Raw genomic sequence first — 144,179 nt, forward strand, 5'->3', positions numbered from 1 at the left:
ATACACATTTACTATTTGTTATCCTGCAAGTAATATTTCTAGCAAAAGAACTGTAAATTAATGTAATGGTCCATTGAAATAAACAAATAATTTTTTGTAATTTAAAAAAGTATACAAGTAACATATAAAAACATACTTCTTATAGAAATGCAAATACAGAAACATGTGGATTATAAAGAGAATTTGGCTTTTCCCTTATTTTTTTCCCCAACAGAGTTCTGCTCTTTCCCCAGGAAGTAGCTGCTGTTAATTACTGGCTATGTATCCTTGACTATTGCTAATGTATTTGTATATCTATATGTGTCTGGTTCTCAGGCTGTTTGTCCTTTTTATTTAGATAGGATCAAGTTTCATATGTTGTTTTGTGAATTTTAACTTGGCCATATGTCTTGGCTAGCTTTTCAGGATAGTAGATGTACTGCTGCTGCTCCTGCTGCTAAGTCGCGTCAGTCGAGTCCGACTCTGTGCGACCCCATAGACGGCAGCCCACCAGGCTCCGCCGTCCCTGGGATTCTCCAGGCAAGAACACTGGAGTGGGTTGCCATTTCCTTCTCTAATACATGAAAGTGAAAGTGAAGTCGCTCAGTCATGTCTGACTCCTAGTGACCCCATGGACTGCAGCCTACCAGGCTCCTCCGTCCATGGGATTTTCCAGGCAAGAGTACTGGAGTGGGGTGCCATTGCCTTCTCCGAGTAGATGTACAGCTATCATTATTTCCTCCACTGGTTGCCATTTAAGGAGTCTGCAGTTTTGTTCTTTTTTTCCCAAAAAGACAAAATCTATTACTTTCCTGTTTCTTTGACCCTTAGCATGCTTTCCACTCAAACTGAGAAATCCTTGTCATAACTATAAAGAATCCCAGTGAATTAAACTGAAAAAAAGTGGCTGGATGAAATACAGCAAATTGAACAGATCATAATATGTGATAATATTTAGAGGTACGATACTAAAACTTCTTTATTAAAATTCATATTATCCTACCTCGGGTAGTGAATGGAACAAAATCAAATAACAGTTATTTTGCTCACAGCTAAGAAGGCAAATCAGCTTGAATGTCATCTCTCAAACGTACTAATAACAAATGTCCAGGCTTAAAACATCCTTATTTTTTTCCTACTGTTCTTTTCCTACTATTCCCTGACTGTTTTTCTGGTTTATTCACCATGTTTTAAGTTCTTGATTTACTCCTTATTCTTTTTGTTATAGGTCTTGAAACTGGAATCAATTTAACCTCAAAAAAAAATCAGTGTTAATTTTCAGATGAATCCTGTTTATAATAGTGTATAAGAATATCTATGACAAAAATACACACTTTCCTTGACTCTGTGGCAGAATGATACCCCTATACACCCCCACTCCCTCCACTCCCCGCTTTCACATTTCTTCATCTGTAGAAATCTGTGCTCACCTATGTAAGGTTGGATCACAACTCCAGCTTACACTCTGCTTTTAACAAATTCATTGAGCACTAAGCTATGTTAGGCACTGTTATATGCATTTCATTTTTATTATCTCATTTAATCCTCAAAATAGTCCCACACATTAGATTTAGAGAGGTTAAGGTACTTGTTTAAAGTCAGACAGTACGTGGTAGAGCTAAGCTTCAAACCTGGGTCTGCCTAACACCAAAGTTTGAGCTCTGGCCTCTGTGCCACAGATTCACCACTCAGCCAGTGAGCCCTCATGACTGCGTGAGAAGAGAAACCTCACTGGGAGGGTAGACGATGGCCCCCCCAAAAGGTATTCACATCCTCATCTCTGGAACCTGTGAATGTTACTTTTTATGGTGAAAAAGGACTTTGAAAATGTGATTAAGAACCTCAAGATGGGAAGATTATCTTGGATTATCCAGGTGAGACCTAAATACGGTCACATATATCATCATGCAAGGGAGGCAGGGGATCTGACACATGCACAGAAGGATTAGGAAGGCAGTGTGATCGTGGAAACAGAGTGCAGTGATTGACCAGAAACCAAGAAACGCCAGCTGCTACCAGAAGCTAGGAAGGGAAGGAATGATTTTCTCCTGGAGCCTCTGGAGAAAGCATAGCCCTGCTGACACCTTGGTTTGGCCCAGTGATATTAGTTTCAGACTTCTGGCCTCCAGAACTGCGAGAGAATAAGTTTCTGTTGTTTTAAGCCATTAAGTTTGTGGTAACTTTTTATGGCAATCACAGGTGACTTTGTGAGCTCTCTAGGCCAGTTTCCTTATGTAAATGAGAATATTAATGGTAATACTTAGAATTTAAAAAATATACAGTGCTGGCTTTTACCTTGCACAAGGTGAATGCTTGACAGAACTGTTACCACTTTTAGGATCTGATAGGAAGACATTTGTGGTGCTTTGGGAGAACACAAGAAAGAGGGGTGGTTAACCCAGCCTCTGGTTCATAAACGCACCTGACCATCCAGTAAGGTTAATGAAGGAGCTAAAATTGATTTAATTGATTTTTTTGCCAAATGACAGAGTTCACACACACACACACACGCAAAATCTCCACCCCTAATTTCTAAGAGTGACTGCAATCATCAGAGAAACTCTTTTCAGGTGATAACTCTTATTACCTGGTGGATGCCCCAGTGACTTTCTTATTTTTCTAGAGGTGATTCTGAATGGTCATTCCAGGACACGTTAATAAATGGACCGTAAAAATAAACACTGCAACTGGAGACTGGAAGTGTAAATTCAGTTGCCTATCAGGAATGTAATCTGTGACCATGACACTTTGTCCATAGAAATGAACAGAGGGAGGGCTGGACTGGCCTGGGGGCCTGGTTCCCAGGCATGTAAGGATTATTTCTCTCTGAGGGCTGGACAGGAGCCGAGCCAGAGAGTTTGCCTTTGAGCTGTTCCCATTTGTTCATCCAGCTCCCAGAGAGACGTCATTGCCTTCATTATGGGTTGCTCTGGGCTAGTGATGGAGGAGTTAGCAGGGTGGCCTGGAGTGGCTCTCTGCAGGCTGGTGCCAGCTGACACATGCCACTTAGGTTTCCAAGGAGCCAAGCTGTCCCCACTCACGCATGGCTGATGCACTTGTGGCTAAATGCGGTGCCGCTAGGGCCTCAGGCCAGATTCAGGGCAGGACATAGAATGCCACCTCCATCACCAGGGAAACAGTGGTCTGCGTGCGTGATTTAAACCAGGGCCAACAAGAAGGCTCAAAGGCACGGTCAGCAGAGGAAGGGAGACCAGAGAGTGGCTTGCATGGATTTTGTCTTGGGTTCTGACTGTTGACAAGCCACTTAACTGCCTGCATGTTTAGGTTTATCTGCATGTAAGATGGAGGGAACAATACGCATCTGACAGGGGACTTATGAAAACAGCATTTCTGATAGACCGCTCGGGATCCATGGATGGAAGGTGGTATGTAAGTGCAGATGGTAAACTGATGGTGTGTGTGTGTTTTCAGCAGGTGCCTTAAGGGCATGTAGACCCTCCAGAAAACACATTTAGAGTCTGACCAAAAGCAGACAATAGTAAAAACTAACAATCTTAAGTGCATGGATTTGTCTTTGGTTTTGTGCAGCTATCAGGGAATTACATGTGTAATTCAGACTTCAAAACTATTTTATTTTCAAACATTGCTGTGATTAGTCGTACTTAAGGCTCAAATCATTTGAGAATGCTGTAGTTGATTGTTTGCAGATGTTTGCCAACTTTGCTCTAAAAAAATTCCCAAATTAATTCTACTGTAGTTTAATGAGTTGCATGTGTAGTCTGGAATGTTTGTTTCCAAGTCGGAAGGGGGCAAAAATCTATTTAAAAATCAGTGCAAAGAGGAATCCTTTCTCTATCCCTGGGGGTTTACTGTTTCTGAGGAGTCCTGAATCTGTTACATATACATTTGTTGTGTTCATTTAAGGTTAAGCAATCGTGTTAATTTAAGGTTAAGCAATCGAGGTCTGACCTCTCTATAAGGTTACTAAATGTCATTTTCTGTCAGCTGGGTTCCTGGGGGAGTCTGTTCTTGGTCAATTAACCTCTCACTTGTGCATATTGTTGTCTAGAATAATTCCTGTGGGTCCAGATGAATCATGACTATTACAGAAAAAAAAAAAAACACACACACACAAATAATACACTTAAAAGTTAGAATAATTATATAAATGAAATATAGAAAAGAAAGATCATCTGCAATTCTCTGATGCAGAATTAACCATATTGGCATATATGTATATTTTAAACAAAAATGGGATTCTAATGTCTGTACTTGGCTGTTTTGCAACCTGCTTTTGAGGTGAAACCTTCACCTATTGGATCTGGGAGGAACACCATAGATCCTCAGAGTGTCTGACCCTGTACAGTGAGGAGGGGTCCTGCTTTGGTTGCAGGCATGGCGGTGGGGAAGTGGGGGTGGAATGAGGGCCTCAGAGCATCAGTCAGCATTTATGAAAGGAGTTTCAAAGACTTGTTCTCTCAGATGCCATTCCACTTCCTTAGCGCTAATGTGTTTTGGCAACAGCATACATCCCAGAACTGGTAAACACTTGCTGCTTTTAGTTTCTGTGTGGATGACAATCCTGTGCCCTCCCAATCCATTTACATTCCATCAGATCCACTGGTTCCTCCTTCCTCCCTTTTTTTCCATACTAACAGAACTTGGTAAGGCATACAGCACAATGCACAAATCTTATAGCCTTTTGGATTGAATACTACAGACCTGTATGCACATATAAAACATCTCCAACATCCCAGAAGTGGCTCTGTGTCCCCTCTGAGTCAGTCCCTCCTACCTCTAGGTAATCAATCTGTTCAGTCTTAGACACGAATTTTACTATGTTATTTCCCACCTAAAAACATTCCACAGGATTATTGTCCCTTTATCTTGCCCCTTTGGGTCTAAATGTCTCTGCTTGACTTTCCAGGTCCACTTTCTTAAGAGTCCTGCCTGCTGGATCATTTGGGCCTCCATTGACACCTCGTGGCCCAAGACTAGTATCTGCACTGTCACTCCCATCTGCCAGACTATCTGGAGCTCTGTTCACTCCGTGCCCTCACCTTTCCCTGGCCTGCCTGAATCTCACCCATCCTTCAAGGCTCAGCTCAAGTCCGGTTTCCACCAAGAAGTCCTTTCACTTTGCTAAAATTTGTTTCCAATTTCTTTACCTCCCACTTACACTCTGAATTGGTTGACATCAAGTAACCAAGTTTCTGCAGAGACTTGGGCCCATGGAAGGCAGGCCACTCTGCCGTTCCTACTTACTATTCCCAGTGACCCTCCACAGTCAGCAGCACAGTTTTCCAAACCCTCCCTCCTTCTCTCACCCGTTCTCTTGCATCATGGGGCTGCCTCAGGTCTGCTGCTCCCCAACCCCAAACCCTGCTCCCGGTCTGAAGCCCCCTCTTTCCTTCCCCTTCTTGGTGCTTTGCTACCCAGCTCACCAAATTCTCTCCTGCAGACCTCAGATTCCACCCATTCTTTAGATTTGACAGGAAAAATCCTGAGACCAAGCTCTCCTCAGAGGGTAGGGACAGATTGAGGACTGAGAATTCAAGCAGATGAAGGTGGGCTGCTTTTTTATCAGATACGGGAGGCCTGGGAACACTGGTACATCACATGATTTTGCCCTATCCCACCCACATCCCTCACACCCAGCAGTTAGTGGCTGTCCCATCTTCTCTGTTGTTCCAGTGTGTTACCCTTGCTTCCACCCAGACTTTCTGAGTTTCCCATGGCACAAGCAGAGATCTGAGCTCACAGGTATCAGCACAGCAAAGGGTTTAAATAAGATATTGCTGTTAAAGTGCTAAGCACAGTGTCTGCCATGGTCAGGCTCAGGGCTAATATAAAAAGCCTGCAACTCTTTCTCTGATTCCTGTCAAGCCAGGTGTGTTAGGGGTCTCAAAGTGAGTGTGTGTGTGTGTGTGTGTGGCCAGAAACCCTACCTACTATAGTGAACACAGGCCCTGGGGCCATGGCCAGCTCTGCACTGACTCTCCCTGGGACCCTCAGTCTCTTCTTGAGGAAAATAAGAATCATAATCCATGCAACTTAGATGAGTGTAAGTGTGAGCACACGTCAAAGCGCTTGGCAGGTGGGGACACCTTACCAGTATGAGCCGACAGGCAGTACAATATGTTGGCATGAAGCTTATTGGCCTAGTTCCAACTTGCAAATAAAATTGTGTTTCTAAATTAGCAGTTGGAAAATGCAGCCCCCTAGAGAAAATCGGGTTCTAGACAAGATGTTCCAATTAGACTCCTCCGGCTGTAAGCAGGCTTGGGAGTTTGGCTGCCTGCATTGATATACAGGGTCTTACACACTTACAATAGACACACTTACAATAAAAGTCTGTCTAGTCAAAGATATGGTTTTTCCAGTAGTCGTGTATGGATGGGAGAGTTGGACTATAAAGAAAGCTGAGCACCAAAGAATTGATGCTTTTGAACTGTGGTGTTGGAGAAGACTCTTGAGAGTCCCTTGGACAGCAAGGAGATCCAACCAGTCCATCCTAAAGGAAATCAGTCCTGAATATTCATTGGAAGGACTGATGCTGAAGTTGAAACTCCAATACTTTGGCCATGTGATGCAAAGAACTGACTTACTTGAAAAGACCCTGTTGCTGAGAAAGATTGAAAGCAGGAGGAGAAGGGGACAACAGAGGATGAGATGGTTGGATGGCATCACCGACTCGATGGACATGAGTTTGAGTAAGCTCCAGGAGTTGGTGATGGACTTGGAAGCCTGGCATGCTACAGTCCATAGGGTCGCAAAGAGTGGGACATGACTGAGCAACTGAACTGAACTGAACTGAACACAGACTTTGGAAAGTGACTTTGTCATCCCAAACCTCAGTTTACTCACCTGTGAAATGGGGATATAGTTTCTTTGTCTTAGAATTGTTGTGGGGGCAAAAGTAATTTATGTGACAATGTAGCACAGTGCCTGACACATAGAAATGCTTGATAAATAATAGTCCTTTATTTCCTAAATAAGTGTTGCTCTGGACATGTTGAATGAATTAATAGCTGCTAGTGCGGATTTGATTTATGAGGGTCCTTTTTGTTCTTCTCTGATATTTTCAGGCTTATTCCATCTGACCATGCTCGGCTGGGAACAATTTTGACTAGGCATGTGAGAAAGGAATTTACAAAGTGAAAAGCTTCAACCAGGGGTAGAAATGCTGCCTACAGAAGACAGTGAGATCTGGGAGCAACCCCACCAGCCACCTGAGAGCTAGCGAGGAGGGTCCCTGAGGCCCAGGCCTGTCATGAAGCTGTCGTTTCCGTCTCTGCTTCTTCAGAGCTCCCAACTTGCCTCTGGTTTTATTCCTAAGTGCAATTCCTGGATTCATCCTGGCAGGACTTTTGGTATCTTTCTGGGTAGGCAGATGAGATAAGCAGTAGATGATTTTCTACAAAAGAATAAGTAACTATTATAATATCTAGGGGCCCCAACCCTGTGCCCAGTCCCCCCACCCCCACGCCCCATCTCCTCAGACAACTGTCCAGGATGAGCCTGTGGGCAGAGGCCAATTTCATGACACACACACCATTCTCAAATCCAGCAAGCAGGGCGGAGATTTCCATGGTCACTCTGAGGGCAACAGTTTGGTCCGGTCTTTGCCTTTGACTTACTCGGTGGCCTTTAAAAAGCCCCTTCTCCTCTCCAGATCTCAGACTGTACATCTACAAAATGATGGGGTTGACCCTTACAGTCTCTGAAGTTCCTCCTGTCTCTGAAAGTGGCAGAGTGGTGTGAGTTATCAACCTGGGTTGGAATTCTGGCTCCACTGTTTTCTGACTGTGTGGCCTTGGGGGAGCCCCTTAAGTTCTTTAGATTGATCTCCCTCTGTAAAATGAGGTGATAAATAGTAATCTACCCTATAGGGTTGTACATGCCTTCTCAGTCCCTCAGTCATGTCTGACTCTTTGCAACCCTGCAGACTGTAGTCTACCAGGCTCCTCTGTCCATGGGATTTTCCAGACAAGAATACTGGAGTGGGTTTCCTCCTCCAGGAGCTCTTCCAGGTCCAGGGATTGGACCCAAGTCTCCCGAGTCTCCTGCATTGGCAGGCAGATTCTTTACCACTGAACCACCTGGGGAACCCACACTATAGGTTTGTAGCAAAGTCTAAATAAGACATTTGCATTTAAAGTACTTAGTACAGAATCTGCCCATGGTCAGGTTCAAGAAAGCAAGCTAAATATCAAAAACCTGCACCCCCTACTCTGATTGCTGTCAGTCAGGCCAGGTGAATTGGGCCCTGGAGTGATATGTGTGCATATATGTCTGTCTGTCTGTGGATGCATGCCAGGGCATGTGGAGGGTTTGGCCTCCCCCAGAGCACTCTGGGTAGATCTGTCCAAGGAGCCTCCCTGAGGGTAACAGCTGAGTTGGAGCAGGCATCTCATTCAGCAGAAGCCACCGCTCATGGCCTTCTCTTCACTGCAGCATGTCCCAGTCTTTGAGGTTCCAGATATCTTCATTGCTTCTTGAGTAGTTTTACTTAAAGAGGCAATTACTGATCCCTCCCAGCCTGGATGTGAGCAGCCCCCATGAAGAAAGCAACCTGTTCTATTGCTGTCCAGGGCTTTGCTCTGTCCTGGAGGGCTGCCGGAAGGCAAGGAGTCTTAGCTCTTCTTCTGGCCCCTGCACCCAGGTTCTGGATTTTGAACTCAGGTCAGCTCTGTCTGAGGACTCAATCCCTTCTTTTTTCTGTTGTTGGACCACACAGCGTTTGTTTCACACTGGACACTCAGCTAAGTGATGCAGGAAGTAGGCCCCCAGGAAGCCAGATACCGCCTAGCAAAGCAGATAACCAAGTGAAGCCTCTGGATGCCTCTGGGGCCCGGGGCAGGCTCAGAGATAAGCGGAAATGCCAGGCTTATCGCTGCAGCCCGAGTTCTAGAGAAGCCATCCTGGCCAGCCCACCTCGTTCCCTGGGCTCCGGGCAGTCGGGCATCTCTAAGCAGAGTAAACACTGGGCTGGCACGGCCGCAGCAGCAGGACAGGACGCTGTGCCTCACTCCGGCACTTCTCAGTCCCAGCGCCAGAGGCCAGCAGCGGGCGTCGAATTACACCCAGATATTTGCGGTAAGCAGGCCGGTCTGCTTTGAAGTAGGAACCCAAGTAACAATTATTAGGTTCACAGGACAAAGGGAGCCTCAGTGAATCTGAGTCCTCTTGGACCAAGAAACTCCATCAGCAGAAACTTTTGGTTGATGAGTACAGCCTGGGGGTGGTCAGCACAGGCCTTTCCCGATGTGGTGGGCAGACAAGGCCAAGGGGCAGCTAACCCCAAAGTTGTCCACGTTGAACCCTGCGAGACTTTCTGAGGTTCTGTTTCATCCCTGGTTTCCTTTCGGGAGTAAGTGCAGCTTCGTGGAGGACGTGTTTGCCCTTTCTTGTTGCACATCATGAGTGGTGCATGCGGGGTGGTGGCCTGGGGGAGGTCAGGTGGCTGGGGGAGCTGATTTAGGTTTGGGAAGACACACCCTTGTCCCCTGCCCCTACCCCACAATGAGGTGACTGAGTAGGCTGCCGTGCTGGTGGGCTGTCCGTCTGGGCTGGGATGGTGAGGGGTGGTGAGTTCCAATCTCTACTGTTTTCGTGTACTTACTGTGTGCCAAGTGCTGTGCTGAGTGTTTTGCTTATCTGAATACTCAAATAGCCCTGAGGCTATTGCACTGTTACGAGCCCCTTTTACAAATGAAGAACACTGTGTTCAGGGAGGTTAAGTAAGTTCCAGCTGGCCCTTACGGGCACTTAGGTGTACTTACCTACTTGTATATATGTGGCCTCAAGATACGTGGCCTCCATCTCTCAGAAAATTGTCTTATTTGACTTTGTTAGAACAAGACCCTTCACTGCCTTGTGCTGCCACACTTGTTATGAGTCCACAAACATGCAAATTCTACCACGTTGGCCTCCCCCAGATGTTGTACCTGTGAGCTCCGCAAAACCTACTTCCCATCCTGCTCCCCAGCAGCAAACACAATGAAGTCTTTGAGCAGTTCTTTCTGGTGTTTGCTTCCAATTCTCTCCTCATCAATTTTGTTCATTATGTATGGATTTCCTTTTAAGAGAAATGAAGATTTAGCTCTCTCCATTTTCCCTTTACAACTCTCATAATATTATATATCACTGCTTTAACTTAATACAGTATTTACTTTATTATGGCATAATATAATACATATATAATGTAACATTATAATGTGTGTGCTGTGCTTAGCCACTGTCTGACTCTTTGTGACGCCATGGACTGTAGCCCGCCAGGCTCTTCTGTCCATGGGGATTCTCCAGGCAAGAATGCTGCAGTGGGTTGTCATGCTCTCTCCAGGGGATCTTCCCAAGCCAGGAGTTGAACCCAGGTCTCCCACATTGCAGGCAGATTCTTTACTATCTGAGCCACCAGGGAAACCCAAGAATACTGGAGAGAATTGCCATTCTCTTCTCCAGGGGATCTTCCCGACCCAGAAATCCAACAAGGGTCTCCTGCATTGCAGGAAGATTCTTTACCAGCTGAGCTACCAAGGAAACCCAAAAGTCTGATGCTCTACCAACTGAGCTATCCAGGCTCCTATATAAATATTATTCATTGAAAATTCAATCATGTACTTAAAAATTTTTTTTTAATTTTTTAGTTGGAAGATATTGCTTTACAATGCTGTGTTGATTTCTGTTGTACAACAACACAAATCAGTCATTATGTATATAACCCTTCCCTCTTTTGCCTCCCTCCCCTGGTCCCATCCCACCCCTCTTGGTCATCACAGAGCTCCACGCCAGTCTCCCTGTAATCGTGTATTTTGATTTCATTCTTTCCTGGACTCTGATTTTCTTGGAGACTCTGATTCCTTCTGTTCCCCTTTTGCCCCGTGGCTGGCATTGTACTGATGGCTGACATCTGAGCACTCACTGTGTGCCAAGCTTTGTTCCAGGCGCCTCGCAAGCATTCTCAAGTGACCCTCCTGACAACCCCATGAAGCATGTGCATTGCTATTATGTTACACTCCAGGAAGTACAGACTGAGAGAGGTTAAATAAACTGGCCCACGATCCTGCCTAATAACAGGCAGAGGCAGGAGTTAAATCCTGGTCATCTGACCCTAGGCCCCATACTCGTAACATTTTACATGTCTTTAACTCTATTATATTTCATAATGTCTGTAGTATTTCTTTGATAAATTCCTTTCCTCTTTCTTTCCTTTCTCCACCTGAACTCCAGTTAATTAGATGTAGGACCAGCTTAATCCACTGTCTCTCTTTCTTTTTTCTCCTATTGTACACATCTTCAGCTTTCAGTTCTGTTTTCTGGAATATTATCTTATTCCAGATAAGATAATATCTTCCTATCCCTGTATTGGATTTTTAAATGTTAACATTCATATTTGTAATTCCCAAGACCTTTTATTCTATGCTTGTTCTTTTTCCACAGTACTCTCTTCTTTTTCAATGGATGGAAGAATCTTTCACACTTTTCTGTGGTTACTAATGAGAGCCTTTTTTGAAACTTTCTTGTTTCTTTGTTCCCTGTTTCTGCCACAATATATTTCTGTTTATTTGTTTTGGGCTCCCCTTTTTATCTTGGGAGCTTTCTCTGAATACCTGGTGATCCCTTTTTTCTGTGCATATTTCAGAATAAGGCACTGAAACCTGGCTGGTGGGTTGAGGCTTGTTGACCGCTTGGCTCTGTTGAGGATCAGATGATCCTCAGAGCATAGCACTGTTGTACTGTGGACCGCTGCATCTCTTCAGAAACAGATCTGTGATCTGCAGGGAATGGGGGGCAGGAGAAGAGTCACGGCTTTGAATGGACTCCTCAGCCTTGAGTTTCTGCTCCCCTCTTCCTCCAACTGGGATCTCAGGGTCCACAAGCCTCTCTAAGGTTCTTCAGGAAAAGCTGGCTATCACCATAAAGACATTGGAAGACTCTTGGGGTTCAGTGCACACTGACACAGCCTCTGGCAAACAGAGGTCTGTGCCTTTCTGGGAGTGGAGTGGCTGCCAGTCATCACCCAGGAAAGATGAGGTGTCACTGAACTTGCTACTCTGTGACCATCCAGCTTGGTTGCCTCTTCTCTGACCTGTGTTCTCTTGACTTGGTGGGTGGAATGCCTCCCCTGTCCTCTGGGCAGGCACCATTGCCCCAAAAAGAATTGCCCATGGCTCTTGCTGTGCCCTCTAACTGAGGGAGCTGGAGAGAAGCCATGCACCCACCCTCAGAAAACGGATGTGCTCATAAACTCATTTCTTCTGGAGGCTGAGAAATGAAAGGGCTTCACAGTTGGTGTTCATCAAGGAGGCCTAAGGACTTGTCCTGTCGGCATATTCTGAGCTTTCTCCCAGAGGCTCCTAGAGTTTACTTCTGGGAATTGTGAGGGCTTCTTGCCCTCTGCTCATCTGATTGTTCTGGGAAACCCCAGCTGCAGCCTCCTCCTTCCACTTTCTCCCAGGGATCAGCCCAGCCACCTGCTCCTATTGGCGCCTCCTTAGTTCATTCCTTCTATATAGTTGCCTTGAATACCTACATCCCAGGCATGTTGGTGTGCTGGGGATCATGGCAAGCCAAAGGGGTGCTGTTCTGGGCTCAGGGGCCTTCAGAGTAGTTCTGGAACAGTGGATGACACAGCAGACACATTCACAGTAAACCCGCTGACTTGCAATTACTTGTCGCTTAAGGGAGACCAGGGGCAAATCCTTTTGCAATTCGAATAATTAGCTTTTTGATATAAATAGATGTCTGGGACACTTACTTGTGACCATTGTGTTCATCTAGACTTTCAAAATATCTTTCCAGACTTTATTAACCCAGGACTTGCCTGGAAGCAGGCTGCTCTGAGATCTCTAGAGCAGCGGTCATAGTGAAGCAGCCTGTGCCAAGCAGTGGTAGGAACGGTCTCCCAGAGACAGCATCTGTCTCTTTAGACTGTGGGGACTTCCTTTCACAAAGATTATCAGGACCTACTGAAGGACATTGTGCTGAGTGTTAGACTTCCAGAGCTTTCTCTAGGTGGACATTTCCCAAGGTTGGGTCCAGGGAACCGCAGTTCCACAGGGAAGTGTTCAGCAGGAAGTGCGGGGAAGGAGTGAGTCCCCGGTCGGATGCTGATTTCTTCCTGTGGCAGATGACTGCTGCTGAGGTACAGAGTGAGTCCCCAGCTGTGTGCCCAGTGTGCCTCAAATTTCTTTTTCCAAGGACAGTTTATCTGTGTGTTTTAAATCACAGTAAATGTAACAGACCAGTGCTCTTTGGAGCATGCTCTGGGCCATTCCACCAATGACACCTGGTCTGTGCTCCCAGAAATGGGTCTGGCTTTCTATATGGGCTGCTAAGGGCAGTTATCCTGACAGAGGAGGGTGGCAAGGGGTTTGTGGTCAGGCTGCCCACTGCATTTACCACTCATCTGCAGCTTCAGAAAGCTAAATGATCCCAAGGTGCTTTTAGACGTCAGAGTTCCAGGTTGAATTTATTCTCATAATTGCTTTCATTCAGAAGGAGGGGGTTTAAGGGGATGCTAATGCTCACCTCCCTGCTGCTGGCCTTCACCAGAGATACGCTGTCCTCAGGAGGTTGTATGCCTGGGGCCACCTTGGACAGAGTCCCTCTCTGGCCCTGCTTTCTCTCTATGAAGACCTGGAGGCAAGTGGTGCCCGTGGACTGCTCCCTGGCAGCCTCAGGCACTAGGGTGCCCCCTTGTCCCCCACCTTAGTGTCAGCTTGAGCATGTCCTTTTGTCTACTGTATTATTGACATTTCTGTGAAAGTTTCATTTGAACCAAGGGTTTCTGATGCTAAAACATTTGGAAACCACTGGAAACACAGGTCCCCTTGCTCTCTGAGGCCCTACTGTGTCTGTTTCAGTTTTGCAGTTTACAGACTGAAGGGGTGGCTGGCAAATGGTCCCCAGAGGGCTCTGCAAGGAACATGGCCTGCATGATGACACTTGGGGAGTAACTTAGGCCCTCGCTAGCCCCTCACTTCTATTTTTAGGTACAAGTGATTAGTGTCTGGGGGCCCCATGTGGGGAGGGACATGCACACCCACCTCTACAGCAGCCTAAACACCTTTGCGGTATCAGCAAAGTAGGGGCAACAAAATTTTGTTTTTAATTTGCAAAAGAATCAAATTTTTTCATCATGGCAAAGATCAGAACTCTGTTGAATGCCCTCACATTTCTTCCTGTTTTGGTCTTGCTTCTTATTGTGAATTGGGTGTGTATGTGGTTTGGGTGGGAGCCACGTACTTCTCAGTGCTTTGGGTCTCTTAAGTCCTTACTCTGCCCTGGTGTTCCTTATAGAGTCCAGCTTTTGGGACGTTACCTAAAGGATTCCTTTTCTTCTAACCTTTAGTTTCAGCTACATGAACGCCTGCCTGTCCTGGGCAGATTCTTAAAATATTTGCCCATCAGCAGCCTCTCAGAAAGGAATGTTAAATGCTGCCATGATGTCAAAGGGGCCCCGAGGAGAAGGGCCTGGGCCAAGCCCAGCCTGTCACTCATGGCCACAGCAGAGTGGGAGATAAGCAAAGGCAACGGCTTGTAGAAAGCCTGGTCCTCTGGGCTCCCTGAACAACCCAGGCAGTCCCTAGCTAAAGAACAATGAACTTCCAGACACCACTGCCCAAGTGAAAGCCAGAGGTCTGTGGCTGTTCCGAATCTGCACTCTTGAAGAGTCTTCATCAGGATGTCAGGAGCCCCTAAGGAGAGTTTGGGGCCTCAGGGGCTACCGGGGCTGGGCAAGGCCTGCTTAACCACCATGGACAAAAAGCTCAACATGCTGAATGAGAAGGTTGACAAACTGTTACATTTCCAAGAAGACGTCACGGAGAAACTGCAGTGTGTGTACCGAGGCATGGGCCACCTGGAGCAAGGCCTGCACCGGCTGGAGGCCTCCCGCGGTCTGGGCCCGGCTGGGGCCGACCGCTCCCCACCGTCTGATGCTCAGGCTGGGTGGCCGGAGGTCCTGGAGCTGGTGCGGGCCGGGAGGCAGGATGCCGCCCAGCAGGGCGCCAGGCTTGAAGCCCTCTTCCGGATGGTGATGGCCGTGGACAAGGCCATAGCTTTGGTGGGGGCCGTGCTCCAGAACTCGAAGGTGGTGGATTTCATCATGCAAGGGAGTGTCCCCTGGAGGAAGGGAAGCCTGGCCGACGTCCCTGAGGAGGTTGGTTCCTGCTTCTGTGCCCCAGTGCCCTTCTGGCTGGAAGGGAGGCTCAGGGCCCTGGTGGGTTGCCCAGACAGGAAGCTAGTCTTCGGAGAGCGGGAGTGCTGTTGTCTCCTCTAGTGTCTCCTGCATGACTTGTTGATGGGAAAAAGGAGAGATGGAAGCTTAAAGGCCATAGGTGGATTTCCAGACAGGGCAGGACGTTTGGGTTTCTCCCTTGTGCCCTGGCAAAGACCGTGGGGCCCTGGGCAGTGCAGGGAGCCTAAAAGTGGGGGACAAATGAGCCACCAGGGAGAGGAGGGCAGTTACACTTATCTGACATCCCAGGGACTTCTCTCCTTACACCTGGGGTGGGCGAGAGGTGGGGAGCACTCAGTTTACCCTGACAGAGTCCCTCCTTCGGAAACACAGACCCCCCTTCCTGTCCCCAACCTTGTGCTGTGTCCCTGAGTGGGCGGAGTATGCAGCTGCCTGTGGGGAGATGAGTGTTGACAGTGGCCCACGGGGGACACAGGCCGGGGCCAGAGCCTGGGGGTGGTGTGGCATTTCTGGGAGTGGCTGTTCCCAAGGGTTGCATAATCAGATCCACTGGCTAAAGGACGCTTGGCTGGGGTGCGGGGTGTTTGTGTGTGCATATGTATGAGGTGTGTAAAGGCAACACTCTGTTTGGGAGCAGCTAAGGGTCAGCCACCTAGCAACTCGCAGATGATGGCCTGGAGCTACCCTTTCAGATCTTTGCAGCTCTCCCCCTCATGGAATCTGAGCTTGACTCTGTGTCAGTGACTGAGGCTTTCCGGAGCAAGGCTGCAGGACTTTGCCTTCCTCCCCGCCCCCAGCCAGGCCAGAAGTCACTTTGCAGACCCCTTTCCCTCCTGGCCTGCAGCTTCTCCACAGCAGGCCCCTCCCGCGCAGCTTTCTGCTTTCTGCACCTCCTCTGAGAGTCGAGCCTGTAGGGAAGATATGACCTTCTGCTCCTGACTCTGATAACCAACCTCAGCTTTAAAAAAGAAAAGAAATCTAATTTATGCACATGGCAAAAATCATTCTCCCTCCTACTCATCCCCCAGTCCCCAGGACAACCCTCCTCTCCCAACAATCATAGGAGCCTATTTCCGGTGAAACCTTCCTGACAGAGACTGTTAATCTCTAAGCACATTGGTATACACACCACCCTCTTTGTTTTGTTTTAACTAAAATATTATTCACATTGTACTGGGCTTGACTATTTTAAAACTTTTTTGGGCATTATTTTGGGCATTGTTTCATATTTATATCTAGAAAGCGTTCTTGTTCTTGTTTTTTAAGTTGCAGAGAGTTCTATTTTTGAGAATGTGTCTTAATTTGTTAATCAGTCCCATATCATTGTGTACATTATTTCTCATTTTTAGCTTTTATAAATAATGATGCAGTGACTATCCATGGAATAGTGAGTTTATCTATATGACACACTCCTAGAAGTGACAATGCGAAGCCAAAGGGTAAATTTATACAATAAATAAAGCCAAACCAACCTTCAAAGAAGTTATTCTAATTAAGTAACATATGGGAATGCTTGTTGCATTCCTATTTTTGCTAACAAAGCATATTCTCCAGTTTTTCATTCATTGTCTGGCAAATGAAAACATCTTATTATGCATGTGTTTCTTTAAAAAAATTTTTTTAATATAAAAAATGTCAAATGAATAAAAATAGATTAGTATAATGAACCTTATCAGCCCACAACTAGAGGCTGTTTCCCACCCACTTCCCTCTTTCCAGATTATCTTAAGGAAAATCTGAGACATTGGATCATTTCTTCCATATGCAACTCAGCTAATATATCTAAAACATAAGGGGTCTTTTAAAAAACATTATCCTGATACCCTTCATATCTAAAGGTAAACAGTAATTTGATGTTACCAACCAGTGTTCAAATGTCCCTGATCAGCTAATGTTTTATTTGTTTACTTTTAAAATTTGTTTATTTGAGTTAAAATCCAAATAAGGCAATCGGTTATATCTTTTTAAAACAAACTCTTTTTTTTTTTAATTCATACATTTTCCCTCTTTTCCATTTCTTTTTTTTGCCTTTTTCTCGATTTTTAAGAATTCTTCATATATAAGTGAAGTTAGCTGTCACACGTGTTGCAGATATTTAGGCATTTCTGGATAAGGCAAAGTCACGGAACTTTCTGTTTTCTTGCCACAGTTCTTGCCTGTGATTGATCTGGAACATGACTGATCTCTCTTCTGGTCTTTGTATTTAATATACACGTCAGTAGCTATCTACAGGGCTAGATCTAGTCTCCCAGTTAGGCTGTCAGCTCCTTACCTTACCCCCGTGAGAAACCTCTGCTTCCTTCTGTGTGCTGGCAGGGCTTTCTCACAGAGGGTGTCAGAAAAGGGGCCATTAAATAGCTGAGACTGAGCCCCAGCTTTTAAACACACTGTGGATGCTGAAAATAGTGCATTGTGGAGACTTTCTGGAGATCCTCTTCTATTTCCTAGGAGAGTATGGGCATTGCAATTTGTGGAATTGAATTCAGTCCTAGCGCTGGCTGCCAGGACTTCATGAAGCTTCTCCTCAGGCCTGGATTGCCCAGTGACACTTCATTTGGTAGTAGCAATGGATCAGATTATTACTGGAAGCCATATGCTGTCTCATGGATGGAGTCAGGCTCAGCCAGGGTGTACAGAATCGCAGTCAAACTGCCCAGAATGCATCAGTCCTCAAGGTGCCTAGGTATTTGGGGTTTATCCTCCTTCTTCTGAATACATCAAAACAAGGCTAGGACCAAAAGATTGAGCTTTGAAGTCAAAATCCAGCTCTGCCTGTGTGTGTGTGTGTGTGTGTGTGTGTGTGTGTGTGTGTGTGTGCATGCATCTCCCTCTACCAAACACAGGGGGAGGGAGAAGATAGTCTGAACCCCACAAGGTCTGCCAAAGGACAATCTGTTTGAATCAGTCTGTTTGACTCTTTCTCCACTGGTAGGTGAAGTAGGAGGCAGCCGTGATAATGCTTCCAGTTCCCCAACTACGGGGCTGGCAGGACAGAGTCTGTAGAAAGAGACCCAGGGAGAGATCTCTGTAGAGCAGGGGATCCAGGTCACGATGATGCTGGTGATAATCATGATGACAACAGCCAACCTTATTAAGTGTTCCCATGTGTTATGCTGTTACCATTAAGAGGGCAAAACTTGCTGTCCTGGAATCACAAAGACATGAACAGGAAACAAGACGAGAGAAGTGGTCACAGGGTAGGAAAATCAGTGGAAGCAAGCAGAACCCTGTGTACTGCCCTCCGCTCCCACCCCAACTACAAAGGCCCCTCCGCACTCCCTACCTTTTGTTTGTAAAAAAGCTGAAGTCTCCCAGGCCTCGCTGAGTCACAAAAGAGCGGACTCAAGCAGCTAATGATTAGGACACTAGAGTCACAGACCCAGTGTCTGATGCACGCTCCTGAGTTGTTTCACAGATACTATAACTGCCACCAGAGGGAAAAGGCCAGCTGCATATTGACCAGACTGCAGCCATGCCATGAACTGCTCCATCTTGAGCAGTACTGAATTTATGGCTAGGGCAATTTCAAGAACTGGCCTCAAGAGAATGGGATTAACACTGTTGTTCATAATAATCTATAACTTTGTGGGTATTAGAATAATTGTAGCTTGCTCTGCCCATATGTGTAAGCAGGAAACTAAAATTGTCAGCAAAGAGATGGTACAGATCCATGTCAACATTTTCACTCTGAAAATACAGTGTCCTATGTCAGCATGAAGAATTTACAGAAGTCAGACAGACCCCTAATCCCATAGGAATGGAATATGGCACCCTGTGTCCGCATGAAAGAGTTACAGAAGATGGATTTCCCCCCATAATTCCATAGAAATTGAATGATGTTTTGACAAGTGGGGATTTGTAAGCAACATTTGGCAAGAAAGAGCTCCCTGTAGGAGCACCCTTTTATCTTGTCACCAAACTTAAACCAGGCACCTCCATGCTCTACTCACCTCTGGCCCAAGCACCACTTTCAGATCTTTTAATCACACAATCCTTTGCCTAACATGTTGGTTCTTTCTGTAGATCAAAGAACTAGAAATGAAGAGTAAGTAATTAACAGATGACCAGATCTCTTCCCTAGTTTCTTCTTTAGTAATCGGGCAATGTAACTAACTGTGTAAACAAGCTGTGAGCAAGGTAGCCTCCACAAGCCTACACAACAAGCCTGCGCACAGTGGGGGATGCGGATGACTCTGACTCCTTACCTCAAAGATCAACTGAGGTTACTTTCTTCTTCCCTTTTAAAAACTTGCATGGCTGAGCAGATTCTTTGGAGGTGGTTTTTGGGGGAACAGAGTCTACCATCTCCCCAGATTGCTGGCATTCTGATTAAAAGCAACTTTCTACCAACACTTGCCTCTCTCAAGTATTGATTTTTGAGCAACAAGCAGGTGAACCTGATTCAGTAACAAACCTAACCTTCATCCTTAGTGTCAGGGAGACACGCAAGAGAGGTGAGGATTGTGGTGCCCCAGTTAGAGGGAATTGCTTCAGCTGATTTTTGCCTTTTGGGCTTGGAGTTGACAGGTCATCAGATTTTTTTTTTTTTTTTCAGGAGAAGCTGGAAACCTAGAATTTTTTCTAATCAGTCTTATTAATGTATAATTTCCATACAATAAACTGTATATATACAACTAAATATGTACATCTTAAGTACACAGTTTAACAAATGTATATACACTAATAAGCACCGCCACAATCAAAATGTAGAACAATTCTCTAAGCCCAAAAGAGAGCTTAGAATTTTGATGTAAAATGCTGTGCAAGCCAAATAAAACTCTAGTTCTTTTTGGACTCTGCGCTCCCAGTTGAGGCCTCTCTGGCCAAGGTAGGAGAAAGGGCCTTCAGTCTCTGGGCTTAGACCAGACCTGGGTCTGTGACAAGTGCCAGGAGGAATCTTAGGGGCCATAATCTAGATGGGGTTTAAACCCAACCAGTCTGGCTCAAGCGTCCTGTTCTATAAAGTCAAAGACTCAGAAGCACCAGGGGGACCCAACAAGGGTCAGGGCACCTAGAGATATTTGCACTCAGAAATACTGAGCAGTCTGGATGATTTCAGGAGCACAGCGCATGGTGTGGTCTGGTGTGGACCATTCAGTTAAGGAAGAACTGCTGAGAGCCTCTGTGTGTGGGCTCTGAGCATCCTACACGATCCACTCTATCTGTCTCAGACAGCATAAAATCACCAGAGCTAATCACCTTGTGTTGGGAGAACTCCTCAAGAAATTCTACAAATGAACTCCCTCAATCCTCCCACTGCTCTGTGATTAGATATTATTCTCCCCATTTCACAGATGAGAAAAGTGAAAGGCAGAGAAGTTAAGGATCTTGTCAAATGGTTAAACTGGGTTTAAATCCATCAAGTTTAGCTCAAGGGTCCTCTACTATAAAGAGATAACCATGGGATCCACCTACCTAGCTCCCAGGCAGATATTCATTGACAGTGACACTCCCCCTACAAGCGTGGATTCAGTATCCAATCCAAGCCAACACTGGAATAGTCATAACCGACTAATCTAAATTGACTCAAATTTATTTTCCAAGCCTGATCTAGTATTTTGAGGTCTGGTCTACTTAGATAGGAGACTAGGTCTACACCTTACCTGCAATACAGTAACCCATTTGAACGGACTTGGTAACCTTGGGAAAACCTCAGTGTCCTTATCTCTAAAATAACAATAGTAATTCGTACCCTCTAGTATTACTGCGAGACTACATGAAATAACCTAAGTGTTTCTATTTCAAGACCAAGGTAGGTACTCAACAAAATGTTTGTGGCCTCAGTGACGACAGTGATAGGTTTTATGGTCATTCTTTTAGAACAAAGAGCAAGTGGAAGAGAAAGAAGCAAAACCAAAGCACACGCTGAGCACCAGAGGTGTACAAGCTGAGCTCAGGGGCCCATGGGAAGGTGAGTAGGGCCCCATTTGCTTTATCCCACATGGACACCCAACAGTTTCAGGGTAAAAATATCACCACCATAACAAATGTGATTACTGAAAAACTGCTGAAATGTCTTCTTCCTCTTTTTTTGAAGTTTTTTTTTCGTGTTTATCCCACTCTATATTACTGTTTATTTCACTTTGCTTTAAATTTTTAAGGATTTTTTAAAGTTTAATTTTCTTTTATACTTTTTGCATAATATTTACATGCTTCCAAAGCTGAATTGATAAAACAAGCTATACTAAGTCTAGCTTCTATGCATGTTCCCTGCATCTCATTTTCTCCCCCACATTTGTAACCATTTAAAACAATTTTTGTCTTATCTTTCCTTTGAGGTCAAGTCTCTTCAGACCACATTATAAGTGGTTATACACATGTATGTCTGTGCTTACACACACACAGCCTCCCTTTAGACAAACAGAAACACATCACACACTTCTCCACTTCGTTTTCTCCATCTGTATAACCTGAGATCACTCCATAGCCGCATATGGAGATAGTCCTTTCTTCCTTTTTATGCCTGAGTGGCCCTGGTTTAGTCAAATAGCTCCATCTTGCTGGTCACTCGGGTTATTTCCAGTCAGCCTAGAGTTATAAACGTGGTCCACTGAATGGCCTGCTACATATTCTTTGGAAAGTTTCCTCCAAATGACAGAGTTATTCTGCTTATTTTCCTATAGAGAGCCAGAAGGCGGACCTGCCAGAGGGGACAGGATCTGACCTCCCTACCCAGACAGAGGCCCCACCAGAGCAGAGAGACGGAATTTCTGGCCCAACTCAGGTGCTCCCAGAGGTGGAAGTCCAAGCTCCTAGAGCATCCAGCAAGAACCCCGGGATTGGCCTGGAACTGTCTGTGGTGTCTGAAAGGGTCAGTGAGGCTCCCACTGGCCAGGAGGCTGCATTGAGTGCAGGACGAGGAACATCACCCAGTAGGCCTGACCCTCGGCCCTCGGTGGAGGGCATGAGGCTGACTCCAGCACCGCCAGCTCAGGCCAAGGCAGCTCACGGTGGTGGAGAAACACCTCCAAGGTAAGGCATGTGCCTCCAAGCTGGGAAAGGAGGGCGGGGAATTAACTGCAGCCCCTAGGCTAGAGCGTGGCCAAGGGGACAGCTGCTCCTGCAGAATGTACACTGTGCGCAGTGCTGGCTAGTCTCATAAGGAGGAGGATAAGAGAAGGCCAAGGCCCTGCTTTCGGGAGCTTAGAGCACTGGCTCTTACCTGGCACCCATAAGAGTTACTGGAAGGAATTTTTAAGATACAAATGAACAAAGATTCTGATTTATTCAGTCTGGAACGAGGTTCAAACATTGTTTGTTTGTTTTTAAAGCTTCCCAGGTGAGTCCCACGTGGAACAAGACTGAGAATTACCAGTTCTGACAGCAACAGTAATAGCTATAATGCCACCTAAAAGATGGGGTTCACAGAACACATCCCAGGTGACCGTCATTGGCTGAGCATTTCACAAATATCATCTCATTTTATTCTCAAAACATCCCCAGGAGGTATCCTCAATTTATTGATGAGGATTCAGGGTCAGGTTGCCCAGGGTCACACAGCTAGGGGTTCAGAGTTGGAATCTGAATCCAGGTGTTTCTTAGTTTATTATTGAGGTATAGTTGATTTACTATACTATATTAGTTTCAGGTATACAGCATGTGGGACTTCCCCAGTGGCTCAGTGGTAAAGAACCCTCCTGCAATGCAGGAGCTGCAGGAGATGTGGGTTCAATCCCTGTGTCAGGAAGATTCCCTAGAAGAGGGCATGGCAACTTACTCCATTAATCTTACCTGGAGAATCCCATGGACAGAGGAGCCTAGCGGGCTACAGTTCATAGGGTTGCAAAGAGTCAGACATGACTGAGCGACTGAGCATACACTCATGCGTACAGCATAGTGATCAGATTTTTTATAGTTTACACCCCATTAAAAGTTACTATAACATAATGGTTATAATTCCCTGTGTTATACAATATATCCTTGTGTTTTTCCAGTTTATACATAGTACTTTGTACCTCTTAACCCTCTACCACTAATGAGCACCTCCCCCCTCCCCCTCCTCACTGGTAACCAACCAGTAGTTTGTCCTCTGAGTCTGTTTTGCTATATATCTTAATTTGCATAATTTTTTTAGATTCCATATATAAGTTATATCATACAATAACTCTTTCTCTGTCTGATTTACTTTATTAAGCATAATGTTCTCTAGTTGATATACATTGCTACAAAAGGCAGAATTCCATTCTTTTTTATGGCAGAGTAGTATTCCATTGTACATATCTACCACATCTTCTTTATCCATTCATCTCTTGATGGACACTTGGGTGCTTCCATATCTTGGTTATTATAAATAGTGCTGCTATGAACACTGGGGGCATATGTATCTTTTCAAATTGATGGTTTTGTTTTTTTCTGGATGTATATCCAAAATTGGAATGGGCTGTGTTATGTGGTGTAAACTGTTATTTGTAGTTTTTTGATGATAGGTGATCTGACTGTGTGATGTGATAGCTTGTTGTTTTGATTTGTATTTCTCTAATAATTAGCATTGTTAAGCATCTTTTCATGTTCTTTTTGGTAATCTGTATGTCTCATTTGGAGAATTGTCTATCAAGGCCCTCTGCCCATTTTTTTCCTTGGGTTGTTTGTTTTTTTATATTAAGTCTATATAAACAAATAAGCTATTTGTATATTTTGGATATTAACCCCTTGTTGGTCATATCATCTGCAAATATTTCCTCCCATTTGGTAATTTGTCTTCATTTTTTCAATGGTTTCCTTTGCTGTACAAAAGCTTTTAATTGGGCCCTGTTTGTTTGTTTGCTTTGCTTTTATTTCTTTTGACTTAAGATACAGATTTTTTTTTAAGTTACTATAATTTACATCAGACTATTCTGACTAACCATTCTTTCCCAGGAGTTTTATGTGTGGGGTCTTATATTTAGATCTTTAATACACTTTGAATTCATTTCTGTATACAATGTGAAAAAGTAGAACAGTCTGATTCTCTTGCATGTAGCAGTCCAGTTGTCCCAACAGTGTTTATTCCAGAGGCTGTCTTTTCCCCATTGTATGTTCTTCCCTCCTTTGTCATAGATTAATTGACCACGGGTGCATGGGTTTATTTCTGGACTCTATTCTGTGCCATTGATCTATGATTCTGTTTTTGTGCCAGTACTATGCTGTTTTGATTATTGTAGCTTTGTAATAGAGCCTGAAGACTGGGAGGGTTATTCCTCCAGCTTTGTTCTTTTTAAGCAAGATTGTTTTGGTAACTTAAGGTCTTCTGTGGCTCCATATGAGTTTTAGGATTATTTGTTCTCATTCTGTAAAAAATGTCATGGATATTTCAATAGAGACTGCATTAATTCTGTAGATTGCTTTGGGTAGTATGCCTATTTTAACAATATTAATTCTTCCAATCCCAAAGTGGGATATCCTTCCTTTATATCATCTTCAGTTTCCTTCATCAGTGTTTTATAGTTTTCAGAATAAATGTGTTTTATCTCCTTGGTTAAGTTCTTCCTAGGTATTTTTAAAATGTGATTTTAAAAGGGATTGATTTTTTTACTTTCTCTTTCTGATAGTCCACCATTAGCATATAGAAAATTAACAGATTTCTGTATATTAATCTTGTATCTTGCAACTGTATTGAATTCATTTATTGATTTGTATAGGTGTTGGGTAGAAACTTTAAAGTTTTGTATTTAAAGTATCACGTCATTTGCAAAAAGTGACAGTTTTCTTGTTGAATAGTGACATTCTTTTCTTTCATTTTGGATGCCTTCTATTTCCTTTTCTTGTCTGATAGCTGTGTTTAGGAGTTCCAATACTATGTTAAATACAAATGGAAAGAGTGAGATCCTTGTCTTGTTCCTGAATTTAGAGGAAAGGCTTTTAGCTTTTCACCACTGAGTGTGATATTAGCTATGAGACTGTCATAGTGGCCTTTATTATGTTGAGATGTGTTCTCTCTATACCCACTCTGATGATAGTTTTTATCATGAATATATGAATGGATGTTGAATTTTGTCAAATGCTTTTTAGGCATCTATTGAAATGATCATGTGATTTTTATCCTTCCCTTTGTCATAGTGATGTATCACATTGATTGGCAAATATTGAACCATCCTTGGGTCCTTTGAATAAATCCCACTTGATCATGGTGTATGAACCTTTTTACATATTGTTGAATTTAGCTTGCTAGTATTTTGTTGAGGATGTTTACATCTATGTTCATTCAAAGATACTACCCTATAACTTGCTTTTATGGAGTATCTTTTTCTGGTTTTGATGTCATTGTAATGGTGGCCTCATAGGATACATTTGGGAGTGTTCCATCCTCTTCAAGTTATTGGACTAATTTGAGAAGGATAAGCCCTAGCTCTTTTTTTATAGAATACAAAAGAGAATTACCCTGTGAAGCTGTCCAACCCTGGACTTTTGTTTGCTGGGTTTTTAAAAAATTACAAATTTAATTTTACTGCTAGGGGTCAGTTTGTTCAGATTGGCTGTTTGCTCTTGATTCAGTCTTGGCAGGCTGTATGTTTGTGGAAATTTGTTGATGTGTTCTGAGTTATCAAATTTGTTCATATATTCTCTTCTGATTTTTTTGTAGTTCTGTGCTATGTGTTATTTCTCCTCTTTCATTTCTTTTGTTTGTTTTTAATTAAAGTATAGTTGATTTACAATGTGTTATCTTCTGCTCTATAGCAAAATGAGTCAAGTATATATATGTATATATGTATTCTTTTTTAAAATGTTCTTTTCCATTGTAGTTTATCATAGGATAGTGAATATAGTTCTCTGTGCAATACACTAGAAACTTGTCCTCTTGCATTTCTTGTGTATTTGAACCTCTCTCCTTTCTTCTTGATGGGAGTGGTTAAAGGTTTATCATTTTGTTTGTCTTTTCAAAAAGCCGGGTCTTTGTTTCATCAATCTTTTCTATTGTGTTTTGATCTCTATTTTACTTATTTCCTCTCTAATTTTTATTTTGCCTTTCCTACTACTGACTTTGGGCTTTACTTATTCTTATCTTCTAATTCCTTTAGGTGGTAGATTAGGTTGCTTGAGATTTTTCTTGTTTATCGAGGAAGATCTGTATCACTATCGCGTTCCTTCTTAGAACTGCTTTGACTGAACTCCATAGGTTTGGGGGTTTCCCAGGTGGTGCTAGTGGTAAAGAACTTGCTTGCCAATGCAGAAGATGTAAGAGACACAGTTTGATCCCTGGGTCAGGAAGACACCCTGGAGGAGGGCATGTCAAGTATTCTTGACTCCAGTATTCTTGCCTGGAGAATCCCACGGCCAGAGGAGTCTGGCAGGCTATAGTCCATAGGGTTGCACAGAGTCGGACATGACTGTAGCAACTTAGCATGCATGCATCCATAGGTTTTGGAGCATTGTGTTTCCATTAACATTGTCTCAAGGTATTTTCTGATTTCCTCTGTGATTTCATCATTGACATTGGTCTTTCTAGTAGCATGCTGTTTAGTCTCCACTTGTTTGCTCTATTCCCATTTTTCTTTCTGCAATTGGTTTCCAACTTCATACCACTGTGGCTGGAAGAGAGGCTTAACATAAGAATACACATTCTTTTCAAGTGCACGTGGAATGTTCTCCAGGCTAGATCACATGCTAGGCCATAACACAAGTCTCAAAAAATTTAAGAGGATGGACATAGGTTTCTGGACTCCAATATCTGTGCCCCTAATCACTGCACCATCCTGTTTCTTGTCAGCATTTGTTAAGTCCTAAACACTATGGTAGGGAAAGAATAATGGGTCTTCAGAGGTGGGAGGTTGGTATAGGCTGAATGAAGCCAAGGGAGTTTCAAAAGGATTATGCTTGGAGTCCTAGAGATGAGGTTGTGTCCTAACCCTCAGGACCCAGCCTCAGGACCTGCCCTCAGCCAACATGGTGCAAGAGAATAACGAGTTAGAACCTGATAATTGTCAGATCTCTGTGTTATCCAGCAGTGTTCTCCAAGGGCAGTGCACTAAAGGGCACTCTGCTTCCTGGGCTTCTCTCTAAAGGACCTGGTACCCTTCTACACCTGTCCTCAGTTGTCCTGACCTGTAACCAAGCCCCTCGAGGCCTGCTGTAGGGAGGGGAGCTGGTGTCTGTGTATGCTGTGGTGACTGGCAGGGAAGCCCAGATACTTTGTCTGCCTTTGTTCTGCAAGGAAATGTGAGTCCCCAGGAGACCTAACCATCTGGAGGGAGGGCTTCCTGGCAAGCATCCCTGGATCCTTGCCAGGGCTCTAAATGTAGAATCTAGGGTGGGGATGAACTTTCCATGAACTTGTTAGGGGCCCTGAAAAGATTCTGGGTGAGAGCAAAAGGTCTCTATGTAAGTTTCAACCTTGAGCTGAATTTCAGACACATCAAACTGGGCTTAGGAACTGGGGAGAACTAGCTACCCTCCCTCATCTAGCACATGGGTATATCTTGAGGAAAATGTTGTCTCTAAATGACAGCGGCCACCAGACTACCTGTATATTCTTCCAGACACTGGCTTCCTGCAGTTTCCCATGTTCCTTGATCAAGGCAATGCCTGAGCTGGGCTTAGATGCCACCTTTCCCATCCTGCCCTATCATCACCAACCTGTAATTGTTCTTGAGGGGTGTCAGGGGAAATTTTGCTACATCCTACCCAAGCTTTAGCTGTGAACAGTCTGCAGAACCAGGTGCATTCAGGAGCAGGCAAAGGAGGGACCCAGGCCTCCAGCTGCTAGGGGAAGCCCTAATTTAAAAAAAATTTGGTTAAAAAACATGTGTCATAATGTTCATTGTTGTAACCATTTTTAAATGTATAGTTCAGTGGTGTTAAGTATATTCATATTGTTATGACACAGATCTCCAGAGCTTTTTCATTTTGTAAATCTGAAACTGCTACCGTAACTACCATTCTACTGTCTGTCTCTATGAATTTTACTACTCTGGGTCCTTCCTATGGGCTTCCTAGGTAGCTCAGTGGTATAGAATCTGCCTGCCAATGCAGGAGATGTGGGTTTGATCTCTGGGTTGGGAAGATCCCCTGAAGAATGGAATGGCAACCCACTCCAGTATTCTTGCCTGGAAAATCCCATGGACAGAGAAGCCTGGCAGGCTACAGTCCATGGGATCGCAAAGAATCAGACACGACTAAGTGACTGAGCACAGCAGCACGGGTCCTTCATATAACTCATTCATTCAAGTATATAGAATCCGCCTTTCTGTCACTGGTTTATTTCACTTAGCATAAGAATGAATACCATTCCATTATGTGTATGTGCAACATTTTATTTATTCTTTCATCTGTCAATGGACACTTCGGTTGCTTCCACTTTTGACTGTTGAGAATAATACTGCCATGAACAAGGCTGTACAAATATCTCTTTGAGGTTCTGCTTCTAATTATTTTGGGTTTATTTCCAGAATTGGGATTGCTGGATCATATGGTAATATATTTTCACATTTCTGAGGAACTGTCATACTGATTTCCACAGTGGCTGCACCATTTTAGTCTTCACTATTAGAACCTCTGTGTTTTCTTTTCTTAGTTGTCTCTCAGCACATCCATGAGGTGTTATCATCCTTGTTTGACAGAAGCGATTGCTGAGGCTAGACTTGCCCAGACCCAGCCCTCTCTAGTAACCTGGTGGCAGAGCAGCAGGGTCTGAAGCTCCCAGGGTCAGGGTCCTTTCCTCTGAATGTTGGGGCTTAGAGGACTTTCCCGACCTCCAGCTGGGGTCCCAAACCACAGTACTGCTTGGTCTGGGGAACAAGTATGGATGAGATGGGCCCAATGGCCCTGGGGACTTGTAGGGAGGCAGAGAATTTCCTCAGGGGTGTAAGCATGCAGGCCCAGCACAGCCAGGACTGTTTCTTCAGGAGAAACAGAAGGTCCAGAGTCTTATGAACAATTCCCTGATTTTACTAAAATATGTCTAACCTGAGGCTTCTAGTGTGATGTTTGACTTGGTTCACCCTTCTCTTCACTTAAGAGAAGGGAAACTGAGGCCCAGAGAAGGGAGGAAACAGCCCAAGTCTCCTGCCTCCAGGCCACCACACTTATGGGGCAGAATCATGTTTTCAAGGGGCCACAGAGATGTCCGGTGCCCACTCACCCGCCATCCACCACAGGTTCTTCAAGTTTCCCCCAGATGCTGACCCGGTGGAATCCTGGTGGCACTGCGTGTCACTGAAACCAGCCTCTCCCCAGTGTTGTGTCTGGGGAGAGGGGTAGGGGTTGGTTGCTGGTTTCAACCACAAGCTAACTCTTACTATTATAACAACCCAAAGGACACTTTTAACAGATGAGAACACTGAGGCTAAGAGACCACGGTTAGTGAGTGGCAGCAGCAGGCAGTTGAGCCCAGGTATGCTCTGATTTGAGTTCTTGCCACATTTCTCTCTGTCCCAGGATCTCCATCCATGTGCAGGAGACAGATACCCCTGGGGAGCTGCTTGTGACACGAGGGGGCAGCCTCAGAACCTCACCCCCTGCAGAGACTCCAGCAGCTGTGCCTCCAGGTGAGCAGGACCCACCTGGGCCCAGGTGCTGCCCCCAGGCCCCTGGGACTGAGTCAGGAAAACCTATCCTCAGAGGAGCCAGTGTGCGGAAGCGGAGCTGCGACGAGGGAGCAAAGGCCAAAGAGAAGCAAGGACCTGGGTCCGAGCTGACCATGGCACCAAGCAGGGCCAGGAGGGACAAGGGAGCTGATTCCGGGGCCTCAGGCCCACAGCAGGACATGAACCCAGGAGCAGGGAACCCTGACCCTGGGAAGGACTGCACAGCTGGGGGTGTGGGCAGTGCCGAAGCAGGAAGCAGGACACCCCCAGGAGCTGAGGCGAGCAGCCTAGTATTAGGTAAGTGAGGCCGTTGCTGTGTGCCCCAAGGTGAGTGAGTCTGAAAGACCTTCTCTGGGGGGGGCCTCCCTGAAGCTTCCAGGTAGAGATAATGTGGGGATAATGTCTGGGAGACCAGGACTCAGAAGAGCCTGCCAGCACATCCCAGAGCTGGGGACCAGGGCATAGAGATGCATCAGGTTGGCTGTAGCCATGGGAGAAAAGGAAACATGGGGGACTCAACTGGGTGGATTTCTCAAAGCCACCTGCCTGCCTAATAGAACTGGCATCATTCTGGATTGAGATAGGGAAGGCTCCTTCCTCCATTACCTGATGTCTATAACCTACTATTAGCCATTTGCAGCCAGTGGGCTGACTCATCCAGGATCAGGAAGGGGCTGCTGATCTGCTTTCTGTCACAGTGGTGGTGGTAGGTGTCCTTGTGTTCCTGTGACCCAAAAGGCGTTGAGTCTTTCAGCCCTTAGGGCCACACCCTCATGGGAGCCCTCATCCCATGTGGCTGCAGGAAGGCCACCCTTTGCCAATTCCCTGTCCCAGAATTTCTGGAGGCCCTGAGGAAGGGCTGAGTGTTGTGCAGGTCATCCTGGTGCCCCTTGGCTCTTCCAGGCTCTGAAGTTACTCTGATGTCTCTGCTTGCTTCCTTTCCCCTTGTATGACCTGGTCCAGATGTGGACACGGCCTCCCTTAATTCCAGAAACACAGCTGAGAGCAACCTGTGACTTTAGTCTTTTCTGAGACTTGAGATGGTGATCAAGCCAATGTTAGCTGAGGACTCTGTGAGCCAAGCCTCAAGCGTTTGTGGGTGTGTTTACCCTCACAGGGTGGAGTGAGGACACATGAGACACAAGAGAGGCTGAGAAGCACTTGTAAGGCCACAGGGTCTGTGCTGACAGAGCCAGGATCTGACCACTGGTTTCTTGAACCTTGTGTGTAAACCTTGAGAACAGAAGGCAGTTACTTTGCAGTGAAGGAGACTTCAGACTGGAATTCTAAAAGTGGAGTCTCTGCCACACAACCCCCTACAAAAGTTACCCCCTTGTAGTCTAGGGCACAGGCTCACCTTGGCAGACACACACAAAAACGCTCTCAAAGCACATTCAACCTTCTACTTTGGGGAGCAGAAAGCTGCTTGTGAGACAAACTAAGGGAAAATAGCAGTATTTTCCCCTGCTCTGGGTCCAGGGTTGCAGAAATCATGGAACCTTCCCGGGAACACTCTGAATGCTCCCTTGATAAACCCCCAACAAGCCGGCAGAAGCCTTTTTGAACCAAGAGGGGCTAGGTCTGGGGGTCGGGGTGGCAGTGGGGAGTGGGGGGAGCTGAGGGGTAGGGGCTGCATGAAGAAGACTCACGGGCTGCTGTCTCCTGAACAGACGACAGTCCAGCCCCGCCAGCCCCTTTCGAGCACCGGGTGGTGAGTGTCAGGGAGACCTCGACCTCAGCGGGCTACACAGTGTGCCAGCATGAAGTCCTGGGAGGGTAAGTGGGCCTTCTGCCTTGAGGGGGGTGGGGAGGGCAACTGGACAACCGGGCGCTGCTGCTGGTTCTCAGGAACTGACTGATGGAGCCACAGCCAAGAGTGGGATGTCCCGAGAGGTGAGAGCATGAGCCGAGAGCTCATAAAGAGTGGGTGAGGAGACAGCTGCAGAGAGCAGGAGGGCCCATGTGGTGTGAGTGAGGCTAAGTGGAGGGTACAGGTGGGCCTGGGGCCCATGTCCTGCAGGTGAAATGAGAGCCGACATGAGGTGGGTTAAGAGGAATGACCTCTAGGGTGCAGGACGGCCTGGGTGGTGTGGCTGTGGGGCGCTCCCCTGGGGTGCAGAATGGCCCATACCTATGGGGTGAAGAAGCTCTTCTCCAGGTTCAGGTAGCAGTGTGGGGTGGTGACTATGATACCTCTGGTGGGCAGGGTAATCCCTGTAGCGTATGTGGAGTTGAGGTCGGACCAGAAAGACCAGGGTCCCAGATAGGGCTGGCCCCCACTCACATGCAGGGTATGCCTCTGGGGCTCTGAGCCTGCTGTGTCATCGTGTCTCTCTCTGCAGGGGCCGGTTTGGCCAGGTTCACAGATGCACGGAGAAGGCCACAGGCCTCTCACTGGCGGCCAAGATCATCAAAGTGAAGAGCGCCAAGGACCGGGTGAGGTGTCTGCCCCAGGCCAACGGGTGCCCTGGGCCAAGCTCAGGACTCCTTCACTTCCTTCTAGGCCCCTCTGGGTCCTGCACTGCCTCAGGCCCCTCCACGCTGAGCAGGAAACCTGGCCACCTTTCCTTGGCTCCTACTCTCTAGTCAGCAGTCACCTTGCACCCTGGGGAACAGGGTCCTCCCAGATCTCCAGGGTTCTTTTCGGGGTCTCAGGGATCCTATCTGGGAAATGGGTGGGTCCCTTCTGTTGTAAGAAGCTGGTGTGGGTGGTGAGTTGAGGAAACCTGGTGATGCTGCAGGAAATGAGGATGCAGGGTGTGTGTGTGTGTGTGTGTGTGTGTGTGTGTGTCTTGGGAGATGCAACTGACTGCTCTTCCTAACCCATTTCTTGGAAACTCCTCTCCCTGTTGGCTTCACAAGGAGGATGTCAAGAATGAGATTAACATCATGAACCAGCTCAGCCATGTGAACCTGATCCAGCTCTACGACGCCTTTGAGAGCAAGAACAGCTTTACCCTCGTCATGGAGTAGTGAGTGGGAGGCAGGGCCAGGGCTCAGGGTGGGGCTAGGGGCCAAGGTTGCAGCAAAACTCTCCCTTTGCCCTCTCTGTGACACCCAGGGAATGTCATCGCTTCCTCTACCTGACCTCCAACATAAAACACAGAGGACAAGGCCATTTGTCAGAAACCAGTGACCAGTGAGCCTTGCTTGACCTGCAGATATTATTTTGGCCTACACAATTTTTAGTAATTTTGATTTAGTGCTAACAGTTGGAAACTGGGAAAGTTCACATTAAAACCTAGGTGCCTGATTTTTCTTGCAAATATAAAAGATCTAGTAATGCTGGGTCTGCATTCTCAGTTGGAAATGGTATGATGGAGCTTGTGGTAACTGACCTTTGTAGACAGGGCAACCCATTTCCCATTTGCTACAGTCCCCACCAGTTTCAACTACCCGTAGTGCTGAGGCCAGGGGCTCAGGGGACATTTATTAGCGTGCTTGTGTTGCTGTTTTCCTTCTGGTGCAACTGAGGAGAGGGCAACCTTTGTCATGTCATGCCTCTATAAAAAATGGAAAAACAAAAGTTAGACTAAAGGCTGTGTATTCCAAGAAATCTTTTGTCTCACATCTGGTCTGGTTTGTCCACTTAGATTCTTGCCATGTAGGCACTAATTGGCCCCTGTAGGCCAATGAGTTTATAACTTGGGTCTGGACTATTGACAGTGAGTATCCAGAGTGAGCCTGGGTGATCAGTACTGCAGACAAGCCCCAGTCTCCCATTTGGCCAATCACTTCCTTTTTATCACCCACACTCTGAGCTGGGAATAGACCAGAGCAAAGGTTCCCCCGCCTGCCCCCCCGTAAGACCCCAGATGGGAGTGGTGCCCTCGTCTCACCTGTTGATGAGTAGACCAGTCCTCTGAGAGCCTTGCTCAGTCAGTGTCTGCCTCCCCTTTGGCCCTGGCAGCGTGGATGGCGGTGAGCTCTTTGACCGGATCACAGAAGAGAAGTACCACCTGACTGAACTGGATGTGGTCCTGTTCACCAAGCAGATCTGCGAGGGTGTGCATTACCTCCATCAGCATTACGTCCTGCACTTGGACCTCAAGGTCAGGCTCCGCCCTGGGCATGTGGCGGGTGGGTGCCCGTGTTCCTGAGCCTCTGCGGCTCTCTCATCTTTGAGAGCTCTGTCATCACACGGTCCTGGCTTCCTTTCCTGGCTCTACCATGGCCTAGTTCTGGAGTCTAGGGCAGGCCAAGTCTCATAGCCTCGTTTCTCCATCTGTGAGATGTGGAAAATAGCTACCTCATTAAGTGTTCTTTAAAGATCAAATGAAACAACTTTTTTTTTTTCCTATAAAAAAACTCAAAAATTAGTTTTAAAAAGATTAAAATAGAAACACATGCATGTAGTAACAAATATAGACAATATAGAAATATTTAAAATGCACAGTGAAAGTTCTTCTCACCCAGCCTCTGTGCTGAGAGGTCTTCTGTATTAGCACATTGGCATGAAAAACACTCACAAAGGGGAGCTTACTGTACATTCCATTTTTAAACTTGCCTTTTTAAGTATAGTGTGGACATCGTGTCTGATTCTTTTTAAGGGCCATCATATAGTCCATTGAATGAATGCATTGCAGCTTCTTTTGTCTACTTGATGAAAAGTAAGCATGTGGTGGCCATTCTTTTCTTTCTTTTTGATACATAGTTTATTTCTCAGTTGTCTGTTCTGTTCCATTGATCTGTTTGTTTATTTTTATGCTGATATCACACTATTTTGATTAGTATAGCTTTGTAACAGTTTGAAATCAGGAAGTGTGGTGCCTCCAATTTTGTTTTTCTTCCCTGACTGCTTTGGCTATTTGGAGTCTTTTGTAGTCGGAGAAGGCAATGGCACCCCACTCCATTCCTCTTGCCTGGAAAATCCCATGGATGGAGAAGCCTGGTAGGCTACAGTCCATGGGGTCACTAAGAGTCGGACACGACTGAGTGACTTCACTTTCACTTTTCACTTTCATGCATTGGAGAAGGAAATGGCAACCCACTCCAGTGTTCTTGCCTGGAGAGTCCCAGGGACGGGGGAGCCTGGTGGGCTGCCGTCTATGGGGTCACACAGAGTCGGACACGACTGAAGTGACTTAGCAGCAGTAGTTCCATACAGATTTTAGATTGTTCCCTATATTTCTGTGAAAACTGCCACTGGAATTTTGATAGGGATTGCCTTAAATTTGTAGATTGCTTTGGGTAGTAAGGACATTTAATAGTAAGGACATTTTAATATTAATCCTTCCAATGAAGAGCGCAGGATATCTTTCCATTTATTTGTCTTCTTTAATTTCTTTCATCAGCGTCTTACAGTTTTTAGTATATAGATCTTTCACTAACTTGTTAAATTTATTCCTAAGTATTTTTTTGATCAACTGTAGGTAAGACTGTTTTCTTAATTTCTCTTTCCTAATAGTTTCTTTTTAGTGTATAGATATGCAACTGATTTTTTGTATATTGTTTTTGTATTCTGAAAATATACTGAATTTGTTTTTAAGTTCTAACAGTATTTTGGTGAAGACTTAATATCATATCATCTGCAAATAGTGACAGTTTTACTTCTTTCTGAGTTGGATGCTTTTTATTTCTTTTTATCACTTCATTACTCTGTCTATGACTTCCAATACTCTGTTGAATAAAAGTAGCGAGAGTGAGCATCCTTGTCTTGTTCCTGATCTTAGAGGAAAAGCTTCCAGCTTTTTACCATTGAGAATATTATCTACGGACTTGTCATATATGGTCTTTATTACGTTAAGGTATGTTCCCTCTGTACCTAGTTTGTTGAGAGTTTTTATCGTGAAATGGATATTGAATTTTTTTAGGTGTTTTTACTGTATCTATTGAGATGATAGTATGATTTTTATTTTTCATTTTGTTAATGTGCTGTATCACACTGATTGGTTTGCATACATTAAACCATCTTTGCATCCCTAGAATGAATATCATTTGATCGTGGTGTATAATCTTTTTATGTATTGTTGAACTTGATTTGCTAATATTTTGTTGAGGATTTATACATCTATTCTTATCAGGTATATTGGCCTGTAATTTCCTTTTCTTGTAATATCCTTGTCTGATTTTGGTATCAGGGTAGGACTTATAAAATGAGTTTAGAAGTATTCCCTCCTCTTATATTTTTTGGTAGAGTTTGAGAAAGATTGATACCAATTTTTTAGTGATTGGTAAAATTCACCAGTGAAGCCATTTGGTTCTTGACTTTTGTTTTTTGGGATATTTTTGATTACTAGTAATTAGTCTGTTCAGATTTCCTATTTCTTCATGATTTGGTCTTATCTAGTTGTTACAATTCTAGGAATTAATTCATTTCCTCTAGGTTGTCCAGTTTGTTGGCAATAAATTCCTCTTTCTCTCTCTCTTTTTTGGTGAGTCTGAGAAGTGAAAAATGAAAATGTTAGTTGCTCAGTCGTGTCTGACTCTTTGCGATCCCATGGACTGTAGCCCACCTGGCTACTCTGTCCATGGACAAGAATACTCTCTCCAGGCAAGAATACTGAAGTGGGTAGCCATTCCCTTCTCCAGGACATCTCCCCAACCCAGGGATCAAACCCGGTCTCCTGTATGCAGATTCTTTACCATCTGAGTCACCTTATCTGTAAAGTTTGTTTCCAGTTTTATCAAGATATAATTGACAGGTAACATTGTTTTTGTTTAAAGTATAAACATAATTGTTGATATATGTACACACTGCAAAATGATTCCACAGTAAGTTGTTAATTATACCACCTCACATAGTTACAGTTGCTTTTCTTGTGATAAGAACTTTCAAGATCTCCTCACTTAACAGCTTTCATATACATAATACTGCATTGTTACCTACAGTCAGCATGCAGTACATTATATCCTCAGGACTTTTATTTTATAGCTGGAAGTTTGTACCCTTGGACCACCTTAACCAGTTTCCCCAAACCCTCCCCCTCCCCACCTCTGGCAACCACTAATTTGTTCTCTAAACAAACCACTCATTTGTTCGTATGAGTTCTGGGTGATTTTTTTAATAGATTCTACTTATAACTGAGATCATACAGTAAGTGTTTTTCTATGTCTGATTTATTTCACTCTGCATAATATTGTCAAATTCCATGTTGTTGCAAATGGCAGAATTTCTTTCTTTTTTATGGCTGAATAATATTCTGTTGTGTATATATAACACATTAAAAAATTATTCATCTGTTGATGGACACTTGACTATTGTAAATAATGCTGCAGTGAATATGGGGGTGCAGATATCTCTTCAAGGTAGTGATTTGGGTTTGGGATATATACCCAGAAGTGGAATTGCTAGATCGCATGATAGTCCTATTTTTAATTTTTTGAGGCAACACTACACTGTTTTGCACAGTGGCTGCGCCAGTTTGCACTCCCAGCAACAGTACACAGAGGTTGCCTTTTCTCCACACCCTCACTGACACTTGTTAGCTCTTGTTTTTTGGATGACATTCATCTTAACAGGAATAAAATGATATCTCATTGTGGTTTCGATTTGCATGGTGCCCATTTCTGTGGTTTTTCACTCCACTGGGGCAACAGGAATTTTTCTCTATAACCTCTGTCGGGAATCTCAGCGGCTCTCTACAGAAGATGGGAAGTGGGTTGGTTGGACCTACATGTTTGCACACTGCTCCTTCTGACCATCTTTCTGGATTGACATCAGACTGTAACACTGTGGTACTGTGAAAAATGGTAGAGATCGTGAGGAATCGGCCTCAAACTTCCCTGCTCACTGAAGCTAATTCCAGAGCTTCTGGACCAGCTTTCTGGGCTTGAGCAGTTAAGAGAACCAGTTAAACAGAACCTGATTCTGTTCTGTGATTCAGGATCAACGAACAGCCTTTGGGACAATACCTGTGACACTACAGCAGGAGACAGTCATTGCCAAGGTCTGTTTCCCAGCCAGGAGCAGAGCTTGTGTTAGTCCAGCCTCTTCCTGACCAGGAGATCTTACATAAGTTCCTTGATCTTGTTGATTGGTCTTGCATAAGCTCATCAATTGAAAAGTGGAGATTAATAATATCTACCTCCTAGGAATGTTGGTTGAATTAAAATATGAAATATTTAAATATTTCACTTGAAACATAACTAGTGTGACCGAGGAACTAAAGTTTAAATTTTCTTAGTTTTTAATTAAATAAAAAGCTGATATGATTAAATTATTAAAAACCATAAAGTATATTTAGAATCTGGTGGCTCAGAGGCTAAAGCATCTGCCTGCAGTGCAGGAGACCCGGCTTCAGTTCCTGGGTTGGGAAGATCCCCTGGAGAAGGAAATGGCAACCCACTCCAGTATTCTTGCCTGGAGAACCCCATGGACAGAGGAGCCTGGCGGGCTACAGTCCATGGGGTCGCAAAGAGTCAGACACAACTGAGCGACTTCACTTACTTAGATATTTAGAACAACTTCAACATGTTAATTTGCTTTTCAAAAAATATCAATTTCATGCAATCTAAATACAAATAAAAGGTTTCCCAGGTGGCTCAGTGGTAAAGAATCTGCCAATTCATGAGATCTAAATATATCTAAAGTACTTCTGATGAAACTTTAGTGTCTGAATTGAGATGTGCTATAAATGTAAAATGCACACTGGACTTCAAAGGCAATATAATAAAAATAATCAGAAATATCTCATAAATATTTTTATTTGGGTAACCTAATTAAAATGATTTTGATATATTTTGCTAAATAAAATTATTATTAAGATTAAGTTTTAGAAAATACTTTGAGATGAATGAAAATGAGAACACAACATGCTAAAACTTTCGGGGTTCATCTAAACTAGAAATGAAACTTGTAGCTGCAAACCCTTATGTGTTCAAAAGATTTAATAATCTAACGTTCCACCTTAAGAAGCTAGAAAAAGAAAAGCAAGTTAAACTCAAAGCAAGTAGAAAGAGGGAAATACGAAAGATTAGAGCAGAAGTAATTGAAACAGAAAACAGAGAAACAGTAGAGAAAATCAGTGAAAAGAAGTTGGTTCTTTGAAAAGATGAATCAGTTGACAAATCCTTAGCTATCTTGAACTAGAGAGAAAGAGAGAAGACTCAATTACTAAAATGAATGAAATGAAAAAATAAAATAAAATAAATGGAATGAAAGAGGGGACATCACTACCAGCCTTACCAAAATTAAAAAAAGATTATAAGAGAATATTATGAAAACTTATATGCCAGTAGATTAGATAATATAGATAAAATGGAAATTCCCTAAAAGGCACAAACATCTGAAAACTGGCTCAAAAAGGAACAGAAAATCTGAATAGACTTATAATAAGTAAAACAGTCAAACTAGTATAAAAACTACCCATAAAAAAATCCTAGGCCCATATGGCTATCAAATGTCTAAAGAGTTAACACCAATCCTTCACAAAATGTTTAAAATTAGAAGAGAAAGAAACATTTTCTCACTCATTTTAGAAGACCAAACTTATCCTCATCCCCAAACCAGGCAGACCTCACTTCCTATGATGAAACTACAGTACAATATACCTTATGAATATAGATGTAAATATTCTCAATAAAATATTACTAAACTGAGTATAGCAACATATAAAAAGGATTATACACATCACAAACTGGGATTTGTTCCAATAAAGCAAAGCTGGTTTAACATAAGAAAATCAATCAATGTAATATGTCATATTAAAAGAATAAAGGATGATATCACCTGATCATTTTAGTAGCTGCAGAAAAAGCACGTGACAAAATTGAACACCTTTTCATGATGAAAACACTAAGCAAATTAAATATAGAACTTCCTTAGCTTGGTAAAGGCCACCTATGAAAATCCCCCAGGTAATAATAAACTTAATGGTAAAAGGTTGAATGCTTTCCTTTTAAGATCAGGAACTAGACAAGGATGTTTATTATTGCCATTTCTATTAAACATTATACTTGTGGTTCTAACCAGGGCAATTGGGCAAGAAAATAAATAAAAGGTATCCAGATTGGAGAGGAAGAAGTAAGATTCTATTCACAGATGACTTGATTTTGTATATAGCAAATCCTAAGGAGGGTAAAGAGAAACTATTAGAACTAATAAATGAGTTCAGCAATGTTGCAGGATCTAAGATGTAAAAATCAATTGTATTTCCATACATTAGCAATCAACATTCTATAAATAAAATTAAGAAAATCATTTCACTTACAGTAACATTGGAAAGAATAAAGTACTTAGAAATGAATTTAACCAAAGATGTATAAACTTTATATTCTGAAAACTATGAAACATTGTTGATAGGTCAGAAAACTTAATGTTATTAAGATGACAATACTCTCCAAAATGGTCTATATGTTCAATGTAGTCTTGTCAGACTCATAGCTGACTTTTTTGCAGAAATTAATAATCTAAAATTCAGATGGAAATTTTTGGGACCCAGGAGAGCAAAAACAATCTTGAAAAAGAGGAACAAAAAAAAAAAAGAAGAAGATGAACAAAGTTGGAGGACACACATTTCCTGACTTAAAAATCTACTACTAAGCTACGTAAATAAAAATGTGTTATGATGTAAGGATGGGCAGACATATCAATGTGATGCAATTAAGAGTCTAGACTTAAACCCTTTTATTTGTGGTCAACAGATTTTTGAGAACAGTGCCATGACAGTTCAGTGGGGAAAGAGTAGTCTTTGCAATAAATGATGCTGGGACACCATGCTTGAGATCCACATAAAAGTTGAAGCCCCACCTCATTCTATAAATAAAAGTTAACTCAAATGGTCATAGACCTAAATGTCAGAGCTAAAACTATAAAATTGTTAGAAGATAGTGTAGGAGTAAATTATATCTGACTCAAAAAGCACAAGATAGAAAAGTTGATAAATTTAGATTTCATCAAAATTAAAAAATCTTTATGCTTCAAAGGACACCATCATGAAAATGAAATGACAGCCCACAGATGGGAGAAAATATTTTCAAATCATTTATCTGATAAAGGACTTGTACCTAGGGTGTATAAAGAACACTTACAACTCAATGAGAAAGATAAATCCGAATAAACATTTGTCTAATGAGGATTTTTAAATGGCCAGTAAGCATATGAAAAGATTTTTAACATCATTAGTCAAGAGAGAAATGTAAATCAAAACTACAATGAGATACTATTTCCGACCCATTGGATTAACTAAAATAAAAAGTAAAAATGGCAGACAAGTGTTGGCTAGGATTTAGAGAAACTGGAACTCTCAGACATTGCTGGTGGGATTGTAAAGTTATGCATCCACTTTAGAAAACAATTTGGTAGTTTCTATAATGTTAAACATGGAGTTATCATACGACCAGCAATTTCACTTCTAGGTATATTCTCAAGAATTGAAAACACAAGTCAACACAAAAACTTGTACACAAATGTCCTTAGCAGCATTATGCATAAATAGCCAATAAGTAGGAACAACACCAATGTTTACTATCTGATGAACAGGTAAACAAAATGTGGTAGGTATATTGTCCTTATAATGATTATTATTCAGCCATGAAAAGGAATCAAGTATCCATATATGGATGAACCCTGAAGAAATTATGCTGAGTGAAAGAAGTCAGATGCAAAAGGTCACATATGTATTTATGATTCCATTTATATGAAATTCCCAGAACAGGCAAATCTACAGAGATAGAAAATATATAGGAGTTGTAAGTAAGGAGGATGGAGAATGACTGCTGATGAGTATGGTTTTTTTTTCCTGAAGTGATGAAAATGTTCTAAAACTAGAGTGGTAAACTATCTACTGAAAAACCACTGAATTGTATACTTTAAAATGGTAATTTTATGATCATATCTTTATTATTTATATTTCAATAATGCTTTTATGAAAATTAAGTTCACCTATTTCTTTTTACCTTTTTAATGTGGCTATTAGAATTTTTTGAATTATGTATGTAGCTCACATTATATTTCTATTGGACAGTGTTATTCTAAATCTTACAAAGAAGGCCTGAAGATTTTTAATCATCATTTTTCTGAACCTATCTGAGGAGTTTCACAACCCCTTTGTAACATAAGTAGCAATAAAATCTTCTATTGGGAGAAATAGTGCCTGATATATTTGCTTCACAAGCTGTAAAATCTTTAATGCATTATTATATCATTTGATCTTTACACCTTCCCAGGAGGAAGGCAGGAAGAGGTTATTATTCTCATTTTACAGATGGAGACACCGAGATTTCTGGAATGGGAAAGTACTCATCTAGGGCTACAGACCCTGGTAATGGACCCCTGGACTGCAGGCCCTGACCTCAGGTCTCCAGGTCCTTTGTTCTATAAGCCTTTCATCTGCCCTCAACCCCTCCCCACCTTCGAATTTGTCTGCCACAAGCAGCAAGAATTATTCCAGTCTTCCTCAGGGCCTCCAAGCTGATATGAAAGACTTAAGAGAAGCATGTCAAGTCCATTATCTCCATTTCGTGGGTCACAGCTGTCACCGCAAAATGGCAGGATGGCATTTGGCAGCTCTGATCTCCTTGACCAGACTACTGCAGATTTGGTCCCACACTTGAGATTCTGATTTAACTGGTCAGGACTGGGGCCTGGGTGTTAAGACTTTCGAGGGCTCCCCTGATGATGCTAGTATGCAGCCAAGGTTTGGAACCACCACCCCAAGCCAATGGTCTCAAACAAGCAGCTCATGGGCCCAGTCTACATCCCAGATATGTTGTGTTTGATTCCCACACATGATAAGTATGTGTTTAAATTGGATTCAGTTGTCAACATTTAAAAGCATGGAGTTTTTACTTAAACTTGAATTTCTGGGATCCCTTGAGAACTGAGGAACTCTAGTGACTGGACCTACATTTCTGTGTGGTGGCCAGTGGCTGGAGCTGAGCAGTGGCTGCCCTTTTATACACGGCAGGAGTTCTCCGGGTCTCATAGTTCACAGCACTCCTTATTGTCTCACACTAGCCCGCATCGTTTATTTTCACTATGCATCCATCCCTGAAGGGCTGCCCTGTAGGGCTTTCCCTTGGAGGCTTGGAAACTGAGGCCTATTGACAAATAAGTGGGGGAGCTCAGACCTTCCTAGTTGTTGATTAAGCTAAGTAAACTTCTTTTTCTTTCCCAGCCTGAGAACATACTGTGTGTCAATCAGACAGGACACCAAATTAAGATCATTGACTTTGGGCTGGCCAGAAGGTAAGGGAGTTGTATTTTGGTACTTTAACAGAACTGCTTGGGGACTCTTGATAGCTCTCTTGGATATGGTTACCCACAACTCAGCCAGTTTTTGAATTTTGAAGACTAATATGAGCAAGCTGTCTTATAAGATTGGTGGCCTTCACAAAAACTGTGTAGACAGGCCTTGTTACTACCACAGGGGGCAGCTTTATGCTGCAGGCTCCGTTTCTCCTTAAAAGGCTGTAGAGTTCTAGGTTCATCCACCTCACTAGAACTGACTCAAATGTTACTTTTTATAGTACTCTTGCCTGGAAAATCCCATGGATGGAGGAGCCTGGGAGGCTGCAGTCCATGGGGTCGCTGATGGTCGGACACGACTGAGCGACTTCACTTTCACTTTTCACTTTCATGCATTGGAGAAGGAAATGGCCACCCACTCCAGTGTTCTTGCCTGGAGAATCCCAGGGACGGGGGAGCCTGGTGGGCTGCCGTCTATGGGGTCGCACAGAGTTGGACATGACTGAAGTGACTTAGCAGCAGTAGGAGCAGCATGATTGAGTAATGTTCCATTACTTAGCAACTGAACAACAACAAAATATTCCATTGTGTATACATACCACAGCTTCCTTATCCATTCATCTGTCGATGGACATCTAGGTCACTTCCATGTCCTGGCTAGTGTAAATAGTGCTGCAATGAACATTGGGGTACATGAATCTTTTTGAATTGTGGTTTTCTCAGGGTATATGCCCAGTAGTGGGATTGCTGGGTCATATGGTGGTTTTATTCCCAGTTTTTTTTAAGGAATTTCCATAGTGTTCTCCATTGTGGCTGTATCAATTTACATTCCCATCAGCAGTACAAGAGGGTTCCCTTTTCTTCACATCCTCTCCAGCATGTATTGTTTTTTGATGATGGCCATTCTGAGCAGTGTGCGAGCCTGTTCTACAAAGTGAAATAGGTCAGAAGGAGAAAAATGTATTAACACAAATATATGGAATATAGAAAAATGGTAGTGATGATTTGCAAGGCAGTAATAGAGACACAGACATAAAGAACAGACTTGTGGGCACAACAGGGAAAGGAGAAGGTGGGACGATTTGAGAATAGCACGAAACACATATATTACCACATACAAAATAGATAGCTAGTGGGAAGTTGCTATAGAACACAGGGAGCTCAACCCAGTGCTCTGGGACAACCCAGAGGGCTGGGATGGTGTGGTGGGAGGGAGATTCAACAGGGAGAGGACATATGTGTATACTTACGGCTGATTTACGTTGTTTAATGGCAGAAACCAACACAACACTGTAATTATCCTCCAACTAAAAATAAAATTTAAGAAAAGAATTAACTATACTTCCATCCACTTGTGTGAGCAGAGGGGAGTGGTAGTTAAAGGAGGTCACTGAATGGGGTGCTGGGCAGCTCATTTCTATTCATTCCCAGGTCTCCTGGGGCCAGGATGTGTGATACATTCATTAGCAACTCTGCCTTCCAGAAAATGGCGAGGTTAGACAGGAAAGTGTGTGACTGTGCAGGATGGTGCCATGGATAAGAGGTTCTGGGCGCTCAGGACTGGGCTCAGTCTTGGTAAAATGGTGATATAATGCAGGGACTGTTGACCTGGGCAGCTATGAAGTTTAAATGAGATACTACATCGCCAGTGCAGAACCATCCTGTGAGGGTGGTTAGGTTCCCAAGTTGTAGTGCATACAGTGAACATTATATATAATTAAAGAAAACTTTAAGTCCCTTAGAATGCAAGCCTAGTGAAGTATAGATAGCTTTACTGTTGGATCCTGTCCTGTGTCATGTGTGATAAACACCATGCCTCTGCACGGCTCTTGTCCATGGCATGCATACCCAATGGGGTGGCTGTAGCAGACCCTTGGCATTGGGGAGGACATCCACCGTCTATAGTGCTTCCCTGGTGGCTCAGATGGTAAAAAATCTGCCTGCACAACAAAATTTTGTAAAGCAATTATCCTTCAATTTAAAAATAAGCAAAAGAGAAAAGTTCAAACCCGCCCCCCGCCACACACACACACAAATATCTGCCTGCAATGCAGGAAACCTGGGTTCAATCCCTGGATCAGGAAGATCCCTTGGGGAAAAGAATGGCAATCCACTCCAGTATTCTTGCCTGGAGAATCCCATGGACAGAGGAGCCTGGTGGGCTACAGTCCATTGGGGTTGCAAAGAGTCAGACATGACTGAGCTACAGTCCATTGGGGTTGCAAAGAGTCAGACATGACTGAGCGACTTTCCACAGTCTATAAAGATGGAAATAAATGTGTGCTCATCCTCCATGCTTCCTCCAGAATTCTGTTTCTACCAGGAAATGACATGTCTCTGAGAATCGCATACTTTCTAGATGGGTCTTCACACCACAGCTGAATAATCAAATCTTGAAATTTTCTCAAATGATCATTTTCCACAAAGAAGTTGTTTTCTCACTTTATGAGCCTTGCAGCATCTTCCACTCTCTCCACAAGGGGAGAAAGGAGACTCTTATCTCCATGGAGGCAGAGCTGCTTGCCTGAGTTCAGCCTCTGGTGTCCAGCACCTGCCTCCCAGAGGTGGCATTCAAGACCACAGTGGTGGTCTTCCTAGGTCACCGCTCCACTGGTTGAAGTGGTCGATGTTATCTCTGTGTAGGTGTGAAAGGTGCATTTTCAGTGTTCCACATGATGGATGGGAGGCCAAGTGTGGGGTTGTTAGAGTAACAGCAGAGGGAAGTTCTTATCATCCCACTCTACCTTCAGGATCCTCATTACACAGTGTATTGTATTTCATTAACAATACCAAGCCCCCCAACCCAAAACCTTAAAAATCACACTCAACCCATAATAAAAAAAAAAATCGCTTAATATTTTTCCAAGTAATGTTGTATAAAATTGGGATGCATCCTGTACACTTGCATATCTTATGCACTGGGGCATGCTTCTCAACCTAGTTTTCATGTCTCTGCCTGCTCCACAAAGAGCCTTTTTAACTATTTCTTTCCTAATCCCCAGGTTCCATCTTCATGATGCCACAGGTGTACTGTGTATCTGTTTATGTACTGTGGCCCTTTGGAGAGCCACAGGCCATTGTAATAGCTGAGACTTTCTTTGCCCCACCCCCACCAGAACCGGTGTTCCCTCGTGGCTCAGACAGCATAGTCTGCTTGCAATGCGGGAGACCCAGGTTCGATCCTTGTGTCAGGACAATTCCCTGGAGAAGGGCATGGCAACCCACTCTTGCCTGGTGAAATGACAAGGGAGCCTGACAGGCTATAGTCCATGGGGTCACAAAGAGTCGGACACAACTGAGCGACAAACAATTTCAGTTTCACTTTTCCACAAGAACCACTGTTCCCTCACTGCGGGACAATATGTTCTTCACTGAGACTGCACACGCTAGCGTGTATGCAGGACCCTCCCAAATGTCAGATGACCAATTGCCAAATGAGGATTTACAGTGACACACTGTGGATTCAGAGCAAGAAGTAACCACCTGAGGTCCCTGGAGTCTGAGAAGGCTTTTCTGAACAGCCAGGAGAGAGGAATGGACCAAGTTTTGTTACCTGCAGGCGATAGTGCTGGTAAACGTTTAACAGCCCGCTGCAGCTGGAGCGGGAGAGGGGATGGGACTGATCTGTAACCTTTGCTAACTTTGGCTGATTTCAAGCTGCCAATATGACATCACTGAGTACAGAGCTGAGAGGAGATGTGCACAGCTGGCCTTTACGCACTTGTGACAACTGGCTCCAGCACGACTCTGCGTGGAGGGGAGGCAAGAGGGCTGGTGTGACTCGGGGGCTGAGAATAGGATGTGCTGTGCGTGTGAGCAGGCTGACCTGGGGAAGGCAGGAGCTGCAGGTGGGCCAGTGGGTGCTGAGGGCACATGCAGAGCACTGGAGAAGCATAGGTGTCAGAAAACACGGTGCTCAGGAAATGGCCCTCAGGGGAGCTGGGCCCACAGGTTCATGGGTTCTGGCTGTGAGATGAAAGGAAAACATCAAAAACATCCTCAGCAGTCTGGCAAACTGGTCACTCAGCCAAAGGATTGTTTGGCAAATTGGCCTGCTTACTGGGCAGTGTGATTTTAAGAGAAGGGACCTCTGGCGGGGGGGACTATGTGTGTTGAGAGAGTATGCCTTATGCTCCAGAATAGTTTAAATGTTTGTAAAGAGGGAGGAAATGACAAAGTTTCCCCCTAACAAGAACTATAGAAAGTACAGTTGTATTTCTGGGTGGAGCTGTGAGAAGGCTCTGAGATTGTGAGTGGAGGTATGGCCCTCAGTAGAGAGGGGCCGTACAAATCTTCAGAGGCTCTGACATCCAGCAAGAGGGACCAATTTTAACAGCAGGCTGGGTGGTAAGAGTCATCAGTGGGTCTAAATAAGGACATATCAAAGTGTTGAGGATGGAGACAAATGGGAAATAGCTTGTTTAAGCTTGGTCTCCAGAATTTTGGGTGCAGGGATGTGCCTCCTGACTCCCAGTCTTGGGCTCAGATTGGAATCTAAGCACATTTAATCAGATCCTTTGTCAGGGCAAGGAGGTGCTTGTCCCAAACCTTATGGACTGTGACTGCATATGTGACCTTATGATTACAGAGGGCCTTGCTCTGGGAATTTGGAAAGGGAATCTTAGATACTTTGACCCAACTTTGGGGTGGATGGGTTGGTTAACTATTGCCACAGTATTGTATAATGAGTCACACCCATATACACTCCTTGCTGTATAACAAGTCACAGTGACTTAAAACAATTATTTTCCTCCGCACATTTTTGAGTCAGCTGGGGAATTAGTTTGATGAACCCAACTTACACTAGCTCATGATAAGGAATCTTGTAAGCCAATTGTTAAACATGACCATTATTAAAAATTAAATTGTATAAATGTACAATTAAAGAAATTATATTGAAACAAAGACATCACAATATTTATTTTCATCTTTGGTTGTTCTGGGTCTTCGTGGCTGAATGTGGCCTTCCTCTAGTTGCAGAGAGTTGGGTCCACGGTCTAGTGGCGCTTGGGCTTCTCACTGTGTTGGCTTCTTTTGTTGCAGAGCACCAGCTCTAGGGTGCAGAAGCTTCAGTAACTGCAGCACGTGGGCTCAGGATTGCAGCTTGTGGGACCCAGAGCATGGGCTGAGTAGCTGTGGCATATGGGCTTAGTTGCTGCGTGGCATGTGGAATCTTCCCAGACCAGGGATCAAACTGCAGGGTCCCCTGCATGGGTAGGCAGACTCTTATCCACTGTACCACCAGGGAAGTCCAAGATATTACATGCTAAAACCTTAATAATTTCTAATTATTTTACTACATTTCACTATTATTTATGCTCATGAGGTTATTTATGCCTATTGTTATTATTGTGTGCTATGGCCTATCTCTTCTCAACTCTATTCAGTGACATCCTGATAGAACTTTAAAATCAGGCATGGTGAAATCAATATTTACACCATTGGCAGATGCTAAAAATCAGGATTTTAAAAAAAAAAATCAGATGGCTGGTTGTTAAACTTTTACCCACACACCACTGGTAGGGAGTTTCTGATCTAGGCTGAGTTGAACTGGGCTTGGATGCAGGTCAGTGAGGACAGGTCTTTTCCAGGTGTCTCTCATTCTCTTCCCATGGTGATGGCTGAGGAGCAGGAGGGCACAGTCCTACAGCCTAGCTTGGAATTGGCCCACTATCACTTCCACCCACATACCACTAGCCAAAGCAACTCACGTGGCCAAGCTCAGCGTCAATGGGATGGGGTAAAATATGCCATCTCTAGTGGAAGGAACTACAAAGTCACGTGATACAAGGTGTGGATGTGGGGCAGATGAAGCAACAGAAATAAGAATGCATCCTAGGAAAGTGGTGTCCAGGGGCTGAGAGCCTGGGCTTTCTGTCCCCAAGAGGAAGGCTGCTCCTCTCAGTTTGGCTGCTTGGCTCTGAGGCTCCAGGCAGGTGCCAGTGCAGGGGAGGAACAGGCTGCCGGAGGAAGGCTTTCACTTTCTTCCCCTCCCTGGCTTCCTGCCACAACTCAGCCACCAAGGTGACCTTTGGTGCACTTTCGCTGGATAGGTGTGGGCTGTGTTGGCTCAAGGTTTGCATGTGCCCGGCTCTTGGCAAATTTGAAAGAGAGGAGACTGTATTTTGAAAACTCATATCCCTGTTGGGCCACATCAGCAGAATATTTATTTTATTCTTCTCTCTCAATTTCCCCATCTGTAAAATGGGGACAGTAGACTTACTTCGTGGTGCTGTTATGGGGATGAAAGTTTATATAAAGAAAACTTTTAGCATGGTATCTGCAAATAGAAAGTATTCATTGATTTTTTAAAATAAATATTTAATTTTTAGAGTTTTAGGTGCATATCAAAATTGGGGGAAGGAACAGGGATTTTATCCTCTTTCCATTTATCCCTTTCCCACATATACAAAGCCTCCCGCATCATCAACAATGATAAGCCTACTTTGACACATCATAATCACCCAAAGTCCATAGTTTAAATTAAGGTGCACTCTTGACATTGTACATTCTGTGGGTTTGGATTAGTGATGTTCTCACGAAGAGCATTGGAGAAGGAAATGGCAATCCACTCCAGTATTCTTGCATGGAGAATCCCATGGATGGGGTGGCTGGGGGCGGGGGCGGCGCCTGGTGGGCCACAGTCCATGGGGTCACAAGAGTCAGACATAACTTAGCGACTAAACCACCACCACCATGAAGAGTACATCATGTGAAATGACAGGATGAATGAATCACAAGCTGGAATAAAGATTGCCAGGAGAAATATCAACAACCTCAGATAGGCAGATGATACCACTCTAATGGCCGAAAGTGAAAAGGAACTAAAGAGCTTCTTGATGAGGGTGAATGACTCGGAGAGTGAAAAAATCTGGCTTAAAACTCATCAAAAAACTAAGATCAAGGCATCTGGGCTCGTCACTTCATGGCAAATAGAAAGAGGAAAAGTGGAAACAATGACAGATTTTATTTTGGGCAACTCCAAAATCACTGCAGATGGTGACTGCAGCCATTAAATTAAAAGACACTTGCTCTTTGGAAGGAAAGCTATCACAAACCTAGACAGTGTATTTAAAAACAGAGACATCACTCTGCCAATAAAGGTCCATATAGTCAAAGCTATGGTTTTTCCAGTAGTCATGTATGGATGTGAGAGTTGGACCATAAAGAAGTCTGAGTGCCGAAGAACTGATGCTTTCAAATTGTGGTGCTGGAGAAGACTCTTGAAAGTCCCTTGAACAGCAAGGAGATCAAACCAGTCAATCCTAAAGGAAATCAACCTTGAATATTCATTGCAAGGACTGATGCTGAAGCTGAAGCTACAATACTTTGGCTACTTGATGGCAAAAGCTGACTCATTAGAAAAGACCCTGATGCTGGGAAAGATTGAGGGCGGGGGAGAAGGGGGCAACAGAGGATGAAATAGTTGGGTTGCATCATCAACATGATTAACATGAGTCTGAACAAACTCTGGGAGATAGTGAAGGATAGAGAAGCCTGGGGTGCTGCAGTCTATGGGGTCACAAAGAGACTGACACAACTTAGCAACTGAACAACAACAAATGGGTTTGGACAAATGATGTATGATGGCATATATTCATCAACAGAGTATCTTCACTGCCCTTAAAATCCTCTGTGCTTCACCTATTTATCGTTCCTCCTCCCTAACCCTGGCAATCGTGATCTTTTTATTGTCTCCATAGTTTTGCCCTTACCAGAATGTCATATATTTGGAATCATACAGTATGTAACCTTTTCAGACAGGCTTCTTTCGTTTGGCAATATGCTTTTAAGGTTCTTCCATGTCTTTTCAGGGCTTCCCAGGTGGCTTTAGTGGTAAAGAACTCACCTGCCAATGCAGGAGACGTGGGTTCAATCCCTGGGTGGGGAAGATCCCCTGTAGAAGGGCATGGCAATCCACTCCAGTATTCTTGCCTGGAGAATTCCATGGACAGAGGAGCCTGCTGGGCTACATTCCATAGAGTTGCAAAGAGTCAAACACGACTAAAGTGACCTAGCACGCTTACATGTCTTTTCATGGCTTGATGGTTCTTTGTTTCTTTTTTTTTTTTTTTTTTTTTAGTGTTGAATACTATTCCATTGTCTGGATGTACCATACTTTATATTATCCACTCACCAACTGAAGGACACTTTTGTTGCTGCCCATTAAATTTTAGCTAAGGATTTTCTTCTCTTTCAAGAATGATTCTAAAAATCAACTTTTGTCATTCAGCAAAAATCAAATTTCTCCATGCAGCAATCAATTATCTTCCTAGTCTCCCTTAAACTTCATGTCAAGAATACTTTTTCTAATCTTTTTTTGTAATTTTATAAAACACATGTAACATAAAATTTACCATGTTAGCAATTATTAAGAATAGTTACAGTTGTTGTTCAGTCACTCAGATATATCTGACTTTTTGTGGCCCCATGGACTGCAGCACCCCAGGCTTCCCTCACTCTCTCCCAGAGTTTGCTCAAACTCATGTCAATGATGCAACCCAACCATCTCATCCACTCTTGCCCCCTTCTCCTCCTGCCCTCAATCTTTACCAGCTTCAGGACCTTTTCCAGTGAGTTAGCTCTTTGCATCAGGTGGCCAAAGTATTGGAGTTTCAGTTTCAGCATCAGCCCGTGCAATGAATATTCAAGGTTGATTTCCTTTAGAATCGACTGGTTTGATCTCCTTGTTGTCCAAGGGACTCTCAAGAGTCGTCTCCAACACCACAGTTCAAAAACATCAATTCTTTGGTGCTCATTCTTCTTTATGGTCCAGCTCTCACATCCATACATGACTACTGGAAAAACCATAGCTTGACTATACAGAACTTTGTTAACAAAGTGATGTCTTCTGCTTCTTAATATGCTGTCTAGGTTTGTCATAGCTTTTCTTCCAAGGAGCAAGCATCTTTAGCTATGTTCATATTGTTGTGCAACCGATTTCCAGAGCTCTTTTTACCTTGCAAAACTGAGACTCTATGCCCATTAAACAAATACCCCTCATTTTCCTCCTGCCTCCAGCACCTGGAAACCATCATCCTACCTTCTGTCTCTGAACTAACTACTCTGGGAACCTCATATAAGTGGAATCATACAGTATTTCTCTTTTTGTGACTGGCTTATTTCACTTACTGTAATGTCTTTGAGGTTCATCCAAATTACAGCATGTGTTAGAATTTTCTTTCTTTTTAAGGCTGAATGATATTCTATTGTATGTATATACCAAATTTTGTTTATCCATTAATCTGTTGATGGACACTTGGGTTGCCTTCACCTTTTGGCTAGTTTTAACTACTGCTGCCATGAATGTGGGTGTATAAATATGACTTCAAGACGCTGCTTTTAATTTTTTTGGATATATACCCAGAAGCAGGGTTCCTGGATCATATGGTAGTTCTTAAAAAGATTTTGAAGAACTGCCACACTGTTTTCCATAGTAACTGCATCATTTTACATTTCCACTATTAAGCATTCTAATTTCATCACATCCTAGCCAGCAGTTGCTATGTTCTGTTTTTTTCTGATGGTGTGGGTATGATTTCATTGTGGTTCTGATCTGTATTTCCCTGTGGTTTTGATTTGATGATCAGTGATGCTGAGCATTTTACCTCTTTCTATAACTCATACCATCTTCCCTTTAACCATGTTGCACAACAGAGCACTGCTCCCCACACAGCTTCTACCCAGTTTTTGCTCACTCATGTGAGTGAGTGAGTGGCTGAAAGTCAGTCAGTCATGTCTGACTCCACGGCCCCATGGACTGTAGTCCATGGAATTCTCCAGGCTAGAATCCTGGAGTGGGTAGCCTTTCCCTTCTCCAGGGGATCAAACCCAGGTCTCCCGCATTGCAGGTGGATTCTTTACCAGCTGAGCCACAAGGGAAGCCCTCATTCATGTGACCGGAGGCCAAATAAGATATATTAATCTTCCTTCCATTTCAGATTGTAAATACCTGGAGGAGGAAAACTGTGGTTTTCTTATTTTCCCCAGTGACTTAGGAAAGTCTGCATTTAGGGCCTGAGGGTGTGATGACTTCCCAGTGAACCACACGGCATGTGAGGTCTAGAAAACATGGCTGACACCAAGGGTTGAGGAGTATTTAGCTCCCAACGAGAATTAGCCTGGCATCCCCAGCTTCTCTCGGCGCTCACTCCCATTGTGCTCTGCACCCCTCCTCCCCAGATACAAGCCTCGGGAGAAGCTGAAGGTGAACTTTGGTACTCCTGAGTTCCTGGCCCCAGAAGTCGTCAATTATGAGTTTGTCTCGTTCCCGACGGACATGTGGAGTGTGGGAGTCATCACCTACATGCTGTGAGTGCCCAGGGGCCTGGTTTCCCACTGGGGATGGAGGTCATTTGTCTTAGTTTGGGTATCCTTAGAAGCAGCAAAAATCTGAGTGCCAGAAGTTTATTGGGGAGGTGTCCCCAAGAGAAACACCGAGAAGTGGGGAAGTGAAATGGGGAAGGAAGGCAACTAGCAAGCTGTGTGTTGTGGAGTCAGTTGCAGCTGTGGGTAACTGGAGTCTAATCCTGTGGGGAACAGGGGACCCACTGTGGGACCCGCTCAGAGCTAGTTCAGCTGAGGGGGGAGGGAGCTGGAGTATTTATACACTGGCTCTAATCAGTTGCTGCTAGTGGGCTGGTCCCAGAGTTATGAATTCCCTGAAACCTCCGGGTTGATAAATCAGCTTCCACTAGAGAGAGAGCCCTCTGGTGAAGAAATACAGGTGCTGCAGCACAAGTGGGGCTGGAGTGCACTCAAGTGGGAAGGAGAGGGGCCGACAGAGCAGGGCTCAGCTCACGCGTCTTCTAACCTTGTCCCTCTGCTCCCCGTTTTCTCTGGGCTGAGGAAGTAGAGGTAGGACGGGCTGAGAGGAGAGCCAACCACAGACTTAACATTCTCCTCTCTCTCCAATTCTCTCAGCTATTTCCTCAGGGGCACAGCAAAATCAAGCTTTGCTCCCAGTCTTATTATTACGGTTTAACTGTTTCCTGTACTTTGAGCGTATGCTGTACCAGGTGGGGGAATATTGAGGCCCAAGGCCAGCCAGTGAGGTGGTCCTGTCTCTTTGCCCTCTTTCCTTTGGCCTCTGAGGCCTGGGTAGTCTCAGAGACATGCCAAGCTATTTTAAAATTCAGTCAAATGTACATGACAAATGGGCATATTGGGTTGGGCCCCAGTTTACTCAGGGTAAGAGGGAATGTTGGAGAAGAAAATAGAAACCCATGCCAGTATTCTTGCCTGGGAAATCCCATGGATAGAGGAGCCTGGTGGGCTACAGTCCATGGAGTCGCAAAGAGTTGGCCACAACTGAGCGACTAAACAAGAGGGAATGCAGTGAGCATGATAAGGGACTTTTTCCAACACCCTTCCTGCCATCAATTTCCCAGTCCTTCCACTTCCTCTACTGAGTGCTGGGGATTTCTCCTATGGAGAGGCAACGGCGGGTGCTTTTCTTTCGAACCTTCTTGGTTCTGGTTAGCTTTGCTTGACCTTGTAAGAGTCTTCTCTGTTTGTCAATGTGTGTTGGCAGGTGTGGATTCCACATACTGACGGTCCTTTCTCTCCTCTGTAGACTCAGTGGTTTGTCCCCATTTCTAGGAGAAACAGACGCAGAGACCATGAATTTCATTGTGAACTGTAACTGGGATTTTGATGCTGATACCTTTGAAGGGCTGTCAGAGGAGGCCAAGGACTTTGTCTCTCGGTTGCTGGTCAAAGAGAAAAGGTACTCTTTATTGCTTATCATCCGTGATCCATTCTGATGGTGACCATCCATCTGGATGCTGTGGAAATCACGCTGTACTGGGCGGGGCTGCTGAAGTGAATGGTCCTTCTGTCCTATAGACCAGTTCTGTCCAGGATTTCTTAGTCTGCTACTTCTTTGGGAAAAAAAGTAGCAGGGAAAGGGACAAAGGAAATCAATTAAGAAACAAGTGACTAGGATCATAAAATCTAGACAGAGTTTTAGAAAGGACCATATTTACAAATCAGGCCTATTTCCACGTTATCACTTTTGATAGGCTAATGTTGAAAAAAGTTGAGATATGCAGTTGTTATTCCCCAGAATAAAAGACATAAAACCTTATTTCTTGGAGATGAAGACCTACTTACTTTTCAGTAGGTTTATCAAGGTCATGGGTTGGAGCACTGAGTTTTCCAGTACTCAGACATACAGGGATAACTACAAGCGGTAAGGCCCAAGATCTGGGCTCTGAGGTAGCTCTCGTTCCCTGGCCGTGACTGTTTTGTTTCTTCCTGACTGTGAAAAGTTATGTGTGATGAAAAATATTTCTAATTTAGAACAAGTTGACATTATTCTCTGTGAAGTTCTTTTACTTCTTGAGAGCAATTCCAGGCTCACCTGACCCCTCTTCTGTCCTGCCTCAATTCCCCAGCTCTACTGTGGGAGGTGGTAATTAATCACTGGGAAATACATCTTCCATAGAGGGCTGGGAACATTTTGCTGATGACATTCTTGTACTTTTAAGGATGGGAATTTTAGGTAGGAGGGTGTCTTTTTATATTATGTGGCATGAATCTGCCCAAATGATTAATCTCTTCCACTGACTCAGCTTCCTACCAATTGAACAGATTTTGGACAGCCAGAAAAGGCAACCCCAGCTAAAAGTCTCACCTGCTGTTTGATTTCACAGCTGCAGAATGAGTGCCACACAGTGCCTGAAACATGAGTGGCTGAATAATTTGCCTGCTAAAGCTTCAAAATCGAAAGTTCATCTTAAATCCCAACTATTGCTGCAGAAATACATGGCTCAGAGGAAATGGAAGGTATCTGTTTTTCTTTTAGTAAAAGCAGCATTTGTCTTCTTTAAATGTCCTGTGAAAGAAGTGTACTAAGTTTTTTATTTACATTTTGATTCTAAATAGATTATTTAGGGAGAAAAAAGCCTCATGTCAAAACCTATTACTTTGATTAAAAAAATGCCTCAGAACAAAAACAACTGGCATAAAAGTAGCATTTAATTCATACTTACGTGAACACTTGAAGTGACAGCGTGAAGTTTGAACATATGTTCTCAATGACCATTGCAGTGAAGTGATCAGAACTAACTGCCTGTAGTTTGAGGCTGATTCCTCCACATTTCAGAAAGAGGGCCTAGGAAAGCCTGGAAGTGAAAGTGTCAGCCACTCAGTTTTGTCCGACAATTTGTGACCTCGTGGACTGTAGGCCACGAGGGTCCTCTGTCCAGAGAATCCTCCAGGCAAGAATATTGGAGTGGGTAGCCATTCCCTTCTCCAGGGGATCTTCCCAACCCAGGTACTGAACTTGAGTCTCCTGCATTGCAGGCAGATTCTTTACCATTTGAGCCACCAGGGAAGACCTATTAGGCTTTAAAAGCTTTATAATTTTGAGAACTCTTTGGAACCATGGATGTAAAATGTATCTTAAAAAAAGTTGTCCCCCAGAGAAGTGACTTTCCAATATTTTGATGTTGGCTTAGATCCTCAATAAAGCCAGCATACAAGTATATGTATACTCACACATGTGTGAAACAAAAATATTGTGACTTTTGCGCCACAGAGTATGATGAGCTCTGATATTTTCTACTCTATGATATTTGGTTTCATTAAAAATTTTCTAATCATGCTCCATGAATTTGATTTCATGACTCACTGGTGGGTTGTGAATTACAATTTAAAAAATACCATTCTAGAGTGCTCCATTTTTCACATGAAAAGGGCAGGAGAACATATTTTCTCACTTCAAACTTGCTCCAGATATGCCCCTGAAAGTCATGTGACTGTTTTACTATAGTTTTCCTAGAATCTTCTTTTCCCCTTTAGTTATCAATTTTAAACACACTCAAGTGGCTAAACTTAAGCAAGTCCTTTTATTGTTTCTTCTTTAAATAATTGGACTAAAAATATGCTTCCCTCCTCTTTTTTTTTCTCTCCCCCGCTTAAGAAACACTTCTACGTGGTGACTGCTGCCAACAGGTTAAGGAAATTTCCAACTTGTCCCTAATCCTCAACTCTGCTGCTCCTGTGGGCCTAGAAATTACTGGGACTGCTGGTGAAATCATGACTGAAGATTCTTAATAATGTGGCTTTCTACTTATTTTGTTTCAAAAATGTTACGACTGTTGCCTTCCTTGTGGATGAAAAGTAGCTGTAAGAAAGTGACCTAAGAATTTTTTCTGGTTTGTAAGATCACTGAGTTGAAATGATGTGGTTACTTTTCAAGTGTACCTACTTTTGGTGATAAGTATAGGCATGCTTTAAGTAGTAGGTAGGAAAGCTCCTCGGAGAAGGCAATGACACCCCACTCCATTCCTCTTGCCTGGAAAATCCCATGGACGGAGAAGCCTGGTAGGCTGCAGTCCATGGGATCGCTAAGAGTCGGACACGACTGAGCGACTTCACTTTCACTTTTCACTTCCATGCATTGGAGAAGGAAATGGCAACCCACTCCAGTGTTCTTGCCTGGAGAATCCCAGGGACAAGGGAGCCTGGTGGGCTGCCGTCTATGGGGTCACACAGAGTCGGACATGACTGAAGTGACTTAGCATAGCATAGGAAAGCTCCTACTTTGCATATGTCAACTTTAAAGTCAGCTTACTTTGATTAAAGAGCCCAGTGGACTATCACACAGGGCATGTTAGTCAGTGTTACCTCCTCCAGTGCAAAGAATTCCTAGCATTTTGATTTGCTCAAAAGTGAGCTGACATTTTGTACGACATTTGTTGCTCTAGTGTGAAGCAATGTAAATTTAGGGCAGAGATTCTCAAACTTGTTTTAGCTTGTACTCCCTTTCGAGAATCAAAACATGCAGACCTCTAGCCTCTCCTGATTCTGCCCTGTCCTGACACTGGCAGTCTCCATCCTAACCTGTCTTTCTCAGTTATGACTCTATGGTCTAGTAAGTCTGGGAACTGATATGTAATATGTGAAAAGAGAGTGCAGTGGTGTTCAGCTTTCTGAGAGAAACACAGAAATGATGGATCGTGAGAAGTCAAATGAAAACTGCTCTCCTGCTTTATGGGGATAGAACCGTCACTTAACTAACTTCATGAAATGAGTAACAAGGAATGCTTTATTATTCAAAAGTAAATATCCTTTTAATCTCCTCACTGCTAACTTGATTTTCATGGTATTCCCCATGACCTTCTTGGGTCAGCAGTTTTTACTTTTAGTTTGTACTTAGCCATGCAACAGTTTCACATTTTTTTGTCCCATAATACTTTTTTTTTTTTTTAAGTAGAGGACGTGGGCGTGGGGAGAAGGGCAGAAGATGGAGAGATTAATCCTCCTGATGCATTTCTTCGGTTATAATGTTCCTCGGGAACACTAACACCTGTTGGGAAGCTAAGATTTTCAGTACCGGCACAGCTCGGCCTGCTGCAAGCTGACTGGCTAGTGGATGACTATCAGAAGAGATGGCTGCTGGAAATCTCTCTTTCATGGACCAGTAACAGTGGCTTAGTAAAATGCTTTAAGGTGTTTTGAAAGCAGCCTCAGAAAGAGCTAGAGGATATCTATAGTTCTATCTATAGTATGGTTATTCTTCCCCTCCACAGTGGGGGGGAATGCTATGAATCTTCTCCCCAGAAATATGGAGTCTCCCCAGTTAGTTATTCTAATCTAGAACACCACTGCCTAACAGAAATATATGAGTCAAATACATAATTTTAAAATGTCTGATAGCTTCTCTTAAAAAAAATCTGCTAAAATTAATTTCAATAATTTATTTAGCATAATATATCAAACATTTAAATATCTAATCATTATAAAAATTATTGATAAGCTATTTTATATTCTTTTTTTTCATACTAAGTCTCCAAAATCTGGTGTGTATTTTATACTTAAAATACATGTCAGTTCAGATTCTAGGTTTTTATCAGACATAATTTGTATTTAGATTTCATAAAATTTACTGTGGAAAAATATATTCACATGCTCAAGTTATTCAAAGCATCTTAAATATTTTCTAGTATTTTTACATTTAATAAAAATTAGGAATTAGGAATTCAGTTTTACAGTTGCATTAACCACATTTTAAGTGCATTTAGCCACATATGGTTTGTGGCTTCTATATGATAGGACAGATCCAGGGAAAATCTAATAGTTATCAAATTTTAATTTTCCCATATATGCTGTAATTCTCTACCTAAAGAAACAACTTTTCTCCAAAGTCCCTTTGAGGGATTTGTTTAGGCCAGACCCACACAAGTGAGAGTTACTGCAGAAGTTAGCCTCCCTTATTTGAAATGTGAGGGAGTTTTTATGAAGCTTTAATTTTCTGGATATATTATTAAAAATTTTCTGGATATTTTTAGTTCTCTGCTGGTATGTACTGAACTCAAAATTTTTTTAGACTGACGCTTTGCTAGTATTAACTATTTCTAATGGGACTTTTAAATTTGAACGAACAGTCCTTAAAAACTGCTGAGAGATCCAATATAAAATAAAATTTTTTAAAAAGAAAGAGAACTGCCCAGCAGAGGATATCTGAAAAGTAGTCATGACCCACATTTTGTCTATCAGATTTAGTGGGAGTGTGAGCAAAACAGAATTTTTCACTCTTGATGAATATCAAGATGAATATCAAGTATCCAATCCAAATAAAAGTCATGCCCACACTTTCACCCAGCAATTCCATTTCTAGAAATTTATCTCTCAGCAATATTTGAACCAGTGGGCAGAGGTGTATGCAAAATGACATTTACTGTAGCAAAATGGCCCAATGAACCAACCTACATGTGATTATCAGTATGAGTTTAAATTTTGCCACATACGTATAGGAGGTTGCCTTGTAGCTGTTAAAGATAGATCTTGATGTACTGATTTTTATTATGAAAAAATTATGGAACATATATATGGTATTATCCTATTTGTGAAGACATGTTTATATATGTGTTAAAATTTTCTAGGTTATGCAAGAAACTTAACAGTGGAACGTGGAAATTGGGTGATGGGGAGAGAGGGAATTCTACTTTTCACGTTATTTCTGAATTATTCTAATTTTTTTAACAATGAGCATGTATTGCTTTTATAATTAAAAATTAGCCACCTCTTGTCAAGTGTGGACCCTGTCTTGACCCTGATTTAAGCAAATAAACAATAAAGATATTTCAGAGACATTTAGGGAAATTTAATTCTAAATTGTATATTTGATGACAGAACTTCTTTTTGTATTAATATTGTGAGGTATGATAACAGTAATGTGTTTATAATGTGGATTAAATGACTTCAAGAAAAAGGGAGATATAGTGAAGCAAGTGTGGCAAAATCTTAACTGTTGGGTTTGGGTAGTCAGTATGGGCTATCAGTGTATTTTCCTCTAGTAAAGGGACATACATTTGTTGTATACATTTGAAAACTTTCATGATAAAGCATTTTTTAATCAGTTAAATAAGCCAAGAGGAGCTGTTAAAGAAATGAGCTTCCAAAAATCTTTACAACAGCACTGGAATATATGAACCCACTAAGTAGAAAGCTTCCATTGCTGGGGAAAGAATGTGTTGAAAAATTGTAAAGGATTCCAGCTCCAGGAGAGCATTTGGACAAGACTATGTTAAGGCAATTCCCCTACCCCACAACTATTAGGTTGGTGCAAACGTAATTGCTATCTCAGATCGTGAATTTTAAATCATTTTAATTAGACTCAAACATATCTTTATTAATCAAAATAGGAACCATTACAAGCAACACATTTTTGCCAACAAGAAATAAATGTTTGTTTATTCCTGTAGCACAGAAGTCCATGCTTCGGGATTCAACGGGAAAGCATCTTCTGCCTCCTGATGGTTGTGGAAGTGTTTTCCCTGCAAAAAATTGTTGAGATGCTTGATGTAGTGGTAGTCAGTTGGCGAGAGACCAGGTAAATATGGCAGATGAGGCAAAACTTCATAGCCCAATTCATTCAATTTTTTTTTAGTTAATTTATTTTTTATTGAAGGATAATCACTTTACAGAATTTCGTAGTTTTCTGCCGGACCTCAACATGAATCAGCCATAGGTATACATATATTCCCTCCCTTTTGAATCTCCTCCCATCTCCCTGCCCATCCCACCCCTCTAGGGTGGTACAGAGCCCCTGTTTGAGTTTCCTGAGCCATACAGCAAATTCCCATTGGCGATCTATTTTACATATGGTAATGTAAGTTTCCATGTCTTTTCATACATCTCACCCTCTCCTCCCCTCTCCCCATGGCCATAAGTCTATTCTCTATGTCTGTTTCTCCACTATTGCCCTGTAAATAAATTCTTCAGTACCATTTTTCTAGATTCCGTAAATATGAGTTAGAATACGATATTTCTCTTTCTCTTTCTGATTTACTTCACTCTGTATAATAGGTTCTAGGTTCATCCAACTCATCAGAACTGACTCAAATGCATTCCTTTTTATGGCTGAGTAATATTCCATTGTGTATATGTACCACAACTTCTTTATCCATTCATCTGTTGATGGACATCTAGGTTGCTTCCATGTTCTAGCTATTGTAAATAGTGCTGTAATGAACAATGGGGTTCATGCGTTTTTCAATCTTGGTATCCTTGGGGTATATGCCTAGGAGTGGGATTGCTAGGTTATATGGTGATTGTATTCCTAGTTTTTTTAAGGAATCTCCATACCATCTTCCATAGTGGCTGTATCAATTTACATTCCCACCAACAGTGAAAGAGTGTTCCCTTTTCTCTACACCTTCTCCAGAATTTATGTTTGTAGACATTTTGATGATGGCCATTCTACCCATGTGAGGTGATATCTCATTGTGGTTTTGATTTGCATTCTCTAATAATGAGCAATGTTGAGCATCTTTCCATGTGTTTGTTAGCCATCTGTATGTCTTTGGAGAAATGTCTGTTTAGGTCTTTTTCCCACTTTTGGATTGGGTTGTTTGTTTTTCTGGCGTTGAGTTGTATGAGCTGCTTGTATATTTTGGAAATTAATCCTTTGTCAGTTGTTTCATTTGCTATTATTTTCTTCCAATCTGAGGGTTGTCATTTCACCTTGCTTAGAGTTTTCTTTGCTGTGCAAAAGCTTTTAAGTTTAATCAGGTCCCACTTGTTTACTTTTCTTTTTATTTGCATTATTCTAGGAGGTGGGTCATAGAGGATCTTGCCTTGATTTATGTCATCGAGTGTTCTGCCTATATTTTCCTCTAGGAGTCTTATAGTTTCTGGTCTTACATTTAGATCTTTAATCCATTTTGAGTTTATCTTTGTGTATGGTGTTAGGAAGTGTTCTAATTTTATTCTTTTACATGTAGCTGTCCAGTTTTCCCAGCACCATTTATGAAAAGGCTGTCTTTGCCCCATTGTATATTCTTGCCTCCTTCATCAAAAATAAGGTACCCATACATGCATGAGTTTATTCCTGGGCTTTCTATCTTGTTCTATTGGTCTATGTTTCTGATTTTGTGCCAGTACCATACTGTCTTGATGACTGTAGCTTTGTAGTATAATCTGAAGTCAGGAAGATTGATTCCTCCAGCTCCATTCTTCTTTCCCAAGACTGCTTTGGCTATTTGGGGTCTTTTGTGTTTCCATATGGATCGTGAAAATTTTTGTTCTAGTTCTGTGAAAAATGCAATTGGTAATTTGACAGGGATAGCATTGAATCTGTAGATTGCATTTGGTAGTATAGTTATTTTCACAATATTGATTCTTCCTACTCAGGAATATGGAATATCTCTCCATCTGTTTATGTCATCTTTGATTTCTTCCATTAGTGTCTTATAATTTTCTATGTACAGTTCTTTTGTCTCCTGAGGTAATAAGTTTATTCCTAGATATTTAATTCTTTTTGTTGCAATGATTAATGGGATTGATTCCTTAATTTCTCTGATTTTTCATTGTCAGTATATAGAAATGCAAGTGATTTCTGTGTATTGATTTTGTATCCTGCAACTTTGCTAAATTCACTGATTAGCTCTAATAATTTTCTGATACTATCTTTAGGGCTTTCTATGTATAATATCATGTCATCTGCAAACAGTGAGAGCTTTACTTCTTTCCTGATCTGGAGTCCTTTTGTTTCTTTTTCTTCTCTGATTGCTGTAGCTAGGACTTCCAGAACTATAGAGGTGGAAGTGGTTGAATAATAGTGGTGAACATGGACATCCTTGTCTTGTTCCTGATCTTAGGGGGAATGCTTTCAGTTTTTCACCACTGAGAATAATGTTTGCTGTAGGTTTATCATATATGGCCTTTACTATGTTGAAGTAGGTTCCTTCTATGCCCTTTTTTTCTGAAGAGTTTTAATCATAAATGGGTGCTGGGAGTTTTGTCAAAGGCTTTTTCTGCATCTATTATCATATGATTTTTGTCTTTCAATTTGTTAACATGATGTATCACATTGATTGATTTATATATATTGAAGAATCCTTGCATCCCTGGAATAAACCCAACTTGATCGTGGTGTATGAGCTCTTTGATGTGTTGCTGAATTCTGTTTGCTAAAATTTCATTGAGGATTTTTACATCTATGTTCATCAGTGATATTGGCCTGTAGTTTTCTTTTTTTGTGTTGTCTTTGTCTGGTTTTGGTATCAGGGTGATGATGGCCTCATAGAATGAATTTGGAAGTGTCCTTCCTCTGCAGTTTTTTGAAAGAGTTTTAGAAGGATAGACATTAGATCTTCTCTAAATGTTTGGTAGAATTCTCCTGTGAAGTTATCTGGTCCTGGGCTTTTGGTTTTTGGGAGATTTTTTATCACAGCTTCAATTTCAGTACTTGTAATTGTGTTGCCCATAATTTCTATTTCTTCCTGGTTCAGTCTTGGAAGATTGAACTTTTCTAAGAATCTGTTCATTTCTTCCAGGTTATCTATTTCATTGCCATATAGTTGTTCATAATAGTCTCCTATAATCCTTTGTATTTCTGCATTGTCTAATGTAACCTCTTCTTCTTCATTTATTTTGTTGATTTGATTCTTCTCTTTTTTTTTTCTTGATGAGTCTGGCTAAAAGTTTGTCAATTTTATCTTCTCAAAGAACCATCTTTTAGTTTTATTAATCTTTACTATTGTGTCTTTCATTTCTTTTTCATCTATTTCTGCTTGGATCTTTATGATTTCTTTCCCTCTACTAATTTTGGGGCTTTTTTGTTCTTTTTCCAGTTGTTTGAGGTGTGAAGTTAGGTTGTCTATTCAATGTTTTTCTTGTTTTTTGAAATAGAGTTGTATTGCTGTAAACTTCCCTCTTAGAACTGCTTTTGCTGCATCCCACAGGTTTTGAGTTGTGTTTTCATTGTCATTTGTTTCTAGAATTTTTTTTATTTCCCTTTTGCTTTCTTCAGTAACCTGTTGGTTATTTAGAAATGTGTTGTTTAATCTCCAGGTATTTGTGTTTCTTACAGTTTTTTTCTTGTAATTGATAGCTAGTCTCATAGCATTGTGGTTGGAGAAGATGCCTGATACAATTTCAATTTTCTTAAATTTACTGAGGTTTGATTTGTGACCCAAGATGTGGTCTATCATGGAGAATGTTCCATGTGCACTTGAGAAGAATGTGTACTCTTCTGCATTTGGGTGGAATGTCCTGAAGATATCAAGGAGATCTAGCTCATCTAATGTATCATTTAAGTTGTGTTTCCTTATTAATTTTCTGTTTTGATGATCTGTCCATTGGTGTGCGTAAGGTGTTAAAGTCTTCTACTCTTACTGTGTTACTGTCAATTTCTCCTTTTATGTCTGTTAGTGTTTGTCTTATATTTTGAGGTGCTCCTATGGTGGGTGCACATAGATATTTACAATTGTTATGGCTTCCTCTCGGATTGATCCCTTGATCATTATGTAGTGTCCTTCCTTATCTCTTGTAATCTTCTTTAAGGTGTATTTTGTCTGATATGAAGATTGCTCCTCCAGCTTTCTTTTGCTTTCCATTTGCATGGAATATATTTTCCATCCTCTCACTTTCAGTCTGTATGTGTCTTCAGGTCTGAAGCGGGTTTCTTGTAGACAGCACATATAAATGGGTCTTGTTTCTGTATCCATTCAGCCAGCCTGTGTCTTTTGGTTAGCACATTTAATCCATTTACATTTAAAGTAATTATTGATATATATGTTCCTGTTGCCATTTTCTTAATCGTATGGGGTACTTTTGTAGATGTTTTTTTCTTCTCTTGTATTTCCTGACTATATAAGTCCCTTTAACATTTGTTGTAAGCTGGTTTGGTTTGAATTCTCTTAACTTTTGTTTGTCTGAAAAGCTTTTTATTTCTCCATCAATTTTGAATGAGATCCTTGCCAGGTACGGTAATCTTGGGTGTAAATTTTTGCCTTTAAGTATTTTAAATATATTCTGCCATTCCCTTCTGGCCTGCATTCCCTCTTTCTGCTAAGAGATTAGCTATTAAGCGTATAGAATTTTCCTTGTCTGTTACTTTTTGCTTCTCTCTTGCTGCTTTTAATATTCTTTCTTTGTGTTTGGTCTTTGTTTGACAGTAAGTGTCTTGGTGTGCTTCTCCATGGGTTTATCCTGTATGGGACTCTTTGTGCCTCTTGGATTTGATCGACTATTTTCTTTTCCATGTTGGGGAAATTTTCAACTATAATCTCTTCAAAATTTTCTCATACCCTTTCTTTTTCTCTTCTTCCTCTGGGACTCCTATAATTCTAATGTTGGTGCATTTGATATTGTCCCAGAGGTCTCTGAGGCTATCCTTAGTTTTTTTCATTCTTTTTACTTTATTCTGCCCTGCAGAAGTTATTTCCACCATTTAATCTTCCAGCTCAATGATTCATTCTTCTGCTTCAGATATTCTGCTATTGATTCCTTCTAGAGTATTTTTAATTTCAGTAATTGTGTTGCTTGTCCCTGTATGTTTATTCTTTAATTCTTCCAGGTCTTTGTTCGTTGATTCTTACATTTTCTCCATTTTGTTTTCAAGATTTTTGATCATCTTTACTATTTAGTATTATTATTCTGAATTCTTTTTCAGGTAGTTTGCCTATTTCCTCTTCATTTATTTGGACTTCTGTGTTTATAGTTCGTTCCTTTATTTGTGTAGTATTTCTCTGCCTTTTCTTTCTTTTTTTTTAAACTTACTGTGTTGGAGGTCTCCTTTTCCCAGGCTTCAAGGAAAGTTGGATTCTTTCCTTGAGGAAATTCTATCTTCCTGTCTTTCTTTCTTCCTTTTGGTTTCTGCCCTCCTAAGGTTGGTTCAGTGGTTTGTGGAAGGCTGGCAGGCCACAGTCTACAGGGTCGCAAAGAGTTGGACATGCCCAAAGCGACCCTGTGTACATAGACACAAGACTTTTTTTGCCTTTGGCAGCTCTGCCCCAGTGAGAGTTGAGCATGCAGGTGGTGTGCCTGCTCGGCTTGCAGGAACCCTGGTGGCACAAAGTGTGCAGGCATGTGGACTGCCTCCAGCATAGGAGTTATGGCCATCAGAGTCTTTTTTCAAGCCTCTTGTAGCTGGCGATCAGAAGGCCTCTTTGCCAGTCTTTTTCCATAGCTCTACCCATTCAGGCACTCAGAAAGCTCCCTTACCTGGGGCCCTTCTCTGTTGTTCAGCACGTCAGGCACATAGAGGGGTCCCCCTGGCTGGGGTCCTACTCTGTAGTTCAGTGCATCAGGCGTTTGATGGGCCAGCCTCTCTATTGTTCAGCTACCGATGCTGGAATGTGGGGAGAGAGAGGCTATGGTGGTGGATCCACCCCCTACACATGACTCAGCAGTATCACCTTGCTTCCATGGCTGCCGGCTTTCCTCCGCCGGCATTTCCCACCATAATCTCCTCCGTCACATCCCCTCAATCCCTCTCTCCAGTCAACAACAGCCCTCGGCCTGGGATTGTACCACAATCCGTAAATTCCAGCTCCCAGCCACTACACCTTCCAGGGGACTAGCGTTCCTGTCTGGGGTATATATGGCTGGGGCAAGGACTATCTGATTCTCATTCCATTTAGGTGGCCACAGATCAACTGTTTCACTCTCAGCCTTAAATGTTTCTCTTCTGACTCAGACAATTGCCCTGATGTGGGGATTGGACCCCTGCTTTAGTTCCCCCACCTGCTGAGGGCAGGTCCAGTCCTACTAACACTTCTGTTTTTCCCCCTAGTTCCTTCATCCTACTGAGTTTTGCGTGGTTCTATATATTCTTTTCCACTGGTCAGGTACTCCTGTCCACTCTCAGCTGGTGGTCTGCATGCACTTCTATGTATGAAGGTGTACTCCTGACGTATCCGTGGAGAGAGATGTACTCCATGTCCACCTACTCCTCTGTCCTCTTGTTCTCGGTCTTGTTCAGTTTTTGAAGTGTTGGTCGTGTGATGTGCAGTGGGCCATTGTTGTGGAGAAGAATTGGGTCCTTTCTGTTGACCAATGTCAGCTGCGGGTGTTGCAGTTTTTGGTGCATCTCATCGACCTGCTTCTCAGATGTAATGGTTTTGCTGGGATTCAAACAGTTGTAGTGGATCAGACTGGCAGCAGACCACCAATCAGTGACCATGAGCATTTTTTGGTGCAAGTTTGGCTTTGGAGCTCCTTCTTGGTCCAACCACTGAGCTGATCGTCACTGGATATCATATAAAATCCACTTTTTGTGGCATGCCACAATCCAATTGAGAAATGGTTCATTATTGTTGCACAGAATAAGAGAAAATGACAGTTCAAAATAATGATTTTTTTTATTTGTGGTTAGCGCATCAGGCACCCACCTATTGAGCTTTTTCACCTTTCCAATTTGCTTTAAATGCTGAATGACCATAGAATGGTCGGTGTTGAATTCTTCAGCAACTTCTTGTGTAGTTCTAAGGGGATCAGCTTCAATGATGGCTGTCAACTGGTGATTGTCAACTTCCAATGGCCAGCCACTATGCTCTTCATCTTCAAGGCTCTCGTCTCCTTTGCAAAATTTCTTGAACCACCACTGCACTGTATGTTCCTTAGCAGTTCCTGGGCCAAATGCGTTGTTGATGTTGCAGGTTATCTCCACTGCTTTAAAACCCATTTTGAACTCGGGTAAGAAAATTGCTCAAATTTGCTTTTTGTCTAACATCATTTCCATAATTGAAAATAAACATAAAATAAACAGCAAGTAGTGTCATTAGCAAAAAAAAAAAAGCAAGAGATGTGCATTAAAATAATGTGTACATAACCACATTTAAGAATGTATTCCAATATCAAACAGCAAAATTTCAACAATAAAAAAAACGCAATTACTTTTGCACCAACCTAATAGTTGAAAGGTGATTCATTTTGATGTATGGCAGAAACCAACACAAAGTTGTAAAGCAATTATCCTTCAATTAAAAATGAATTAAAAAAAGAAAACAAAACAAATAACCAAGAACTTATTCTTGGTTTGATTATCCTATTCTACCAGATAATCAAAATAATTACCATTATTTGCTTTTAAGGCATAAGAAAGGTCACAAATAGAACTAAGATTTACTCTCATGAAATTAACAGCGAAAAGGCAACCTTAGGAACGGGAGAAAATATTTGCAATCATTTTTTAAATAGAGGCTTAATATTTACACTATATAAAGAACAACTCAACAGCAACAAAAATCCATAGTAAAAAATAGACAAGGATTTCAACAGACATTTTCCTAAGTGGCCAATAAGCTCATGAAAAAGTGCTCACTAATCATCAGGGGAATGCAAATCAAAACCACAGTGAGATACCACCTCATACCAATTTAGGATGGCCACTGACCAAAAAAGAAAAAAAAGCAGAAAATAGTGTTGGCAAGCATGTGGAGAAATTGGAACTCTTGCGCACTGTTGGTGGGAATGTAATATGATGCAGTTGCTATGGAAAACAGTATGGTGGTTCCTCAAAATTTTTTAAATAGAATTATCATACGACCTAGCAATGTCACTTCTGGGTAAATGCCCAGAATAGAAAGCAGGGTCTCCAAGAAACACTATATATACACACACACACACGTCTATAGCAGCACTATCACAACAGCCAAGAGATGAAAGCAACCTACATGTTCATTGACAGATAATTGGATAAACACAGTGTGGTATATCCACACAAGGGAAAATTATTCAGCCTCAAAAAGGAAAGAAATTCTGACATATGCCACAATATGGAGGAACCTCAAGGACATTATGCTCAGTGAAAAAAACACACACAAAAACACTGTATAATTCCACTTCGATGAAGTATCTAGCTAGATCAGTCAAATTCAGAGGTAGAATGGTGGTTGTCTGAGGCTGAGGGAGGGAGGAATGGGAGTTGTTAATGGGTTTCATGAGTAGAGTCAGCTTTATGGGGTGAAGAGTTCTGGAGATCACATAACATGAATGTACTAAACACTACTGTTTTTTAGTCACTAAATTGCATCTGACTCTTGTGTGACCCGTGGACTGCAGTCCAACATGCTCCTCTGTCCATGGGATTTCCCAGGCAAGAATACTGGAAGGGGCTGCCTTCCTTCTCCAGGGGATCTTCCACACCCGGGAATCGAAACTGTATCACCTGCATTGGCAGGCAGATCCTTCACCACTGAGCCACCGGGGAAGCACTACAGCATTGCTGACTATATTGACTTAACTGTTAAGATAGTAAACTACGTATGTATTTTACCACAATTTATTTTTTTAAAATGAGTGTGCTTTCATTTGGATGCAAAGCTAGAATTTAAATCTTGGCACCAAAACCAGATTACATACCTTCTTAAAATAAATGAGGAAAAGACTCACCCATTTTAGATCAAAGTAATAACAGAAGTACTATTTAGTGAATGCCTTCTAAGTATCACACACTTTACAAACATTACCTTCAATTCTCACAAAGTAGATAATACATTTATTTTTTAAACAAGGAAACTGAAGTTCAGTAAGGTTGTGAAATTTCCTTAGGCTCTCAGTGGCAAAGTCAGAATTTAAACATAACTGCATATGGTCCCAAAGCTCACATTCATTCCCATCTACCACAGGGCTGTGGGACATTATACCTGTTTTGGGATCATTTGATTATGGCCTTCAACCACAACAGCTTGCTAAGTGTTTAGAATTAAAAGGGGCTGGGGAAAAAATCACTCCTTTAGCTACTTCTGTTCTATGTAGCAGGTATTATACCTTATTTATAGCAAATAGAAAGCAACAACCATTATTACTGATACCATCCTAAATAGCTTTAAACAATTGAGATGCAATCACTTTATTGCATTCTTCATGGAAATATTTACTTAGATCATGTGTTCTTAATTTTAGTTAAAATCACATCTGGCATAATGCCTTAGAACTGCTAGCAACTTATCTTCCCAGTCCTTTTCCGTAGTTGTAAAATAAGTAGTATTTAGTAAGGTTATATTTTTCAGTATGTAGATAGCAAAGAAAATATATCTTGGTCTCTCTTTTTTAAAGTATAATTGACTTACAATATATATGTTTCAGGTGTACAATATAGTGACGATATGTCTATACATTATGAAATGACACCAGTCTAGTTACCATTCGTCATCATACAGTGATTACATTATTGACCGTACTCCTTATGCTGTACGTTACATCCCCATGACTTATTTATAACACATAGTTTGTACCTTTCAATCTCCCTCATCTATTTCACTCATTCTCTCGACCCTCCTCCCCTCTGGCAACCACCGATTTGTTCTCTTTATCCAAGTCTGTTTCTGTTTGTTTTTAGATTCCACATGTGAGATCATATGGTATTTTTCTTTCTCTGACTTACTTAGTTTAACACTCTCTAGGCCCATCCATGTTGTCACACCCTGGTTTGTTTCTTAATTTTTTAATATGATGTTAATATATAATTATGTGAGACCTCTACAAGTATTTCTATATTTTAATACTTACTAAATACTTTTACCAGGAGCTGCACTAAATGCTCCCGCCAGGCTCCTCTGTCCGTGGGATTCTCCAGGCAAGAATACTGGAGTGGATTACCATTTCCTTCTCCAGGGGATCTTCCTGACCCAGGGATCGAACCTGCATTGCAGGCAGATTCTTTACCATCTGGGCTATAGGGATAACTGGATGAAGGATAAAGAAGCTAATTAACTTGTTCAAGGTTTCCCAGGTGATAAGAGCTAAGCAGGGTTTTAAACCCAGAAAGCCTGATTCAAGAGTTTGTGCTCTGGGGAGCAGTATGGTTCAGTTCAGCAACCTGGGTCTTTTTTCCCATTAGAGAAGACAGCTTTTGGCATCACAAGAATTCTCCCAAACTGATAATAAGTACACTTTGAATGCATATAAAAATAATATTTATTAACTTAAGATTGTACCATATATGGATTTATTCAAACCAAGAGATTTACACAAAAACTTAAGTAAAATCTTTAGACTCCATTCAGCCTGAATTTCATATTATGGATAGGGCAGAAGACTGTCTTTTGCTTAAAACAAAACACAACAAAAAAGGAAAATGGCTTCAATTACATTTTGCAGAGTGCAGACCTGTGAGGAGCCAAGGCTGAGTCAACCAGGCACTGTGGCGGATCTAATGAATTTGCTGCCCATTATCAGAGCCATCCTGCTCAGCCCCAAGGCTGGCTTCTTTGCCGTTAAGAATAGGATCTTTGTTTTAAAAGTTTACACAAATTTCCAAAGTCCTCACATTTCCCTTGAGGTGGCAGAAGCACTGCTGGTTTGCAGAACAAGTTAGTCTGGAAGCCTAAAATCACTGTGTTGCAGCCTTCTGTGCTCTGGCAGCATTTTCCAAAATGTTCCTTTTCCATTCTTCATAATCTTGTGTCAGATCTTCATCTTTTTGCGGTTTAGGTAGGGTCTCTACTACATTCTCTATTTCTACGAGAGAAAAAAATTTTTTTTAATGTTTCAAAATCCTTATGTTATAAATGAGTAAGAAAAAAGTGAGCTTATTTACTTTAAAATGTCTATCTTAATTAAGGTAACAGAGAATAAGATACCAAGATGAAAAATGGAAACAGACGTTAACACGTCGGTTTTTCACTCTCCCTTATACTCCAAGCACTTCAAGACTTCTTGATGATAGTTAACATTTATCAAGCCTTGAACCGAGCACTTCAATTGTATTATCTCATTCAGTCTTCACCACAATTCTATCAAACAGGTGCTAACATTAATCATATTTTATAGACTAGGAAATTGACATTGACAGAAATTGTCACTTTCCTAAAACTGCACAGCCAGTAGGTGATAAAGCAGGATTTGAACCTAAACAGTTTGTCTTCAGATGTATTCTTTTTCTTCTATTTTTTAAATTTAAATATTAAGAAAAAACTTTCTACAGTGTTGTGTCGATTTCTGCCATACAACAATGCAAATCAGTCATAATTATACATACATTCCCTCCCTTCCCTAGGCTCCCTCCCCTCCCCGCATCCCATCCCTCCAGGTCATCACAGAACACCAGACCGGGCTTCCTGTGCTACACAACTTCTTACCAGCTACCCGTCTTACACCTGATAGTGTATATATGTTGATGTTACTTTCTCCATTCATCCTACTCTCTCCCTCCCTGACTGTGTCCTCTACATCTGGGTCTCCAATCCTTCCCTGCAAGGCTCATCAATATCATATTTCTAGATTCCGCATATATGCTTTAAAATGGCATCACCAACTCGATGGACTTGAGTTTGAGTAAGCTCCAGGAGTTGGTGATGGGCAGGGAAGCCTGGCGTGCTGCAGTCCATGGGGTCGCGAAGAGTCAGACATGACTGACTGAACTGACTGAACTGAACTGAACTGAACTGATACTATATTTGTTTTTCTCTGACTTACTTCACTCTGTATAACAGGCTCTAGGTTCATCCACCTCACAAGTGACTCAGATGTGTTCTTTCTTATGGCTGAGTAATATTCCATTGTATGTATTTATGTGTGTGTGTATATATATATATACACACACACCACATCTTTTTTGTTTTTTTGTTTTTTTTTACAACACATCTTTATTCATCTGTCGATGGACATCTAAGTTGCTTCCCTGTCCTAGCTATGGTAAACAACGCTGCTATGAACACTGGGGTACATGTGCCTTTTTCAATTATGGTTTTCTCAGGGTATATGCCCAGTAGTGGGGCTGCTGGGTCATGTGGGAGATTTATTCCTAGCTTTTTAAGGAATCGCCATACTATTCTCCATAATGGTTGTATCAGTTTACATCCCCAACAGTGTAGAAGGGTTCCCTTTTCTCCACACCCACTCTACCATTTATTGTTTGTAGATTTTTCGATGATAGCCATTCTGACTAGCAGGAGATGATACCTCATTGAAGTTTTGATTCCCTGGTGGCTCAGATGGTAAAGAATCTGCCTACAAAGTGGGAGACCTAGCTTCGATCCCTGGGTTGAGAAGATCCCCTGGAGGAGGAAATGGCAACTCACTCCAGTATTCTTGCCTGGAGAATCCCATGGACAGAGGAGACTGGTAGGCTACAGGCCATGGGGTCAAACAGAGTTAGACACAACTGAGCAACTAACACTTTCTTTCTTCTAATAATTAGTGACATTGAGCATCTTTTCATGTGTTTATTGGCCATCAGATATAGTCTTAATTACACAGTACTTGTGTAAACTACTGCTTGGAAAACTGGTATTATCAATGATTAACTGACAGGATTTAGCTAAAATCTGACTCTTTATTTTTAAATGAAGTATAGTTGATTTACAATGTTGTGACAGTTTCTGGTGTACAAAGAAGTGATTCAGTTACACACACACACACACACACATATATATATATACACTTTTCCACATTCTTTTCCATTATGGTTTATCACAGGACACTGAATATAGTTCCCTGCTATACCTGCTATACATTAGGACCTTGTTGTTTATCCATCCTTTATATATAGTTTGCATCTGATAGTCACAAACTCCCAATCCAACCCTCTCCTGCACCCCTTTCCCCTTGGCAACCACAAGTCTGTTGTCTGTGTCTGTGAGTCTGTTTCATAAACAAATTCATTTGTGTCATATTTTAGACTCCATCTATACGGGATATCATTGGTATTTGTCTTTCTCTGACTTATTTTGTTTAGTATGATATTTCTAGGCCCATCCATGTTGCTGCAAATTAGAATCTGACTCTTGTTAAGGCAAGCTGCTACAGCAGCAAAGGGCCATTCACTGCATTAAATCCATTGTACACTAATCCTGTTGTACAGATTTCAATTTTCATCTAGTATTTACATGCCTCACCCTTTGCTGAAGGTTCAATCACTGTCTTCTTTTTCTTCTGTGGTGGAGTAACTGAATCTCCAGCTTCTCCTTTAGGGGGAAAAAAACAAACAAACAAACAAATATATATATATATGTATTATATATATATATATATATATATCATCTGAGTTCACTTTTCTCCTATTTTTTTTAATTTCAGTTTTGGGGTGTATTTTGGATCAGAAATAAAAATTAGATATTGCAAATGGCCAAATACTAGGATAAGGAGAAGGGAAATTATCTTGCCTTCTCTTTTCTTTGGCTTTTCTTGTCAGACTTCAAAAGGGAGAATCTACTCTCTAACCATGAATTTACGGAATTACAGCATTTATTGTTGTTTTTAATTATTAAGCTATTTATTTGAAAACAAACTAGTTTTGTTACTGAAAATAAACTGTAATTTTCTTACTAAAAATTAATCTCATCTACAGTAAATAGAAAGGAGCTAATTTACAAGCTTGAAAATATTTAACTTTTACCAGAGGTTTACATTTTCAAGTGACACATTCTTGAAACATGGAATGAATTACTCACTGTCGATCTGCTGCCCAATCTTTTCTAACTGTTTACAGAGTCGATCAAATATGGCCTTTTTTACTCCAGATGTGGCTGCCATTTTATTTCTGTCCACCTTTAGCTTTAGAATCCTACAAAAGAATTTGATAAATTGCTGTTCTTAAGATCAGTACTGTTATCTTTTTTGGCCAACCAGTTATCAACTTATTTCCTTTCCACTCAGGCTTTATGAAGAGCTCCCAACTGTTTAATTTTCCCTTTACTTCACACACATATCATTAGCTAAAAATCATGTAAACTTACCTTTTAAAGCTATTTATTTAGTTATTCATTGTACTGTGAGAATTAAAATATATATGTTATCTGTTATGTAACAAACAGGACACATGAAAGACATCTACTGTAGTGCTTCATGCCTCATAGAACTCTTTCTAGTAAATCTCAGATATTAATTTGCTGAGTGTCAATTACAGCATGTTAAAATATTTAATTCACTTTAACACAAGATGCTTATGTTTATGCTACTACAAGAATATAAATCACTCTCACCTCCAAAAACTTCCTCCCTAATAACAATTCACAACAACCACTAATGAAAAATACAAAGTAAGCTTCTTATTTCAGATAACAGACCTATTTGAATCTTTTTTTGCTCAGTGAAACCTGGTTTCAAAAGTAAGGCTGTCCATACTGTTTTCTATAATAGCCATGTTCCTTCCATATAGTTTTATTGAATTAAAGGGCATTTTCTATTAAGGCCAATTAATCACTAATTGTAGCTAATGGAGCCAAACCCATCCGTCCATGGGATTTTCCAGGCAAGAGTACTGGAGTACTGGAGTGGGGTGCCATTGCCTTCTCTGAAGTAAAAAACCTATTGTCTACCAGCCAACTAATTTTGTTTTCTGAGGAGTTTTCTAGCAAGATAAAACAAGACAACTTTAGATGAAGATAGCAATTACCAATATTTCCAGGGTAACATTTCAGTCAGTATACATATAGATAACCCCAAAATTCAAATTAAGAATTTATTACTGAATTGTTTTATAAATTACTTGAAAAAGAGTTGTAATCAATACTTCAAAAATGTGACTGGAAAAATCACAACTAAATGCTATTTTAATGACAGATTTCATGATTTATAAAAGGCAGACTCTGAAATCAGATTACCCAGCTTATATATACTGGCAAGTAACCTTCGGGCAACACTAATTCCTAGCTGTCAGATCTGTTGTGGGATAAACTGAGACTCAGGTCCCTTGGCCACTATTGTTATTTAGGAAAATATGCTTTGAGTTGAAATCAACTAATTAGAAGTATTCTTTGGGAATGAGAAATTTACTTATAAATTATAGACTTTCCTGAATGGTAAAAGGAACACTTACTTGCAAGCTGAGAGCAGGGCAGCAGTGGTGAAGAGCGGCCTAGATAAGTCAAGATCCACTTGCTGTGTTTGTGGAAGACTGGACTCATAGCTAAGTAAAAGCAGTGTTCACAGAGTTATTTGTTAGAAAATATTGTTTCAAAGGGACTGAAAATGCAAATACGAGCTCATAAATGTGTCACTTTAAATGTAAAAGAAATACATTCTGTCACTTCAGCATGTTAATTATTTTTTAAACTGAAAATTACCAGGACATTGGATACTTTCACTTTATGCATCAGTACTGAGTTTTAATTATATGCCTCATACCTTTGCAGTATCTTTGAAGCCAAGTTCACTGCTTCTGTGCAGCTAAACTGTACTGCTAGGTCTCTTATTCCAATATTTGAGTTCAGACCCAATAAACATTCAAAAGATTTAAGACAACTCTGATACATCTTCTTGTTCAAGCCAGAAAGTTTAATTAAGTAAGCCTTTGAAAGGAAAAGAAATGAATCATAAAAATCATAAGTGCTCTATATCAATACCTTTAACACTTGTTTAATAAGTCAACTTTTCAAAATTAACTATTTCTGTGGCAAGTCACTCTACCTAAAGGTTTAGCTTCATTTACTCAAAAATCAGTAAGCATGTCAGGCAAGTTAACTACTGCTTGCAATAAGCTCATACCTATAGAAAGGCAGTCATGTCACACGTGTGTGTAGATAATTTAAAATACAACATAGCGCTACCAATGCCGAGCTGTGAACTAAAAAGTGTGTGTGTGCGCATGCATGCATGTGTGCACGCTCAGTTGTGTCTGACTCTTTGAGGTCCCATGGACTGTAACCAGGTCCATGGACTGCCAGGTTCCTCTGCCCATGTAATTTTCCAGGCAAGGATACTAGACTGGGGTACCATTTTCTACTCCAGGGAATCTTCCCAACCCAGGGAGAGAACCCGTGTCTCTTGTGTGCCCTGCATTGGCAGGTGGATTCTTTACCACTAGTGCCATGTGGGAAGTCCATGAATTAAAAAACATAGAAGATGTACATATGGTTACTTATTTTAACAAAGGTGCCAATTTGTAATCCATCGGAAAAACGAAGGAGGGAAGTAGTGGGAATGGCGTGGGGAGGGTGTGTGTGCAAAAGGGACAGGAGACAGAGACTGGGAGAGAAACAGGAGGGACAACAACTGAGGGACACCGACTCTGCCTGGGGAAGAAAAGCTTAATGAAATGTGACAGCAAAGTGAGGTCATTGTAAGACAAACAGGAGCCTGCTAGAAGAGCATCCCAGGTTTAAAAAAAAAAAAAGCAGTGCATTTACGAAGTCAGTCATTAAGGTGCATGGTCTGTTAAGTGAATACTGTAGCTTGAGGTTAGCAGGGATCAAGAGAGGCTGGAGAGTTTGATGGTAATGGGGAGCCAACCCACTGGAAGCCAATGGTGTTTACAATGCCACCATTTTATCAGTGTAGCATTATGTGATAGGCACTGTGTTAAGAGTGCTACATATAGTACATTGTGTTTCTTCCTTACAATTATCCAGTGAAATGGATACCTCTTATCCCACTTGATAGATGAGGAAACAAGAGACATAGAACTAGTAACTGGTGGTGCTGAGATCTGGTCTCAACATGTGAGTCTTGTCATAGCTTGGCTCTCAACCACTGTGACATTGGAAGAAAAATAATACAGTGGTTTTCAAGTATGTGATTTAGGAGGATGATGCTAGTGGCAATTTGATAGATGGGTTTGTATAAGGAAAGACGTGCTCAGGGAAAGTACATAGTAAAGAGATCGTTGCAAAAAAGTTTTTTTCTCCAACTTTTCAAAATGGTTCTAAACTTCATCTAGAATAACACATTCTAGATGAAAATCCTATAACAGAGTTGTGAAAGGGGCTAGTATAACCAGAGATGAAAACATATGATTAAACTTCAGTGCCACACCATATAATTCAGACATTCAGTGGGACCTACTTACCCTGTCCAAGGGGCACTTCATGCAGGAAGCTGCAAGGTCCAGGCACATGACTGCATTGCTGGTTTCTGTGGTTCGTGCAGACAGGCCAACACACTTCACACGGGACAGTCGCAAGTACTCCTCCGCTTTCCTGAGCAACACATTCACTAAAACTCTTTCTTTTTCAGAAGGTTGCCCAGTACTTCGGTAAGCAATAAATTCAGCCTGGTGGACTTCATTCTGACCCTAACTCTTATGCACATTGATTTGGGGCTGGGAATGAACTCACATCCTTTGAGAGAGGACAGGGTTCTACAAGTCAGAACAAACCCCCTGACTCCAAACATCACTGTGCTCCAATCCTTTCAGGAAGAATTAACTTCTTGAAATCCTCCAAAAAAGGCCAACCCTTCTTTCAGCCTTCCATTACTGGAACAAGCATGAACTACGCCAAGACAGAGGCAGGCAGGTGAGACCAGGGTTCCTCCTTCCTTTAAATCAGTGGTTCTCAAACTTTACTGTACATGACAGTCACCTTGGAGCGTGTGAAAACAAGCCCCAAGTTTCTGATCGGTAGGTCTAGAGTGGGGCCCAAGAATGTGCATTTCTACCAAGTGACAAGAAAATATTGATGCTGCTGGTCCAGGGACTACACTTTGAGAACCACTGTTCCAAATGATTAAGAGTGCAGAAGGCCATACTTCCTGTCTTTTAAGAAGTGCTCCTTCCCTTCCCTCAACTAATCCATAGCCCAGACACCCGGCCTAGCCCTGCCTTCCAGAGTTAAGTCCTGCACTCCACAGTTTAAAGTATGTAGAAATACTTTATTTCTAACCCTGGATCTTGCAAAGGCCCTTCCCATCTCCGGGCTTTTGTACAGTTTGCTGCGCCAACTTGGGCCCTCTTCCCACATCTTGCCGTGGCTGGCAGCTTCTATCAATCGAGTCAGCGCAAACAGCAACCCCTCCGAGGCTTTCTGGAAAGTTTTTTTGTTTGTTTAAATTAAAAGCAGGCACAGGCCGCGCTCCGCCCCACCCGCGGCGGCTCCGCACACCCATCCTATTTCGTTTCCCGCCTGTCGTGGCCACCAGATACTGCCCTCCTTGGGGTCTGTATCCCATCTGCCTCTGCCGTAAACGCACTCTCAGTAAGTTTCAGGGAAACGACCCAAGTTCTCCGCCTCTCTCCCTTTTCCACCACCGTGCATCTCACAGTGCTAGCTGGTCCCAGGGGCCCCTCGCCCCTCCGGCCCGCTCACAGAGCCTATTGCCGGTAGGATTTTCTTGATGTAGAGCCTAAATCCTGCCTTGCGCGGGAAAAGCATGGGGCCCCATTTGAGGAGGGCGCAGGGCTACTGGGGCGTGCGCAGCCTGACTCACCTCAGCACCTCCTGCTCGGCGATGCCCAGGCGCGGGGCTAAACGTCTAATCAGACCAGACTCCATGGCGCGGACTAGGACGACACCCACAGCTGAGACCAAACGAAACCCGCGCACAGACGCTGTGCTCGCCAGTTACGGCTGGGCTGCCCCCCTCCACCGCTGCATCTGGATTGGTTGGGACTAGAAGTTACGGCTGCCCCGCAAACCAATCCTGGCCATCCTTCTGCGCGTGCGCACTGCGAGTACACACGTCAAGGCAAAAAGTGAATGTGCGGGGGTAGTTCCCACTCATTCCATTTCTCCCTTCTAGAGAGAATGTAACACTGCCTTTCTCTCCGGGTGCCCCTTCCTGCCGCCGAGAGCTTCCCCGCTACTCCGCACTGCCCCGCCCTCTCACACACTGTGGAGAGATTGGCTGGCGCCTAGGTCCGTCAGTCCACCGTGAAGTGACAGGGACCAATAAATACGCGGGAGTTGGGGGACCAATCGAGGAGCCGTCTGCTGGGTCCGAAGGCGGAGCTAGAGGGGGCGGGGCTTGGAGGGGCCGCAGAGTCACCTGACCGCGGGAGGCTCCGCGCGGGGTGGGTGCTTCTGGCTGCAGGCTTAGGGGAGTCGCCATGGTGAGTGCTGAGGGGCGGCGGGCCCCGGGCTGACCCTTTTCCCAGCCACTGCTTGCTCCCACCGTTTGGAACCGTGCAGGCGGAGTCGGGGCCCAGCAGCTGGGTCGGGGCTAATACCAGCCATGCTTGGCCTACGGGTTGGGGGACAGGCCGGGGAAGGCCGCAGGCGGGCCGATACGGGATCGGGGGCGCGGCGGCGCCTGGCCATGGCCGTTGCTCTTTGAGGGGGTGTATTCGCTCCGTAGCTCTGAGAGTCAGTAAGGGCCTGCGAGCCCTCTGAGTGGAGTTGGCCTCTGCCCCGCCTTGAGGGGATCTCTAGTGCTGGGTCTGGGCGTCTGGCTGGAACGGGGGCGTACGGAGGGCCTGAGGCTCAGAGGTGGCGTTGGGACCCGCCCAAAGGCTGCTCCCTTGCTGACGGTTCCACCTTTGTGCCTGGTAGTGCTTTCGTGTCCCTTTCTTCTGCAAGAAATACCTTCTGGAGGGTCCTTAATAGTGCCCGGGCCTTTTTTAGCCTCATAGGCCTCTTAGATTGCAGTGTGTGTCAGAGAATTCTAGGGACTGGCTTAGGTGAATTTCCTGGAAGGACTCATACTATCTGATATCCATTAATTCTGAGAGACAAAAAAGAGACTGCTTGTTTCCTTTAACATTTGTTCTTTGGGCGCCCTGGCTCTTTTACTGACTTCCCCATTGATAAAATCCAGGTCTTTTACTTACTGGAAGTAGGCATTCTCCTTAGCGCCTCTCTATGCTGGCAGCAAATCGTGGTGTAGCTGTTGGCTGGTGAACTTGAACTTCCTCAAAATGTGAATCCTTGTGTCTCGTTTCCCCAAAGGCAAGTTGTCACTTGCATTTTATTAGCGTTTGACATAGCCTGTACTGTATAAATAATGTTTTTGCATGTTGGTGTACAGTATCCGTTTTAGTTATCTCACTATTCAGTTTGTGTAGACAGGCTTGTCAAAACCTGTAAGCCTGGAAACAGGCTTCGGTTTAAATGCACTAATGCCAAAAAGCAAAATGTTTGACATATATTGCTTGCATATAATATGATGCTGTACAAGGTGATTCTGCTTATTTCTCTGAATTCTTATTTGGGAATTGATATAAGAATGGTGCAAAAATTAAACTGACGTTTGTTTCTCAACATTTATGGATTGCCATTTATAGTGTTTGTAATAGAAAAGCAGCTACTTGAGGATCTCTTGTATATCCCCGTTCTGTGCGTGAGGAACCAGTTTGGAACAGTGAGGGATACACCCTGTACTGTCCTCATGAATTTGACTGGGAAAGAAAACTGCAGTAGTAGTCTTGTCACAACCACCGTCTCTGTGACTTGGGCAAGTCACTCATTCTTCTTTGAGTCTCCTTTTTGCGTCTGAAAATAAATGTTCTTTTTTTTGGCCCTTCCCAATTCTAAAATCTAGGATTCAGTTCAATTTATTATGCATCTTGTGTGTCTTATGTCATGCACTGTGCTGGACACTGAAAACGTAGCCCATGCTTTCAAAGAACTTAAGAGTCTAGCAGAAGACATGTTTACGGAACTTAATGTAGTACAGTTTGAGTACTGAGGACAGTCCGTCAGTTTAGTGCTGTGGGGCCATGAAAGGAGAGAAGGTTCTGGGGAGTATGGGAAAGATTACAGGAAGTAACATGTGAACTGAGATTCTGAGGACAGTGAGTAGGAATTTTCTAGGTGGAGAAGAATGTGTATTGCTAGTAGATAAAGCTGGGGGAAGTAAACGGTCATGGTGTGTGCCATCATAGGATTCCTGGGGAAATTTATTGGTAAATGAAATTGGAGATGCTGGTGTTAAAATACATGTTTGGATGTTCCCATCCCTTCATTGTGCTTAGTTCTCCCTACTTCAGTTGCTATTTTGTGTCTTTCCGTCATCTTAAAAATAGTGTTTTCATTAACATAATGAAATTCTGTATCTTTGTGAGATGTGTTATTTTCATTTTATAGTTGATTAACATTGCATTGTTTGATTACATCTATCTTGAAAACATCTATGTGAGTGGAGAGATCAACAAGTCTCTAGGATGGTTGTAGATAATTGCTGGTATCTATGGGGAATATAATAATGATGGGAACACTTAGGTGGATTGCTTATTACTAACTGCTAAGCAATTTTCAAGCTTTATCGGTGTCATTTCACTTTATTACTCATAACAATGATACAAGTATTTCTATTATCCTTGTTTGCTGCAAGAGGAAATGAAAGCACATTGTTTGAATTGGAACTAGTTTTATAAGTGATATGTTCATAGTGACCTTTGTTTTCTCTGCACCTTTTAACTGTAGACTTGTGAGGGCTATTTGGCTTGAATGTGTGGGGTAAAAGGGGCCTAATCACAAATGTTAATTTGATCTTGACTCTAGTGTTTCCATTTTTCTCTGATATATATAACTGCTATGTACAGAGTCATTTGTAAATTACTTTTATGAGTGAGGGGTCATTGGTTACCTAATTTGTGTATAGTGAAATCGTGTTCATGTTAAACTGACTTGTTCAGTCCCATACTTGGCAGGAAGGGTTTCTAAGTGTTCCTTTAGAATAGCCAGCTGCATTGTCTTACAAGTAATATGTAAAAGTACATTTATTTATTATAGCTTTATCTCTTTATTTTCTACATTTTGTATATATACTTTTCTATTAATTTTAAACCCAGTTGATACAAAATAGAAAAAATTTACTAATTGGCTTACAGATTACTGAGTCTAGTCAGTTCTATACAAATATTTTTGAATCGTTTGAAATCTGTTTATAGGCCTTCCCAGATGGCTCAGGATAAAGAATCCACCTGCCAATGCAGGAGACACAATGCAGAACCCGTGTTTGGGTTCACTCCCTGAGTTGGGAAGATCCCCTGGAGAAGGAAATAGCAACCCACTCCAGTATTCTTGCCTGGAGAATCCCATGGACAGAGGAGCCAGGGGGACTACAGTCCATGGGATTGCAAAGAATTGGACATGATTTAGAGACTGAGCATGAACCCAGCCTTTTTATAACCACACTTTTATTTGCCATATAATTATACACAGTAGCCAAAAGGTAGTTCAGTTCAGTTCAGTCGCTCAGTCGTGTCCGACTCTTTGCGACCCTGTGAATCGCAGCACGCCAGGCCTCCCTGTCCATCACCAACTCCCGGAGTTCACTCAGACTCACGTCCATCGAGTCAGTGATGCCATCCAGCCATCTCATCCTCTGTCGTCCCCTTCTCCTCCTGCCCACAATCCCTCCCAGCATCAGGGTCTTTTCCAATGAGTCAACTCTTTGCATGAGGTGGCCAAAGTACTGGAGTTTCAGCTTTAGCATCATTCCTTCCAAAGAAATTCCAGGGCTGATCTCCTTCAGAATGGACTGGTTGGATCTCCTTGCAGTCCAAGGGACTCTCAAGAGTCTTCTCCAACACCACAGTTTAAAACCATCAATTCTTCGGCACTCAGCCTTCTTCACAGTCCAACTCTCACATCCACACATGACCACTGGAAAAACCATAGCCTTGACTAGATGGACCTTTGTTGGCAAAGTAATGTCTCTGCTTTTGAATATGCTATCTAGGTTGGACATAACTTTCCTTCCAAGGAGTAAGCGTCTTTTTAATTTCATGGCTGCAGTCACCATCTGCAGTGATCTTGGAGCCCCAAAAAATGAAGTCTGACACTGTTTCCACTGTTTCCCCATCTATTTCCCATGAAGTGGTGGGACTGGATGCCATGATCTTCGTTTTCTGAATGTTGAGCTTTAAGCCAACTTTTTCACTCTCCACTTTCACTTTCATCAAGAGGCTTTTTAGTTCCTCTTCACTTTCTACCAAAAGGTAGTACTATACTCAGATATCCATCAGCGGATGAATGGATAAACAAAATGGTATATACACACAATGGAATATTATTTAACCTCAAAAAGAAGGAAATTTTGGATCTCCCTGGTGATCTAGTGGTTAAGAATGTGGTTAAGAATTTGCCTGCCAATTCAGGGGACACAGGTTTGATCCCTGGTCTGGGAAGATTGCCACATCTTCCACATGCCACTGGGCAGCTAAGCTGAGAGCCCTAGAACCCGTATCCACAGTGAGAGAGAAGCACCACAAGCAGAGAGTAGCCCCCGTTTGCCACAACTAGAGAAAGCCCACTGAAAGCAATGAAGACCAAGTGCAGCCATAAATAAATGAATTAAAGTTTTTAAAAAGGACATTTTGACATATGCTATAACATGGATGAACCTTGAAGATGTTATGCCAAGTGCAATAAACCAGACACAAAAGAATGGATGTTGTAAAATTCCCCTTATATGAGGTCCTAGAGAAGTCAGGCTCTTAGACAAAGAAAGTGGTAGTTGCCTAGGGCGGGAGTGGGGTGGGAAGTTACTGTTTATTGCTCACAGAGTTTCCCTTTGGAAAGGTGAAAAAGTTCTGGAAATGGATGGTGGCAGTGGCTGTACAACAGTGTGAATGTACTTAATGCTGCCGAACTGCACTCTTAAAAATGGTTAAAACGGAAATTTTACATTGTGTATGTTTTACCACAATAAAAATTTTCTAACATACACGTTTCTAATGTGTATGTTTTATCACAATAAAAATTTCTGCTTATCTCAAAGCTGGCCTTCTGAACCTAGTGAAATCCATTGATTCTAATAATTGTTAAATCTATTGCATCCAGAGATAAGGAGCCAAAAAACCCAAACCGTTGCTTGGTCTCAGAGAACTAGCCCATGATGAATAGTGAATTTCATTAAGTCAGAATCCTTAAATGCACATGCTCCTTGTCAGCATTTTACACTATTAGTTTTGTTGTGTGAGTTAGTGTTCAGTATAAAAGATATTGAACTTTTTCTTTGATATTTATTTATGCTTATGAAGAAGTATGCCCTAGGGAAACTCAGTTTCAAAACATTTTTACCACCCAAAACGGAAACCCTGTACTCTTTAAGCAGTTACTCATCCACTGTCCCTCCTGGTAACCACCAGTCTGCTTTCTGTTTCTATGGATGATTTTCCTATTCTGGATGCAAATATACCTCATTTTATTGTGCTTTGCTTTACTGCATTTTTTTTTCCAAATTGAAAATTTGTGGCAATCCTGCATCTAGCAAGTCTTTTTGGTGCCATTTTTCTAACAGCATTTGCTCACTTTGTGTTTTTGTGTCATATTTTGGTAATTCTCACAGTATTTCATACTTTTTCATTATCATGTTTGTTATGGTGATCAGTTGTGATTGTTTTGAGGTGACACAAACTGTACTTACATAAGTCTGCAAACTTAATTGATAAGCGTGTATATTCTCACTGCCCCCTGACCAGCCCTTCTCCATTACTCTCCCTTTTCTTGAGCCTCCCAATTCCCTGAGATTCAACAGTATTGAAATTAAGCCAATTAATTGCCTTACAATAGTCTCTTAAGTGTTCAAATGAAAGGAAGAGTTGAAAGAGTTCAAGTGAAATCAAAAGCTAGGAATGATTAAGCTCAGTGAGGAAGACATGTCCAAAGCTTAGCCTCTTGTACCAAACAGTTAGCCAGGTTGTAAATGTAAAGGAAAAGTTACTGAAGAAAATTAAAAGTGCTACTCCAGTGAACACATGAATGAGAGGAAGGTGAAACTGCCTTATGGTTGATATGGAGAAAGTTGTAGCGGTCTGGATAGATGATCAAACCAGCCATCACATTTCCTTTAGCCAAAGCCTAATGCAGAGCAAGGCCCTCTCCAGTTCCGTGAAGGCTGAGAGAGGTAAGAAAGCTGCATAAGAAAAGTTTGAAGTTAGCAGAAGTTGGTTCATAAGGTATATGTAAAGAAGCCATCTTCATACCATAAGAATGCAAGGTGAAGCTGCAAATGCTGATGTAGATGCTGTAACAAGTTACCTAGCAGATCTGGATAAGGTAATTAATAACGGTGGCTACACTAAACAAGGATTTTCCTTGTAGACAAAACAGCCTTCTATTGGAAGACAATACCATCTAGGACTTTCACAGCTGGAGAGAAGTCAATGTCTGGCTTCAGGAACAGGCTGACTTGTTAGGGGCTAGTGCAGCTGATGACTTTAAGTTGAAGCCAGTATTCATTTACTCTTCCTGAAATCCTAGGGTCCTTATGAAGTAGGGCCTGTGCCCATAAATGGAAAAACAAAGCCCAGATGACAGCACATCTGTTTCCAACATCGTTCACTGAATGTTTTAAGCTCACTGTTGAGACCTGTTGCTCAGAAAAGAAAGGATTGCTTTCGAAATATTAATAATCATTGATTACGTACCTAACACCCAAGAGTTCTGATGGAGACATACAGTGAGATGAATATTGTTTTCCTGCTAGCTAACACAACATCCATTCTGTAGCCCACAGATCAAGGAGTTATTTTGAATTTCAAGTCTTGTTATTTAAGAAATACGTCTCAGGGATTTCTCTGGTGGTCCAGTGGCTAAGACTTGGCGTCCCAATGAGGGGGCCCAGTTCCATCCCTGGTCAGGGAACTAAATCTCACTTAAATCTCACATGCCACAACTAAGAGTTCACATTGCCACAGCTAAAGATCCCGCATGCTGCAGCAGAGATTGAAGATCCCACAGGCCGCAACTAAAACCCAGTGTAGCCAAATAAAAAGATTTCAGAAGGCTGTAGCTGCCGCAGATAATAATTCCTTTGATGGATCTGGGCAAATTGAAAACCTTCTGGAAAGGATTCACTATTCTAGAAGCTATTAAGAACGTTTGTGATTCAAGGGAAGAGGTCAAAAAAATCAACATACACAGGAGTTTGGAAGAAGTGGATTCCAGTCCTCATGGATGACCTTGTTTGGTTGAAGACTTCAGTGGATGAAGTCTTCAAAGTGGTCTTCCACCACTTTGAAATGTGGTGGAAATAACAAGAGAACTAGAATCAGATGTGGAGCCTAAAGATGTGACTAAATTGCCAAATCTCCTGGTCTAAATTTAACAGATGAAGAGTTGCTTTGTATGAATGAGTAAAGAAAGTGGTTTCTTGAAATGAACTCCACCCCAGTGAAGATGTTGTGAAGACTGTTGAAAATGGCAGTGCAGGATTCAGAATATTACGTAAACTTAGTGAATACAGCAGGGCAGTTTGAGGGGCTTCCCAGGTGGCACAGTGGTAAAGAATCCACCTGCCAGTGTAGGAGATGCAAGAGAAGCAAGTTTGATCCCTGGGTCGGGAAGACCCCCTGGAGGAGGAAATGGCAACCCAGTCCAGTATTCTTGCCTGGAGAATCCCATGGACAGAGGAGCCCAACAGGCTACAGTCCAACGAGTTGGACATGACTGAGCTACTGAGCACACAGGGTTTGAGAGAACTGACTCCAATTTGGGAAGTTCTCTTTGGAAGGACTGATGCTAAAGCTGAAACTCCAGTACTTTGGCCACCTCATGCGAAGAGTTGACTCATTGGAAAAGAGTCTGATGCTGGGAGGTATTGGGGGCAGGAGGAGAAGGGGACAACAGAGGATGAGATGGCTGGATGGCATCACCAACTCAATGGACGTGGGTTTGGGTGAACTCCGGGAGTTGGTGATGGACAGGGAGGCCTGGCGTGCTGCGATTCATGGGGTCGAAAAGAGTTGTACGACTGAGCGACTGAACTGAACTGAACCATGGGTAAAATGGTATCAGACGATCACATGCTACAGAGAGATCGTTCGTGAAAGAGAGAGCCAGTCCATGAGGCAGACTTTATTATTGTCTTATTTTAAGAAATTACCACAGCCTCCATGACCTTCAGCAACCACCATCCTAATTACTCAGCAGCCATCAACATCAAAGTGAGACCCTGCACCAGCAAAAATTTGCTGAAGGCTCAGATGATGGTTAGCAGTTTTTAGCAATAAATTATTTTTAAATTAAGGTATATATATTATTTACTTAGACATAATGCTGTTGCAGACTTAATTAATAGACTACAGTACAGTGTAAACATATGAAACTGAAGAATTTCTGTGACTCAGTTTATTGCAATATTGCTTTTCTGCTGTGGTCTGGAACTGAACGTGCAGTTATCTCTGAACTATGCCTTAATTTCATATCAGTGGAGTCCCACAATGTGTGGTCTTCCATGTCTGATTTCATTTACTTAAATAACCTTTTTGTAGTTCACGTAGCATCTGTCAATACTTCAGTCCTTATGATTGAGTAATATTCCTTATATGTATATAGCATAATTTGTTTATCCATTCATCTGTTGATTCTTCAGTTGCTTTTTATTAAAAACATAATCTAAAACCAGCTTACTCATTCAGACAGTGAACATTTATGAAGCATCCATTATGTGTCTGGCAATGTGTTGGGTTCCAAGGATGTGAAAATAGCCATCATTTATAGTTATAATGTGATGCCTGCCGTAGCAGAGGTGTAAACACAGTGTTTATTCAACATAAGGATGGAGTGGTTAATTCTGTTCACAGGTAGATCTAATTCATTTTGCAAGCAGATTTTTCTGATGGCAAAAAGAAGACTGTACGGATATATTTTGTCCATTGTAACTGTAGCTGTATTTGAAATGATACGGTAGATCCTTGAGGGAGTGTACTCTCTATGGTGTTCTACTACAAGTCACTGTCAACAGTTTTAGCTATTTCATTTCCAAGCTGTTTAGTCCCTCATTATATATTGCCCAAGAGGATATGTGTTCTCGTAAACTAGTTCCTTGGTCTTCCTAAGAATAGACTAAGATGCAGATGAAAGGTAGCTTTTAGAGATTTGGGTTAGACTACTTCACCACCACAGATTGGTTATGTTCTAGGTGGATTTAGAGTGTATTAGGAGAAGGCAATGGCACCCCACTCCAGTACTCTTGCCTGGAAAATCCCATGGACGGAGGAGCCTGGTAGGCTGCAGCCCATGGAGTCGCTAGGAGTCGGACTCCGCTAAGTGACTTCACTTTCACTTTTCACTTTCATGCATTGAAGGAAATGGCAACCCACTCCAGTGTTCTTGCCTGGAGAATCCCAGGGACGGCGGAGCCTGGTGGGCTGCCGTCTATGGGGTCACACAGAGTTGGACACAGCTGAAGCAACTTAGCAGCAGCAGCAGAGCATAGGCAGCCATAAACCACCACCTTCTATTTCTTTGAAGACAATCTGCTACAGGAATGTTGAGTCAGTTTCTGAGAAGACATTCTCTGTATCTATTAGTTTTCTCCTTCAGCAGTCTTATGCTATTAACTTCAGTAACGGCACGGCTCTCTGTTCAGTTGTCAAAAATTGAGAAATGAGTCTGAGATGTAGAACTGGAATGAACCTTATGTGAAAGCTTTGTAAATGTAAACTATGGCTGGACCTATAAAAATAACAGATTTGCTTGACGAGAGTTCTAATGACACATTAATGGGAGATTTAAAAAAATTTTTTTTAGCCTACAACACAGCAGTCACCGCAGGATGAGCAGGAAAAACTCTTGGATGAAGCCATACAGGCTGTGAAGGTCCAGTCATTCCAGATGAAGAGATGCCTGGTAAGATGACAGTGTGAGAGGCACAGTTGTAGTCTGCGTGTTCCTGGGAATGTTAGGCTGTGTTTTCTAAAGCCTGTGGCACTACTGCTCTGGTAAATCTAATATTCCGCCTCAGCTCCCTCAGGCGCTATGTGGAGCAGTTTCGGTAGATAGCCCTGTTGAAATATTTATTTACCTTTATACTTGTGGTTTGAAATTGTCTGTCTTCCCTACCAGAATGTAAGCTCCATGAGGATGGGAGACCCTGCCTTCTATTTACGCATCACTGTATTATCTCCATATCTGACCTGAACTACTGGCCTCATCCTCCAAACCTGAGGAGTACTTGACATATAATAGTTGCTTAATAAATATTGGTTTAATATGCTTTCAATTTGAATTGTTCAGCCTTTCCCCTCTATCTTGAAGGCTTTTATTTCTGTCCTGAACAGATACATTTTTTTGCAAGAACTACCTTAAAAACTATTCATATTCTGAAAGAGTAGATTATCTGTGTAGAAACTATAGATTCTCTGGAATAAAATTTAATAAATGGAACCAAATAGGCTGGTACTTAAATTATAAGTTTCTGTATTGATGATGATGATAATATCTTGCCTTTGTAAAGTGTCTTAGAGTTTCTAAAGCTTAGTAATAATATGCTCTTTTAACCAGTTGTATCTATTGTATTATTTTTCTTGCAAACCAGTTTGTAAAAACAAAACTCTTGGAGTGGAGAAAATGGGTGGCATGGAGCTTGCTATTGCTTGCTCCTGTCTCTTTCTGTGTATGAACAGTGTTTCTGTATCTAAAGGAATTGTCTATGTTTATGTCTTAAGTGGGGCATATGGACATTGTGAGGAGAAAAGCATACTTAAAGAGTAGTCATTCCAGACATCTCTGAAGAGTGTTTAACCTATGACCAAGCCATTGTCAGAATAGTAACTTTCTTTCAAAAGAATCAGTATGCCAATTTTCTTGCTTACAGGTAAAAGATAAATTAATGGAGCTATAGTTTAATAGTTGCCAAGACTGTAAAGATTTGAGTTATTGTCAGGAAGCTTGTGGTCCTAGATAAATGAGATTTGCTAAGCTTTGCAGCCTGGTGAGGAATTACGTTATCTTACTCTTTTCAGTAAAGTGAAGGCAAGGTGAAATTAAAACTTGATTTTTATGTGATTAAAATAATTTAGGTGCTGTATACTTTTAAAACTGTGAATAGATCCTTGATTAAAATTTGTATAGCCAAGTTAAATGTTTATTTAAGCATTCTCACCAACGCTCTTGGTTTTTCTGTAGGACAAAAACAAGCTTATGGATGCTCTGAAACATGCTTCTAATATGCTTGGTGAACTGCGGACTTCTATGTTATCACCAAAGAGCTACTATGAACTTTGTATCTTTTGAATGTTGAAGAACATTTTGATCATACTATTTTCTTGATAAGGCTTATTTGCTTGTTCCCTAGGTTTTTTGGAAGTTGTATTATTTCTCATTGTCTTAATCAAGTAGTACTTCTCCCTGCAAATGTGCTGAGAAGAGTATCAGAAACACCTTTTTTGTGCTTGCACTTCTTTATGTGGCTTGTTGTTATATTTCAGTTTTCAGACTACTCATGAAGGATATTGAAAGTATTAAGCAAATGGTTTTTTAATGCTAAGATTTTGTCAAGCTGGACTCTGACATGTAAAGGACATCAATGATTTGCCATTTCAAAACCCTTAAGTAGTCTCACAGGCAATCTTATTTTTATTGTTTTGCTTTACCAGACATCTTTAAAAACCCTTAAAGTCAGGAAAGCCCAGAAGAAGTTCTGTCTTGTCTTAATGTAAACATGCTTTCTTACATGACTAACATTTAGGAAATTTGCCCAATATAGGAGTTCCCTGGTGGTTGAGTGGTTAGATTTCTGGGCTTTCACTGCCATGGTCCAGTTTCAGTCCCTGGTTGAGGAGTTAAGATCCCACAAGCTGTGGGGCATGCCCCCTGCCCCCAATAAATAAAGAAAAAACTGCAATACCAAGAAAAGAAATTTGCCCAATTTAATGAGTCCAACAAGTTGTAGAGTCAACATTCTTAGGTTGACTTAGCTTTAAATCCTTAATGATAACTAAAAGATATGGCTATTTCTGATGAACTGCACTACTTGGAAGTTTACCTGACAGATGAATTTGCTAAAGGAAGAAAAGTGGCAGATCTCTATGAACTTGTACAGTATGCCGGAAACATTATCCCAAGGCTGTAAGTTATTAAGATTCTGTGGGCTTTTATGTCTGCATTTCCCACTTTGTGTTACATCCTTTAAAATCAGTGGGTTTAAGGTTATTTAATTTCTTAACGAATTGAGGTTAACATTTTGATAGTGATTTTTTAAGGCTGTGAAGTCTAAATAACTATTTATTATAGATTATTGAAGAACTTTGAAAATAGAAAAAAATGGACATATTCTAATTTCCGGACTACTAGAAAAGTTAATATCGTGACAGTTGTGAGTCCTGATGTGTTTAAAGGTGATATTATAAATAAATGGAAGGGTGTCCGTAAACAGTTACATTTTAAATTAGATGATATTTTCTTTATTGTGTAGGAGAAAACCTGCTTCCTGTCTTGTTTATTTCATGTTTGTATATATTGTGTTTGAATATAGTCAAATTCTTGAGTATTTTATTTCTAATCAAATGTTGCCTCATTCCTCTAGTTACCTGTTGATCACAGTTGGAGTTGTATACGTCAAGTCGTTTCCTCAGTCCAGGAAAGATATTTTGAAAGATTTGGTAGAAATGTGCCGTGGTGTGCAACATCCCTTGAGAGGTCTGTTTCTTCGAAATTATCTACTTCAGTGTACCAGAAACATCTTACCTGATGAAGGGGAGCCAACAGAGTAAGTGGTTTTCTTTCTTGATTTAGGTGTAGTATTTTTATTGTTGTTGTTGTAAAACATATAAAAAGTATAGAAAAGTATATAGAAGAAAATAAATATCAGTAATTCTCCTACCCAGAGTCAGCCACTGGTAGCATTTTGTTTATAGATTTCCTTTGAGATACAGTATATGTGATGTGATATAAAATGTACTCTTATAAAAATTATGTGTAGATTATTAAAACCTGCTTTTTTAATTTAGCATAATTGAGAGCATTTTTCCATTCCATCAGATACTCTTTGAAAATAAGACTTTTTAAATGAGCTACATTTTGAAAATTGTATTTGTGATAAAATAACGAAGTATGTTTAACTTTTTTATGAGCTAGCCAGTTTTCATATTGTTTCTTGAATGTCTAATCAGTTTTTATAATTTAGCAACTTCTAGTTACCCCAGAGTATAAGTGATTTTAATTATCTGTGCACACAAATTATATATTAACTCCAAAATGGGTGGGGATGGGGCGGGGAAGCCATTCAGAGAGAGCTGTGTCTTATGCAACCAGTATTCTAGCATCCGAGTCCGTTGTGCTTTTATCCCACAAAGATGGCAGATGGTCTGTATCCAGTTGGGTGAACTAGTCACATGACAAATTCCCTTGATTGAGGAACTTATTTCCCTTTTTAAAAAGTTTCTATATTCATTTATTTCTTATGTGTATATTTTAGTTGTTTTTAGTATATCTACATCATTTCCTTTTTAAATGAAAAGCTATAATAAAACTTTAACCATGCATATGACAAAAATTTAAATGGTGTAGAAAAGATAAAAATTTAACAGTGTAGAGAAGACGGTGAGGTTATTTGCTGTGTTATGATATGATTCAGTTTTTGAGTATTAATTTAGTAATCAGCAAAAAGTTTTGAAAACTACTATTTCCCCATCTTAGGAAATGTAAAAATAAGCAAGAAATACTTGGTCTTTTACCTTACAGAACTTACAAAGTTTACAGTTCAATTGCAAACATAAAATACTCAATAATAAAATGAGTTAACAGTGACACAAGTGTCCATTTTTTAAGGCTTTTTGAATTAATGGAATACAATTCTAAGAACAAGTTTAGTTGGCCCAGGAAAAGGAGTGGTTAAGTTGCTTCAGTTGTATCAGACTTTTCATGACCCCACGGACTGTAGCCTGCCAGGATCCTCTGTCCATGGGATTCTCCAGGCAAAAATACTGGAATGGGTTGCCGTGCCCTCCTCCAGGGGATCCTCCCAACCCAGGGATTGAACCCACATCTCTTAGATTTTGGGTTCTTTATCACTAGTGTCACCTGGGAAGCCCCAAAAGGAGTGGGGGAGCATTTTGTCCCTCTAAACTTGAACTGCATCCCCTCCCTGATATTCTTTTCTCTCTTCCTCTTGAAATTGAGGATTAAGACAGTGTAGTTGAAGATGTCTTTCATGAAGCGTTTGGTGTATTAAAGAGGTAAAAAGGAAATGCACAAAGAAGAGGAATAGTAGGAAATTGTTCCTGTATTTAAATACTGTGTATAAAGATTTTTCCAACTGTTTCTTTGCAGTGAAGAAACAACTGGTGATATCAGTGATTCCATGGATTTTGTCCTACTCAACTTTGCAGAAATGAACAAGCTCTGGGTTCGAATGCAGCATCAGGGACATAGCCGAGATAGAGAAAAAAGAGAACGAGAAAGACAAGAACTGAGAATTTTAGTGGGAACAAATTTGGTGCGCCTTAGTCAGTTGGAAGGTGTAAATGTGGAACGTTACAAACAGGTTTATATCTTTTTACTTCTCATCTTTTCTTATGTCATGAGATATATAAAGTCTGATTTTTTTAATTAAAATATTTAAAAAATAATATTGCATTGACAGTTGTTGATCAAAGAAGATTTAAATAAACCAAAAGATATATTTGAGTCTGTGTTTGTGGATTGGAAGACTCAGTATTATCATTATCAAGATACCAGTTTTCTTTACATTGAGATTTATTTTACTATAGATTTACTCTAAAGCTACAATAAAGTAATGTGATATTGGTGAAAGAGATAAATAAATACATCAGTGGAGAATAAATCAGGAATTAGCAAACTTTTTCTTTAAAGGACCAAATAGTACTTATTTTTTGGTTTTACAAGCCATATAGTTTGCAGCTGTTAAATTCTGCCAGTGTAGTGCAAAAGCAGCCGAAGATAATGTGGAAAACAATATACGAAAATGGTCATTAAACTAGATTTGCTGACCCCTAGAAGAGATGATCCAGAATAGACTCACGTGTATATAGTCAATTATTGTTGATAAGGGTGCAAAGGCAACCTTTTCAGCAAGTGATTCTGGAATAATTGGACATCTGTATGCAAACCAAGCCTCTGAATTGCGACCCATTCTCATACTATGCAGAGGAACTCAAAAAAATTTATCAAAGTCATAAGTGTGAAATTTGCAACTGGAATTTTTAGAAGAAAACACAAAGGAAGTCTTTATAACCTTGGATTAGGTAAGCTTTCTTAGGACACAGAAAGTACAAATCATAAAAGAAAAAATACTAATGAAATGGACTTTGACTTTTACAAAATAGAAACCCAGAATGTTTTTATTTAAACATTCTTTTGTAAAATTTTACAGTTTAGAAATTAAGTATGGATCAGGAAAACCTAAAATATGATTTTTAAGTTAGTAGTACAAATATGTTACTGGAGAAGTGATTTAAGATTTTGAAAATAATTCTTTAATTCTTAAAATCTTGTTTTTCTTTCAGATTGTTTTGACCGGCATATTGGAGCAAGTGGTGAATTGCAGAGATGCTTTGGCTCAGGAATATCTCATGGAGTGCATTATTCAGGTAGATGAGAACATTTCAGGTTTTTGAAGAACTCATTTTGTATTTCATTAATTTTCTTTGTTTTGGGGGGAAAAATCTTGATTGAAGAGAGATTAAGCTTTCCTGAATGAATCCTTTTCTCCTATTAATATAATAACATGGTCTTTGTATTGATGGGTTTTTCCTCCCAAAATATAGGAAAGAGTAACCTCCAAGTTGTCTAGGTATCATTAGTTTTAATTTAATTGTAGATGTACTTTGGTTAACAGAATATTTCTTTCTGGGGTTATGTTTAGAGAGGCTTGAAAGTGGTGTATTTGCACGTTCTTGTATAATGTTAAGATGAATTTTTTTTCCCCCATAAATATGAGCTTTAAATATTAAGTCCAGAATATAGTAGAAAATGCTTTTACTAATTGATTTTTGCTAGTTGATTTTAGTAATAATTGATTATCATTTGATTTTCAGGTTTTCCCTGATGAATTCCACCTTCAAACTTTGAATCCTTTTCTTCGGGCCTGTGCTGAGTTACACCAAAATGTAAATGTGAAAAACATAATCATTGCTTTAATTGATAGGTAAGAGTTTCCCGTATTGAAGGGTAGATGTTCTGACTTTTGAATAGTGAATTTAAAACATTTTTGTGAATTCTTTTTTACATCTTTATTAATGATTTTGATTTAGTTAACATTAGTTCTGTAAGTCTGAGTATCTACTAAGTACTTGTCTGGCTTACTCATGAGAGACGTTTAGCTCTTAGTTGAACAGAAGGCATGGAGATAATATTTTTAATCTATGCATTTAATTGGTGTTTAAAGACATTATACAGTCCCAACATTTAAATTTTATAAATCCATTTATCACCAAAGAGCAAACCTTGTGTTTTACAATGATGAAAGTTATCTTTCAGAGGGAAACAATTTGATCTGGAATCTTTATCAAGTAGACATAAATATAGATAATTAAGAATGTTCAAGTAATCACTCTGTTCCTGCATTTTTTTAAAGAAGAGTTTTCAAATAATCAGGATAAACAGTAATGATAACGGAACAAGCATTGTTTTGAGTAGTTTAAGATGTGGTAAATAGAAGTTAACTTGACTGCTTTTGGAATTAGTTGTGTTTTAAACTTTACGGTAGTAAAAATGCAGTGTCATAAAATTATCTATGTACTTTTTACATTTTAGAGATTACTTTTTATAATCATAGCTGTTGAATACATTTTGTCATGTTAATACAGTTCTGTCCATGACTACTTAATTAGACTTCAAAGAATTTGACAGAATTGACCTGTTAAAAATCTGGTGCATATGGTATAAAGTAAGAATGCAGTGAAAAAGGCATCGTCGGTAAAACTGTTCCATTAAAAATGAATTGAGAGAAAAGCTGAAAGGGTAAAATGTCATCCATGATCCCACTGCCCCAATCCCTGTATGTTTTCAAATAAAGAGTATTTTCTTTTTTAGATTAGCTTTATTTGCTCACCGTGAAGATGGACCTGGAATCCCAACAGATATTAAACTTTTTGACATATTTTCACAGCAGGTGGCTACAGTAATACAGGTTTGTATGACTTTCTTCCTAAGTTCTAAACACTTTCAAAATTCTCAGCTGATAGTCTTTTAGTAATTGTTTAAAATAAATTCCATGGTTTTCTGAACATTCCAGTCTAGACAAGACATGCCTTCGGAGGATGTTGTATCTTTACAAGTCTCTCTCATTAATCTCGCTATGAAGTGTTATCCTGATCGTGTGGACTATGTTGATAAAGTTCTAGAAACAACAGTGGAGATATTTAATAAGCTCAACCTTGAACAGTAAGTCAAACATTTTTATAAAAACCTTTGTAAAACTTTTTTGTCCCAGATTTGTTTTCCTTTTGCAATTATTTTTTTAAATGTTAGAGTTCATCTTGTTTTTTAAGCATCTGTTAGATTGACATGCTTGGTACTAACCAGGGCAGAAAGTGGCAGCCAGTTGCTTGGTTGTGTACAGTGATGAGGTAGTGGCACTCACAGACCATAGGCATCTTTAGAGACCCGTGTCTCCATTCAGACCCCTTTGTATAACTACTTATGGTGAGTTAGTATTTCCATAAGTAGTTTCCAACAGATGAGTCAATTATGAAAAAATGAGGGATCCATGTATGTATTTAAGATGTGAAAATTATATTGGTTTAAATTTTTTTCTATTTTCAGCTTTGATTTTGATTTCAGGCGTGGTATGAATATTCTCTTGTGTACTTGCATCTTCCTCAACTATGCTGTCCTAGACCTGTTGCATCCTCTAGGGGCCGCTTGCACAGTTGTGATTTTATTATCTTTTTCCAGTAGTCCCTTTACTGTCCCATCCTCCACTGCTTCTGAACATGAGTCAGGCTAGGCCCCTCCTTGCCCTATATTATCATTTCATCTCACATAATCTTTTTGTTTTCCATCTCTCTTCCAGTGGTTTAGTTGCATCTGGAAGGTTTATTTTTTCTTTTACCTCTTTTTCTTTTTGTCACTCTCATCTTTTGTGTGAATCAAAAAAACATTCCAGATCTTAAATAAATTTTGTATCTTTATCTTCCCCACTAAGTGAGTTTAAAAGTAAAATTAGACAGAATAAAGAATTCGAAGTCCCAACCTCTAAAGGTCTTATAAATGCCTGGATATTCCTCAGTCACCCTGGAATGTTCCTAATTTTATCCTGCTTTTCCTTATTCACCAACATCTGATGCAGAAGAAATAATTTATGTCTTATGTATTATGTTCTTCACTTGCTAGTTTTGTGTGGATTTTTCGTCCTGAATATACAGTACTTATTGACTGCCCTAGAAACCTAACTCAGAGAAGGCAATGGCACCCCACTCCAGTACTGTTGCCCGGAAAATCCCATGGATGGAGGAGCCTGGTCGGCTGCAGTCCGTGGGGTCGCTAAGAGTCAGACACGATGAGTGACTTCACTTTCACTTTCTACTTTCATGCATTGGAGAAGGAAATGGCAACCCACTCCAGTGTTCTTGCCTGGAGAATCTCATGGACGGAGAAGCCTGGTAGGCTGCAGTCCATGGGGTCGCACAGAGTCAGACACAACTGAAGCGACTTGGCAGCCAGTGTTCTTGCCTGGAGAATCCCAGCGACGGTGGGGCCTGGTGGGCTGCCGTCTATGGGGTCGCACAGAGTCGGACACAACTGAAGCGACTTAGCAGCAGCAGCAGCAGCAGAAACCTAACTACCACTTAAAATACTTCCCTTAGAAATACCACATTCTAGACAGTCTTTATAACTCCATGAACAACCTGTTCATGAATTGTAGACCAGCATAACCTACTGTATCTATAGGACTTGAATAGATGAATAAATGTGTGTGTTTAGGTGGACATCTGATAGACCTCTCTTGGAAGTCACTGGGGTATTTTGGGATGGTGTGATTCACTTCACCCATCTCCTTTAATATGTAAATGAACATTTTCAAATTTTTATGAATCAAGTGCTGTTTGTGTATGTCAGAGGTTAATTTACTCACTAAAGGACCGCTGTTTTTCTTTTGGCAGTATTGCTACCAGTAGTGCAGTTTCAAAGGAGCTCACCAGACTTTTGAAGATTCCTGTTGACACTTACAACAATATTTTAACAGTCTTGAAATTAAAACATTTCCACCCACTCTTTGAGTATTTTGACTATGAGTCCAGAAAGAGCATGAGTTGTTACGTGCTTAGTAATGTTCTAGATTATAATACAGAAATTGTCTCTCAAGACCAGGTAAGAGAATACTGATAATGCTATATATTTAGAAAACAGAGACAATGTAGTTATGGTTTTAGACAATGAGACAGACACATGAGATGGGAGGGGAAGGTCATTTACTACTAAAAAATAGTTATAAGTAGCTTATTCATTATATAAATAAGATGGAAGATGTATAAAGAAGAAAATATAAAATAACTATAATCCCACAGGAAGAGAATACTGCTCTTAATTAACATTTGGTCTGTCTGTTTCTAGACTTTTATCTAGATGTGTACCAACATGCATGCACTTTCCTAAAGAAAAAAGGAATTAAGTTGTTGATACAGTTTTGTAACTTTATACAACTAAAAGCACTTTTGTCAGTGGCGTTACATGCTGATTGTTTCACCCTAGTCGGTTTCCATGTCTTCCATACTACAGGTGGATTCCATAATGAATTTGGTATCTACACTGATTCAGGATCAGCCAGATCAACCTGTAGAAGAACCTGACCCAGAGGACTTTGCTGATGAGCAGAGCCTTGTGGGCAGATTCATTCATCTTCTACGATCTGAGGACCCTGATCAACAGTACTTGGTATGAATTAACTCTTCTTATACCCCTTCAACAGCTTCTTGTGAAATCATATGTAGATGTGTCTCAAATAGTTTAATCCAGCTTGTGGTATTAAAAGGTTTCAAAAGAATTGAAACTGAGTAAGAGATTAACTGGACTTTTACTTTATGGTTAAATGCATTAATTGTAAACTTCTGGAGCTTATGAAGAACAAGTTGGTTGCTGTAATTTCTTCTGAAGACTTCTTAGAAATTGTAGAAAAGTCTGTCTTCCTTTAGTTGGGTATCCATCCAATAATCATTCCATGTTTCTTTTCTTTCTGAACTGTTGCTTTTAGAATTGTTCAGTTGTTTTTCATAATAAACTTTTAAAGTATGAGCAACAACCTTTATATTCAGTTGTGTTTGTGTTTCCAAGGTTTGCAGATAGAGGTTGTGTTTGTTGGCCACATTAAAAATGTGTGAAGACTTTAAAATTGTCTTTTTCTTAACCCCCTTTTCCTGGCAAAAAACAATCAGATGAGATTCTCCCTTTGTCATTAGTCCTTAATAAACCTTTGTGAAATGAATGAAAAATATGTTGCCTGAGTAGGATATTGGTGACTAATACTGGATAATTTATGAAAGGTGGCACAGATAGTGGCTTAATTATTGTTTGGGCAAAGTTGTCTAACCATTGTTGGATACATGGGCCTGTGAGTCTGTTGTAATGAAGAACACCTTAATTTGAGGATGAGCCCTGACTTCTTGTGTTGACGTTGTCATAGTTGACACTCTTGTACTCCTTCATAACCATTGTGAAAAAGAAGCTGATTTCTGTCTGTAGTGCGGTAGTCTTCGACTTGGCTTAGTGTCAAGCAGTCTGTGCACTGCGTGTGATCTGACCTAGTGGCTGGCCTGATTGTTCAAATGTTTTAACTGATTCCCTTATGTTTCTGTGTCATGTACATACCTGGCCTATGTGGGTTTTCATTTTTCCGTTACAAACCAAAGTAGAAAGTGTGCTTTCCACCTGTGACCAGTTGGTTATACCATGTAAAGAAACACCTTTAAGGTGAGGATCGTTACCTTTGACTTTCTCAAGGGGGAATGCATTCTCTTCCTACCCATCTACCATCATCAAAGAAATTTACAAACTTGAATGTGTCACACACTGTGTCTCCACGTAGTAAAAAGTATTTCATGAATTCTTGTGGTTTTCTGAAACAACCAGATGTTTGTTTCCTAATGGCTCTTTTAAAGTTTATTACCATTTTCCTTGACTTAAAGGCAAGTCGCTCAGTCGTGTCCGATTCTTTGTGACCCCATGGACTGTAGCCCACCAGGCTCCTCCATCCATGGGATTCTCCAGGCAAGAGTACTGGAGTGGGTTGCCATTCCTTGACTTAAATGGTCTTAATATTTTCCTGAAGTAAGAGGCATGATATACCAGCAATATGCATATTTTTTATATTATAATAGTAGCCAGTATTTTGAGTACATGCAATGTGTTAGTACTGATAACACTTTACATCTGTTATTTGGTCTTCCCAACAACCCTGAGAGTGAAAATTAAAGTTAAGAGAAGGTAAATGGTAATTTTCCCAGGGTCACACAAATAGTGTTAGAATGTACATTTAAATGTGTCCAGCTTCAGAGCCTGTGCTCTTTATCAACACAGCATGCTTTTTACATGTGTGTGTGAAAATATATTTAAATCTGTATCTGCCCCTGACTAGCTCTGTAAGTTAGGGCAAGTTATACAACCTCTCTGAACCTCAAGCTTTCCCCCATTTGTAAGATGGGCTTCCCTGGTGGCTCAGACAGTAAAGAATCTGCCTACAATGCAGGAAACACGGATTCGATCCCTGGAGTAGGGAATGGCTATCCATCCAGTATTCTTGTCTGGAGGATTCCATGGGCAGAGGAGCCTGGCGAGCATCTGTCTCTTGGGCGATGGTGATGACTTGGCAAGAAAAGAAATGTAAGAGTATACCATAAAACTGTATTCAAAAAACAGTAGCAATCATCATGATTAGAGCTCTCATTTAATTTTATAAATAATTAATTATAGTTTCTGTAATTACAGAAAAGATTAATGGGTTTTGTCTCTTTGTTTTGGTCAGATTTTAAACACAGCACGAAAACATTTTGGAGCTGGTGGAAATCAACGGATTCGCTTCACACTGCCACCTTTGGTATTTGCAGCTTACCAGCTGGCTTTTCGCTACAAAGAGAATTCTAAAGTGGTGGGTTTACTTTTAAGTATGTCACTAATTTTTTCCTCTGTGTGTGTATTTTACTTTATTATGCTAGAAAATTTCAAACATGTACAAATACAAAATGGTGTAGTAAAATCTCAGTTTCAATAACTCAATTCATTACTAGTCCTGTGTTAAATATTACTAATAGTGATGTTGATTACATACTAGTTGAAGGAATCACATTAAAAAAACACTTAGAAATGAAAGATTCGAACAGTTTAAATGATGCTGAAGCTTTTCCTGTGTCTAAAGATCACTTGTGAGAGAGACATTGGTAAGTTTTTCACAGAGTGACTGAGAATGCTTTACTTTTTCAAGAATGATTTTATTTTCTTGGAGTCTTTATAAAGTACAAGTTCTGAAGTGAGGCAGTAGTCTCGTTCAGAGGTTACAGTACATAACAAGTAAGATCTAATATTGGAGAAACATTCTCATAATGGAGAAACAATAATTAATAGAGAAACAAGGTATAATCATGACATAGCATGCCTTTGGCCAGTTTTTATAAGACCGGCCTGTCATGTAATTCCTTTTTTCCCAGTATTTTATGGATACATGTTTGTAAATGTAACGATAAAGAAACCAACTAGCACATTACTATCTGCCATACACTGTGCCAAGGACTATAAACTTGGGATTATTGCATTTATTCCTTGTAAAAGTCTGTGACAGTTACCCTCTCTTAAAGATGAAAAGAATCAATTGCTTTAACATGAAATTTGTATGGTTAAACATGGATAAAATATTTAACCTCACTGGTAATTATAATAGTGAACTTATTTAAAAATCAGACTGGTAAAGAAAAAAGAAAAATGTTCGGCAATGGCAATGGTGTGATGTGAATTCATTCTCATCTAGTAATGGTGAGAATGTGAATTACTGCAGTCTTTCTAGAAAACTCTGGCAGTATGTAACTACAGCCTTAATAAACCCAATATTTCCACTTCTAAAAATTTATACTAAGGAAAAAATTACGGACTCAATAATGCTTTGTGTTTATAGACGATTTGTTATATTACATTTATTTCCAAGAGAAAGTAAATTATGCTGTATCCTTTTTATGGAATATTTTCTAGTGATTCAAATGATTTTAAATAATTTTAATATCATGAGGAAAATCATGGTAAAATAAGTGAAAGAAAAGAAGTTGAATACAAATTACATGCAACACTGAGCCCAATTTAACTCTTCTCAGTAAGTACTTTAAAGCAGAAAACAAAACCATACCCAGAGGATCCCAGTTACATAATATTTACATAGGAAAAAGAAAGGAAGACATTAACATCAGAATGTAATTAGTGATTATTGCTGGGTGGTAGATTTAGGAATGGTTTTAAAGAATTTTTAAAAAATTCTTTTATGTATTTTCCAAATTTTGTCCAATTTGGGAATATGTTGCTTTTTCTGATAGGAAAAAAAATACCAAATATATAAAAATTGCAAAGCCAGTGACCTCAGATGGTTGTTTTGAGAAGGCATCCTGCTTGATCTACTTGTGGACTCCACAAGGGACCGGAAGATAGTAGGAAAACTGTGAACTCAGCTTTTACCACTTTTCCTATTTGTTCCATAAAAGTTTTATTTAAAATGAATATTCTTAAGCAAGTTAATCTTGAATTTAAGGTAATTTAAACTATTTTTTCTTTTTTTTAGGATGACAAATGGGAAAAGAAATGCCAGAAGATTTTTTCATTTGCTCACCAGACTATTAGTGCTTTGATCAAAGCAGAGCTGGCAGAATTACCCTTAAGACTTTTTCTTCAGGGGGCTCTAGCTGCTGGAGAAATTGGTTTTGAAAATCATGAAACAGTAGCATATGAATTTATGTCCCAGGTGATGATCTGCTCTCTTTCTGGGATGAATCTGTTTGCTTTGTTCAGTCACTTGTTATGTTAATGATGTTAAGTTATGTTATGTTATGTTTTATGTTAATGTGGTGGTACACACGGATTTACTCTTAAAATTAAGCACCCCTTTCCCACCATCTTATACTGTGCTTCTTAATACTGTAGTTTTATTGACTGGTTTGGAGCAGAAAAATTGATCAGAATTACTGGACACTGCTTCCCTGGTGGCTCACACGGTAGAGTCTGCCTGCAGTGTGGGAGACCTGAGTTTGATCCCTGGAGAAGGAAATGGCAACCCACTCCAGTATTCTTGCCTGAAGAATCCCATGGACGGAGGAGACTGATGGGCTACAGTCTATGGGGCCACAAAGAGTTGGACACGACTGAGTAACTAATCCTTTCATACTTTCAATGAGCTTGAGGATTTTCAAGTGTGTCATGGTAAAACTTTCATGAGGAAAAAAAAAATCCCTTTGATAATTCAGTTTGGAATCTCTAGATTAAAAGTTAAAGCAAGTTTCTTTGTTGCAACTTGTCAGCATCTTTGTCTTATGGCTCTCCAAGGGCACATGTATATTCTAATCTGAACTACTCACAGGATGAGGCTTTGATGGGAAATAACTGGAAAATGCTCTAATACATAGTCTCTAAAGGTCATTTCTGCTCTGTGTGCACCAGGCGTTTTCTCTGTACGAAGATGAAATCAGTGATTCCAAAGCACAACTGGCTGCCATCACCTTGATCATTGGTACTTTTGAGAGGATGAAGTGCTTCAGTGAAGAAAACCATGAACCCTTGAGGACTCAGTGTGCTCTTGCTGCATCCAAACTTCTGAAGAAGCCTGATCAGGGCCGAGCTGTGAGCACCTGTGCACATCTCTTCTGGTCTGGCAGAAACACAGACAAAAACGGAGAGGAGGTAAGATGGGAGGTCGTTCCTGCCCAGCAGTGTTACAGGAGAGAGGAGCATTGATAGGGAACACTGCTGTGGTGGTGTGCCTTGGAGGTGAAATAGGTAGAGTGCTTAGACACCTGACAGGAAATCTGTTTTGTTAAATAAAATGAACAGTAATGTATAGAGAGTTACATCCTGTGGTGAAGCCTCCACTTTGAGGATTCTGCAATGTAACAAGTTTGTACCACTTCCTTTTAAAAATACACAAAATAAATATAAAACACTTAATATATAAATATATAAAACAATATATTTGTTTTAAAATATTGCTGTGTACTTTAAAAAGTGAAGAGGATTTAAATTTGTGTCCTTTTAAAATATGAAAGAGCCATAGTAGTGTGTTTATTTCTTTGTGTGAAATGGGACATTTGTAATTCATTGGTCTCTTTAATATTCTTTAATACTCGTCACTGCCTTTTTTCTAGCTGCATGGAGGCAAAAGGGTAATGGAATGCCTAAAGAAAGCTCTGAAAATAGCAAATCAGTGCATGGACCCCTCTCTACAAGTGCAACTTTTTATAGAAATCCTGAACAGATATATCTATTTTTATGAAAAGGAAAATGATGCGGTAAGTGAATAGTAAATTGTTGTTAGTGAAATAATGTTTTCTTTTCCTGTTCTTAGGTTTGACGCATATAAAAGTTTATCATTCTGATACTTTCTTTTTTTGTTTACAAGGGTCAGAGTTTGGAGAGTCCACTTAGTTGGTCTCTTTCATTCTCTAAAGTTCTCTGTCTATATGGATGGCATCTAAGAAAAGAGCTCCCTATGTGCAAGAAAATTCTTATCTCTTTTGCTTATGAATATTTTATAAAAATAGTTCAGTCACTCAGTCATGTTTGACTCTTTGCGATCCCATGGACTGCAGCACACCAGGCTTCCCTGTCCATCTCCAACTCCTGGAGTTTGCTCAGAACCCATGTCCATTGAGTTGGTGATGCCATCCAGCCATCTCATCCTCTATCGTCCCCTTCTCCTCCCACCTTCAATCTTTCCCAACATCAGGGTCTTTTCTAATGAGTCAGTTCTTCGCATGAGGTGGCCAAAGTATTGGAGTTTCAGCTTCAGCATCAGTCCTTCCAATGAATATTCAGGACCAGTTTCCTTTAGGGTGGACTGGTTGGATCTCCTTGCAGTCCAAGGGGCTCTCAAGAGTCTTCTCATCACCACAGTTCAAAAGCATCAATTCTTTGGCACTCAGCTTTCTTTATAGTCCATCACATCCATACATGACTACTGGAAAAACCATAGCTTTGACTAGACAGACCTTTGTTGGCAAAGTAATGTCTCTGCTTTTTAATATGCTGTCTAGGTTGGTCATAACTTTTCTTCCAAGGAGCAAGTGTCTTTTAATTTCATGGCTGCAGTCACTATCTGCAGTGATTTTGGAGCCCCCAAAATAAAGTCTGTCACTGTTTTCCCATGTATTTGCCATGAAGTGATGGGACCAGATGCCATGATCTTCGTTTTCTGAATGTTGGGCTTTAAGCCAACTTTTCACTCTCCTCTTTCACTTTCATCAAGAGGCTCTTTAGTTCCTCTTCACTTTCTTCCATAAGGGTGGTGTCATCTGCATATCTGAGGTTATTGATATCTCTCCTGGCAATCTTGATTCCAGCTTGTGCTTCTTCCAGTCCAGCATTTCTCATGATGTACTCTGCATATAAGTTAAATAAGCAGGGTGACAATTTACAGCCTTGAGTTACTCCTTTCCTGATTTGGAACCAGTCACTCTCTGTTTAAAAAAATAAAGAATTTACAAATGCTGAATAGTATTTATCACAAGTATAGAGTAATTCCCAAATAAGGGATTGATCAATATTTATAGGTTAAATAAAATGTTGCTTTTGTTCTTTTACAGGTTTATGAAGTTCTTTTTTTCCATTAAGTATTTTTTGTTTGTTTGTTGATATTTTAGATGAATAGCCAATAGTTTTTCCTGAAGCCAGGGATCATGTTCTCACATCTCTCTTTTTTTTTTTTTCATAATTATTCTGGTAACTTCTAAGAGTAACAAAAGCTCTTCAAGATGTCCGTATTAAATGACATTATCTTTTATGTTACATACTTGATTGTGAAATTGTATGTATTCTTTTATAGGTCACTATTCAGGTTTTGAATCAGCTTATCCAAAAGATTCGAGAAGACCTCCCAAATCTTGAATCCAGTGAAGAAACAGAGCAGATTAACAAACATTTTCATAACACACTGGAGCACTTGCGTTTGAGGCGGGAATCACCAGAATCTGAAGGGCCAATTTATGAGGGTCTCATCCTTTAAAAAGGAGTCAGGCTCCCATCCTCCTTTCCATGCACATCCAGTAAGGGTTTTATTATACTAGGCTTCCCTTCCATAGATTGTGCCTTTCAGAAATGCTGAGGTAGGTTTCCCGTTTCTTACCTGTGGTGTGTTTTACCCAGCACCTCCGGACACTCACCTGCAAGACCTTAATAAAATTATTCACTTCATAAGTGTTCAGGTCTGTCTGCTCATCCTAAGTAGCATGATTGATCTGCTATTTAAAATTCCTGTGATCTGTTTAAAAGAAACAAAAAAAAAAGCCAAAAAACCCCCACTTATCTCTGTTACTAATGAAGCGCCCCTTTCGTTTTTTCTGTTTTGTTTCACTGTTGAGTGTATAATTTCCTTCATTCCTTGGAAGTACTAACCTGAAAGTATCTTTGTTCTGAAATTAATTTAGAGGAAAGGAATACTGTATGTGAAATTCAGCTTGGGCTTCTTCCAAATTGCAAGATCAGGCCATGTGTAATATTTTCCCTAAAATTAGAGAATATTAATGCATGTTTGAGGATTTTAAAGCACCATGGTCTAAACCAGAAGCTATATTTTGCATATTTGGACTCAGCCATCCATTAAGAACTTATGTTGTCTTCTGGACATATTTATCAAAATAATTTTGTTCTAAATAGTATAAAATAGAAAATTTGTGATCTATATAATTTATGTATAACCTTCATTGTTGTAAATTTAGGGGGAAATGCATCATACAGTTATGATTTTTTTTCACCAGTGAAACAATAAAGTTGCTATTAACAATTTTGGACCTTTTTCCTTTCACACTATCTATTTTAAATTTATTTATTTTTTAACTGAAGGAGAATTGCTTTACAGAATTTTGTTGTTTTCTGTCAAACATAGACATGAATCAGCCATAGGTGTACATATGTCCCCTCCCTACCCATCCCTCCCCTCTAGGTTGATACAGAGCCCCTGTCTGAGTTCCCTGAGACATACAGCAAATTCCCATTGGCTATTTTGATTCATAAAAGGAACTAGCAGAGTGCGTTTGCAGTTTAATGTACATTGTTGTTAAGTTAACCAGTGAGTGGGTGCCAGGTGCGTTTCATTTCCTGCATCAGTCACCTCTTCCCCAGCTGTACTATGCCACTCCAGGTAGCCGCCTTGAAATGGGTGAAGAGCTACCCTCCTGTGAAGAAAGCTAATGGTCCGTTACTGGTGTTCTTTCATACATGAAAGCAAACATCTTGAACATCTCCCAGGACATATGTACATCATACAGATAAGTCACTTAACATCCATGTGTGCAACAGCACTGCTCCACTGAACTTCCTCTTCCGGCTTTTAAGGACACACTGTAACTGTGCTCATTCAGTATTTTTACCCTTGACCTATTAATTCAGTCCCCACTGTGGTTCCTGTAGGTGGCACTGAGTCACAGTGGCTAAGAGCAGAGGCTTTGTCTGGAGTCAGGTGGCTTGGAGTCAAGACCCAGTACCACTTAGCTAGCTTTTGTTCTAGGCGCTGAACTTAACCTCTGTGGCCTCAGTTTCTTCATGTGTAAACTGGGACACTTGTACCACAGAGGTGGCATGACCCTATGTATTAATACATCAAGCTCCTGTAAAGTTCTGAGAACAGTGTCTGACTTTAAGTCCTCGATTGTTGGCTATCATTATTACTGGGTATAAAAATATCTGTATCAAAGCGTGGAATAAAATTTACTGATCTTTTCTGCCCTTGTATCTTTGACGTTTGGAAAAAGTTCTGAGATAGTGAGAGATAACTAGAGAATTAAAGGTTCTCTGAAGATTTGGGAGATGGATATTTCCCCTCAGCTGGGCTGCCATTCTGTAGACCCTTTCAGAGTAAATCACCGAAAGAGAACACCCACTCTTCACATGGTCAATGCAGAATGTTTAATACTGGTAATTCGGTGATTTCACCCTATTTGCAATGTACACAAAGCCTTAATTCAGGGTAAAGGAAACTTAATCTCCAAAGGAGGATCCAAGCAATACATACTCTGAGCTTCTGGAAATTTAGAAAATGCCACTTTAGGCCATGCTGGTACTTGGGAAATGACTTTGGTTAAATACTCTGTGAATATAAGAAACAGTACTAGGGATGAACAGTGACAAAAGGAGTGGATCTTATCTAGCTGCACTTCAGTCACTTGAAGACATTAAAAAAATAATAATAGATGTAAAAAACCCAGGCCACTTTCCACACCAATGAAATATAAATCTTTTTTGTTTTTTTTAAAAAAAGCTTCCCAAGTGGTTTCAGACTGCAGCTGAAACTAAAACATTGTGTGGACCTCAGAGTCTACTTCTGAGAAGAGGCCAAACCTTGCTATTTTCTAATCAAAACTGAACATAGATTACTTGTACAAAAGATGAAACATGATGAAAGGAATCAAAGGAAAGTTACTCTTTTCACTTCCATTTTTTTCCTCTGTCTCATTTAAGATAGTCTCACCCTGCTGATTAATTTCTTAGTTTCTACATATCTTACGAGAGGGTGACATAGTAGTTATTACAGCCAAAGTCCATAGGGCTTTCAACCTCCCAATTTTCTGATGACTCACAGAGATGCTGTGATGGTCTGTGTTCACACAATGTATGAGTGGCTAAATCAAGAGTGGAACCAGGTCTGACTCCTGAGCCATCATACAAGGTACTCCTGTGAGTGGTCACTAGTGATTGCCCAAGAAAACCCTGTCCTGCAGCTGTCAGCCCTGGAAACGCAGAGGTAATCCCTTATTCAGAAGCAGAGACCCTTCCCGCCCAGCACTGTCCTGAGGGAGGCAGCCGTGAATTCCTACTAGGGAAGGCGAGAAACCACTTGGCACCCACATCACATTTCCACTGGGCTGGAATTTGAATCTTATCTCCAGCTGAGGTTATGTTTACATTAACCAGAAAATAGATCTAGTGCTGTCCAGATCAGACACTGGGAATACATCTAACAAGACAGGCCTCTGCCCCCTTAGGACTTGGTTTCTAAGAGGAGACATACACACACATCCAGAATACAGTGTCAAGTGGTGCTAAGCACGAGTATAGCAGGGAAGAGGGGCTGGACAGGGCCAGGGCTGTTCCATGACCTGGGTGACGCAAGGAAGGCCTCTGGGGAGGGATGACAATTGAACAGAGGCCTGGAGAAACTCAGGGTGAGCCTATACAGAGAGAACACTGGGTGGAAAGATAAAGGCACCTTAATAGGACTTGAGATTTGCATTCTATTCTGAACCATATCCTCCTTCATGGATCACAGCCTTCTCATGGTGAAGGGACTTGCGGAACTCAGTGAAGCCATGCCATACAGGGCCACCCAAGATGGACAGGTCATAGTGGAGGGTTCTGACAACGTGGTCCATTGGAGAACAAAATCATGACCCCCTCCAGTATTCTTGCCTCAAGAACCCTATGAATAGAATGAAAAGGCAAATGGACATCACCAGATGGTCAATACCGAAATCAGATTGATTATATTCTTTCAGCTGAAAATGGAGAAGCTGTATACAGTCAGCAAAAACAAAGCCTAGAGCTGACTGTGGCTCAGATCATGAGCTCCCTATTGCAAAATTCAGGCTTAAATTGAAGAAAGCAGGGAAAACCACAGGCAATTCAGGTAAGACCTAAATCAAATCCCTTATGGTTATGCAGTGGAGATAGCAAATAGATTCAAGGGATTAGATCTGGTAGACAGAATGTCTGAAGAACTGTGAACAGAGATGTGTAATATTTTACAGGAGGCAGTGACCAAAACAACCCCAAAGAAAAATGTAAGAAGGCAAAGGGGTGGTCTGAGGAGGCTTTACAAATAGCTGAGAAAAAGAAGAGAACTGAAAGGCAAGGGAGAAAGGAAAAGATTTACCCAACTGAATGCAGGGTTCCAGAGAGTAGCAAGGAGAGATAAGAAAGCCTTAGTGAACAATGCAAAGAAATAGAGGAGTATAATAAAATGGGAAGCGATCCCCTCAAGAAAATTGGAGAAATCAAGGGACCATTTCATGCAAAGATGAGCGCAATAAAGGATAGAAAATGCAAGGACCTAACAGAAGCAGAAGAGATTAAAAAGAGCAAGAATACACAGAACTATACAAAAAAGGGACTTACTTGGTGGCTCAGATGGTAAAGAATCTGCCTGCAATTCAGGAGATGTGGGTTTGATCCCTGAAGGAAATGCTACTCACTCCAGTATTCTTACCTGGAGAATTCCATGGGCAGAGGAGCCCAGCAGGCTGCAATCCATGGGGTTGCAGAGAGTCAGATATGACTGAGCAATTAATACTCAGTTCAGTTCAGTTGTTCAGTTGTGTCTGACTCTTTGCAACCCCAAGAATCACAGCACGCCAGGCCTCACTGTCCATCACCAACTCCCGGAGTTCACTCAAACTCATGTCCATCGAGTTGATGATGCCATCCTATACAAAAAAGTCTTAATCAACTGGATAACCATGATGGTGTGATCACTCACCTAAAACCAGACATCCTGGAGTGTGAAGTCAAATGGGCCTTAGGAAGCATTACTACAAGCAAAGCTAGTAGAGGTAATGGAATTCCAGCTGAACTATTGAAAATCCTAAAAGATGATGCTGTGAAAGTGCTGCACTCAATATGTCAGAAGATTTGGAAAACAGCAGTGGCCACAGGACTAGAAAAGGTCAGTTTTCATTCCAATCAAAGAAGGGCAATGCCAAAGAATATTCAAACTACTGCACAGTTGCACTCATTTCACATGCTAGCAAGTTAATGCTCAAAATCCTTCAAGTTAGGCTTCAGCAGTACATGAACCAAGAACTTTCAGATGTACAAGCTGGATTTAGAAAAAGCAGAGGAACCAGAGATCAAATTGCCGACATTCATTGGATCATAGAGAAGCAAGGGAATTCCAGAAAGACATCTTTTTCTGCTTCATTGACTATGCCAAAGCTTTGTGTGGATCACAATGAACTGTGGAAAATTCTTAAAGAGATGAGAATACCAGACCACCTTACTTGTCTGCAGAGAAACCTGTATATGAGTCAAGAAGCAATAGTTAAAACCTTAAATGGAACAACTGACGGGCTCAAGATTGGGAAAGGAGTATGTCAAGTCTATATATTGTCACTCTGTTTATTTAACTTATATGCAGAGTACATTATGTGAAATGCCAGGCTGGATGAATCACAGACTGGAATCAAGATTGCTGGGAGAAATATCAACAACTTTGATTGTTGAGAAAAGTAAAAGCGCTTCAGAACAAGTTTTAAATATTTAATTCTTCTAAGAGCTAATTCTCCCAAGATTTTAAAATTGTCAAAATAGAGTTCTGATTGAAAAAGAAGACTTTTTTAAGCAATAGATTACTCTTGAGTTTCTTTATTTCTTCCTTTCTTTCTTTTTTAAAAAATGCTATGCAGGCAAGTCACTGTAGAAATCAAATTCCTTTAAGAAGAACCAGTGCAAGAATTTAAATTTGGCATCTTGATCAAAACTACTGTAACAAGTGGAAACAGTGATATCTAAAGCTTACCAACTATCGACTCTTCAGCAGATTAGCAAATACTTAGCCCAGGACATTTGAGATCAAATTGAAAATGGGAAGTTTTCTCATAAGCCCTTAGAGGCAGATCTGAACAAGCATACATAGAAGAGGGAAAAGAGAGAGTGAAAATAAAACTTAACATTATGCAGATTTATGCCTTATTTTTCAGCATTTTTTTTTTTTATGTTGGTTCCCTCAACCTGGTTTTGCTTTTTATTAGATCTGTATAGTTTGGTTAATTAGTGAGTTGGTTTTATATTTAAGCTACAATTAATCTTTTTTCTTTGATATTTATTTCTTTGCCTTTTTTAACTACTTTGAATTTTTAAATGTTTTATTCAGTCTTTAGAGCATCACAATGGCAATATGTATTTCCCTTAAAACACTGCAAACAAATATACTAGGAGTGCACCATTTTAATCTTTACTAGTTATTGTGAGATTGCTGTGTAAGTTAATAAACATATTTGTAAATACATTGTTTGCAGGAAGTAAATTTCTGAGTTACAGCTCAGGAAAAGCCTGCTGAATTTATGTTGTAAGCATTACTTAACACAGTATAAGGATGAAAAGACAGCAAAAATATCTTTATACTTCCTCATCCCCTCATTGCAACAAAGCCCTTAACTGGGAGAACCTTATTCCCCTCTCTTTCCTCTTCCTCCTCCACTTCCCACTTACTATATCACCTTATAATATTCAGAGAGCACTTGGATTATGGGTCTGAATAGAGAAATGCTTTCAGATAATCATTAGCCCACATACCCCAGTAACTTGTACTCAAAGATGGGATGGAGTTGTAAAGTGCTTTTATAATACAATATTATTGTTAAAGGCAAGGGTTGACTCTTTTGTTTTCTTTTGACATGGCATGTCCTGAAATAAATGTCAATTCAATATGGCAGATGGGTCAGTCATATTCTTTATTTGGAAGAAGTTGTGATTTCTGATATGGGGATGATTGTCTTCCTACACTGTAGCATTTGATGTATCTTTAAGGCAGTAACCAGTTATGCTGCTTTTAATATTGGTCTTTTTATTTGGCTTGGGGTTCTTCAACAGAAGCAGTGAAGTGTGTTCATAGTGCAGATTTTCTGTTTAATAAAGTTTTGCTGCCAAAAAAATGTATAAATAAACTGTTAAAAAAAAAAAAAAAACAACTTTAAATATGAAGATGGTACTACTTTAATGGCAGAAAGAGAAGAGGAAATAAGAGCCTCTTGGTGTGAGAAGAGAGTGAAAAAACTGGCTTAAGACTCAACATTCAAAAAAACCAAGATCATGGCATCTGGTCCCATCACTTCATGGCAAATAGAAGGGAAAAAAGGGGAAGCAGTGACATTTTATTTTCCTGGGCTCCAAAATCACTGCTCATGGTAACTGCAGCCATGAAATTAAAAGACGCTTACTCTTTGAAGAAAAGCTATGAAAAACCTAGGCAGCATATTAAAAAGCAGTGACATTACTTTGCCGACACAGGTCCGATAATCAAAGTATGGTTTTTCCAGTACTCATGTATGGATGTCAGAGTTAGACCAGGAAGAACTGACACTTCCTGCCAAAGAACTGACACTTTCCAACTGTGATGCTGGAGAAGACTCTTGAGGGTCCCTTGGACAGCAAGGAGATCCAACCAGTCCATCCTAAAGGAAATCATCCCTGGATATTCATTGGAAGGACTGATGCTGAAGCTGAAGCTCCAATACTTTGGTCACCTGATGCGAAGAGCTGACTCATTAGAAAAGACCCTGATTCTGGCAAAGATTGAAGGCAAAAGGAGAAGGGGACAGCAGAGGATGAGATGGTTAGATAGCATTACTGACTCAAAGGATATGAATGAACAGTCTCTGGGAGATAATGAAGGACAGGTGTGCTGCAATCCATGGGATTGCAAAGAGGACTTAGCAACTGGACAGGATTTAGTGACTGGACAAGACTTTGTGGCTGAACAAGACTTTGTGACTGAACAACAACAACAATCCTAGGCCATCCTAGACCATCTTGTCTCCAGCTGACCTGCCTGCTGACCACAGATGCATGAGAAAGCTCATCAGCAATCGATCAGACTGAATCAGACTGAATCAGACCAGAACTGTGCAGCTGACCTCTTTAGGTCACTAAGTTTTAGGATAGTTTGTTTCATAGTAATAAATACTGATACCCATTCATTCAATGAAATATCTTGGAGCAATTTGAAAGAATGAAGGGAACATATGCATATTGGTACAATGACATGGAAAGCTTGCTGACACAAATTAATATTTACAAAGTGTGTAATTCTACAAGCTAACCTATAGCCCTCTAACAATTTCCCCCATTTCTGCATGCTAGCCTTTGTTGATCTCTATTGTAGTCAGATAACTCTATACATTGATGTCCTTGTTAAAATAAGTTTTGAAATGCCCATGTTAAACAGATTTATTTCAGGATTGTCAGTGAATCCTTCAGAACGGGTAGTGTATGCTGCTGCCCTATTGTTATTTGACATTAATACCCGCTTCCCATTGAGAGAGTCAATTCCTAGGCAGGTTGATAAGAAGTCCGGGAGTCCCGGAGGAGATAGGGGTCTGGAATTCTCAAGGAGGAGGAAAGGATAAACATCTTTTTTTCTCTACATTCCTTAGTCTTAGTCACATAAAATGTTTTTTCTTTAAGCCCAGAACTGATGATTACACAACAAACAACTCAGTTTAAACTCTCTACTAAGGATTATAAAACAACAATGTATCCTGCTTGAGGACAGTTTCTCCTTCCTGAAAACCTTCTGGCTAATCCTGTTATCTTAAAATGTAAATTATGGGAGTGGGTCTAGTAAGATCTTTACAACCTTGAAACATTCTTTTGATTTATTGTAATAAATATAACTCCCTTGCTAACACTAGCAAGGGGGACACTTTCCACCCCCCCTTCCGATGTCTATATCAGAAGCTTTCTCTGTCCCTCAACGTCTGCTGGATCATCGAAAAAGCAAGAGAGTTCCAGAAAAACATCTATTTCTGCTTTATTGACTATGCCAAAGCCTTTGACTACGTGGATCACAATAAACTGTGGAAAATTCTGAAAGAGATGGGAATACCAGACCACCTGACCTGCCTCTTGAGAAACTTATATGCAGGTCAGGAAGCAACAGTTAGAACTGGACATGGAACAACAGACTGGTTCCAAATAGGAAAAGGAGTACGTCAAGGCTGTATATTGTCACCCTGCTTGTTTAATGTTAGGTAGGTAGAATAGGGAAAAGAAGTCCAAAATTGTGGTGGCTAAAAGACAAGGAAGGGAAAAGCCCGCGAAAATAGAACAAAGGAAGGTCAAAGGAAGGTCCAAGGACCAGAGTGAAGATTTCAGGTAGAACAAATAGCACTCCTGGCTAAGCCCAATTTGCACACGGCAGCCCAGGTGTAGGAAAAAAACATAAAAGGAGCCAAAGCTCTTTCTTGCTCTCTTTCTCTCCCTCATGCCTACGCTCTTTCTCTCTCTCTCCATCTCTCACTCTCTCTCTCCCCCTCCCCCACACACTCCTCCACTCTCTTCTCTTCGAGTCTTTGGATTGGCATGCCCTCACGCTTCGAGGATGGATTCTCCTGCTATCTTCTAAAGAAAATAGAGCTGTAACAACTGATTTGCCTAAAAGCTATAACACGGTTTGTCCAAGACCCGAGAGCTGTGATGTGCTGAGGGCTTTAATGTCCGTAGCTCCAAATCTTTGTTGTAACAAGACAAAGAACCGAGGAATGTACACTTGCATGACATTTAACTTATATGCAGAGTACATCATGAGAAAGGCTGGGCTGGAAGAAGCACAAGCTGGAATCAAGATTGCCGGGAGAAATATCAATAACCTCAGATATGCAGATGACACCACCCTTATGGCAGAAAATGAAGAGGAACTAAAAAGCCTCTTGATAAAAGTGAAAGTGGAGAGTGAAAAAGTTTGCTTAAAGTTCAACATTCAGAAAACGAAGATCATGGCATCTGGTCCCATCACTTCATGGCAAATACATGGGGAAACAATGGAAACAGTGTCAGACTTTATTTTTGGGGGGGCTCCAAAATCACCACAGATGGTGATTGCAGCCATGAAATTAAAAGATGCTTACTCCTTGAAAGGAAAGTTATGACCAACCTAGACAGCATATTAAAAAGCAGAGATATTACTTTGCCAACAAAGGTTCGTCTAGTCAAGGCTATGGTTTTTCCAGTGGTCATGTACGGATGTGAGAGTTGGACCGTGAAGAAAGCTGAGCGCCAAAGAATTGATGCTTTTGAAGTGTGGTGTTGGAGAGGACTCTTGAGAGTCCCTTGGACTGCAAGGAGATCCAACCAGTCCATTCTAAAGGAGATCAGTCCTGGGTGTTCATTGGAAGGACTGATGCTGAAGCTGAAACTCTAGTACTTTGGCCACCTCATGCGAAGAGTTGACTCATTGGAAAAGACTCTGATGCTGGGAGGGATTGGGGGCAGGAGGAGAAGGGGACGACAGAGGATGAGATGGCTGGATGGCATCACCGACTCGATGGACATGAGTTTGAGTGAACTCCGGGAGTTGGTGATGGACAGGGAGGCCTCGTGTGCTGTGATTCATGGGGTCGTGAAGGGTTGGACATGACTGAGCAACTGAACTGAACTGATACAAAAGCTCTCGAGTGATCAAGACTGGTCCCTGGTCCCGAAGTTAAATCTTCTTCAGAGATCACGAATTGGACACCGTTCACCACCTTGCCTTAACATCCCTAGAGAGTAATGGTTCATACAGTACACTTTGGGAAATGCTGTCTTGTTTATTCTTGGGATAACTAGCTCTATGAACTCTGCTGTGTTTCTCTGCCACTTTGCTGGAAGGCTTTCTGATTTGTGTATTGTGCTGTGTCCTGTGTCTTATTCTTGTCAAATTCATTCCCCAAAACCCATTATAATAAAAGTAAGTAGCAAATAGTTTCGGCTTTAAAAAACATTCCCCTGACTTTCCCCATCAGCATTAGCCTTTATGTACACACACAATTGTTACTTTGTCCAATGTGCGCATATCAGGTCAAAGTGATCTATTTCAGAAAATTGGACTTACTTAAACTATCTTGATGAAAGGATTGTACTTGGGGCCCTGGAAGAGAAGTGATCCTCTCTTGGAGAGAAGAGGACTCACAGCACTGGCCTTGGAGGTAGAAGTCCTGGAAATTCAGGCTCTGAAAGAAATCAAAGATGACACAAACAAATGGAGAGTTATATCATGTTCTTGGATTGAAAGAATCAATATTGTGAAAATGACTATACTATACAAAGCAATCTACGTATTCAATGAATCTTTGTCAAATTACCAAGGGCATTTTTCACAGAATTAAAACAAAAAATTTTACATTTTGTATGGAAACACAAAAGACTCCAAACAGCAAAAGTAATCTTGAGAAAGAAAAATGGAGCTGGAGGAATCAGACTCCCCAGCCTCAGACTATACTACAAAGCTACAGTGATCAAAAACAGGACTAGCACAAAAACAGAAATATACATCAAAGGAACAGGATAGACGATCCATCTAAAGGAGGCAAGAATATACCACAGAGAAAAAGCAGTCTCTTTAATAAGTGGTGCTGGAAAAACTGGATAGATACATGTAAAAGAATAAAAACAGAACACTCTTTAACACACAAAAGAAAAAACTCAAAATGGATTAAAGAATTAAATGTAAGGCCAGATAGTATAAAACATTTAGAGGAAAATATATGCAAAACATTGATAAATTGCAGCAAGATTTCAACCCACTACACAGAGTAATGAAAATAAAAACAAAAGTAAACAAATGAGACCTAATTAAATTTAAAAGCTTTTGCACAGCAACAGAAATGATAAACAAAATTTAAAGACATCCCTCAGAATGGGAGAAAACATTTGCAAATGAAGCTACGGACACGGGATTAATCTCCGAAATGTACAAGCAGCACATGCACCTCAATATTAAAAAAACGAACAACCCGAACAAAAAATGGGTGGAAGACCTAAAGACTTCTTTCTCCAAAGAAGATATTCGATGGCCACCAAACACAGGACAAGATGCTCAACATCACTCATTATTAGAGAAGTCCAAATCAAAACTACAATGAGGTATCACCTCACACTAGCCAGAATGGCCATCTTCAGAAAAACCTACAAACAATAAATGCTAGAGTGGGTACGGAAAAAAGGGAACCTCCTACACTGTTGGGAATGTAAATTGGTGCAGCCACTATGGAGAACAGTATGGAGGTTTCTTTAAAAACTAAGAATAGGGCTATCGTATGATCCAGCAATCCCAGTGCTAGGCATATATCCAGAGAAAACCACAATTTGAAAGGATGCATGCGCCTTGACGTTCACTATTTACAATAGCCAGAACATGAAAGCAACCTAAATGTCTATCAGTGGAGGAATGGATAAAGAAGGTGTGGTGTATGTGTATACAATGGAATATTACTCGGCCATAAAAAGGGATGAAATAGTGCCATTTACAGGGACATGAATGGTCCTAGAGACTGTCATAAAGAGTGAAGTAAGTCAGAAAGAGAAAAACAAATATCATGTAATATTGCTTATATGTGGAATATGGAAAAATGGTACAGACAAGTTTATTTGCAAAAGAGAGAATCTCAGATGTAAAGAACAAACTTATGGTTACCAAGTAGGGGAAGGGGGCGTGGGATAAATTGGGAAATTGACATATATACACTAGTATGTATAAAATAGATAACTAATGAAAACCTACAGTATAGCTCAGAGAACTCTATTCAGTGCTCTGTGGTGATCTAAATGAGAGGGACATCTTTTAAAAAGTGGATATATGTATACATGTAACTGATTCACTTTGTTGCATGGCAGAAACTAACATAACACTGTAAAGCAGCTATATTCCAATAAAAATTAAAAATAAGAAATCCAGACATTGGTATGAAGGCACTGGATCCTCGGGGGTTGCTGAGCCCCAGTTTGTTCTGTTTATCCAAAAATGAGGATGGTGTCATAGGGAAGTTTCAGGGACATTCTGGTGGTGAGAGAAATTAATGAGGGTGAAACTGTGTGCTGGACCTGGGGTTGTCAGTCCAGGCCCCTACATTTCTGCACAGCAGGAACAGAAAAGGAGGGTATCTATTTGTATGACTGAAATAGCCATAAATATCTAGCAGAGCTGGATCCATGGACTCCAGTAATACCATTAAGAACAGCTTTTCTCCATTTTCCAACAGATTTTCTGTCTTGACTCTTATTAGAAGAGGGGACCTAAATAACAAATGCCCACTAAAATGAGGGAAAGATCCATAGTCCTCACCACTCATTGTTGACTTATGTCAGGCCTTGGCTCACTGATGTCCCTTGTCATGACCTTGGCCTGTAACTTTAAGACCTATAATTAGTCTCAGAATCAGGAAGAAAGGGGCTGTCAGCCCAACCTCTGCCTCGTTTCCTGAACACCGATTTTTACCCAATTCCTTTTCTTTTTGTACCAAGAGATAAGGGTGTTGCGTGCTTGAAGACAAACTCCTCATTTGGGGAGGTGGATAGAAGACATAAAGCTTGGCCATACTTAGAAATACAGATGGAACTGGACTGAATGCCCCTTTTCATTCACTGATTCAGGTTGGTGGTGTTCGTGAATCCTAATTTGTAAATGAAAGACTTTTGGCTTTTCTGCTGCTGCTAAGTCACTTCAGTCATGTCTGACTCTGTGTGACCCAGAGATGGCAGCCCACCAGGCTTCCCCGTCCCTGGGATTCTCCAGGCAAGAACACTGGAGTGGGTTGCCATTTCCTTCTCCAATGCTTGAAAGTGAAAAGTGAAAGGGAAGTCGCTTAGTTGTGTCTGACTCCTAGCGACCCCACGGACTGCAGCCTACCAGGCTCCTCCATCCATGGGATTTTCCAGGCAAGAGTACTGGAGTGGGGTGCCATTGGCTTTTCTATTTGGTGGAAAAGACAATCCTAGGGAGGGAGGAAGGAGAGACAGAAAGAAGAAGAGAAGAAAGAAGAAGGAGGAGGAAAAGGAGAAAGGAGAATGACAGGAAGAAAGAAGGGGGGACAGAGGAGGTGAAGGAGAGAGAGGGAGGGAGGAAGGGTAAAGAGGAGATAAGGGGTGGAGAGCCTTAGGCAGGCCAGTGCTGGAGGAGCAGGCAGAACGTTCCCTCAACAATTCCTTTTCTCCGTAGTGCCTCTTACTCCAGGTTTTTGTGGGCATCAGTTTCCAGTTTTCAAACTTATTTTTATGACCATTAAAGTTATAAACATAAATAACTATAAACAACAGAAGGCCCAGAAAGCTTCGAAAATGCTTAAAAGTGCTCCCTGATCTTACTTCCTGTGGATCCGGGTGAGATTTCCTGGAGAAAGGATATTTGAGCTGTAATATGAGAGTTTTGTAGGAGATGATTAGGTGAAGAGAGTGGGGGAGAAAGAGTTCTCATGTTTGCCCCTCAGGATTCACTTTCCATTTTTCATCTCTGTGCCCCAGAGGCATGGCCTCCAGGGTCTGTCTCTCCAGGCTCTCGAGTGGGTTTGGCCAATGGGAGGCACCCCCAAGAGGTGAGTGCAGGGAGCAGGTGAATGGTGGTGTTTATTCCTCTGCTCCCTCCTTGTCTGAGGTGGCATTCCTCTACAGATGGCCACAGCTGTGTCAGCCTGTGTCAACCACAAGTCGTCTCTGACTGCAGGGAGCATAATTAACTGAGGACACTGGCTGCTGTGCTCTGAAGTCCATCCCTGCATTGCTCCAAGGCCGTGTCTTGCATGGGCTGCTCCCAGATGTTCAGCCTGTGCAGCAGGGATACTAAGGCATTCCTGAGAGATCTGGGATTCCTCTAACTGTCAATTTTGGCTCCTGACAATGTTGTCAAAACGGTCTTAGTCCAATCCATCCTTCTTCCTCTACTCTTCACTTGGAGTCAGAATTACATCATCATGTCAGATGCTCCTCCCAAACTTTCTGAGTCCCCTCCCATTTTCTCTTTTAAACATTCTCCCTAATAAGATCCTAGCATGTTTAATCTCATCTTGGCATTTGTTTCTTGGAGAACCTGCCTTTGCTGAGAGGCCCTTCATTTTCAACTGCCAGCTCACCCTTCCCCAGAAGCTGTTCCCTCCTGGCCTCTTTGAGGCCTGGCTGTGATTCCAGCTCAGCTGTTCTTACTCCCTGGGTGGTGTTTCCCTTAGGCCTGTTTGCAACTTTTCAAGAAGTCCCATCATTAAACTCAGAAAAGTTACTGCTATAGACTGAATGTTTCAGTTCAGCTCAGTTGCTCAGCTGTGTCCGACTCTTTGCGACCCCATGAATCGCAGCACGCCAGGCCTCCCTGTCCATCACCAACTCCTGGAGTTCACTCACACTCATGTCCATCGAGTCAGTGATGCCATCCAGCCATTTCATCCTCTGTCGTCCCCTCCTGCCCCCAATCCCTCCCAGCATCAGAGTCTTTTCCAATGAGTCAACTCTTCGCATGAGGTAGCCAAAGTACTGGAGTTTCAGCTTTAGCATCATTCCTTCCAAAGAAATCCCAGGGCTGATCTCCTTCAGAATGGACTGGTTGGATCTCCTTGCAGTCCAAGGGACTCTCAAGAGTCTTCTCCAACACCACACCTCAAAAGCATCAATTCTTCGGTGCTCAGCCTTCTTCACAGTCCAACTCTCACATCCATACATGACCACTGGAAAAACCATAGCCTTGACTATACGGACCTTTGTTGGCAAAGTAATGTCTCTGCTTTTGAATATGCTATCTACGTTGGTCATAACTTTCCTAACAAGGAGTAAGTGTCTTTTAATTTCATGACTGCAGTCACCATCTGCAGTGATTTTCGAGCCCAAAAATATAAAGTCTGACACTGTTTCCACTGTTTTCCCATATATTTCCTATGAAGTGATGGGACCAGATGCCAGGATCTTCATTTTCTGAATGTTGAGCTTTAAGCCAACTTTTTCACTCTCCTCTTTCACTTTCTTCAAGAGGCTTTTTAGTTCCTTTTCACTTTCTGCCATAAGGGTGGTGTCATCTGCATATCTAAAGTTATTGATATTTCTCCCGGCAATCTTGATTCCAGCTTGTGTTTCTTCCAGCCCAGCATTTCTCATGATGTACTCTTCATAGACGTTAAATAAGCAGGGTGACAATATACAACCTTGATGTACTCCTTTTCCTATTTGGAACCAGTCTGTTGTTCCATGTCCAGGTCTAACTGTTGCTTCCTGACCCGCATACTGATTTCTCAAGAGGCAGGTCAGGTGGTCTGGTATTCCCATCTCTTTCAGAATTTTCCACAGTTTATTGTGATCCACACAGTCAAAGGCTTTGGCATAGTCAATAAAGCAGAAATAGATGTTTTTCTGGAACTCTCTTGCTTTTTCCATGATCCAGCAGATGTTGGCAATTTGGTCTCTGGTTCCTCTGCCTTTTCTAAAACCAGCTTGAACATCAGGAAGTTCACGGTTCACATATTGCTGAAGCCTGGCTTGGAGAATTTTGAGCATTACTTTATTAGCGTGTGAGATGAGTGCAATTGTGCAGTAGTTTGAGCATTCTTTGGCATTGCCTTTCTTAGGGAGTAGAATGAAAACTGACCTTTTCCAGTCCTGTGGCCACTACTGAGTTTTCTAAATTTGCTGGCATATTGAGTGCAGCACTTTCACAGCATCATCTTTCAGGATTTGAAAGAGCTCAACTGGAATGCCATCACCTCCACTAGCTTTGTTCGTAGTGATGCTTTCTAAGGCCCACTTGACTTCACATTCCAGGATGTCTGGCTATATCTCCCCAAAACTCGTGTGTTAAAACCTGATCTGCAACAGACATAGAGAATAGACTTATGGACATGGGGAGAGGGGAGGAGAGGGTGAGATGTATGGAAAGAGTAACGTGTAAACTTACACTACCATATGTAAAATAGATAACCAACGGGAATTTGCTGTATGGCTCAGGAAACTCAAACAGGGGCTCTGTATCAATCTAGAGAGGTGGGATGGGGAGGGAGATGGGAGGGAGGATCAAAAGGGATGAGATATATGTATACCCACGGCTGATTCATTCTGAGGTTTGACAGAAAACAACAAAATTCTTAAAGAAATTATCCTTCAATAAAAAAATAAATTAAAAAGAAAAGAAAATCTGATCTCCAATGTAATGATATTTGGAGATGGGGCCTTTGGGAGGTGATTTTGTCATGAGGGCAGAGCCCCCAAAAATTGGAAAGAGATCCCGGAGAGATGATCCTTTGCCTCTCCACCATTTGAAGTCACAGCAAAAAAGGCAGCTTTCTATGAATCAGGCTCTCACCAGACATGGAATCTGCTAGCACCTTAATCTTGAACTGTGCAGCCTCTAGAACTGTGAGAAATCAATCTCTGTCATCTATAAGCCCCAGTTTGCGGTATTCAATTATAGCAGCCTGAATGGACTAAGATAGTTACCCTCTTTGAATGTAACACTTGTTTACTGCCAGGATTCTCTCTGATACAGTAGCCTGGCACAGAGAACAACCCATGCAATATCCTGATGTGAGGGAAGACTTGTGTGCTCTCCATGATGCTGACCCACATCGCCCACTAGACGCCGAAACTTGCTTGTCCTGTGGGCTTGGGGAAGCACGTGATGGCCACACACCTCTGAGCTTCCCTGCTGCCTTAGGCAAGCCTCCACCTTTCTACTGGCCTCAGGGTGTAACCAAATGCTTTCTGTACTGAACTTCTCTTATTTTTGCCTGCCAAGCATCCAGTCCTCTTCTGATTATTATAATTTGATTTTCCTTTTGGGAATCAACTTTTTCCTTCTCTCAAACTACGTCAGTGTACCAGATTGGCCAATTGAATCAGAAATTAGAGTGTGGTTTGTTGGGTTAGTAAGAGTTAACTTGGGGGTTTTGTGGAAGCTGTTGAGGAAAAGGATCTCTTTTCTTCGGGATTGATGTATTGAAAGAACTTTCTGGGGCCATCTCATGGATCCAAGAGCTGACATAGGAGGAAATCTGAATTGAGAGACAGAGAGAAAGAGAGAAGATGAGAAAAACTGATGACATCATTTGAGCCCTTGGATGAGGATGTGTCTGAAACCAACATGCCCTTGAAATTTTCACTTATGTAAGATAATTGACACTTGTTATTTTGACTAAACCATTTTAAGTTGGATTTTTGTCACTTAAAAAAAAAGAGAATTCAACTAAAACTGCTATAAGGGCCCTTCTAGTTTCATTGTTTTAGGAATTTACATGTTCTTCACACCAGAGACATAACATTTAATGTCAGTTACAATGGGTAGAAGCTACAGTGGGTACAATGTTGGAGAAGACTCTTGAGAGTCCCTTGGACTAGATCCAACCAGTCCATCCTAAAGGAGATCAGTCCTGGGTGTTCATTGGAAGGACTGATGTTGAAGCTGAAACTCCAATACTTTGGCCACCTGATGAGAAGAACTGACTCATTTGAAAAGACCCTGATGCTGGGAAAGATTGAGGGCAGGCGGAGAAGGGGACGACAGAGGATGAGATGGTTGGATGGCATCACCGACTCAAAGGACATGAGTTTGGGTAGACACTGGGAGTTGGTAACAGACAGGGAGGCCTGGCGTGCTGCAGTCCATGAGGTCGCAAAGAGTCGGACATGACTGAGCGACTAAACTGAACTGAACTGACAATGGATAGAAAGCAACTTCTTCTCTATGCCTTCTTCCCAGAAATGAGAGATGGGGTTTTAAAAAATAGCCTTTGATATATAGTTTATATATTATAAAAGTGACTCATTTTTAAGTATAAAATTCAGTGATTTTTAGCAAATTTACAGAATTGTAAAATCCACTTTTAGAACATGTTTTCGTCATCCCCAAAAGATTTTTCATGTTCATTGGCAATCATTCCCTATTCCTATCCCTAGCCAAAGGCAATCATTAATCTGCTATTTGTCTGTGTTAGTTGCTCAGCCATGTCCAACTCTTTGTGACCCCATGGACTGTAGCCCACCAGGCTCCTCTGCCCATGAAATTCTTCAGGAGTGAACTGCCATTTCATGGGTTGCCGTTTCCTTCTCTGGATATTTGTCTATAGATTTGTTTTTTCTGAGTATTTCATGTAAATGGAATCACACAATATGTGGTCTTTGTGTCTGTCTTCTTTTTAACATCATGTTTTTGAGGATCATTGACTTGTAGTATGTATCATAACTGCCTTCTTTTTTTATCACTGAGCATTCACCAGAATCGATGTGTGGAGTATTTTCATTTGTTTGACTATTATAAATAAAGCTTCTGTAAACATTTGGATACAGATTTTTGTGTGATCATATGTTTTCACTTCTCTTGGGTAGATACCCAGGAGTAGAATTATTGGTTTATATGGAAGTTTTAGATTTAACTTTTTAAGAAAAGGTCAAACTGTTTCCCAAAGTGACTGCACCAAAAGCATTAACGCATGAGGGTTCTGTTTTCTCCACATCCTCACCAGCACTTACTATATCTGTCTTTTTGATTGTAGACATTCTATTGGGTATGTATTAGTACATAGTTGTGGTTTTTATTTGCATATCTCTAAGGATCAATGCAAAGAAATAGAGGAAAACAACAGAATGGAAAAGACTAGAGATGTCTTCAAGAAAATTAGAGATACCAAGGGAACATTTCATGCAAAAATCAGCTCAATAAAGGACAGAAATGGTATGGACCTAACAGAAGCAGAAGATATTAAGAACAGGTGGCAAGAATACACAGAAGAACTGTACAAAAAAGATCTTCACGACCCAGATAATCATGATGGTGTGATCACTGACCTAGAGCCAGACATCCTGGAATGTGAAGTCAAGTGGGCCTTAGAAAGCATCACTACGTACAAAGCTAGTGGAGGTGATGGCATTCCAGTTGAGCTCTTTCAAATCCTGAAAGATGATGCTGTGAAAGTGCTGCACTCAATATGCCAGCAAATTTAGAAAACTCAGCAGTGGCCACAGGACTGGAAAAGGTCAGTTTTCATTCCAATCCCAAAGAAAGGCAATGCCAAAGAATGCTCAAACTACTGCACAATTGCACTCATCTCACATGCTAGTAAAGTAATGCTCAAAATTCTCCAAGCCAGGCTTCAGCAATACATGAACCGTGAACTTCCAGATGTTCAAGCTGGTTTTAGAAAAGGCAGAGGAACCAGAGATCAAATTGCCAACATCTGCTGGATCATGGAAAAAGCAAGAGAGTTCCAGAAAAACATCTATTTCTGTTTTATTGACTATGCCAAAGCCTTTGACTGTGTGGATCACAATAAACTGTGGAAAATTCTGAAAGAGATGGGAATACCAGACCACCTGACCTGCCTCTTGAGAAATTTGTATGCAGGTCAGGAAGCAATAGTTAGACCTGGACATGGAACAACAGACTGGTTCCAAATAGGAAAAGAAGTACGTCAAGGCTGTATATTGTCACCCTGCTTATTTAACGTCTATGAAGAGTACATCATGAGAAATGCTGGGCTGGAAGAAACACAAGCTGGAATCAAGATTGCCAGGAGAAATATCAATAACCTCAGATATGCAGATGACACTACCCTTATGGCAGAAAGTGAAGAGGAACTAAAATGCCTCTTGAAGAAAGTGAAAGAGGAGAGTGAAAAAGTTGGCTTAAAGCTCAACATTCAGAAAACTAAGATCATGGCATCTGGTCCCATCACTTCATGGCAAATACATGGGGAAACAGTGGAAACGGTATCAGACTTTATTTTTGGGGGCTCCAAAATCACTGCAGATGGTGACTACAGTCATGAAATTAAAAGATGCTTACTCCTTGGAAGGAAAGTTATGAGCAACCTAGATAGCATATTCAAAAGCAGAGACATTACTTTGCCAACAAAGGTCCGTCTAGTCAAGGCTATGGTTTTTCCAGTGGTCATGTATGGATGTGAGAGTTGGACTGTGAAGAAAGCTGAGCGCCAAATAATTGATGCTTTTGAGGTGTGGTGTTGGAGAAGACTCTTGAGAGTCCCTTGGACTGCAAGGAGATCCAACCAGTCCATCCTAAAGGAGATCGGTCCTGGGTGTTCATTGGAAGGACTGATGCTGAAGCTGAAACTCCAAACTTTGGCCATCTCATGCGAAGAGTTGACTCATTGGAAAAGACCCTGATGCTGGGAGGGATTGGGGGCAGGAGGAGGAGGGGACGACAGAGGATGAGATGGCTGGATGCATCACCATGTCGATGGATATGAGTTTGGGTGGACTCCGGGAGTTGGTGATGGACAGGGAGGCCTGGCATGCTGGGATTCATGGGGTCACAAAGAGTCAGACACGACTGAGAGACTGAACTGATCTGAACTGAAGGATTAATGATATTGAGCATTTTGTCAAGTGTTTAATAGCCATATTTTCTTTCTTGAATTGTATATTTAAATCTTCTGCCCATTTAAAAATTGGACTCTTTTGTATTCTTTTATTTAGTTGTTTGTTCCTTGTATATTTTGGATTTAAGTCTTTTGTCAGATGAATTATTTATAAATATTTAGGAGACAGAAATTTAAATCAAGAAGCTAGTGGTCCTATCTATTTCTTCATTCCCAGGGTGGGCCTTGGCATACCTCGAATGGTTAAAATCTGCCTTTGAACCCTCTTCTCTCATGGACTTATGTCCTCCTAAGCTGTGCTCCTCTATTTCTCTAAGGTCCTTACCTTAGTTTCTTTGGCTGCAAACAACAAAAACCAACTCTGGCTAAATTAAGCAAAAGGACGTTTGTTGGAGGGACTTCTGGACCTGTTGACCAAGCCACACTTAGGCCACATAACCTCTCCCAGCTGGGCCAGTCTTGGTCACTTTGCTTTCTATAGTGAGGGGTAGGATCCTTGATTTACTGTCCCACCAAGACACCACACAGTGGAGGAAAGATCATTCCCCAAAAGGAAATCAGGACATTAATTCACTAACTGCTTTTCTTGCTCTGACTTTTTTTTACTATATTATGCTGCTTTCTTTGGCATCCTTAATCAGGCAGTCAGAGCTCATTTCCAAGGAAGAAGCTGGGATTACTTTAGAGAGGATATTGAGCAGATGAGTGGAGAGGGACAGACTTCTCTCTGTCTCTTCATTCTTAGGATCTGTTTTCCAAGAAACACCAGATCTATCCTAAATAAACTACCCGCTCTCCTCTGTGTGTGTCAGCATCTGCCCCTGAAAATAGCCTGTAAACCAATAGCCCTCAAAGCCCAAAACCCTCTGTCCAATTTCTCTGTGAGACCTCATGTCCTCTCTGCTTCCTTGCCTGAAAATGCACCACACTTAAAATTTGAAAGCTTGTAGTTCATTGAATAACAACTAAAAATTTAAAAAAACACTTAGCACTTTTGCCTTGTTGAAGCCTAGTAGAACATGGGCCACCAGCAGCTCTACTAGAGCCGGGCGAGAAAACGTGGCCAGGGTTTTCGCTCTTGATGGGTCTCAAATTAGCACGGTCTAATCCAGAAATACAGCCTCGATATGTGCAGCCAGTGTTCACAGCAGTCCTTGAAGGACACCAGCTTCATTAAGTTGGGCTAAATGAACTTCCTTAAATGGGTCATTCAAGACATCTGCCTTATGCAGAAACAATGCTAGCTCTTTGTATATAAAATGAAAATTTAAAACTTTAAAGAAGACTTAGCATGTGGCCTGGCACATAGTATGTATTCAAATATGATAGCTTATTAGTATTATTATTGTGGGATGAGAAAGGCCTAATCCAACTTAGAGTTAAATATGTAAATCAAAGTCAGTTATGACACGAGAATGTTGTTAAGACAAATATTTTTGAGGGTTTTTGCTCTTTTAAAAGGGCAATTGCACATATACATTTTTGACTTTGGCTTTTGAGGGCATATTATCTTTTTAATGCCTATTCTAGACGTCTAGAATGTTATTTTGAGTGGCCTCTGCCCATCACAGTGGAATGAATGGCAACTGCCTGATTGAGAATACAGAAGAAAAGCAGCATGCTGCTGCTGCTGCTCCTAAGCCACTTCAGTCGTGTCCCGACTCTGTGCGACCTATAGACTGCAGCCCACCAGCCCGCCGCCGCCCTGGGATTCTCCAGGCAAGAACACTGGAGTGGGTTGCCATTTCCTTCTCCAATGCATGAAAGTGAAAAGTGAAAGTGAAGTTGCTCAGTCGTGTCTGACTCTTGAGACCCCATGGACTGCAGCCTACCAGGCTCCTCTGTCCATGGGATTTTCCAGGCAAGAGTACTGGAGTGGGATGCCATTGCCTTCTCCAAGAAAAAAACAGCATAAAAGTCAGAGCAAACTGTAGTGGGGCTGAGAAGATTGCCATTTAATGGGGCTCAATTATTTGATTACAATAGACCTTTCAGTTGCCATAGAAACAAAACCACTGCTCTGAAAAAGACACTGATGGGACCAGGCAGGCACACATCTTTCAAAAAAAAAAAAAAAAGCTAAATTAAATGGTGCACAGAATGGCAACGAATGCTCCTGAAATTACTTTATCTGGGTGGATAAATGAGGAAAGCACAGAGGTAACATGTAGTGTAAAATGTTGACACAATGCAGGCTGATCAATGCAGTCTCCAAATCGCAAAGCAAAATCAATATTTGAATCTTGACTTCTCTCTGTGACAAGACCCCAGATGCTGGTTTCCTGTAGGATTGTAGATGAGTGAGCTATACTGGGGCTGGGGATAGGGATAGTCAAAACAGGAGTCTGGATGACATCATGGGATAGGGAGTGAAAGAGCGTGACAGAGACAAGTTGAGACCTTATTGTCAATACAGTAAGTAACTTGAACAACATAGATTTAAATTGTGCAGGTCCACATATAGGCAGACTTTTTCTCTATCATAAATAATACTGCAGAACTGACAAACTGTAGTGAGAACTTTGAAGAAGTGCATAGCCAGAAATTCTAATTTCAGGATCTCTCTACTGGGATTTTCAATACAGAGCCATTTACATTTGCAAAAACTTGAAGAAAAAATCCTCTTATGATACCAATGAAAATTTATAGATACTTACTCTGGGTACACGCAACTTTTGGCAGGAAAGAGCTCTTTAACACGAAAAGTGCTATCTGCAGGAAACTCCTTTTTGTCTTACAATAACTTTAGCAAAGCTACATTGTAATTAACCTTAAATGAGGTGCCCTCATCTTCTACTCATCTCAAGCCAAACACAACTTTCAAATCTTTCAATCACACAGTGCTTAGCTTAACATGTTGGTTCTTTCCATAGACCAAAGAAATAAAAATGAGGAATAAATAATTAACAGATGATCAGATCTCTTCCTTAGCTTCCTCTTGGTAATCTTGTGCCAAATTCAGACTTAAATTGAAGAAAGTAGGAAAACCACTAGACCATTCAGGTATGACCTAAATCAAATCCCTTATGATTATACAGTGAAGTGAGAAATAGATTTAAGGGCCTAGATCTGATAGATAGAGTGCCTGATGAACTATGGTTCGTGACATTGTACAGAGACAGGATCAAGACCATCCCCATGGAAAAGAAATGCAAAAAAGCAAAATGGCTGTCTGGGGAGGCCTTACAAATAGCTGTGAAAAGAAGAGAAGCAAAAAGCAAAGGAGAAAAGGAAAGATATAAAGCATCTGAATGCAGAGTTCCAAAGAATAGCAAGAAGAGATAAAAAGCCTTCCTCAGTGATCAATGCAAAGAAATAGAGGAAAACAACAGAATGGGAAAGACTAGAGATCTCTTCAAGAAAATTAGAGATACCAAGGGAACATTTCATGCAAAGATGGGCTCAATAAAGGACAGAAATGGTATGGACCTAACAGAAGCAGAAGATATTAAGAAGAGGTGGCAAGAATACACAGAAGAACTGTACAAAAGATCTTCATGACCCAGATAATCACGATGGTGTGATCACTGACCTAGAGCCAGACATCCTGGAATGTGAAGTCAAGTGGGCCTTAGAAAGCATCAACAAAGCTAGTGGAGGTGATGGAATTCCAGTTGAGCTATTTCAAATCCTGAAAGATGATGCTGTGAAAGTGCTGCACTCAATATGCCAGCAAATTTGGAAAACTCAGCAGTGGCCACAGGACTGGAAAAGGTCAGTTTTCATTCAATCCCAAAAGGCAATGCCAAAGAATGCTCAAACTACCACACAATTGCACTCATCTCACATGCTAGTAAGTAATGCTCAAAATTCTCCAAGCCAGGCTTCAGCAATATGTGAACCGTGAACTTCCAGATGTTCAAGCTGGTTTTAGAAAAGGCAGAGGAACCAGAGATCAAATTGCCAACATCTGCTGGATCATGAAAAAAAGCAAGAGAGTTCAGAAAAACATCTATTTCTGCTTTATTGACTATGCCAAAGCCTTTGACTGTGTGGATCACAATAAACTGTGGAAAATTCTGAAAGAGATGGGAATACCAGACCACCTGACCTGCCTCTTGAAATCTGTATGCAGGTCAGGAAGCAACAGTTAGAACTGGACATGGAACAACAGACTGGTTCCAAATAGGAAAAGGAGTACGTCAAGGCTGTATATTGTCACCCTGTTTATTTAACTTATATGCAGAGTACATCATGAGAAATGCTGGACTGGAAGAAACACAAGCTGGAATCAAGATTGCTGGGAGAAATATCAATAACCTCAGATATGCAGATGACACCACCCTTATGGCAGAAAGTGAGAGGAACTAAAAAGCCTCTTGATGAAAGTGAAAGTGGAGAGTGAAAAAGTTGGCTAAAAGCTCAACATTCAGAAAACGAAGATCATGGCATCTGGTCCCATCACTTCATGGGAAATAGATGGGAAACAGTGGAAACAGTGTCAGACTTTTTTTTTTGGGCTCCAAAATCACTGCAGATGGTGACTGCAGCCATGAATTAAAAAGGCTTACTCCTTGGAAGAAAGTTATGACCAACCTAGATAGCATATTAAAAAAGCAGAGACATTACTTTGCCAACAAAGGTCCGTCTAGTCAAGGCTATGGTTTTCCAGTGGTCATGTATGGATGTGAGAGTTGGACTGTGAAAGAAGGCTGAGTGCTGAAGAATTGATGCTTTTGAACTGTGGTGTTGGAGAAGACTCTTGAAGTCCCTTGGACTCTTGTCTCAGACATTTTTGTTTTTCCTTTGCCAACTAAAACAATTGTATATTTTTGAACTGTGGTGTCCCCAGACTATTACTAACTGGACAATATATTTTTTTCTCAAGTCCATTCAGAATTAGGAATCCCAATTTGTTTCAATGGTTTTGGTTTGATATTTTCAGCTGAAATTCAATTAGCTTTGGCCACCTCATTAGTTATATCTTGAAAATCACTACAGACTCTGATGCTGGGAGGGATAGTTAACAGAGGGTAATCAAGGATGAGATGGTGGAAACCATCTGCCAAAATCACTACAAATCTCAGTGAACTCCTTGATAAAGGACATATATATTTTGACCTCCCTTTTTCTTTTCAGTCGCACACGTTCCTCCAGAGATCTGATCTGAGGCTTGGTTTGGGCTCTAGTCCACATTAGATCTGTGACCCTCTCCACAGCTCTCACATAGTGAACAACATCTTGTTTTTTTTTAGCTCAGAGCAGACTTGTTGCCCTCTTCTCACTTTATCTTGCCTAAAGAGTTGGACCAAACAACCTTCTGTGACGTACAGTCTCTCAGTGTTCAGATGATTAAATTTTCTTGTCTTTCTTTTTCAAACAAATCTTATAAAGGGCTTATTTCTTGCCATTTTAAATGGTGGTCTAGTTTTGGGATCTGTTTCCACTCATGTGAGAAACATCTATTTCCCTCTAAGTGATGGGACCAAACTGCAATCTTGATCTTAGTTTTCGACAGAAGTTTTAAGCACTTCATTTTCTGACCCTCCTCTCTTTCATCAAGAGGTGCCTGGAAGTTCCTCCTCACTTTCTCTAATAAGGGTAGACTATTTTCTATACTTATCCCAGGTTATTGGCTATTTCTGTTAGGCAATTAGCCATCTCCTTTTTGGTTTACAGTGTATATTATTTTTCATGATTTAATGTTCTAAAATTGATAAGTTAAATAAGTGGGTGACAATACATTCTATAACACTGGTTATATTAATTATGTTCCTTTTCTAATTTGGAGTTACCTAGTCTGTTGTTCCATCTTGTCCAGTTCTAACAAATGACTGCTCCTGAGGCTCTTGATTTATAAAATACAAACAGGAAGATCAACTCAACAACAGTGGTATTCCAATCTCTTTCAGAAAAATCTCTTCCTTAATAGACATTTCATCAAAGGCAAAGAGCTTTGGAAATAGTCAATAAAGATGCTCACCAGTTAGATGATTACAGTAAAACTCTGTTTTGCTTTTCTAAGATCCCGCAGTCAGTATCTATTAATTTGATCTCTAGTACCTCTCACGTTGACACACACCAGTTAGAATGCCATCATTAAAGTTTGAATGCAGTCTCTGCCATGGAAGAACTCTTGAAACAGTGTCAGATTTATTTTCAGGGCAAACCATTCACTACTACAGATGGTGACTTCAAACCATGTCCATTGGTGGGTGATACTCCCAGCCAGAAGTTCGACCAACCTAGAAGCACCTATTCTTTTCCAACCAAAGGTTTTTTCCACAAAGTTGGCTAAGGGTCAAAACCAAAATTTTGTGATCAAAAAACATGTCCTTTTGGAATGTTCAAGGCTAGATTTGTGGCAGAATTGATGCAAGATGAAGCAGGAACTCTCAAAGAGTCTTCTCCTTCCACAATTCAAATCCCATCAGTTCATGAAGATGCTCCTCTTCTTTCTTTTCAACACAGGAATGAAGACTCTGCCGCCGGACACTCTTTGACTTTGGACACCTCACATTGAAATGTCTTGACTCAGATACTCTCTAGGATTGTCAGCAAAAACAAGATTGGGAGCTGACATGAGGAAATCATGACCCTTCTCCTCCACCTTCAGACATCAATTGAGGGTCTTTGGAAAAAGTCAGAGTGACATCAAGTTGCAAAGCCTGGGAGGCTCAGTCCTCTATGATTATTGTGGCTGCAGAGAGTTAGAGATGGACTGGTTCTGATGAGACAGGTGAAAGAGTCTTTTCAATACCACAGTTCAAAATACTGGGGGAGGGGAACAACTCCAGCACTTTAAGTCCAACTCTAAAAACAAGACCAGGAGCTGACTGTGGCTCAGACCATGAACTCCTTATTGCCAAATTCAGACTTAAATTGAAGAAAGTAGGAAAACCACTAGACCATTCAGGTATGACCTAAATCAAATCCCTTATGATTATACAGTGGAGTAGTGAGAAATAGATTTAAGGGCCTAGATCTGATAGATAGAGTGCCTGATGAACTATGGAATGAGGTTTGTGACATTGTACAGGAGACAGGGATCAAGACCATCCCCATGGAAAAGAAATGCAAAAAAGCAAAATGGCTGTCTGGGAGGCCTTACAAATAGCTGTGAAAGAAGAAGCAAAAAGCAAAGGAGAAAAGGAAAGATATAAACATCTGAATGCAGAGTTCAAGAATAGCAAGAAGAGATAAAAGCCTTCTTCGTAAGAGGAACTAAAATGCCTCTTGAAGAAAGTGAAAGAGGAGAGTGAAAAAGTTGGCTTAAAGCTCAATATTCAGAAAACTAAGATCATGGCATCTGGTCCCATCACTTCATGGCAAATACATGGGGAAACAGTGGAAACGGTATCAGACTTTATTTTTGGGGGCTCCAAAATCACTGCAGATGGTGACTACAGTCATGAAATTAAAAGATGCTTACTCCTTGGAAGGAAAGTTATGACCAACCTAGATAGCATATTCAAAAGCAGAGACATTACTTTGCCAACAAAGGTCCGTCTAGTCAAGGCTATGGTTTTTCCTGTGGTCATGTATGGATGTGAGAGTTGGACTGTGAAGAAAGCTGAGCGCCAAATAATTGATGCTTTTGAACTGTGGTGTTGGAGAAGACTCTTGAGAGTCCCTTGGACTGCAAGGAGATCCAACCAGTCCATCCTAAAGGAGATCAGTCCTGGGTGTTCATTGGAAGGACTGATGCTGAAGCTGAAACTCCAAACTTTGGCCATCTCATGCGAAGAGTTGACTCATTGGAAAAGACCCTGATGCTGGGAGGGATTGGGGGCAGGAGGAGGAGGGGACGACAGAGGATGAGATGGCTGGATGCATCACCATGTCGATGGATATGAGTTTGGGTGGACTCCGGGAGTTGGTGATGGACAGGGAGGCCTGGCATGCTGGGATTCATGGGGTCACAAAGAGTCAGACACGACTGAGAGACTGAACTGATCTGAACTGAAGGATTAATGATATTGAGCATTTTGTCAAGTGTTTAATAGCCATATTTTCTTTCTTGAATTGTATATTTAAATCTTCTGCCCATTTAAAAATTGGACTCTTTTGTATTCTTTTTATTTAGTTGTTTGTTCCTTGTATATTTTGGATTTAAGTCTTTTGTCAGATGAATTATTTATAAATATTTAGGAGACAGAAATTTAAATCAAGAAGCTAGTGGTCCTATCTATTTCTTCATTCCCAGGGTGGGCCTTGGCATACCTCGAATGGTTAAAATCTGCCTTTGAACCCTCTTCTCTCATGGACTTATGTCCTCCTAAGCTGTGCTCCTCTATTTCTCTAAGGTCCTTACCTTAGTTTCTTTGGCTGCAAACAACAAAAACCAACTCTGGCTAAATTAAGCAAAAGGACGTTTGTTGGAGGGACTTCTGGACCTGTTGACCAAGCCACACTTAGGCCACATAACCTCTCCCAGCTGGGCCAGTCTTGGTCACTTTGCTTTCTATAGTGAGGGGTAGGATCCTTGATTTACTGTCCCACCAAGACACCACACAGTGGAGGAAAGATCATTCCCCAAAAGGAAATCAGGACATTAATTCACTAACTGCTTTTCTTGCTCTGACTTTTTTTTACTATATTATGCTGCTTTCTTTGGCATCCTTAATCAGGCAGTCAGAGCTCATTTCCAAGGAAGAAGCTGGGATTACTTTAGAGAGGATATTGAGCAGATGAGTGGAGAGGGACAGACTTCTCTCTGTCTCTTCATTCTTAGGATCTGTTTTCCAAGAAACACCAGATCTATCCTAAATAAACTACCCGCTCTCCCTCTGTGTGTGTCAGCATCTGCCCCTGGAAAATAGCCTGTAACCAATAGCCCTCGAAAGCCCAAAACCCTCTGTCCAATTTCTCTGTGAGACCTGATGTCCTCTCTGCTTCCTTGCCTGAAAATGCACCACACTTAAAATTTGAAAGCTTGTAGTTCATTGAATAACAACTAAAAATTTAAAAAAACACTTAGCACTTTTGCCTTGTTGAAGCCTAGTAGAACATGGGCCACCAGCAGCTCTACTAGAGCCGGGCGAGAAAACGTGGCCAGGGTTTTCGCTCTTGATGGGTCTCAAATTAGCACGCTCTAATCCAGAAATACAGCCTCGATATGTGCAGCCAGTGTTCACAGCAGTCCTTGAAGGACACCAGCTTCATTAAGTTGGGCTAAATGAACTTCCTTAAATGGGTCATTCAAGACATCTGCCTTATGCAGAAACAATGCTAGCTCTTTGTATATAAAATGAAAATTTAAAAACTTTTAAAGAAGACTTAGCATGTGGCCTGGCACATAGTATGTATTCAAATATGATAGCTTATTAGTATTATTATTGTGGGATGAGAAAGGCCTAATCCAACTTAGAGTTAAATATGTAAATCAAAGTCAGTTATGACACGAGAATGTTGTTAAGACAAATATTTTGGAGGGTTTTTGCTCTTTTAAAAGGGCAATTGCACATATACATTTTTGACTTTGGCTTTTGAGGGGCATATTATCTTTTTTAATGCCTATTCTAGACGTCTAGAATGTTATTTTGAGTGGCCTCTGCCCATCACAGTGGAATGAATGGCAACTGCCTGATTGAGAATACAGAAGAAAAGCAGCATGCTGCTGCTGCTGCTCCTAAGCCACTTCAGTCGTGTCCGACTCTGTGCGACCCCATAGACTGCAGCCCACCAGCCCCCGCCGCCCCTGGGATTCTCCAGGCAAGAACACTGGAGTGGGTTGCCATTTCCTTCTCCAATGCATGAAAGTGAAAAGTGAAAGTGAAGTTGCTCAGTCGTGTCTGACTCTTCGAGACCCCATGGACTGCAGCCTACCAGGCTCCTCTGTCCATGGGATTTTCCAGGCAAGAGTACTGGAGTGGGATGCCATTGCCTTCTCCAAGAAAAACAGCATAAAAGTCAGAGCAAACTGTAGTGGGGCTGAGAAGATTGCCATTTAATGGGGCTCAATTATTTGATTACAATAGACCTTTCAGTTGCCATAGAAACAAAACCACTGCTCTGAAAAAAGACACTGATGGGACCAGGCAGGCACACATCTTTCAAAAAAAAAAAAAAAGCTAAATTAAATGGTGCACAGAATGGCAACGAATGCTCCTGAAATTACTTTATCTGGGTGGATAAATGAGGAAAGCACAGAGGTAACAGGTAGTGTAAAATGTTGACACAATGCAGGCTGATCAATGCAGTCTCCAAATCGCAAAGCAAAATCAATATTTGAATCTTGGACTTCTCTCTGTGACAAGACCCCAGATGCTGGTTTCCTGTAGGATTGTAGATGAGTGAGCCATACTGGGGGCTGGGGATAGGGGATAGTCAAAACAGGAGTCTGGATGACATCATGGGATAGGGAGTGAAAGAGCGTGACAGAGACAAGTTGAGACCTTATTGTCAATACAGTAAGTAACTTGAACAACATAGATTTAAATTGTGCAGGTCCACATATAGGCAGACTTTTTCTCTATCATAAATAATACTGCAGAACTGACAAACTGTAGTGAGAACTTTGAAGAAGTGCATAGCCAGAAATTCTAATTTCAGGGATCTCTCTACTGGGATTTTCAATACAGAGCCATTTACATTTGCAAAAACTTGAAGGAAAAAATCCTCTTATGATACCAATGAAAATTTATAGATACTTACTCTGGGTACACGCAACTTTTGGCAGGAAAGAGCTCTTTAACACGAAAGTGCTATCTGCAGGAAACTCCTTTTTGTCTTACAATAACTTTAGCAAAGCTACATTGTAATTAACCTTAAATGAGGTGCCCTCATCTTCTACTCATCTCAAGCCAAACACAACTTTCAAATCTTTCAATCACACAGTGCTTAGCTTAACATGTTGGTTCTTTCCATAGACCAAAGAAATAAAAATGAGGAATAAATAATTAACAGATGATCAGATCTCTTCCTTAGCTTCCTCTTCGGTAATCTTGTGAACAAATAGTGAACAAGATAGCATGTAAAGATCAGAAGGTGTCAACAAGTGTGCACACAGTAGGACACAGTGATGAATCTGATTCCCTATCTCAATGATTAGGGGCTTCCCTTGTAGCTCAGTTGGTAAAGAATCTGCCTGCAAAGCAGGAATCCGCCTGTGATGCAGGAGACCCTGGTTCAATTCCTGGGTCTGGAAGATCCCCTGGAGAAGGAAATGGCAACACATTCCAGTATTCTTGCCTGGAAAATCCCATGGGCAGAGGAGCCTGGTGGGCTACAGTCCACTGGGTTGCAAGAGTTGGACACGACTTAGTGACTAAACCACCACCACATCTCAATGATTAACAGATTATTCGAATGAAGCAGGGCAAAGACTAATAGAGTTTTGCCAAGAAAATGCACTGGTCATAGCAAACACCCTCTTCCAACAACACAAGAGAAGACTCTACACATGGACATCACCAGATGGTCAACACCGAAATCAGATTGATTATATTCTTTGCAGCCAAAGATGGAGAAGCTCTATACAGTCAGCAAAAACAAGACCAGGAGCTGACTGTGGCTCAGATCATGAACTCCTTGTTACGAAATTCAGACTTAAATTGAAGAAAGTAGGGAAAACCACTAGACCATTCAGATATGACCTAAATCAAATCCCTTATGATTATACAGTGGAAGTGAGAAATAGATTTAAGGGCCTAGATCTGATAGATAGAGTGCCTGATGAACTATGGACTGAGGTTCGTGACATTGTACAGGAGACAGGAATCAAGACCATCCCCATGGAAAAGAAATGCAAAATAACAAAATGGCTGTCTGGGGAGGCCTTACAAATAGCTGTGAAAAGAAGAGAAGCAAAAAGCAAAGGAGAAAAGGAAAGATATAAGCATCTGAATGCAGAGTTCCAAAGAATAGCAAGAAGAGATAAGAAAGCCTTCCTCAGTGGTCAATGCAAAGAAATAGAGGAAAACAACAGAATGGGAAAGACTAGAGATCTCTTCAAGAAAATTAGAGATACCAAGGGGACATTTTATGCAAAGATCGACTCAATAAAGGACAGAAATGGTATGAACCTAACAGAAGCAGTCAGTATTAAGAAGAAGTGGCAAGAATACACAGAAGAACTGTACAAAAAAGATCTTCACGACCTGGATAATCACGATGGTGTGATCACTGACCTAGAGCCAGACATCCTGGAATGTGAAGTCAAGTGGGCCTTAGAAAGCATCACTACGAACAAAGCTAGTGGAGGTGATGGAATTCCAGTTGAGCTCTTTCAAATCCTGAAAGATGATGCTGTGAAAGTGCTGCACTCAATATGGCAGCAAATTCGGAAAACTCAGCAGTGGCCACAGGACTGGAAAAGGTCAGTTTTCATTCCAATCCCAAAGAAAGGCAATGTCAAAGAATGCTCAAACTACCACACAATTGCACTCATCTCACATGCTAGTAAAGTAATGCTCAAAATTCTCCAAGCCAGGCTTCAGCAATATGTGAACCGTGAACTTCCAGACGTTCAAGCTGGTTTTAGAAAAGGCAGAGGAACCAGAGATCAAATTGCCAACATCTGCTGGATCATCGAAAAAGCAAGAGAGTTCCAGAAAAACATCCATTTCTGCTTTATTGACTATGCCAAAGCCTTTGACTGTGTGGATCACAATAAACTGTGGAAAATTCTGAAAGAGATGGGAATACCAGACTACCTGACCTGCCTCTTGAGAAATCTGTATGCGGGTCAGGAAGCAACAGTTAGAACTGGACATGGAACAACAGACTGGTTCCAAGTAGGAAAAGGAGTACGTCAAGGCTGTATATTGTCACCCTGTTTATTTAATGTCTATACAGAGTACATTATGAGAAACGCTGGACTGGAAGAAACACAAGCTGGAATCAAGATTGCTGAGAGAATTATCAATGACCTCAGATATGCAGATGACACCACTCTTACGGCAGAAAGTGAGGAGGAACTAAAAAGCCTCTTGATGAAAGTGAAAGTGGAGAGTGAAAAAGTTGGCTTAAAGCTCAACATTCAGAAAACGAAGATCATGGCATCCAGTCCCACCACTTCATGGGAAATAGATGGGGAAACAGTGGAAACAGTGTCAGACTTTATTTTTCTGGGCTCCAAAATCACTACAGATGGTGACTGCAGCCATGAAATTAAAAGACGCTTACTCCTTGTCAGGAAAGTTATGACCAACCTAGATAGCATATTCAAAAGCAGAGACATTACTTTGCCAACAAAGGTCCATCTACTCAAGGCTATGGTTTTTCCAGTGGTCATGTGTGGATGTGAGAGTTGGACTGTGAAGAAAGCTGAGCGCCAAAGAATTGATGCTTTTGAACTGTGGTGTTGGAGAAGACTCTTGAGAGTCCCTTGGACTGCAAGGAGATCCACCCAGTCCATTCTGAAGGAGATCAGCCCTGGGATTTCTTTGGAAGGACTGATGCTAAAGCTGAAACTCCAGTACTTTGGCCACCTCATGCGAAGAGTTGACTCATTGGAAAAGACTCTGATGCTGGGAGGGATTGGGGGCAGGAGGAGAAGGGGACGCCAGAGGATGAGATGGCTGGATGGCATCACTGACTCAATGGACGTGAGTCTGAGTGAACTCCGGGAGTTGGTGATGGACAGGGAGGCCTGGCATGCTGTGATTCACGGGGTCGCAAAGAGTCAGACACGACTGAGCAACTGAACTGAACTGAACTGAGATCGATAATTAAAGAGATTACTTCCTTCTTTCCCTTTAATGGCCAAGCAGAATCTTCAGAGTTGGTTTGGGGGACATGAATCCACCTTCTCCCCAGATTGCTGGCTTTTCTGACTAAATCAACATTTCTTTCTACCAACATTTGCTTTTCGAGTGTTGATTTTCAGGCAGCAATCAACCAGACCTGAGGTCAGTAACATGGGTATCCTTGTGCCAAGAGCATTACATGTGTCCTCTTATTTAATCCTCCTGACAACCTAGGAGGAAGGTATTATTGTTATCTTCATGTACAGATGGGGAAACTGAAACCAGAGGGGAATAAGCAATATGGCTAGTGTTAACAAGAAAATGGTAGGATTTGAACCCAGGTCCTTCTTAGTAGAGACTCTGTGCCCTTAACCATTGGCATTAATGAATTATATTGTAATTATAAGGTAGAATATTCTATAGACACTGAAATTATAAGAATTTTAGGGACATAAGAAAATGTTTCTTATAAGTAGGAAAAGCATGTCATAAACTTTATATATTGCATAATTTCAGCCATGTTATTTTTATAAATTTGCAATCAAAAAAGACATGAAGAAAATTATTCGATACTGTCAAGTGTTTTTTTTTTTTTTTTAAGTTTATTAACTCTGTGCAGATCTGAGGCTGTGGGTATGGGTATTATCAGAATATTTTATTGCAGTGTTAATTTCTTCAGACCAGACAAAACCCACACAAAGCCAGAGAAATGTCCAGAAATGAGATCTTCAAAAGGTGGTGGATCAGAGATTGGACTAACTACCAGCACTATTTTAAGATGGAATGATGGTCACTAGTTAGGGGAACAGAAAGGGAAGGCTCTACAGCCTGGGCTGAACCCTGCTACTCAGGTCCCCAGGGCGCTCACAGCACCTTTCCTGATTCCCTCTCCTCCTCCTCCTCTTTCCCCTCCCCCCTTTTCTTCTTTGTCCTCTTCTTCTTCCACTCACTTCTTTCTCCTTCTCTAACCAACGTCTATCAGGCACTGAAGTCAGTCAATAATTGTGAAATGGTCATTTAACAGAATGGGCATCTGAGTTTTTCCTTCCTCAGTGTAGATCTTTCCTCTTTCTGGTAACTGTGGGACCCTGAATTTTCTTAGCAGGAGCTGGTAAGGCTGTCAGTCAAGGTGCCTGCCCTCCCCTAGCCAGAGGATGGGAGGTGACTGAGCTTGGCTAGGTGAAGTCTAGTAGGAATCTGAATCTTGAGCAGATGACATAAAGATAGGATACTGGGAAGCAGATCATCCTGGAGAAGGCACTTCAAAGGGACCACTCCCTTGAAACCCAGATCTTCCCTGGGACCTATCCTTCTAAAGCCTCATCCTTTTGCTTTTTATTCCATTCCATAAGCTATCCCAGAAGCTTCCAAGTTTTATTTCTCTTGTTGCTGAGTTTTGCTTCCGTTGGCCAGTCTGTTTCTGTTGCTCACCACCACGTAGCAACAGAGGCCGACTCTGTGGCTGTGTATACAGGGTCTCAGCAACTTGGTTCAGACACGCAAAGGAGAATCGAACATCATCTCCTCCTCGCTTCACTCTAGATCTCGTAGCTTGGACTTAATGGGCCTTGTTTCTAAACTGAGGAAAAGGCTGAGATTTTGGCTCCCTATTGTTCAATCACTGAGTGATCTTGTTCTGTGTTCTTTCCTCTTGACTTTTTTAATTTGAAAAATTTGAACCAAGGCCAGATTAAGGTGTAGGCTGTCAAGGCAGCTGCAAACCTGAAGGGGAGTTACATCATCATTCAGAAATGTGAAACCAGTGAGCTCAGGTCCCCCAGGAGCAACTCTACGGAACTGCTGGGAATCTAGTGGGTCTGAGCCACTGAAGGCAACACTGCTCTCCAGGGATGATTAAAGCACTCCACTTTTTCTTTTTGGTATTTTTGAGACACACATTTTTTTTTTAAGTCAGATGAAGTTTTTAAAAAAAATTTTTTTTTAATTATGAGAGTACAATAACAGATTTATAGTAAATTGGAAAATACAGAACAAAATTGCATGTAGTTCCACTATATATTACAATTAATTATTTTTAAGTAGATAAATTAAGATTTTTTAGTTGAAGTTTTAATGTAAAACTCTCAAAAATTAACAGAATGAATAGACAGAAAAGTAGAAAGATATACTAGACCTGAAAAGCCCTTAATTCAACATAATTAAGATTTATACAATTTTCACACAAAGCAGGGCACAAATTTTATTTAAGTTCCCATGGACTATAAACCAGGAGATACTGGAGCATACCCAGGGACATAAAACAAGGTGCAAAAATTTCATGGCCTAAAAGCATTGAAATCATCCAGAGACTAGTCTCTTATCACTGTGGCATCATGTTAGATATCAATATAAAAATATATTTGAAAGTAACCCACTTATTTTCAAGCACAATGTGACATTTGCCAAAAGAGATCTTTGACTTAGTCATTGAAAGCCTCAGGAAGGTTAGAAGATTGGAAAAATACAGAGGGTGATTGCAGAGAAGAACGCACTTAAATGAGAAATTAATACCAAAATGAGAAATTAATATCAAGGATACTTTAAAAAGGCAATGTATTTGGAAATTAAGTGTCCACTTTTAAATGATGGGTGTATCTAAGAAGCCATAACAAGAAAAATTAGAAAATATTTGTAACAAAACAAATTTGAAAAGATAATTTATCAGAATTTGCTGCATGCAGCTGAGGCTGCTCAAAGAAACTAAATACAATGTGGAATCTTGAATAAGGTATGAAAACAAATAATGGACACCAGCATAAAATTTTGTGAAATTTGAACAAAATCTCTACTTTAGTTAATATTACATAACATGTTAATTTCTTGTTGTCTTTTAAACACAGTATTTCTTTATATTTTCATAATTGGATTAAAAGTTTCAAGCCTCAGTCAAGATTTTTTATTTATTTATTTACTTTGGTTTTTAAAGTACTTTTTATTTATTTATTTTTTGATTTATTTATTTTAATTGGAGGCTAATTATTTTACAATATTGTAGTGGTTTTGCCATACATTGACATGAATCAGCCATGGGTGTACAGGTATTCCCCATCCTGAACCCCCCTCCCACCTCCCTCCCCATTCCATCCCTCTGGGTCATCCCAGTGCACCAGCCCTGAGCGCCCTGCATGCATTGAACCTGGACTGGTGATCTGTTTCACATATGATAATATACATGTTTGAATGCTATTGTCTCAAATCATCCCACCCTCACCTTCTCCCACAGAGTCCGAAAGTCTGTTCTATA

The 144,179-nt window shown here is 41.1% G+C and overlaps 3 protein-coding genes and 3 pseudogenes across 14 annotated transcripts; 4 read left to right on the plus strand and 2 right to left on the minus strand.

Moving 5' to 3' along the window:
• The first annotated feature begins 2,973 nt into the window (after positions 1 to 2,973).
• Positions 2,974 to 60,170, plus strand: MYLK3 (myosin light chain kinase 3). 9 transcript variants are annotated; one of them, XM_070388482.1, is made up of 16 exons: positions 3,076 to 3,369; positions 7,029 to 9,039; positions 14,297 to 15,106; positions 20,966 to 21,056; positions 21,769 to 22,117; positions 29,495 to 29,940; positions 31,314 to 31,419; positions 31,986 to 32,079; positions 32,506 to 32,615; positions 33,554 to 33,695; positions 41,790 to 41,846; positions 42,702 to 42,772; positions 52,955 to 53,083; positions 54,348 to 54,500; positions 55,429 to 55,561; positions 56,700 to 60,170. In XM_070388482.1, the coding sequence occupies exons 3-16, from the start codon at positions 14,630 to 14,632 to the stop codon at positions 56,757 to 56,759; spliced, it is 2,418 nt and encodes an 805-aa protein (XP_070244583.1). In that variant the 5' UTR covers positions 3,076 to 3,369; positions 7,029 to 9,039; positions 14,297 to 14,629; the 3' UTR covers positions 56,760 to 60,170. The 9 variants fall into 9 exon arrangements, 6 of the variants coding, with proteins under 6 accessions (XP_070244583.1, XP_070244582.1, XP_070244584.1 ...); XM_070388481.1 differs by having other exon boundaries at positions 3,076 to 3,365; XR_011467721.1 differs by lacking the exon at positions 56,700 to 60,170 and having other exon boundaries at positions 2,976 to 3,365; positions 54,374 to 54,500.
• A 6,684-nt stretch (positions 60,171 to 66,854) lies between these two features.
• Positions 66,855 to 67,751, minus strand: LOC138991832 (histone-lysine N-methyltransferase SETMAR-like; annotated as a pseudogene).
• A 3,161-nt stretch (positions 67,752 to 70,912) lies between these two features.
• On the minus strand, positions 70,913 to 79,442 carry ORC6 (origin recognition complex subunit 6). 4 transcript variants are annotated; one of them, XM_005892381.3, is made up of 7 exons: positions 79,100 to 79,442; positions 77,742 to 77,871; positions 76,082 to 76,245; positions 75,774 to 75,863; positions 74,407 to 74,519; positions 73,852 to 73,920; positions 70,913 to 71,473 (listed from the first exon to the last, which is right to left on the minus strand). In XM_005892381.3, exons 1-7 carry the CDS (start codon positions 79,162 to 79,164, stop codon positions 71,346 to 71,348), a joined length of 759 nt encoding a protein of 252 aa, XP_005892443.1. In that variant the 5' UTR covers positions 79,165 to 79,442; the 3' UTR covers positions 70,913 to 71,345. The 4 variants fall into 4 exon arrangements, with proteins under 4 accessions (XP_005892443.1, XP_014332680.1, XP_014332679.1 ...); XM_014477194.2 differs by having other exon boundaries at positions 77,742 to 77,887; XM_014477193.2 differs by having other exon boundaries at positions 77,742 to 78,012.
• Positions 79,443 to 79,588: 146 nt separating this feature from the next.
• VPS35 (VPS35 retromer complex component) lies at positions 79,589 to 107,260 on the plus strand. The gene is made up of 17 exons (XM_005892382.3): positions 79,589 to 79,721; positions 89,092 to 89,190; positions 90,469 to 90,565; positions 91,287 to 91,410; positions 91,868 to 92,050; positions 93,613 to 93,826; positions 94,809 to 94,892; positions 95,340 to 95,449; positions 96,337 to 96,433; positions 96,539 to 96,687; positions 98,409 to 98,616; positions 99,025 to 99,180; positions 101,264 to 101,386; positions 103,055 to 103,234; positions 103,927 to 104,166; positions 104,628 to 104,771; positions 106,304 to 107,260. The coding sequence occupies exons 1-17, from the start codon at positions 79,719 to 79,721 to the stop codon at positions 106,481 to 106,483; spliced, it is 2,391 nt and encodes a 796-aa protein (XP_005892444.2). The 5' UTR covers positions 79,589 to 79,718; the 3' UTR covers positions 106,484 to 107,260.
• A 21,063-nt stretch (positions 107,261 to 128,323) lies between these two features.
• LOC102275879 (small ribosomal subunit protein uS14-like) lies at positions 128,324 to 128,491 on the plus strand (annotated as a pseudogene).
• A 7,763-nt stretch (positions 128,492 to 136,254) lies between these two features.
• LOC138991659 (small ribosomal subunit protein uS14-like) lies at positions 136,255 to 136,422 on the plus strand (annotated as a pseudogene).
• The last annotated feature ends 7,757 nt before the right edge of the window (positions 136,423 to 144,179 follow it).

This window comes from Bos mutus, chromosome 18 (genome assembly GCF_027580195.1).
Source record: "Bos mutus isolate GX-2022 chromosome 18, NWIPB_WYAK_1.1, whole genome shotgun sequence".
Taxonomy (NCBI): Eukaryota; Metazoa; Chordata; class Mammalia; order Artiodactyla; family Bovidae; genus Bos; species Bos mutus.

What these genes read in the sequence shown, in the direction of transcription:
- MYLK3 (XM_070388482.1), top strand. Translation starts at nt 14,630, where the DNA reads ATGTCAGGAGCCCCTAAGGAGAGTTTGGGGCCTCAGGGGCTACCGGGG. An exon ending in GCTCAGGGGCCCATGGGAAG is followed by an intron (nt 21,057 to 21,768) that starts GTGAGTAGGGCC and finishes ATTTTCCTATAG; the next exon opens with AGAGCCAGAAGGCGGACCTG. An exon ending in GGAGTCATCACCTACATGCT is followed by an intron (nt 53,084 to 54,347) that starts GTGAGTGCCCAG and finishes TCTCCTCTGTAG; the next exon opens with ACTCAGTGGTTTGTCCCCAT.
- ORC6 (XM_005892381.3), bottom strand. Translation starts at nt 79,164, where the DNA reads ATGGAGTCTGGTCTGATTAGACGTTTAGCCCCGCGCCTGGGCATCGCC. An exon ending in TGAAGTGCCCCTTGGACAGG is followed by an intron (nt 76,246 to 77,741) that starts GTAAGTAGGTCC and finishes TTCCTTTCAAAG; the next exon opens with GCTTACTTAATTAAACTTTC. An exon ending in GCCCTGCTCTCAGCTTGCAA is followed by an intron (nt 74,520 to 75,773) that starts GTAAGTGTTCCT and finishes ATTCTTTTGTAG; the next exon opens with GATTCTAAAGCTAAAGGTGG.
- VPS35 (XM_005892382.3), top strand. An exon ending in TCCAGATGAAGAGATGCCTG is followed by an intron (nt 89,191 to 90,468) that starts GTAAGATGACAG and finishes GTTTTTCTGTAG; the next exon opens with GACAAAAACAAGCTTATGGA. An exon ending in AAAGAGCTACTATGAACTTT is followed by an intron (nt 90,566 to 91,286) that starts GTATCTTTTGAA and finishes GATAACTAAAAG; the next exon opens with ATATGGCTATTTCTGATGAA.